This window comes from Anastrepha ludens, chromosome 5 (assembly GCF_028408465.1).
Source record: "Anastrepha ludens isolate Willacy chromosome 5, idAnaLude1.1, whole genome shotgun sequence".
Classification (NCBI taxonomy): Eukaryota; Metazoa; Arthropoda; class Insecta; order Diptera; family Tephritidae; genus Anastrepha; species Anastrepha ludens.
The window spans coordinates 105,527,236-105,646,336 of NC_071501.1; the positions used below are offsets into that span (position 1 = coordinate 105,527,236).

General features: G+C 37.6%; 10 protein-coding genes across 17 annotated transcripts; 6 read left to right on the top strand and 4 right to left on the bottom strand.

Moving 5' to 3' along the window:
* Positions 1–11,899: 11,899 nt before the first annotated feature.
* LOC128865421 (heat shock protein 70-like) lies at positions 11,900–14,123 on the bottom strand. The gene has a single exon (XM_054105787.1). The coding sequence runs from the start codon at positions 13,942–13,944 to the stop codon at positions 12,037–12,039; it is 1,908 nt and encodes a 635-aa protein (XP_053961762.1). The 5' UTR covers positions 13,945–14,123; the 3' UTR covers positions 11,900–12,036.
* A 6,011-nt stretch (positions 14,124–20,134) lies between these two features.
* LOC128864332 (sialin-like) lies at positions 20,135–38,868 on the top strand. 3 transcript variants are annotated; one of them, XM_054103946.1, is made up of 5 exons: positions 20,135–20,274; positions 37,126–37,808; positions 37,865–38,261; positions 38,343–38,584; positions 38,647–38,868. In XM_054103946.1, exons 2-5 carry the CDS (start codon positions 37,194–37,196, stop codon positions 38,764–38,766), a joined length of 1,374 nt encoding a protein of 457 aa, XP_053959921.1. In that variant the 5' UTR covers positions 20,135–20,274; positions 37,126–37,193; the 3' UTR covers positions 38,767–38,868. The 3 variants fall into 3 exon arrangements, with proteins under 3 accessions (XP_053959921.1, XP_053959920.1, XP_053959918.1); XM_054103945.1 differs by having other exon boundaries at positions 20,256–20,320; XM_054103943.1 differs by lacking the exon at positions 20,135–20,274 and adding an exon at positions 36,602–36,919.
* Positions 20,857–23,090, bottom strand: LOC128864331 (heat shock protein 70). Its single transcript, XM_054103942.1, has one exon. It carries the CDS (start codon positions 22,906–22,908, stop codon positions 21,001–21,003), a length of 1,908 nt encoding a protein of 635 aa, XP_053959917.1. The 5' UTR covers positions 22,909–23,090; the 3' UTR covers positions 20,857–21,000.
* Positions 24,554–25,278, top strand: LOC128864333 (tigger transposable element-derived protein 6-like). The gene is made up of 2 exons (XM_054103947.1): positions 24,554–24,906; positions 24,964–25,278. The coding sequence occupies exons 1-2, from the start codon at positions 24,579–24,581 to the stop codon at positions 25,188–25,190; spliced, it is 555 nt and encodes a 184-aa protein (XP_053959922.1). The 5' UTR covers positions 24,554–24,578; the 3' UTR covers positions 25,191–25,278.
* LOC128864330 (heat shock protein 70) lies at positions 33,045–35,281 on the top strand. The gene has a single exon (XM_054103941.1). It carries the CDS (start codon positions 33,230–33,232, stop codon positions 35,135–35,137), a length of 1,908 nt encoding a protein of 635 aa, XP_053959916.1. The 5' UTR covers positions 33,045–33,229; the 3' UTR covers positions 35,138–35,281.
* A 1,813-nt stretch (positions 38,869–40,681) lies between the features above and the next one.
* LOC128863890 (putative inorganic phosphate cotransporter) lies at positions 40,682–47,230 on the top strand. Its single transcript, XM_054103294.1, has 6 exons — positions 40,682–40,860; positions 40,920–41,107; positions 41,184–41,633; positions 41,709–42,093; positions 46,663–46,901; positions 46,988–47,230. The coding sequence occupies exons 1-6, from the start codon at positions 40,809–40,811 to the stop codon at positions 47,114–47,116; spliced, it is 1,443 nt and encodes a 480-aa protein (XP_053959269.1). The 5' UTR covers positions 40,682–40,808; the 3' UTR covers positions 47,117–47,230.
* Positions 47,231–50,890: 3,660 nt separating this feature from the next.
* On the bottom strand, positions 50,891–59,480 carry LOC128864482 (mitochondrial import receptor subunit TOM70). Of its 3 annotated transcripts, none has more exons than XM_054104163.1 (3): positions 59,382–59,480; positions 52,905–53,948; positions 50,891–52,488 (listed from the first exon to the last, which is right to left on the bottom strand). In XM_054104163.1, the coding sequence occupies exons 2-3, from the start codon at positions 53,902–53,904 to the stop codon at positions 51,698–51,700; spliced, it is 1,791 nt and encodes a 596-aa protein (XP_053960138.1). In that variant the 5' UTR covers positions 53,905–53,948; positions 59,382–59,480; the 3' UTR covers positions 50,891–51,697. The 3 variants fall into 3 exon arrangements, with proteins under 3 accessions (XP_053960138.1, XP_053960136.1, XP_053960137.1); XM_054104161.1 differs by lacking the exon at positions 59,382–59,480 and adding an exon at positions 54,229–54,425; XM_054104162.1 differs by lacking the exon at positions 59,382–59,480 and adding an exon at positions 54,229–54,425 and having other exon boundaries at positions 52,905–53,969.
* On the top strand, positions 55,152–57,762 carry LOC128864483 (T-complex protein 1 subunit delta). Its single transcript, XM_054104164.1, has 5 exons — positions 55,152–55,429; positions 55,871–56,523; positions 56,584–56,723; positions 56,780–57,464; positions 57,534–57,762. The coding sequence occupies exons 1-5, from the start codon at positions 55,324–55,326 to the stop codon at positions 57,549–57,551; spliced, it is 1,602 nt and encodes a 533-aa protein (XP_053960139.1). The 5' UTR covers positions 55,152–55,323; the 3' UTR covers positions 57,552–57,762.
* A 718-nt stretch (positions 59,481–60,198) lies between the features above and the next one.
* Positions 60,199–64,484, top strand: LOC128864484 (dihydrolipoyllysine-residue acetyltransferase component of pyruvate dehydrogenase complex, mitochondrial). Of its 3 annotated transcripts, none has more exons than XM_054104165.1 (8): positions 60,199–60,581; positions 61,723–61,907; positions 61,967–62,365; positions 62,454–62,668; positions 62,741–62,889; positions 63,001–63,200; positions 63,335–63,437; positions 63,506–64,484. In XM_054104165.1, exons 1-8 carry the CDS (start codon positions 60,451–60,453, stop codon positions 63,633–63,635), a joined length of 1,512 nt encoding a protein of 503 aa, XP_053960140.1. In that variant the 5' UTR covers positions 60,199–60,450; the 3' UTR covers positions 63,636–64,484. The 3 variants fall into 3 exon arrangements, with proteins under 3 accessions (XP_053960140.1, XP_053960141.1, XP_053960142.1); XM_054104166.1 differs by having other exon boundaries at positions 62,502–62,668; XM_054104167.1 differs by having other exon boundaries at positions 61,967–62,269; positions 62,502–62,668.
* Positions 64,471–93,213, bottom strand: LOC128864485 (clavesin-1). Of its 2 annotated transcripts, none has more exons than XM_054104169.1 (4): positions 93,004–93,213; positions 92,450–92,713; positions 74,063–74,524; positions 64,471–64,913 (listed from the first exon to the last, which is right to left on the bottom strand). In XM_054104169.1, exons 2-4 carry the CDS (start codon positions 92,684–92,686, stop codon positions 64,731–64,733), a joined length of 882 nt encoding a protein of 293 aa, XP_053960144.1. In that variant the 5' UTR covers positions 92,687–92,713; positions 93,004–93,213; the 3' UTR covers positions 64,471–64,730. The 2 variants fall into 2 exon arrangements, with proteins under 2 accessions (XP_053960144.1, XP_053960143.1); XM_054104168.1 differs by having other exon boundaries at positions 92,984–93,209.
* Between the last annotated feature and the right edge of the window lie 25,888 nt (positions 93,214–119,101).

Genomic DNA, 119,101 nt, shown 5'->3' on the forward strand with positions numbered 1-119,101 from the left:
AATAAATAGACTTACACCTGAACAACGTTTGCAAATCGTGCAAATTTATTACGAAAATAATGGTTCGGTTCGCCCGACGCATCGCGCGCTGCGTCCAATATTCGGTCGGCATAATCGTCCATCAGAGTCACTAATTCGATTAACCATGGATCGGTTTCGCACCACGTTTGCTCTAGTGGATAATACGCATCCTCAGTGACGTCGTACAGTGCGCACCGAAGACGCTATTGCTGCTGTGGAGCAGAGTATCGAAGAAGACCCGAATGAGTCCATCCGTCATCGCGCGCAGCAATTGGAGATGTGCCCATCCACTTTATGGAAGATTTTGCGGAAGGATCTTGGTTTGCGGGCTTACAAAATCCAACTCGTGCAAGAATTGAAGCCGAACGACCATCAAGCGCGTCGCACGTTCGGTGAATGGGCCCAAAACGAGATGGCCACCGATCCCGATTTTCACAAGAAAATTTTGTTCAGCGATGAAGTTCACTTTTGGTTGAATGGGTATGCCAATAAGCAAAATTGTCGCATTTGGAGTGAACATAATCCACAAGCCATTGCTGAGACGCCGTTACATCCTCAAAAAGTCACTGTTTGGTGTGCTCTATGGGCAGAGGGAATCATTGGTCCATATTTCTTTAAAAATGAAGCCGGCCATAATGTTACAGTCAATGGAGAGCGCTATAGAGCCATGATTAATGACTTTTTCGTGCCTGAATTGGACGATGTTGATGTGGACGACCTTTGGTTCCAACAAGACGGCGCTACATGCCATACAGCCAACGCAACAATCGAATTATTGAAGGAAACTTTTGGTGAGCGCATTATCTCGCGCCGTGGACCTGTGGCGTGGCCTCCAAGATTGTGCGATATAACACCGCTGGACTATTTCTTGTGGGGCTATGTGAAGTCGCTTGTCTACGCAGATAAGCCCGAGACGATTGACGTCTTGGAAGAGAATATTCGGCGCGTTATTGCTGACATACGGCCCCTATTGCTGCAAAAAGTGGTCGAAAATTGGGCCTCTCGGCAGGAATTTATTCGAGCCAGCCGCGGCGGCCACTTGCCCGAACATAATGGCAAACCCTTATCTTTATAATAAAGCTAAATTCTTGGCCATAACATTAAATTATATACGTTTTATTTCATCTTGAAAACCTAACCTCTAAAAAAACACCCTTTAGAAGCCTATGCGAATTTATTACAGGTGACAGCAACCACATATAAGTAAAACCCTACATGTATTTGTTGTTGCCTTTGGCCCAAGCATCACGTCTAAATCAGCTGTTTGTTTTCAGGCCGATTTGCTTGTGAAATGTAAATAAAGTAAATAAAGCTTCGCGTTCAAATTGCTTAGCGTGAATTGTAAAATATTAATACATATTTAAGAATTTGCCACGGGCATGTATAAGTGAAATTAAATGTAAAATAAAGAAACATAACACAAAAACCTTCGAAACAAGGGCAAAGTTAAGGTCTCACCGCCTACAGAAAGTAATGTATGTAATATTGAGCTCAATTGTATCTGTATCACATTTTTAATTAGCAATTTTTGCATGTGTAGGCTATGTTCAGAAACGCATTACAGAGAACGTTAAGGCCGGATTCACACTATGATGCCGATCACGGTCCGCTCTCGGTCCAGTCTCGGTCCGGTAAAATATTCACAAACGAAAAACAATGACTGTATTCACACTATCCGTGCTGTTCAAGTTTCGGTACAGTCACACTCCAGCATCGATCAAGTTCGAAGAATATTTTGCTGGAGCGTGATCGAACTTGCCGCGACTTGTACTGATAGTGTGAATAACGTTGCGTTCTCGGTTCAGTCTTTCGACAATAGCAACCTATTGGAGAATTGAAAAAATTTTCAATTTCATTTTCATTTTCAACGAACGATGAATCGCGACTGGACCGATGTAAGAACACAAATGTAGATGTCGAAAGATTTTACCGAACCGAGACTAGACCGCGAACGAACCGTGATCGGCACCATAGTGTGAATCTACCCTAAATATAGAGAAGTCTCAATGACTGAAATGGCAGCACTTTTCAGGGGTACTCGTTTTGCGCGCGTGGTACACAACAGCGACATTTTTCACAGAACGTTAACAGAAATATGCTCAACTGCAGAAATTTAACAGCTTTTGAGAATTAAGAGCTTTTTTTTTGGAAACTTTCCGTTTTGTGCCAAAGTTAGGTTACAGGTGCTTTTTGTCTCTTTATTTGCATGAAAATTCATTTTTGAATTTGAATTGATTTTGCGTAATTTGCGCCAAAATTTCCATGTCAAACCAAAAGAGTCTAATGAACTTTAGTTTGAGAAAAACTTTTGATTGACGTCGCGCAATTTTCAAACGCTTTCGATTTTCCGAATTTTTTTAAACTTTTTCGATTTAAAAATGAGCAGAACGTGTCGTGTGCGCGGGTGTTATTTAAAAAACAGTGAAGTGAAATTATTTTCTTTCCCACAGGACCCCATATTAGCAGACAAATGGAGGGAGAATTTACATATTGCCAGGACGGAACATCTTCCATCCCACAACTCATTTGTGTCATGTGTTGTGGGGGGACAATGTTTGAAAAAGGGTGCCATCCCCACCCTTCGTTTAGGTAAGTTTTTGCGCAATACATAAGTAGGTATGTGTGTTTTTATATTTCGCTAAAGCGAACCTACAAGAATATCAAACACACATACCTACATATGTATTGCATGCATTTGATATAATATTAGGGTGGATAGGTTTTATTGCATACATTTGATATAATATTAGGGTGGATAGGTTTTATTGAGGGTGAGGTTTGCTAACTGGTAGCATTAGAGTTTTGAGGCAGGGAAGTGGAGGAAGTTAAGAAATTTAAATTATTTTTGAATGTGTATGTGCATATATTTCATAGAAAATAATTTTTTATTAATAACCATAATATTACAATACCCGGCATCCGTTACTATGCCTTGTTGAATAAAATCAAAACAACCAATCAGAAAAATATCAAGCAAAATTATTTTTATTAATTTTCTATCTCAAACCGTTTTTGAACTTTGCATTTGAACAGCTTATGCGGATTGTGAAGTCTAGAGTGTGCTATAAATAGTGGGAAATAGGGAAAACTAAGAGTTTTTAGATTAAATTTAAGCAAATATTATTTATTTATTATTATTTATTATTACTAAGTCAAAACATACAACCATAGGTTATTTTTACAATGATTGACCTTAAGAATAGTTTACATAAAAAGATAAACAGTAAAATCAAAATTAAAATTAAAATTACAGATAGTAGTAAAGATAAAGTATTAAAAGGAAAGTAAGGTAAAAATAGTAGTAGTAGGAGTAGGGACTAATAGGAAGAGATTTAAAGTACATTCAGCAATATTCGATTATTAGTGATGAATGAGAGTGGTGGCGCGGCCTGGGGGCTGTGGGAAGGGAGTTCCATCATAAAAACATGCCTATAACCTTCTTTGAATTATTATACGTTTATATTATATTATAAAATAAATTTTCTTAATAGGGCACGACGATGACCCTACATACAGCTGTACAATTCCAAAAAAGCAACGGAGCTGTTGCGTGGTAGGATGCGTGGTGGAAAAGGGTCATACGTTGTACGAATTTCCTCGACGAGGAGAGGCTCGAATTAGTTGGGCCCTGGCTTGCAACGTGCAACCAGCAGATTCTGACAGGCTATATGTTTGTAAGCGCCACTTTAGTCCAGAGCAAGTAACTCGTTATAAAGTTTTAGATGGGGCTGTTTCATCTTTAAGATTAGAGCCAGTTACTAGAAGTCGCTCACCTAGTACTGGCTCTGATTGGGTTTGCCCGCCCGTTACTAAAGTGTACGTAAATCGTACAGTAGGTGTAGGTGTAGCAAATGATCTCACGTTAGAAGAATTCGAAAAATATTCTATGCTAGAGGAAACAAGGCAGGTACCCAAAAACAAAAACATCTGTGAGGACTTAGAAATCACAAGCAGTAGCGAACGATTTGCTCAGGCTGCTCGTTATTATCGGAGCAATGAAATAAAATTAAAAAAAATAATTCAAGAGTTAGAAGCAGAAAATGAGAAGCTACTGCAAAAATATAAATATTTGTGTACTCGTGCAGTTCTTGCGGAAGAAACTTCAAGCAGTGATGCTGTAACTTTCGCAAGAATGATCGTCAGTGGCCAAAAAAATCGTTATAGCGAGGAGGAAAAGACATTGGCTCAAAACATCAATTATATGTCCTCCAAAGCATATACGTTTATGCGTGACGATCTAGGTTTTGCTTTGCCCCATAAATCATCCCTTTCGCGTTGGCGCCCCATCAAATATGTTGTTCCGGGGTTCGATGCCAATGTCTGTGATAATTTAGAAAAAAATTTTTCAAATATGTCCGACACCGAACGCATAAGCGTTCATTATTCGATGAAATTATCATCAAGTCGGACTTGAGCTATAATAAAGCTAGAGATGTTATCGATGGGTTTGTAGACCATGGGGAAGGTCAACGCGAAAACAAAATTGGGAATAAATGTTTATTTTTTATGGTTAAGGGATTGTGCTCCAAATGGAAATACGTGTTTTCGTATTATATCTCCAGTGGTGGTATACGTACGGAGACATTGATGTCCATTTTGGACAAAAATATCGCACAACTAAAAAAAATGGGGTTAAATTTGAAAGGTATAGTTTGCGATCAAGGGCCCTCCAACAGTAGTATCTTTAAATCTTTGGGGATTTATGAGGATAGCCCCTTTTACGTGCACGAAGGCACAAAAATTTTTTGCATGTTCGATTACTGTCACTTGATAAAGTCCGCCCGAAATACCTTGATGAAATATGACATCTTAACATCAGATGGAGTGACAAGCTTCAAGGTGATTGAAAAATTGTTTGATATAAATCAAATGAATCCCCATTTTAAAATTTGTCCGAAACTAACGGAGGCCCATATATATCCCAATTTTATGGATAAAATGAGCGTTTCACGCGCGACTCAGGTCCTGAGCAATTCGGTAGCCTCTGGTATCGACATGGCCTTGTCCCAAAATTTATTAGGCAGTGACGACTACGTGATAAAATGCGCTAAGCCCACACAGATGTTCGTTAAAAAAATGAATGATATGTTCGATGAATTGGATGCAAAAAGATTCCAGTCGAAAAATCCTTCAAAATGTCCGATTAGGCGGGGTGACAGCAAAAAAATTGATAGATTGAATGAACATCTAGATTTTTTGCGGTCATTCCAGTTGCCGGAAAACGCACGCGTGCAGTGCATCGAAGGTTTCCGCATAACGATTTCAGCGATGCAAATGTTATGCGAGGAACTTTTCATTGAGCACAGCTCCCTCAAACTTATTTTCACCGGGAAAATGAATCAAGATGCGTTAGAAAACTTTTTCTATCGCATACGAGCTAGTCAGGGTATGAATACCCATCCCTCAGCTCACGAAATTCAATACATAGTTGCGCGACTGATCTCAATGAAAATTTTACGCCAGAGATTTGAGAAGAAAGGTTCTAATTGTACAGATGATGACGATTTAAATTTAGATTGGTATATAGGCCCCGAGGATCGTCATCTTGAGACAGAGGTAGGAGACCAGCGAAATGAGGATCTCGTTTTAGAAGAGATTGATGTGGAAGACATACATTTTGCTGAAGAAAGTAATGAAGCTGAGGTACAAGTGCAGTGTTACTTCACAGGCTATGGTATTTACCAGAAAATGCTGTGCAAGTTGTAATGTGAAAAGTGCACCCACGCCATGACGAAAACCAAAGGGGAGCTGAAGTTGCATTCAGAAGCCCTGATAAGATCAAAAAACTTCACGGATGACAGCGATTTAAGGCTTGTCAATCCTGAAGACAGGGTTTTCGAAGTGTGTCGACTCCAAATGGTGTGGTACCGTCAGCTCTTCGCAAAATATGCCCACATTTCAGGTCTTAGGTGTTTAATGTTGTCCGCTCTAAAAGAAAAAACACAAAAAGTGTTTCCCGACTGGTTTGTAGGATCTGGCGAGTGTAGAGATCATCGCGAGAAGCTATTAGATTTTCTCTTAACTGTCCTTTTATTCAAGAATGCAAAGTGGCTCTTGCGAAATGAGGTCAATAAAGTCAAAGAAAGAAAACTACAAAATAAATTAAAAAAGCTGTAGGTTGTAAGCCAGGGCCCCACGAAAAGAGATTCGCCGTTCACACAGGTAATTAATAATCTATTAGCTATCTTTTGCATATGATGATACCTATTCTTTTATTTCAGGGTTTTCCACTTTTCTATATTTCAGGTTTTTTTTTTATTTATATATTTTACAGGTATTTTCCGTTTCAGGTTTTCTCTATTTTTTAGTCTATTTTACAGGTTTCTTTTTTATTTTTTCTTCTCTTTCAGCTAGCACCCGAGCCTAGATTTTTAAGCACTACAATTTTTTCTTAATCATGATGGATTGAGAGTAGTGTTTTAAAAATCAGGTAAATCGCAATGACTTAATCGATGTCAATATCGAAGTCGTGTGAGAAATTGTTATAGTATGAGAACAATTTCGTAATTCGTGCTTTCACAATTTTATATTTTTTTTTTTTCATTTCAGGAAATGTAAATACCTATTATTTATAGCATTGTAATATATATTCATATACATATAAGAATACTTAAATTACTTGTGAATAAAAATAATTATATTTTTTTTTTTCATTTCAGGAAATGTAATTACCTATTATTTATAGCATTGTAATATATATACATACATATACATAAATTTCTGTGAATAAAAATAAAAAATTAAAATTAAAAAAACTAGTATTTCATTTTCTTAAGGATAATAATATTTATTTGGTAAGAGGAACTTAAAGAAACATATACCAATAATATAATTCGACAGGATTTCTTTACAATATCAATATATTCGTTCAGCTCAATAAAATAAATATCTGCATATGAAAAATCGTTCCTATGGACGTGCAAAAGCAAACACACATATATAGTACATAAATACATGCATACAAACTGCCATAGCCATACATACATATGAAGCTGCGAGCACTTGCGACAGAAAAAATATTTCGATTTGCTATTGCTGTCGAGAATTTAGAACACATATTTACATACATATATTGATGCATACATATGTACGGAGCCGCGGCCACTCGACTTGACAAAAATTGAAGATTTACCAAATATTGGCAAATAATTCAACGCGAAATATTACAATATTGACTATTTTCGAATTGACGAGAAAATTGTCATATGGGCATATGAGCATATGAGCTCGAACTTAGTGTTATAGAATATTTTGGATTTTTCAGCGTCGTTGCGACTAAAAAAATCTGCCCGCTGCGACTGCGCCTATGAATGTATTTTGTTTTTGCAGTCGCTAGGCTTATAATTTTAGCTTTGGAAACATACGCGTGCAGAGGCATAAAGCCAGTGCTTTGTGTGTGCTGTTGTATGTACATACATATGTATGTATATACTAATAAGCATAGTTTTGCTGGGAGTCGAGAATGTATGTATATGTATGTACGGACATACATACAATAGGGCATCAATATGCCAATACGTGAGGTAGGTCATGGTTGCTTCAGTACATTGAACTTTTGCTTAATTGTTTCTTACATGTGTATGCATACATGTACATACATATGTTTGTAGTAAGAAACAGTTTAAACAGATTTTGTTACTAATCCAAATATACATACTTACGGTAACATACGAATATGCTTTTTTATCCTATAAAATATGTAAATATGGAGGATATCTTGGGTTTGTTAAAATTATTCTTTTATTTATTTTGAATATCAAAACTTGTATACAAACCATGCTTGTATACCTCCTGCAATAGGATGTGGATGAAAAATTACAGAACAGAAATAAAAACGTAATGCCTCAAATGCCTTGCAAAATGCTGTCGGTCAATTTTATTTCAAACAAATGTATGTATAACAATGCCCAATTTCTTTTTGTCCAAAAATAACAAATATATATGTACATGTATGCAAATACATACGTTTCTTTGAAGTTTTCTTTTATTTATTTTAAATTTCAAAGTTTTATACTATCTAAAAAATGCATACATATATTATTCCATGTAATAAATCTAAATTGAAAAAAATTTCGTTTGCAAAGGAACAAATGAATGCATATTCAAATGTAAATATGATATATACATACATATGTAACACTATAAGAATTGAAGATCCAATTGAACTTTTGCACAAACATAGCTAACATAATACATATACATATGTATGTATATATTGATATACATATATTTACATACATATGTCAAAATACCAAAGCACTTGTATATAAAAATTTTCATCAAATTTGTATAGTTTTCAATTTACTAAAATGCACATACCAAGATGTGAGAGGTCGTTTTATAGTGCATTTTTTTAAATTAAATCAAAATATTAAAGTTACTTTGATTTGAAATGTTGGCGCATATAATAAATATTCAAATTATTCATCAATAATCATTTAGTTGAATAAATTTTCATTCATCAAGGGAACATACATATGTAGAAATGAACAAGCAAATTCTTTGCAAAATGCCGTCGGCTAATCGTCAATTTGATTTTCTACAGAAGCAAAAGCAGAGAACGTTATGATATACAGAGACCGTTCTCTGTGTGCAGAGCCAATATAGGAAGAGAGAATTCACTGCAATCAGCTCTGTTAAACCCCGGCCGCGGTTAGACTTCAGCTCTGTTAAACCCCGGCCGCGGTTAGACTTCATTTTTGACAATTCACACCATTCGTAGCTCGTGAGACTTCTCTATATTTAACGTTCTCTGTATGTATGTATATATTGATATACATATATTTACATACATATGTCAAAATACCAAAGCACTTGTATGTAAAAATTTTCATCAAATTTGTATAGTTTTCAATTTACTAAAATGCACATACCAAGATGTGAGAGGTCGTTTTATAGTGCATTTTTTTAAATTAAATCAAAATATTAAAGTTACTTTGATTTGAAATGTTGGCGCATATAATAAATATTCAAATTATTCATCAATAATCATTTAGTTGAATAAATTTTCATTCATCAAGGGAACATATGTAGAAATGAACAAGCAAATTCTTTGCAAAATGCCGTCGGCTAATCGTCAATTTGATTTTCTACAGAAGCATTATAATGCGCAGAGAACGTTAAATATAGAGAAGTCTCACGAGCTACGAATGGTGTGAATTGTCAAAAATGAAGTCTAACCGCGGCCGGGGTTTAACAGAGCTGATTGCAGTGAATTCTCTCTTCCTATATTGGCTCTGCACACAGAGAACGGTCTCTGTATATTTAACGTTCTCTGCGCATTATAATGCTTCTGTAGAAAATCAAATTGACGATTAGCCGACGGCATTTTGCAAAGAATTTGCTTGTTCATTTCTACATATGTATGTTCCCTTGATGAATGAAAATTTATTCAACTAAATGATTATTGATGAATAATTTGAATATTGATTATATGCGATGCGTATGTCCGTACATACATATACATACATTCTCGACTCCCAGCAAAACTATGCTTATTAGTATATACATACATATGTATGTACATACAACAGCACACACAAAGCACTGGCTTTATGCCTCTGCACGCGTATGTTTCCAAAGCTAAAATTATAAGCCGAGCGACTGCAAGAACAAAATACATTCATAGGCGCAGTCGCAGCGGTCAGATTTTTTTAGTCGCAACGACGCTGAAAAATCCAAAATATTCTATAACACTAAGTTCGAGCTCATATGCTCATATGCCCATATGACAATTTTCTCGTCAATTCGAAAATAGTCAATATTGTAATATTTCGCGTTGAATTATTTGCCAATATTTGGTAAATCTTCAATTTTTGTCAAGTCGAGTGGCCGCGGCTCCGTACATATGTATGCATCAATATATGTATGTAAATATGTGTTCTAAATTCTCGAAAGCAATAGCAAATCGAAATATTTTTCGTTTAACGTTCTCTGTAATGCGCAGCATAGATAACTAGATGTGAAACTTATTCATTTTGAGAGAGAGCGCGCCCATGAGGACGTTTCAAAACTTGGTAGCACTCACACATTATGGGATTTTGAACAGCTGATAGGCGAAATGGCTGGCTACCAGAAGAAACGCGCCAAAAATAATTGACGAAAACAGTTCCTTTTTTCATAGTGGAGAAATGACGCGTTGAAATGTTTATAATTATTTGTCTTTAAATTAATTCAATTGAAACGTAATAATTTAAATTGAAGGGAGTTTTAGAATTTTTCAAAGCCTTTTATATCCTTTTCAACTTCTACTTTAATTAGTCTTATGCACATATGCATATGAATACATTTTACTCGTACATACATGTACTTTTATTGAAATCTGTATGTTGGTTTATGTCTGTAAATTGGTATATACGTAAATATTCTATGAGTGAAAAGCGTAGGTAAGGGAATTTAATTTGAGTTTGAGTTATTTTACGAAGATTAAAAGTAATCTGCTTTAACTTATTCAGTTCGTTGTTTGAGAATTTTTGTTTTTTGTTACCCACTTTCTGTGTTATATTAAAAAATCGCAATAAGTCATGTTTTTAATTATAACTTAGGTTTTTCGGGTTCATAACTTTATTATTATTAAATTACTTATGAATATCCGTTTTAAATAATTTCATTTACATATAAATTTTAAAATTTTTTGCTTATTTATGTACATATTTCATACGGATTGTGCTTATTTTTAGTATATGTTGGGGGTTACGAGTGATATAAGGCTATTGGGCAACCGCACACTAAATACTAACCTCAATGGTGGTATGGAAACTAAAAATTCCAGACCTTTGGTTCAAAAATACCCAATTCATGTTTCTACCGGTGTGGCAATATTGGAAAATGTTATAAAAAATGCACATTTTTCAGCGCTCTCACGAGAAAAAGAGTTTCACATCTAGTCATCTATGATGCGCAGTACTTGCAGCGCTGGCAGCACTGTCAATGTGACAATTCATGCAACTGATAGCTTTGTTGAAAAATTGCAAATAGATTTGTTGCATTTATGAACGCGCTGTGCAGTAAAATGGAATTGTTACTAAGTTTGGTCATGGACGATGTATGTGAGGAAAAAACCGATAGTCTTTTATTAAATTTAAGAAAAAAAACCGTGTAAAGCTTAAAAGAAGGACATATCTTGTCAAAAGTTTAATATCAAAACGGAAAATACCCAAAAAAAAGTATTTTTTTGAAACAATTTAACTTTTTTTACTTCATCTACGACCTTAGCCCAGAGCACGCTTTTTTCCTCCTTCCCGACGTGAACTCGTTCTCCATGCTCAGTCGGACTCTGAGCAGTAATTTTATCTCCGATGTACTAAAGTAATCACTAAAACCAAGAAAAGTATAATAAAATAAAGTTTAAATATCGTATTTTTCATCAATTTTTGTATTAAAAGCTAAAATAAATACTTAAATACCCACTTTTCATCAGACACTGTACTAGCGTATTTATTGGCAGTGTGAAAATTTTTGCTGCAAATAATGCACGACTTTTGATACAAAAATGACGTTTAAGAATGCGTTGCATTTGCAGTACTGCCATATTTGAATTTTTGAGCGCGCTGCTCACTCTGAAATGGTATGTTGCACATTATAATGCATTGTTGAACATACCCATACATATAATATGTAAAATATTTTGCTCCGGTTTTTCGCAACAGGAAATATTTACTGTATTGACTGCAGAAATCTTCCGCAATATTTCCAACGCTGCTATTAAAATAGTCTCAACTCAAAGAAGTATTTCCACACTACCTTTTTATTATCATCAAATGCACAATCGTGCAGTGATGCTACGCGGCTTACATAATTCTGTTTTTACAAATAAACCCCACACCTCCCTTTTCCTATCACACTTAAAAGACATTAAATAAAACAGATATATTTTCAGTTATTAATAATTTGTTCCATGTTCTATATTTTCAGTCTTTCTGTTTTACAAACAGTTTTCTCTAGAAACTAAATAACACTCCACTAATTTCTTACAAGCTAGCCACTAAGCTACAGAGATCTATACTTAATTACGTTTTAATCTACTTCCTCAACAGTGGGGCCAGTACGTCCACTATTGAATCCACCTGCTTGTTGGCCACAAGACGCTCCTTGTCCGCCATTGTCCAATTTCGTCATAATTGGTGTACAAAGTTTGGTCAATGTGTTCATTTTGTCTTCGTACTCTTCCTTGTCGGCCAACGTGTTCGCATCGAGCCACTTGATTGTGTCTTCACAAGCCTTCAGTGCTTCACTCTTCTCCTGGGCGTTGAGTTTATCACCAGCACCGTCTAATGCCTGCTTCACACCAAACACGTAACTCTCCAAGTTGTTTCTTGCCGCGATCTTATTGCGTTGCCGTTCATCTTCTTCGGCATAGCGCTCAGCCTCGTTAACCATACGATCGATTTCGGCTTGTGATAAACGTCCCTTGTCGTTCTTGATGGTGATGTTCTTGGCATTTCCTGAACTCATTTCTTTCGCCGAAACATTTAGAATACCATTAGCGTCCATATCAAATGTTACTTCAATCTGTGGCACTCCGCGTGGTGCTGGTGGTATTCCTGATAGATCGAAAGTGCCCAAACGATTGTTGTCCTTCGTCATGACACGTTCACCTTCATACACCTGGATTGTGACGCCCGTTTGGTTGTCGGAATATGTAGAGAATGTTTGCGTTTGTTTGCATGGAATCCGACAATTGCGTTCAATAATTTTAGCCATAACACCGCCAGCCGTTTCGATACCCAAGGAAAGTGGCGCTACATCGACCAGCAGTACATCCTGAATCTCACTGCTCTTGTCTCCACTCAGAATAGCTGCTTGGATGGCTGCACCATATGCCACCGCCTCGTCGGGATTGATTGACAGATTCAGGCTCTTGCCACAGAAGAATGACTGCAATAGACTCTGCACCTTTGGAATACGTGTGGAACCACCAACTAGTACGATATCATGGATCTGGTTCTTGTCCATCTTCGCGTCATTCAACGCCTTCTCCACTGGCTCCAAGGTTTGACGGAACAAATCGGCGCACAACTCCTCGAAGCGGGCTCGCGACACTTTTGTGTAGAAGTCGATTCCTTCGAAGAGTGCATCGATTTCGATGGTGGCCTCTGTACTCGATGACAAGGTACGCTTCGCTCGCTCAGCTGCTGTACGTAGACGACGCAATGCTCTCGGATTCGAACGCAGATCTTTCTTATATTTCCGCTTGAACTCATCCGCCAAGTGGTTAACCAGTCGGTTGTCGAAATCTTCACCGCCAAGGTGAGTGTCACCAGCAGTGGCACGTACTTCAAATAGTGAACCTTCGTCTATTGTCAATATGGACACATCGAAGGTACCACCACCCAAGTCGAAAATCAGCACATTACGTTCCCCTTTGAGATTCTTGTCCAAGCCATAGGCCAAGGCGGCTGCTGTGGGTTCGTTAATGATTCTCAACACATTCAAACCAGCAATTCGACCGGCATCCTTAGTAGCTTGTCTCTGTGCGTCATTGAAGTATGCAGGTACTGTGATGACTGCGTCCGTCACTGTTGAGCCCAGATATGCCTCAGCGGTCTCCTTCATTTTTGTCAGAACCATTGAACTAATTTCTTCTGGCGCAAACCGTTTGCTCTCTCCTTTGTATTCGACGCAGACTTTGGGCTTTCCGGCCACGCTCACCACTTTAAATGGCCAATGTTTGACGTCTTCCCTGATTTTTGGGTCGTCATAATTGCGTCCAATCAATCGCTTCGCGTCGAATACTGTGTTCGTTGGATTCATAGCAACCTGGTTCTTTGCTGCGTCACCAATAAGACGTTCCGAGTCTGTGAAGCCCACATAGCTGGGTGTTGTACGGTTGCCCTGGTCATTGGCTATGATCTCCACTTTGCCGTGCTGGAAGACTCCAACACAAGAGTATGTTGTTCCCAAATCAATACCAACTGCTACCATTTTGTCTTGTGTTTTGCTTATTCTTATTCACTTGAAACTTTTCAATTTTACTTTTAACTCTAATAATACTTTGCAAATAATTTTATCACTGTGTTAAATACACTTTCGCTTTTGTTTGCTACAATCTCTTTATGAGTTATTTGTAGTTTATAGTTTGCTTGTTTATTCAATAATGAAGCAAAGAGCGTTCACCACCGGTATTTATACCAAACCAGCTCTTCATCGAATATTCCCGATTCTCTTTCTCGAAATTTCTACGCCAATCCACCAGCCAGTCGTCACTTTTGTGATGACTGTGTGGTTTAGGTAGGTAAATGTTGGCTCTCGTTGACGTAAATGTTGTATTGTTTATTGTGAGTTTCACCCTCTTATTGCGAGTATTTAACAGAATATACATACAATTTATGTGTTAGAAGGGAACTGTGTTCGTGTGTTCAAATGAAGGGAATATTTTGAGAGCGGGAGAAACAAAACAAAGATATATCCCAAGAATGATAGAAAGAAGATTGCGCCCATCAGAGCGTACGTGACGTCACGTTTGCAGAGTTGTGCAGTATTGCCAACCATTTGCTCTTCGCAATAAATTTAGTGTTTTTTATACCGAAAATGCGACAATTTTTAAGTTTGGTGTTTGTGTCTTTTTGTTTTTAATTTAAGGCTACCGAGACTTTAGGTTGAAAAAAAACGGTATTATTATACAAAAGAAGTTTAAAAAAGGCCACTCTGAGAAGATTTTAGTGCTAATGAAAATTTTTTTACTCTTATAAAATTTGATAATTTGAAAGTGCAGATTTAATTTTTGGCTCCATTTAAGGCTATGCAAAAATATTAAATGCCCCTCTCTCAACTCTTCTTAAGATTGAAAACCTTTTTACACATTTTAAAAATCCTTTGAATTTATTGAATGCGAATTGAAACCATAGAGGTGTAATCGTTTCTTCCGGTCATCAATCCTTAGTAAGACATAGAGCATCAAGAGGTGTATTCATAGTAAAAATAAGCAACAAAATACCAGAAAATACTAAAGAAACCATACTGACATTTTTACAAAAAGAGTACCTTATCTAGTTACATAACTTCAAATATAGCAAAAAAGTCGTTCCCTTAACAAAAGAATTTCGATTAACAAAAAAAACTCATAAATTAAATTGTACATAAGCATAACACATTTATTTAAAAAAAAACGCACATTTTAAAGACAATTTGTCACGCATACAAAGTTCTTTAAGTGATTCAATAAAAATTTGTTGGGTTATTTTCTTTGAATGGGCATTTTAATGCGTTTTTATATCCAAAGCTAGGCAACACTGCAGTAGCGAGAGAGAGATTTGACTGCCGAAAGCAGAAGAACACCAACAATACCGGCAATCGCGGGCAATGCCACCAGATGTTAAAAAAAGTAAAGCTAAATAAAACTGAGTGAATTATTTAAATAATTATTAAAAAATGTATATTTTACAAAATTATAAACATGACATTTTAATTAGAACAGCTAGAAAAATGTCATGAAGAAAGAACTAAAACTCCGAGACAAAAAATAATAAAAATAACAAAAAAAAATGCTAAATCAAGTTACGAAAATGGTAATCTGGCCATACTGGAGCTAAAATCACGTAACTAGTTGTCAAATTCGCTGAGCGCAAAGTAACGGGACCACGATGGGCGCCATCTCATTATTCTTTGCATCATGGATATATCCAATATATAAGTATGTATTATGATACCTATAAACAGCTGTGAATTGGGATTTTGATATGCACGAAACAAAACACACATATCTACGTAAATATATATGTGCCGATGTATGTATGTACGTATGTATATATGTATACATGTATAGGGTGAAATGGCTTGGCGTTGTGAAGAATCGAAAACATTCGAAGGCTGCCAATATGTACTTACACACGAGGATTACTCCACTGGTCAGAAGTCTAGAATTTTCTAAGGTTGTTGAGGTACAAAAGTATACAAGTAATCAACATTATAAGTAACGACGATCTGTACGAGAGATGCAAAGTTCAACCAATAGCAAATTTGATAAAGCAGAGAAAGTGGAGGTGGATTGGGTACACGATTCGCAAGAACGTTGCTCGTTCAAAAATATCGTGGAGGAGAACTCCCAATGCAAGTGGAAGCATCAAGAAAGACTTGGAACGAAATTAAGCTTCTTACAAAAAACTGAACCAGATGGAGCTAGTTTATGTTGCTCTAAAATCATGTAACTTCCAGACCAATCAAAATGCGAAATTCCGAACAAGAGATTTTAAACATGCACTAAAATAAAAGTGGAAGAATTATCCTTTTACTTTTAATTACAAATACTTATTAAAAACATCACGAACAAATTTTATTGTATTTTTCTCAACTTATCCAAACTTATCGCTTAAAACGTGTGAAGTCAGTAAAGAATATAATTTCATATTTCAGATAATTAGAATTTCAATTATTTCTCTACGACCGACAAAATGTAATTATTTATGAGTTAACAGTTAGCGGAACATAAATACATACATAAATAAATATGTGCATATAAGCGTCTATTCCTTCAAAAAGTATTCAAATATTAAAGGGTCCGAAGACGAATCTATTAAAGTTGATGTTGGTAAATCAGCTGAATTGTTTTTTCTTTCGCCGTGTCCATGTTGCTGTCAGCTCAGAACAAGGCGAATTTATTACAGGTGACAGCAAACACATATAAGTAAAACCCTACATGTATTTGTTGCTGCGTTTGGTCCAACCATCACGTCAAAATCAGCAAGCAAATGTAAACATACGAATGTAAACATACCAATACATACAAACAAAGCATATCATTTTGACGTAAGCCATACCTACGGTGAAAAATTCAGCTGGGTGAATGCTGTCACCTTAATAAATCCACCTTGGCTCAGAATTAAACAAGGCGAATTCTTTATTTGTTTTCTAGTTTCCCAATACAATCAAACGTACAGAACATTGTTGTGGGTCTAGTGCCACCACCTTTAATGAATGCGCCTTGAAGGGTGCCGTACGGGATGAGGAAAATATGTCTGAAATATGTATGCATGTATGTAAGTGGTCTTGAAGATGTTTGAGGGTTCTGCTTCCATGCTTCTGTGTCCACTTCAATCGTTGACTCACATTTTGTGTTGACGTCTACCACTAAAGCCAACTTCCCGAAACCTTCTGAGTATCGTTGCGGCGCTTCGTGGCGCTCAAAGTCTCTTCTAAATCTATGAAACTTGTAAATCAATCTTCCCAGAATCTAAAAAATGGTTTTCTTAAGAGTTTTTTTTTTTTAATAAATTTTCACGTACTTTCTAAATATAAGTAAAAGCATGATTTTAAGCAAATTTTAAATTATTAATATAATCGAGTGGTTTTTTTGGCAAAAAATTTTTTGAGTATCATGTTGAGGAGTAGATCAGAGAGAGGGTAGATCACAGCGCCCAAAACTGTGAATATTTTCAAACAATTTTGACAAAAGAAATACTACCTGTTGAAATTTAAAATCCGTCTCAATTTAACTCTTCTGTGTCCAAATCGTTAATTGGATGGTGGTAGAAGAAGAAGAAGGACTGTCACTCCAGCAATATTCCCCGTACAGGTATGCAGAATGTTTATGCGGCTGGGACAACAACAACAACAATACCTTTCCTTGACCGGACATTTCTTTACTTGTATTTATAAATATAACTCAATTGTATAGTTTTGCATTGAGAACCCATGAAATGCTACACAGTGCGGTGGATATTACGAATAGGAATCAAAATAAAACAAAAAATATAAATATGTACCTACTTACACAGATGCATGCATAGCAATCGCTAAGTCTATGGATTAAACATATGTGTATATATGTCAAATATGTAAATGCACTCAAATTGCAAACTAAGAGAAGAGAACATTGATGAAAAACCATATGTGAAATAAACGTTCTTTGCTAAGAGCTAGGACCAGTCACTTGATTTTCTCACATCTACAACGAACTAGTAGCGGCATACACACATACTTATGTACATAAATACATGTATTTGAATATATGTAGTTGGATGAGTAATGAAGAGAGTAGTTGCGCTCGTTTAAGTATTTTTTTACTTAAATGTGAGGCAAAAGTTAGGTAGAGTTCAACAGACTTTCGTTTTAATGGCGAATACCAATGCACCAATTATTTCAATTTTTGTTTATTGACCGCGCAAGCAACTTAGAATAGATTACAATTAGTAAAAAACATTGAGAGACAAAAGGCAAAATATCCAATTTGTTCTAATTTGGCACCGGTAACAGTTGCTTGAATTAAAATTCCTACTCCCATTACACTGTTGCCCGTTAACGTATGAAAGTTAGTTTCTTTTACATACATAAGTTTTATGTGGAAGAATTTTCGAAAATGTAACTTATGCTGTGTGTAATTCGTGCCAATTTCCTTTCATATACAGACATACATACATACTTATCTAACGAAGGCCTATTGAAGGCCAGAGTAAAATTTGTGCATAGAGAGTAAGAACAATTTTAAAGAGTTGTAATGTACTCTCGATGCCTTGTGCAAGCCTGCATATCCGATTCATTGCTTTACACAATTAGTGTGTGTGTGTATATGTATGCGTGTGCATTATATTATATTTAGATAATTTTGCTTTATTTTGGTTCCTATTCATAACATGCTTTGCACTATTGAAGTACAAAAATATACATATGTATGTATATCGTACTATTATTATTTTTGGATATTAAATATCCATATTTTACGAAGACTCATTGCGATTAAAAGGTCTATTTTCGCAGTTACCGAAATATTTAACTACTTTGAATAATCGCACTAGTAATCCTATCAAGAGCGAAAAACCCAACAATTGCGATTTTGTTCTATTCGATGAAAATGTGAACCACCATTTGGGTAGAAACCAAGAACGTTGCGACTTCCTTCGACATGAGAAAATGTTATTTAAATATGGTTCTAAGTAAATTAAAAGAGTTGCTGACGTGTCGAAGGTTTTTCATCTTCTCTACCAAGCAATAAACTTGGCTTTATGATAATGCATAAACGCAAAAAATAATTGATTCAAATTTTCTACCGAAATTCGGGTGCACAACTTCCTTTTATTTTCAAAGAAGTAAGTAAACGTCAGCTATTTCCTTGTTGCTACCACTTAAAGTATCGGTGACAAAATTAGCTGGCCGCAATGGTGAGCAGAATACAGAAAGCAGTAGAATTTGCCTGCAAATTTCTTTATCGGTAGCAAAATTTTTATTTGTGCAGAATAGACCTCTTCCCAAATCAGCTGTCACCAAATTAACAAACAATTTTTTTATGAAATAAATTTGATTGATTTAAAAAGTACACGAAGTTTTTGCATCATATACAATATTTTTATTTTTAAAACCTTGACATATCGAAATTCTCATTCCATAGTTGGCTTTTGGAGCATAAACAATATTTTTATTAGAACTGCCTTTGATGAGCTTAATTACAGCATTTTCGGTATAATAAAATCTTGCATTCATCTAAGTCAAGTTGACATGAATTCATAAATAGCACAAGAAAATTAAAAAAAAAAGTCTAATGCAAAAATACATTAAAAACATTAAAATACAGCACAAGAAAATTAAAAAAAAAAGTCTAATGCAAAAATACATTAAAAACATTGAAGCCGTGCCTGGAAAGCAGACTACAACCTATTTTAAGGTGTCGCCAATGATTCGGTGGTGGTCTTCATTTTGCTCCTTCTTACTATTGATTTCCAATTTTTTTTAATTCTGGATGTGTTTATTATTGACGCCGTCTTATTTTTATTTATTAAAAAAGTATTCCTTTTCTCAACCAGGCTCATTTTGGTTTAAATCCATGATTTTTTTTACGATAGAAAACCCAGCCCTGAATCGTGTAATAAAAAGCGTCGTTATAATACTAAAGTGAGAGGACTTTATAATTGCAACAGTTCGACTTTTTTTAGTTAGCATTTACCCGAGGGGAAACTTACAGCTACATGTGCAACATCACGCATTTTATCAACAAAATATTGACCATCTATTGCTCATCACTACCAAAGTAAATGTAAAAAAAACATTTCACTACGCATTTGAGATGGAGGATGAAAAGTAAATGAATTTTTTAAATGATATTTTAAAGTTTATTTATTGTTTTTATCAAGTATAGAGCTTTAAAATAAAAATTTTATTTGAAAAAAAAAAATCGATTCTGTCATGCAAAATTTATTCTCCGAATAAAATTTTATTAAAAAACGTCAACGTACGTACATTTTAATTTCACATTAAATATCAAAATTAAATGGGTCAAAGTTTCCATTCGTCTTTCTACAATATAGCAGCAGGAGCTGTGTTCGTACTGTAAGAATTGTAACAAAAATTTTCGCTGGTGAGATGAAATGGAAGAGTAAGTTGAATATTGTTTTTAGTGCACAAAAAAGTTCAAATGGAACGTTATTTGGTCTAAGATTTCATATTATCAATTCAGTTCGGCGCAAAATCAGTCATCGACAGGCCAGCAAAAATGTAACAGGGTCGGATTATTGCTGTAATTATTGAGCGCGGCGAATACACCCAGAGTACCAGATTACTAGCTGAGCCTTGACAAAAGAGTACCTACCACCAAGTTGTCACCTACGGGCTTATTTGTAAACGCAGTATGACAGTATTGCACTGCATAATTGACTTGCATATATTTGACTCTGCTTTTTCGCAACAGCGAAAAATTTACTGCATCGACTGCAAAAATCTGCCGCAGTATTGCCACCGCTGCTATTCAAATAGTCTCAACTCAAAGAAGTACTTCCACACTACCTTTTTATTATCATCAAACGCACAATCGAGCAATGAGGCTACGCGGCTTTAATAATTCTGCTTTTACAAATAAACCCCATACCTCCCTTTTCCTATCACACTTAAAAGACATTAAATAAAACAGATATATTTTCAATTATTAATAATTTGTTCCATGTTCTATATTTTCAGTCTTTCTGTTTTACAAACAGTTTTCTCTAGAAACTAAATAACACTCCACTAATTTCTTACAAGCTAGCCACTAAGCTACAGAGATATATACTTAATTACGTTTTAATCTACTTCCTCAACAGTGGGGCCAGTACGCCCACTATTGAATCCACCTGCTTGTTGGCCACAAGACGCTCCTTGTCCGCCATTGTGCAATTTCGTCATAATTGGTGTACAAAGTTTGGTCAATGTGTTCATTTTGTCTTCGTACTCTTCCTTGTCGGCCAACGTGTTCGCATCGAGCCACTTGATTGTGTCTTCACAAGCCTTCAGTGCTTCACTCTTCTCCTGGGCGTTGAGTTTATCACCAGCACCGTCTAATGCCTGCTTCACACCAAACACGTAACTCTCCAAGTTGTTTCTTGCCGCGATCTTATTGCGTTGCCGTTCATCTTCTTCGGCATAGCGCTCAGCCTCGTTAACCATACGATCGATTTCGGCTTGTGATAGACGTCCCTTGTCGTTCTTGATGGTGATGTTCTTGGCATTTCCTGAACTCATTTCTTTCGCCGAAACATTTAGAATACCATTAGCGTCCATATCAAATGTTACTTCAATCTGTGGTACTCCGCGTGGTGCTGGTGGTATTCCTGATAGATCGAAAGTGCCCAAACGATTGTTGTCCTTCGTCATGACACGTTCACCTTCATACACCTGGATTGTGACGCCCGTTTGGTTGTCGGAATATGTGGAGAATGTTTGCGTTTGTTTGCATGGAATCCGACAATTCCGTTCAATAATTTTAGCCATAACACCGCCAGCCGTTTCGATACCCAACGAAAGTGGCGCTACATCGACCAACAGTACATCCTGAATCTCACTGCTCTTGTCTCCACTCAGAATAGCTGCTTGGATGGCTGCACCATATGCCACCGCCTCGTCCGGATTTATTGACAGATTCAGGCTCTTGCCACAGAAGAATGATTGCAATAGACTCTGTACCTTTGGAATACGTGTGGAACCACCAACTAGTACGATATCATGGATCTGGTTCTTGTCCATCTTCGCGTCATTCAACGCCTTCTCCACTGGCTCCAAGGTTTGACGGAACAAATCGGCGCACAACTCCTCGAAGCGGGCTCGCGACACTTTTGTGTAGAAGTCGATTCCTTCGAAGAGTGCATCGATTTCGATGGTGGCCTCTGTACTCGATGACAAGGTACGCTTCGCTCGCTCAGCTGCTGTACGTAGACGACGCAATGCTCTCGGATTCGAACGCAGATCTTTCTTATATTTCCGCTTGAACTCATCCGCCAAGTGGTTCACCAGTCGGTTGTCGAAATCTTCACCGCCAAGGTGAGTGTCACCAGCAGTGGCACGTACTTCAAATAGTGAACCTTCGTCTATTGTCAATATGGACACATCGAAGGTACCACCACCCAAGTCGAAAATCAGCACATTACGTTCCCCTTTGAGATTCTTGTCCAAGCCATAGGCCAAGGCGGCTGCTGTGGGTTCGTTAATGATTCTCAACACATTCAAACCAGCAATTCGACCGGCATCCTTAGTAGCTTGTCTCTGTGCGTCATTGAAGTATGCAGGTACTGTGATGACTGCGTCCGTCACTGTTGAGCCCAGATATGCCTCAGCGGTCTCCTTCATTTTTGTCAGAACCATTGAACTAATTTCTTCTGGCGCAAACCGTTTGCTCTCTCCTTTGTATTCGACGCAGACTTTCGGTTTCCCAGCCACGCTCACCACTTTAAATGGCCAATGTTTGACGTCTTCCCTGATTTTTGGGTCGTCATAATTGCGTCCAATCAATCGCTTCGCGTCGAATACTGTGTTCGTTGGATTCATAGCAACCTGGTTCTTTGCTGCGTCACCAATAAGACGTTCCGAGTCTGTGAATCCCACATAGCTGGGTGTTGTACGGTTGCCCTGGTCATTGGCTATGATCTCCACTTTGCCGTGCTGGAAGACTCCAACACAAGAGTATGTTGTTCCCAAATCAATACCAATTGCTACCATTTTGTCTTGTGTTTTGCTTATTCTTATTCACTTGAAACTTTTCAATTTTACTTTTAACTCTAATAATACTTTGCAAATAATTTTATCACTGTGTTAAATACACTTTCGCTTTTGTTTGCTACAATCTCTTTATGAGTTGTTTGTAGTTTATAGTTTGCTTGTTTATTCAATAATGAAGCAAAGAGCGTTCACCACCGGTATTTATACCAAACCAGCTCTTCATCGAATATTCCCGATTCTCTTTCCCGAAATTTCTACGCCAATCCACCAGCCAGTCGTCACTTTTGTGATGACTGTGTGGCTTAGGTAGGTAAATGTTGGCTCTCGTTGACGTAAATGTTGTATTGTTTATTGTGAGTTTCACCCTCTTATTGCGAGTATTTACCAGAATATACATACAATTTATGTGTTAAGAGAGAACTGTGTTCGTGTTATTCCAATGAAGAGAGTATTTGACCAATGGCAGTGGGAGAATCAAAACAAAAATATATGCAATATATAAGTATATACAGTCGAACTTCTCTACAATGAACTTCCATATAATGAAGCTCTCCTTATAATGAACTGGTTTCGAAGACACTGCTTTTTCGTTCTACTTTCGGTGTATTTTTGTCTCCTTATAATGAATTTCTATATAGTGAAATTTTCTATATAATGAACAAATTTTACAGCTGGAAATTCAAGCGTCCTAAGTTTTTGTCTCCATATAGTGAATTTTTTCAAAAGTTTTCTGTTGCAAAAAATTACAGTTAGATGTGGACAAACTGTAATGAGGGGAATCCCAAAATTAAAACAGAAAGAGCTGAGCTATTACAGTTTTATTCAGTGATTGAAGTTAAAATGACGCATCGAAGCTGCATTTCGCTTGAAAAAAAGTTATTAATGATTAACAAAGTTAATGAAGAAAAGAAAAAAAAAAAAAGAATTCGGAGTTCTTCCCTTTTAAAAAATAAGGAAGTGATTTTAAAAAATGCGGAGGATTTGGCAGTAAATATCAAACGCAAAAGACTTCGACCTTGTAATTTTGAGGATATTGACGAAGCAATGCTGAAATGGTTACTCGTTGCACGTGGTAAGAATCTCCCTTTATCTGGACCATTATTGAAGCAAAAGGCCACAGATTTTGCGGAAGCACTAGGACCCCACGAATTTGAGGCAAGTACAGATTGGTTAGACAAGTTCAAAAGTCGGCATGGCGTTATTCAAAAGACATTATGTGGGGAAAGTGCTGACGCCAACATAGAAAACCGTGATGAATGGGTAACGAACATCTTACCGAAATTAATTGAAAATTACAACATTAATGACATTTTTAATGCCGACGAGCAGAGCCGTAGAGAGCATATCCGGGCCCCGGGGGAAAATTCCGGGCCCCGGGGGAAAATTGCAAGTGCGGGCCCTTTCCAATAATGTCTAATTCTTATAAATACGTATAATCTCGAGTCCGGGCCCCTCTGAGAACTCCGGCCCCGCGGGAAAAAGTACCCTGCACTGCCCACCCTAAAGATGTAAGAGACAAGTTGAGAAACATTCATCTCGCTTATTTTCCTCCCAACATGACTTCGTTACTGCAACCAATGGACCAAGGCATTATCTACAACATGAAACAACATTACAGAAAACGAGTTTTAACGAATATATTGACTCAAGTGGATGAGGGAAATTCTGTTATGGCCATAGACTTGCTGCAAGCAGTTCGAAATCTTAGCAATATATGGAATGTCTGTGTTAAACCAGAAACAATTGCCAACTGTTTTAAAAAGGCTGGATTTTCAAAAGATGCTATTCAGATTCCATTTGAGCATTGGGATGAAGAGGACCTTCTTTCAAAATCGGATTTGGCTGCTTTACAGTCTTCATTTAAAAAAGTAGCAAATATAGAAGCATCGTTTGATGACTACGTAAATGTTGATAATGGTGTGCAGACTTGGGACAACCCATCCGAAGAAGATATTCTCAACAGCATTTTTGAAAGTCGCGGAGTTCCAGCTGAACCTGGTAAGCATTTATATTTTTATAGTCAAACAAAAATTTAATATGTAAATATTATTTCAGATAACGATGAACACGATTTGACCGTTGAAGAATTGGCAGAAACTGAGGAGGCATTACCTACGTTGATACAAGCTGCTTCATCCATTAGCGTTATTAGAACCTTTGTGGAAATCAGGAGTGACGTGCCGATTAATGTTTTCAACTCTCTACATGATTTGGAAGCTTTTATTGAAAATGAAAAATGGAAGACTGTAATTCAAACCAAACTCACTGATTATTTTAAATAAAATTACATAAAAAATCAATGTTTCTTTATAATGAAGTTTCTATATAGTGAAGTGATTTTCAGGTCCCGTGCGAGTTCACTATATGGAAGTTCGACTGTATTATGATACCTATAAACAGCTGTGAATTGGGATTTTGATATGCACGAAACAAAACACACATGTCTACGTAAATATGTATGTACACATGTGTACATGCTTAGGGTGAAATGACTTGGCGTTGTGAAGAATCGAAAACATTCGAAGGCTGCCACTATGTATTTACAAACAAAGTGGAAGCATCAGGAAAGATCTGGAACGAAATTAACCTTCTTGCAAAAAACAGAACCGGATAGGGGTGTTTTATTGAGGACCTATGATCCAATGGGAGATACCGGAACCGATGAAGATGGTGATGATGTACATATGTACATATGTATCTACAGAACGTACTATGTACTACAATTTGACATACTATTTTTGATATTCTTAATTTATACTTTTGTTAGAGAACGTAATTCACGAGAACGTATGTAAATAATAAAAAATTCTTAGCCGCGTTTTGTTAGCATTTGACATTTAACCTGTCCATTCGTTCCTGGGCCTTCCATGGCAAGTAGGGGCTCAGATGCGACATTTCTATCAGCAAAAATTAAAGGAGCCCGAACATTATATGAAAAACAAAATAAGAAAAAGTGTAAACTTGTCGATTTTTCCAACTTCTTAAGTGTATACCGCTAGTATAGGTTACAGTATACTTTCAGTATATCGCAAACATAAGTACATATGTATGTTTGGGCTTCTACGGCTAAAGTGACCGAAACTATGTATGTATGTATTGACAAATTGGTTACACAGTGAAGTACAGCCTAAATGAGGTTTAATTGCATTAATGATCGGAAAGTTTAGTCCTACCAAGTAAAAAAATGATGGTTGGAGAAAAAACGAAAACTAAATGATCGTAAATTTATTAGTTTTTCTCAAAATTTAGGACCATGATAATTTACATACATACATACATACATACAAACATACATACAGTGACTCACAGAAGTATTTTGCATAATAGCGCGGATGTACAAATTTAAGAGTTTGTATGTACTAAGTATCCGAAAATAAAAATGTTAATACTTACACGCATTATTGAGCACTGTCTTAGCAATTGGGCTACACATCATGCACAAAAATTGTACCGTTAGGTGCATATAACAAAAAACGTGCGTAGCAATGAAAATGTGTGCTCACAAAAATATTTTGCTTATTGTTTATAGATACCGTTACTGGACGCAGTTCAGTTACTTTTTCTGTTTTCGCTGAAGTTGTGGCTACAAGTGCGTATTATAATCAATTTTATTTGTAATTGAGTTCATTTCGTTTGTAATTGTGGTACTGTGCTTATCGGAAATGCCAAAGGGTAAAGAACTAACTACAGCTGAAAAAAAAATTATTTTACATCTCCATAATGAAGGAAAATCTACGAAATATATTTGCAATATGTTTAGTCGATGCCGCCAAACGATAGAAAATGTAATAAAACGGTGTAAAGAACGCGGTAATTTAGAAAATTTAACCCGTTTTGGTCGACCAAAGTTGCTAACTGAGAGAGAAGAACGCGAAATATTGAAAGAAAATCGCAAAAACCCACATTTATCAGCCCCAAAAATCAATGACAAAATAAAAGCAACCCTTCAGATTGAAGTATCCGATGAGACAGTGCGCAGAGCCCTCAGAAGCAACAATATTCACGGTCGTGCAGCAAGGAAAAAACCACTGATTTCACAAGTCATAAAGCAAAGCGGCTTTTATTCGCCAACACCTATAAAACCAAAAGTTTTGAGTTTTGGAAAACCGTCATGTTTAGTGATGAAAGCAAATACAACATTTTTGGTCCGGACGCACGTCGTATGGTATGGCGGAAGCCAAATGAAGAGCTGCGATTAAAAAATGTTAAATCCACTGTTAAGCACGGTGGAGGTTCCGTCATGGTGTGGGGTTATATGTCGGCCCAAGGAGTCGGAAAGCTGGTGTTTATAGATGGAACGATGGATAAACATCTTTATTTGTCTATTCTCAAAGACAACTTACATTCCAGTGCAGAAAAAATGGGAATGTCGTCTAACCACTTTTTGTTTCAACACGACAACGACCCCAAGCATACAGCTCATGATGTCAAAATGTGGATACTTTTTAATATAAAACATTTGCCAACATCTCCCCAAAGTCCCGATATCAACCCCATAGAAAATCTGTGGGCCTATCTCGAAGAAAGAGTGCGAGAACACAAAATTTCGTCAAAAAGTGACCTTAAAGATGTTTTACTCCAAGAATGGGAAAAAATACCTCTTGACTTTTGCCGCAAGTTAATAGAATCTATGCCAAGGCGCTTGGAAGCAGTTTCCAAAAATAATGGTTATCATACGAAATATTGAATTAATAGAAATTAGTATATTTTTACACCACCTAGTCAAAAGCAAAATACTTTTGTGAGCAATGAATTCTATTTTATTTTACTTTTTTTACGTTTACATTGGAACATATTTTTCTTTTAAAGTTTTAATACATTGTTTATGTAGATATAAGGTTTATGTTTAAGAATTTATGAAATAATTAACAAATGAATTTAAAAAATATACAGGAATTGAAGCGTGAACTTATTTGTCTTCTCATGCAAAATACTTTTGTGAGTCACTGTATGTATACAGGAATATTGAAAACTTTAAAATAAAATAAATAATTGGCGCGTACACATCTGTTAAGTGTTTGGCCGAACTCCTCCTTCTTGTAGCGTGTGTCTTGATGGTCTTCCACAAATGGAGGGATTTACAGTTTTAAGCCTACTCCGAACAGCAGATGACTTTTTATGAGGAGCTTTTTCATGGTAGAAATACGCTCGGACGTTTGCCATTGTCTGCCGCGGGGGCGACCGCTCTTAGAAAATTTTTTCTTCATTTTACTGTTTCACGCACCAACTCATTCGGTTACGGTGGCCATTGAAAACTTTGCTGGAGGGAAATTCGTAGGGAGCGGTCGAAATTCTAATTACTTGATAGAATGGCTTCACAACATTTACATACACATACATATATCATTCAGAAGAAATACAAATAACCAACTTTCTGCTTAGCAAAGCAAAATATCATTCTCTACTAAGTAATTTTTGATGAAAGTTAAGAAGGTGTCTATTTTCATATTTATAAATGAAATAAGCGAAATTTCTAGAATCTGTTAGCCAAAGAAACATACGAGCAATTCTCTCTGTATTCCACTAAAAATAAAGTTTGTTGAACTCATTTAATTTTTGCCTTACATTTAAGTCAAAAAATACTGAAAAGAGGCCACTCTTTCTTCACTCATTCATAATATTATATCTGAATATAAATATTTACTTAACCTTCCTACGGTCTTCGGGTCATTTTTGACCCATTAGAGGAAAAAAATTAAGTTTTTTCAAGAACCAAATTTTTTCAGGGCTTGATGTTTCGTGACTTTTTCTAATTTATTATATTTTATATAAGCGTAAAATTAAAAAAAAATAATTTAGGCTCTGTCGCGTACAAATTTTTATATATCTACGACCCTCGGGTCAAATTTGACCCGACGTATAAATCAGACGTTATTTGAGTTAAATTTATTTGCTAATTGCAAATTTTCGGCTCAGCGGTTGCATTGTATTATTTAATCTGCTTTTATTGAGTTCACAGTAAACATAAATTTAAAAGCACGTGCTTTGTTTGGTTATTCGACTATTTATTTCGTAACGATGAGTGATAGTGAAAGTGAATTCTCTTTGGCCGCGTTTTCGGATGATGAGGAATCATGTTCTGAATTCGAAGATCATGTTGAGGTTGCAGATTCTTCCGACAGTGATTTTAGTGATGACGAAAATTCTCTCTACGATATTGACCTACACAAACATTGAGGGAAAACGAATATACGGTGAAGAAAGGCTGGATATTGAAAACATCGAACTATTTGCATTTATTGGATTGCTAATATTACCTGGTGTTTTTCGATCAAATAACGAAAGCTGTGAAAGTCTTTGGAACCCTGAAACCGGAAGACCAATATTCGCTGCAACTATGCCTTTGAAGACTTTCAAAAAAATATCGAGAGTGATTAGGTTCGACAACAGGGAAACTCGAAGTGGACGAAGATCGTTGGATAAATTTGCTCCTATACGTGATTTGTGGAATCAATGGGTTGACATATTACCTAAGCTTTACAATCCAACGGAAAACGTGGCCATCGATGAACAATTAGTAGCTTTCAGAGGAAGATGTCCATTCCGAAAGTACATGCCAGCAAAGCCTGCAAAGTATGGAATCAAATTTTGGGTACTTTGTAATTCAACAACGAGCTATGTTTGGAACATCCAACCTTACACTGGCAAGGCAATCGGAATAACCCCCGAAAAAACCAAGGCATGCGTGTTGTTCTTGATTTGATTGAAGAGCTAAAAGGACATAACCTCACAACGCACAATTTTTTCACGTCTTATCAATTGGCACAAAAATTATTGGAGAAACGTATTACGATTGCAGGAACAATACGCAAAAACAAGCCCGAACTACCACCAGACTTAGTGAACATAAAAAGAAGACCACTAAATTCATCAATCTTTGCTTTTACCGAACAAACAACTCTCGTTTCGTACATAGCTAAGAAGAATAGAGCTGTGATTCTACTTAGCACTCTACACCATGATTCAAAAATTAGTAATCGTCGGGATAAAAAGCCAGAAATAATACTGGACTACAATAAATGTAAAGGTGGTGTAGACACATTGGACAAAGCTGTAAGCGGTTACACTTGCAAACGAATGACAAAACGGTGGCCTCAGGTAGTGTTTAGTAACATAATCGACATTTCACCTTATAACGCTTTCGTTTTATTCAAATCCGCCAACGACAAAGCGCCGTTTTTACTTGGAAAACCTTGGTATGCAGCTCGTAACACCCTATATAAAAAAGCGACAAACTTTACCACGAGCACATTTTTCACTTGAAATTGACAAAAAAATACGAAAGGATTCTCAACTGGATGCACAACCATCATCATCAGGTCAATTTGGAAACACGTCGGAAAAGAAAATAACTAAAAGAAGTCGATGTCAACTATGCCCAAAAACTGATAACAAAACAAGATTAGTTTGCGACATTTGTAATAAATATATATGTAAACAACATTCTAAAACTATTACTTTGTGTACAAACTGTCTGAAATAATTTATTTCTTTTTTCTTTCATTATTAAATACACTTTTTATTTAAAGTTTTCGTTATTCATGAATATCTTTTTGTTATTGAATAAACGTTTTTGTTAAAGTTTGTATTATTCACATAAAAATAAAATAAAAATTTTCATAAATATATTAATAAAAAAATATGATAATGGAATAAATATATTTGGATTTTCATTTTTATTTAAGATACCCATTTAATGGAAAAAAACTTAACAGTAAAAATAATCAAAAACCAAGTATAAACCTTGAAAATATAGTATTGGGTCAAATTTGACCCGAAGTCCGTCCGCGTCAGTTAATTTGAAGACCGTAGGAAGGTTAAGCATGTGTGTATGCCGCTACTAATTCGTTGTAGATGGGAGAAAATCAAGCAAATGGTCCTAACTCTTAGCAGAGAACATTGGTTACACATTTGAGTTTACATCAATGTTCTCTTCTCTTAGTTTGCAATTTGAATGCACATACATACACATACACATATGTTTAATCCGTAGCCTTAGGTACATAGGTACATATTTATATTTTTGTTTTATTTTGATTCCTATTCGTAATATCCAAATCACTGTGCAGCATTTCATGGGTGTTCAATGTATTTATATTTACTTATGTATATAAAGTAAGCAATGACCGGTCGAGGAAAGATCTTGTTGTTGTTGTTGTTGTTGTAGCAGGGTAGACATTCTCCATACATACATATACGTGGAATGCTGCTGGAGTGACAGTCGTTCGCCGGATATAAAATTGGGTCGTTCCGGCAACGTAGAACCGATTTCGTAGGGACAGAATGTTCTTTCACTGAGCTGTTGATGTAAAACGCAATAAACGCTTTGGACACAGAAGGGTAAAGTTGCATATACCCGTGGACTAGAGACGGATTTCAACCCTCCCTTGGACACCTTTTTTAAAACCTGTTGGACATCCAGGTCTGGCCTTTTTTCATCCTGTTCGAGGATCTTTTTTAAAACGTTATACCCATAAATCGATAGAAAATGAAATTTTAATTTTTGTTGATGGAATATACGCTTATATATAAATATTTATTTGTGCTCTTCTAACCGTTAACTCTTAAAAAATTTCGTTTAGTCGGTTGTGGAGAAATAATGGAAAGTAAAATAATAATTCTTTCATCTTTATTTTGGTACATGTTTAAAATCTCTTGTTTGGAATAAATGATGATTTAAGAACAAAAGTACAAATTAAGAATGTTAAAAAAAGTATGTATGTCAAATTGTAGTGGTACGTTCTGTGCATACATACATACACAGATGGACAAAAGTCACCGTCATTTAGTATCTAGAAGATTATAACATCTCCCGTGCCCATAATATAATGGAAACATGAAAAGTAGCATATTTAGCAAAAACTATGATTTATTTAATTTCTATTTCAGTTTAAATATCTTTCTCTTACTAGCCCATTTTTGGAAAAATTAAAAATAAAATATTTTTGTCACCTTTTTGGAGGACAAAATTCACCGTCACGTCAGCTTGGCTTGCCTTTTAAAATAATTTTAACAAAAATTTAAACCAATCTGGCTCCTTTTTTCAGTGAGTTCGTTTAGTATGGTGGCGCATTCGGGAGCATCACGCTACCTCAAAAAATATGCTTAAGCAAACGCTGCTACAGGAATGGCAGAAAATAAGCCCAGATGTTACCAAAAAACTGGCTCATTCGATGCAGAAACGATTGCAAGCTGTCATCAAAAATAACGTCAAACACATATCGTACTAAAATAATATTAGCACTTAAATTGATTAAGTACTTTATTAAATGACGGTGACTTTTGTCCACCAGAAATGCACACAGCAACCATTATATGCCATTTTTTTTATAAATACTTCTTGAATTAGCCTTATGTTTCAACTGAAACAGAATTTAAATAATTAATAGTTTTCGTTAAATATACTACTTTTTATGTTTCCATTATCTTCTGGGCGCGGGAGATGTTATAATCTTCTAGATACTAAATGACGGTGACTTTTGTCCATCAGTGTATGTACATCATCACCATCATCATCGGTTCCTGTATCTCCCATTGGATCATAGGTCCTCAATAAAACACCCCCATTGAATTCTGTTTTCACAAGAAGGTTAATTTCGTTCCAGATCTTTCCTGATGCTTCCACTTTGTTTGTATGTACATATTGGCAGCCTTCGAATGTTTTCGATTCTTCACAACGCCAAGCCATTTCACCCTATACATGTATACATATATACATACGTACATACATACATCGGCACATATATATTTACGTAGATATGTGTGTTTTGTTTCGTGCATATCAAAATCCCAATTCACAGCTGTTTATAGGTATCATAATACATACTTATATATTGGATATATCTTTGTTTTGTTTCTCCCGCTCTCAAAATATTCTCTTCATTTGAACACACGAACACAGTTCCCTTCTAACACATAAATTGTATGTATATTCTGTTAAATACTCGCAATAAGAGGGTGAAACTCACAATAAACAATACAACATTTACGTCAACGAGAGCCAACATTTACCTACCTAAACCACACAGTCATCACAAAAGTGACGACTGGCTGGTGGATTGGCGTAGAAATTTCGAGAAAGAGAATCGGGAATATTCGATGAAGAGCTGGTTTGGTATAAATACCGGTGGTGAACGCTCTTTGCTTCATTATTGAATAAACAAGCAAACTATAAACTACAAACAACTCATAAAGAGATTGTAGCAAACAAAAGCGAAAGTGTATTTAACACAGTGATAAAATTATTTGCAAACTATTATTAGAGTTAAAAGTAAAATTGAAAAGTTTCAAGTGAATAAGAATAAGCAAAACACAAGACAAAATGGTAGCAATTGGTATTGATTTGGGAACAACATACTCTTGTGTTGGAGTCTTCCAGCACGGCAAAGTGGAGATCATAGCCAATGACCAGGGCAACCGTACAACACCCAGCTATGTGGGCTTCACAGACTCGGAACGTCTTATTGGTGACGCAGCAAAGAACCAGGTTGCTATGAATCCAACGAACACAGTATTCGACGCGAAGCGATTGATTGGACGCAATTATGACGACCCAAAAATCAGGGAAGACGTCAAACATTGGCCATTTAAAGTGGTGAGCGTGGCCGGAAAGCCCAAAGTCTGCGTCGAATACAAAGGAGAGAGCAAACGGTTTGCGCCAGAAGAAATTAGTTCAATGGTTCTGACAAAAATGAAGGAGACCGCTGAGGCATATCTGGGCTCAACAGTGACGGACGCAGTCATCACAGTACCTGCATACTTCAATGACGCACAGAGACAAGCTACTAAGGATGCCGGTCGAATTGCTGGTTTGAATGTGTTGAGAATCATTAACGAACCCACAGCAGCCGCCTTGGCCTATGGCTTGGACAAGAATCTCAAAGGGGAACGTAATGTGCTGATTTTCGACTTGGGTGGTGGTACCTTCGATGTGTCCATATTGACAATAGACGAAGGTTCACTATTTGAAGTACGTGCCACTGCTGGTGACACTCACCTTGGCGGTGAAGATTTCGACAACCGACTGGTGAACCACTTGGCGGATGAGTTCAAGCGGAAATATAAGAAAGATCTGCGTTCGAATCCGAGAGCATTGCGTCGTCTACGTACAGCAGCTGAGCGAGCGAAGCGTACCTTGTCATCGAGTACAGAGGCCACCATCGAAATCGATGCACTCTTCGAAGGAATCGACTTCTACACAAAAGTGTCGCGAGCCCGCTTCGAGGAGTTGTGCGCTGATTTGTTCCGTCAAACCTTGGAGCCAGTGGAGAAGGCGTTGAATGACGCGAAGATGGACAAGAACCAGATCCATGATATCGTACTAGTTGGTGGTTCCACACGTATTCCAAAGGTGCAGAGTCTATTGCAGTCATTCTTCTGTGGCAAGAGCCTGAATCTGTCAATCAATCCCGACGAGGCGGTGGCATATGGTGCAGCCATCCAAGCAGCTATTCTGAGTGGAGACAAGAGCAGTGAGATTCAGGATGTACTTTTGGTCGATGTAGCGCCACTTTCCTTGGGTATCGAAACGGCTGGCGGTGTTATGGCTAAAATTATTGAACGGAATTGTCGGATTCCATGCAAACAAACGCAAACATTCTCTACATATTCCGACAACCAAACGGGCGTCACAATCCAGGTGTATGAAGGTGAACGTGTCATGACGAAGGACAACAATCGTTTGGGCACTTTCGATCTATCAGGAATACCACCAGCACCACGCGGAGTGCCACAGATTGAAGTAACATTTGATATGGACGCTAATGGTATTCTAAATGTTTCGGCGAAAGAAATGAGTTCAGGAAATGCCAAGAACATCACCATCAAGAACGACAAGGGACGTCTATCACAAGCCGAAATCGATCGTATGGTTAACGAGGCTGAGCGCTATGCCGAAGAAGATGAACGGCAACGCAATAAGATCGCGGCAAGAAACAACTTGGAGAGTTACGTGTTTGGTGTGAAGCAGGCATTAGACGGTGCTGGTGATAAACTCAACGCCCAGGAGAAGAGTGAAGCACTGAAGGCTTGTGAAGACACAATCAAGTGGCTCGATGCGAACACGTTGGCCGACAAGGAAGAGTACGAAGACAAAATGAACACATTGACCAAACTTTGTACACCAATTATGACGAAATTGCACAATGGCGGACAAGGAGCGTCTTGTGGCCAACAAGCAGGTGGATTCAATAGTGGACGTACTGGCCCCACTGTTGAGGAAGTAGATTAAAACGTAATTAAGTATAGATCTCTGTAGCTTAGTGGCTAGCTTGTAAGAAATTAGTGGAGTGTTATTTAGTTTCTAGAGAAAACTGTTTGTAAAACAGAAAGACTGAAAATATAGAACATGGAACAAATTATTAATAATTGAAAATATATCTGTTTTATTTAATGTCTTTTAAGTGTGATAGGAAAAGGGAGGTATGGGGTTTATTTGTAAAAGCAGAATTATTAAAGCCGCGTAGCCTCATTGCTCGATTGTGCGTTTGATGATAATAAAAAGGTAGTGTGGAAGTACTTCTTTGAGTTGAGACTATTTGAATAGCAGCGGTGGCAATACTGCGGCAGATTTTTGCAGTCGATGCAGTATATTTTTCGCTGTTGCGAAAAAGCAGAGTCAAATATATGCAAGTCAATTATGCAGTGCAATACTGTCATACTGCGTTTACAAATAAGCCCGTAGGTGACAACTTGGTAGGTACTCTTTTGTCAAGGCTCAGCTAGTAATCTGGTGGTACTCTGGGTGTATTCGCCGCGCTCAATAATTACAGCAATAATCCGACCCTGTTACATTTTTGATGGCCTGTTGCTTTACTTAATTGATTTTGCGCCGAACTGGATTGATAATATAAAAACTTGGACCCAATAACTTCATTTCATTTGAACTTAACTGCGCGCTAAAAAACAATAAATAAACTACATATATTCAACTTCAAAGTAGTATTTATTAAATAAACACCTCTTCCATTTCAATTACGTAGTGAACACTTTTGCAGAAATTATGTGACGTAACGCATACAATCTCATAAGTAACACTGCCGCAATTATTGCAGCACAAACACACTCAGTGTTTTGCAACAATAAAAAGTATTGCACAACAACAAATTGGTTAAATAAATGTTCTGTTTTTACTTAATTTCTGTGCAAGTTTTTGATTGATTTTGAACTTGATTTGCGTGTTAGAGGGTTTTGGGATGGATTCGAGTAATAAATGAAAATTTTTAGGACCGCATATTTAGATTTTTAGATGGGACCGACATCAAGTAAAAAAATTGGATAAAAAAATTATTATGTACGGTATACTTTAAATAACTTTTAATGACGAACTCAAAGTGAATTTTGTTTTTAAGGGCATGGTTTGGGTCTGATTCAAGCGACAGCTCCCAACCGCTGTGTTGCACGATTTTTTAAAGTATAATAAAAGCTTTAATTTTCATCAGTAATGATGGCTGCAGGTGGGCTTGAAACCATAAAACCAAAAACGCCAAAAATATTGTTTAGCACACGCAATACCAAAAGAATCAATAAAAAGCAGTTTGGCTATTTCCTGCAACTATTTTTCAATACTTTGCTTTTCTTTTTGCTGTTTAACCTGTTATGTTTCAAATGTTTTGGCTATGAACTTAACATTTTTTTTTAATTTTAAATTCATTTGTTTCATTTCCAATAAAAAACTTAGTTGCAAACATTTTCGACTCAACAAAATTGACTCTTGCGAGCTGTGTTTTTTTTTTAATTTGATATTTTCCACTTGAATTTGTTTTTTAGTTGTTTTCTATATCGAAGGTAATTTTTTTCGGTATTGTCTTAAAGTTTAATATGCTAAAATCTTCACTCAATTGGAAATCATTTGAGAAAATTTAAAATTTGGTGTGCCTTATGGCAGCGGTTAGAGCCAACATACAAACATTTCTTTTAACGTGGACGGCACAACAAAGTTTGTTGATAAAAGCTTGGATAAGGCAACAATTACCATGGGTTCACTTTTTGCACCAGCATTTATTCGATAAGAGTAAGTACCACAACCCTAAGAATAAGGAGTGTATTTATTGCATGAGAGTAAGCCAATTAAGGCGTAGGCAACATGCGGATAGATAGGCAACATATACCAAAAATGTAAAACGTTCAGACATACCTACTTATCATTTTATATACATGCTTGTATCTTTAAAATTTTTTTAATTGCTTACTTATCACAAACTTCTAATTCTCTTTCAGTAAATGCGGTGCCGCAACGCTTTATTTTGTGCTTTTTCGGCTTCCTCGCCATTGTCAACGCCTACACAATGCGTCACTGTTTGGATATCGCGCTGGCGCACGTCGTTACACCCATGCATAAGCACAACCGAATGCGCGACTTGAAGTCGGTCAAGTTGAGTTCCTTTAATTTATACGAACGCATGCAACAACATCGTAACGGCACTTGGCTAAGTGCCAGGGATAAGCGACGAGCTCACGCTGAAACTTATGATTGGTCCGACCAACTGCAAACCTTTATCTTGGTATCCTTTTATGTCGGCTACGTGTTATCGCATGTGCCGAGTGCGCAACTCGCTATGCGCTATGGTGGCAAGTGGGTGCTAGCTTTCGGCATAGCAATAGCAGCAGTGCTAACTATGCTCACACCAACAGCCGTCAAATGGGGTGGCCCATTGGCGCTCATATTAATACGTCTATTAATTGGGTTAAGTGAAGGTCCTACATATCCTGCATTGAGTGAACTGATGTCGAAATGGGTGCCAGCCAAGGAGCGTGCCACGCTGGGCTCACTCGTATTGAGTGGTAGTCAAATTGGCATTTCAATGGGTAATTTTATATCCGCCTTGTTGCTGCATCGTTACGATTGGTCGTTGATTTTCTATTACTTTGGTATTTGCGCTTTGCTCTGGTTCGTGGGTTTCGTAAGTGCGCTGAATGCTTTGTGCTTGTAAATAACTTAAATTTTTCTTCGGCACAGACTTCGTTTTGTTACAGTGCACCAGAGGAAAGCCCATTTATTCAACTGACGGAGAAACAATATCTGCAAAAAGAAATTCCTACAGTAAAACGGCGCATTCGTGGTGGCATTACGACTCCATGGAAGGACATTTTTCGTAATTTACCCATGTGGGGTCTAATTTTTGCCACCGTACAATACGATTGGTCCCAGATACAGTACGCCGCAGAGGTGCCACAGTTCATAAGAGATGCCAAGCAGCTGCCACTAGCGGAAAACTTTCTCAATGGCTTGCAGAACCAAATGCCATACATCATGAATTGGCTGCTATCGGTGCTGTCGGGTGCGCTGTCGGATCTGTTGGTGAACTATGAGATATTCTCCGTGACGGTTATGCGCAAAATCATGACATTTGTTGGTAGGTTCATGAAGTTTCCTGAAAAGTTAGTATAATAAATACACATTTATTTTCGATGTCCCTGTTCCACCCGCTTCCCAGCTGCAATGGCTCCAAATCTGTACAATAGCTTACTACCTTGCTTGAGCTGTAGTGAAAAGGCCGATATATTCGCTTTCTGCCACTGCGCTATAAATGTGCTTGGCAGTTATTATGCCGGCATTAAATTGGCGCCATTAGATATGAGTCCGAATTTCGCTGCTACACTAATGGGTATCGCAAATGGCTTCGGTTCACTAACAGGCATTGTGGGGCCATTGTTCAAGCACAGGCTTGGTCGGTGGGTAAGTTGATGCTTCAAATTTATTCTATTTCATATTCACCTATCCTTTACCCTATCTTTCAGTCACAATTTAAGGTGTCACGTGCTCTCATTTGGCTTATATCCACTTTGCTAATATCTGGCGAAAAACAACCTTTCGATCAGTTAAAACCTGTGTCATTGGAATCAGATAAAAATGATTAAGTTAACTATTGTTTTTTGTACCAAATATTAAAAAAAAAATTAATGCATCTTAATTGCATGGTGAATATAAAAACAAAAAATTAATAAAGTGCAGTTTGAGTATTCTGCCACTAGGCAAAACGACATGGTAATCATAATGGATATGGGAACACCTCAAAATTTAATTTATCGGCCGAGTTCAAAAAGTTGTAATATTCGAATGAACTCGCGAGTAGTTTAATTTTTACAGTTTATTCAACTCTCGTCGCCATTATGGGTTTCGAGGAGGTTTTCGATAGGCTGCGGCATCAAAGTATCTGGGATGCCCTTAAGAGACGGGGAGTCCCAGATAAAATCTCTACTACTAGCCCAGCACTTGAAATTCAAATGCCCAATGCTACACGACGGTATTCCCTCTCCGAACCTATTGAACCCGTGGCTGGTATCAAATAAGGGTGTATACTCTTCCCTCTTGGCAGTCGGTTCTAGGTTACCGGAACGGCCCGGATTTATATCCGGCCAATGACTGCCACTCCAGCAGCATTCTCCGTGTATATATGGGCAACGTTTATGCTGCTACAACAACAACTATCACCTCTTCTATAAGAAAGGCTGCGACCTCATTGTTAATAGAGCCCGAGCCCTTTCTTACTATGGAATACCTTCTGCTCAAATATGAACGAGACGTTATCAATAAAACGGTCCGCGGATGACATATGGCAAAAATAAATTTTTTGTTTTTTGGTAGGGCTGTTATAAGCTTACATGGCAAATTTCAGCGTGATATGTCACATAGTTTGTTTTCTGTGCTACTGTAAACAAGTCAAGCTCGAGTGTGTTCTTCGAATTCTCTTTTATGACTTCAATTGTCTCAAAATGTTTTCCACGGAGCGGCAACTTGAGCTTGGGAAACAGGAAAAAGTCACATGGAGCCGTATCAGGCGAATACGGTGCTTGCGGAACGATATTAACATTATTTTTGTTCAAATAATCTCGAACAAGACGTGATGTGTGAGCTGGTGCATTATTTATTACCATGACTTGTTGTCCCAAAATTCCTTCTATTTAAGACGAATGTTCTCGCGCAAACGCTTTAAATCGTCTAAATAATATTCAGCGTTAACCGATCGGCCTTGCGGAAGGAACCCCGAGTGCACCACACCTTCGTAATCGAAAAAAACAGTCAGCATAACCTTAATTTTTGAGCGACTTTGGCGTGGTTTTTTGGATTGATGTACGGCCCTCTTTGAACGATTTGTACCACTGGAAAACACGTGCACGCGATAGATCAGAGTCCCCATAGGTTGTCTGCAACATTTTTAAGGCGTCTGAAGCTGAAATTTTGTTGGAATAAAAAAAATTTAAAACAAATTCTTAGTTCAACTTGAATTTTCATCGTTAAATTCGAAGAACACACTCGAGCTTGACTTGTTTACAGTAACACAGAAAACAAACTATGTGACATATCACGCTGAAATTTGCCATGTAAGCTTATAACAGTCCTACCAAAAAACAAAAAATTTATTTTTGCCATATGTCATCCGCGGGCCGTTTTATTGATAACGTCTCGTTCATATTTGAGCAGAAGGTAACATACCATCAATTAGAAGCGTAGCAGTGAAGAGCTAAGGTTAAAGGAGGTTAGCTGATAACAAATTATGAGGCTAGGCCAGGCGAAGTCCTTACTGACGGGGTACAATCAAAAGAGGTTTAGGAGACTCATAAGCCTTCCTAAAGCTAAACTGAGAATGCTTACTAGCAAAAAATGTGTGTTGTAAACTTAAACATAAAATATTGTATGTAGTACATGGAATAACTCTTATTGGGCAATAAAAAGTAATATAATAATTTAAATTTTTTTATAATATAATACAATAATTTCTATTTTTTTCGAATTTCGTTGCAACATTTGAATAATTTGTCAAATATGTCATAAAAAGTGAAATGTAATTTCAAAAAGTGAACATAAACGCATAAAATTTTTTTGTGTGCAAAATCAGAGAAAAACGGCAAATATCAATTAAATACTTAAAACGATTTTTAATTAAATTGAAAAAAAAAACATGGGCGATGCGGCGGATAAACGTCCAGAATGGGGCAAAAAATTGTCAAAATGTAAGCTGGCATTAAAAATAATCTGCCATTGCATTAAAATATTGCACCTCTCATTTTAGATATGCCACTACCACAACGTGTTGTCATGGCCATAATGGGGTTTTTATCCATCATCAACAACTATACGCTGCGTAGTTGCATTTCCGTTACAATCACCCGTTTGGTTTTAGAGCGCTCCTATTCGAATGAAACAACATCCAGTGGAGAGGTGTGTCCAAAACCAGAAGTAACCGAGGAAGAAATGAAGGTGCGTGTATCAAAAACCATAATATTTCAAACGAATCCATTCCCAAGTGCAAATACTTTGATTCTGATTCTTACAGACACCAAGCGGTGAATATGACTGGTCACAAGAGTTGCAAGGATATATACTCGGCTCTTTTTATATTGGATACATATTAGGCCATTTACCTGCCGGTATGCTATCCGAAAAGTACGGCGCCAAGTGGGTGCTGGTCGTTGGAATGTCTACAGCTACCATTCTAACATTATGCACACCGCTATGCATTACATTACTCGGCCCGATTGCCTTAATCGTTCTACGTACGGTAATGGGTTTTGGCGCTGGCTTTTCGTATCCCTCGTGCAGCGCTCTTTTGGCCCATTGGGTGCCCAGACATGAACGTAGTTTACTTGGAGCCTTTATTATGGGCGGCGGCCAGATGGGTACTGTTTTGAGTAATAGCCTATCAGGAGCTTTATTGCGCTATTCAACATGGCCTTTGGTGTTTTATACATTTGGCACATTAGCCACTTTGTGGATATTGTTTTTTGTAAGTGATAATCGATGTTTTATTAAAAATTGATTGCGTTTATAGACATTTTACTCTCTAAAAATATGAATGTAGATAATAATGTGCTTCAGTGATCCCGATTCGCATCCATATATTGGTGACAAGGAAAAAGAATATCTCATGACACACATGGGCCGCCTAGGGCGCGAGCATAATCTGCCAAGATTTCCTTGGGGTGATGTATTCACAACTAAAGAAATCTGGGTGCTCATTTTGGCGCAAATTGCACACGATTGGGGATTTTATGTAATGTCTTCATGTTTTCCCAAGTTCCTGAATGATGTGTTACAATTGCAAATTCTCAAAACCGGCATTTATTCATCAATTCCATTTCTATTATTTTGGTTGTTTTCACTTATATTTGGCTTCATAGCAGATTTTATAATTAAACGTAATGTGAATCGAGCTACGTGTGCACGCAAATGGATGACATTTATTGGTGAGTAAAAGGTTACTACAATTTTTCCTATATTTTTACGTAAATCAGCTTTGATCGAAAAATTATTTAGAATGAGGCTTAAAACCCTTGCTGAGCAAATACGTTGCGTTTTTGCTGTTGTTGTAACAACCTTTGTTGAGGTATGAATCTAGAATGTTTAGGTAACTAAGACTTCTGAAAATTTTCGCTCAAATGTAGTTGAAGCCAACATTTACAGTAAGGAAGGTTGGTGTTGTAGTAGCATAAACATTCCCCATACGTATACGGGGAATGCTGCTGGAGTGACAGTTCTTTGCCGCATATAAATCCGTTTCGTTCCGGTTACGTAGAACCGACTATCGTGGGGACGAAAGTTGTATTACGAGCTTTTGATGCACCAACCACCTGGTGAGTAGTGAATAAAACAAAAAAATACCAGTCTAACGGTTAGACGCGATAGAAGTGAAACCTTCCGTAAAACAAACTGAGAGAGAATGAGACGAAAGCAGCATTAGGAGCGGGATAATTATAGGTTCATTATAATATTGCTATAAAGTTCATATTTTATTTTCTTCATTTTATTGTTATTCATCCTCAATGTTTTCAATTTCAATTTCAATATTTTTCGGCATAATTGCGGTAAATATTTAAAAATGAAAATATTTACGAATATAAAAATACGGACGCAATACAGCACACGCGGTTGCTATTATGAGCGTCGTAACGCGTATAATACACAGACGTACTAACATACACGCAAACATTCGTAGGACGCTTGGTTTAAATTTTTTATACATATGTATGTATGCTATACTATGGCCTAGCCTATGTACGTACATACATATTTGTGTTCTGAATTTCCAGCAAAACAATGCTTATTAATATACACATATGCATCTACATACAACCGCACACACAGGCCACTCACTTTATTCCTGTAAATGCGTATGTCGTCCAAAGCTAAAATTCTATGCCTAGCGACTACAAGAACAAAATGCATTAATAGGCGCAGGCGTAGCGGCCATCATCCTAGTTGCCATAGCGCTGAACAGTCGCGGCGGCGCCGAACAGTTTCAACTATTGTACTGTGCAACAAAAACTCATCATCAAAAAATTGATTTATAAATTCGAGCTCATAGTTCTAAGAGCAAGTACTTTCATTCATAAAACGAGCCGCCCATATGCTAATTTTCTCGACAATTCGAAAATAGTCAATATTGGAATATTTCGCGTAGAATTATTTGCCAATATTCAATTTTTGTCAAGTTGAGTGCCCGCGGCTCCGTAAATATGTTTGCACCCATATATGTATGTAAATATATGTTTCTAAATGCTCGACAACCGCAGCTGCCTGTTCAAGATTACTGTACATTAGGCCGGGTCGATTTGTGGGAAGGCAAAAAAATCGCCCATTGCTCTGTGAAAATCATATTCTAGGGATCAGAATAAGAAATTTTGCCGAAGGAACCATACCTCTAAAACGATTTCTGATGTCCCCCAATATGGGTCGAACTTTTTTAGTTTCTTTTCTATAACTCACATTCATTCATTTACATATGTTCTGACTAAATAAATTTCTTAAGAGAAAAAATAGATAATATTATAAATAAATAAAAATAAAGAAAAAACATAGCCATTTAACTGATTTTTTCATGTAAAGGCCAAAAATGGTGATATTTTGAAATTGGGGGACATCAGAATTCGTTTTAGAGGTATGGTTCCTTCGGCAAAGTTTCTTATTTTGATCCCTAGAATACGATTTTCGTAGAGCAATGAGCGATTTTTAAATCGACCCGCCCTACTGTACATGCAATGCTATGCCTATGAATGTGCGCTGTGCCTATGAATGCGCGCTGGATTTCTTGAGAAATTTTACCGTATGTTTTGCTGTGGCGAGGCACATATGTACATACACACAACATATATACATATATCCGCATATATACATACATATATAAATTCACAAATTTAAATTTGCTTATGCCATCCTTCTGTGTGCCTGGTAATGAAGCATTTTCTATACATACATATATATACGTATATCTTTTTTCTGCTTCTTTTTGGTGTCGCTTTTTCGTTTCATCGAGTCTCAAATCACTCCCAACGATTCTAAAGAAGTTTTCACTTCAAAAAAAATTGGACAGCACTGCTTTATTTTCGTTTTGACAAACTGTTATGTAATAGCATTGCTTTTCAAAGCGTTTTACCTGAAAGTATGCGAAATAGTTTGATCGCGTCTTAGGATGCTCAAAAGACAAGCGTCCTACTCTCACCAAATGTCGCTCAAACTATTAAGCCGTACCATTATTTCTCAAAGCATCGCACCTAAATTATACAAAACTTAATATAAAAATATTCCTTGTTGTTGTTGTTGTAGCAGTCATTCCCATGGCAGCCCCAGTAAACTAGCCCTGTCTAGTGTAACGTATAAAAATATCCCTACTTATATATACTTGGGAGCGCTGTCCTAAGCATGTCGTTTGTGAGCTAAGCTGAAATAAAAAATTCACTTAACCATCGCTAAATTGTTGTTGCTTTCATGTAAACATTTTTTGTTTAGTAAGTAGAAAAGTGGTAAATCGAAAGCGATAACTGTGTGCTAGGTGTGTTTGGATAAAAGTGTATTCGGAGCTGTTACTGCCTTGTCAAAGATTCTGATATCTTTCTACAAATCATTAATGGAGTTAAAACAATCAATTCATCTAAAGCGGGCAAAAATGGTGTAATGGTTATCATTACGACAACGCCAGATCCGACATGCGAAAACTCTGCAGAGCTGTCAGGAATCTTTACACTGGCACCTTTAGACTGTCATTTCGTCAAGTCGTCCGAACCAGAGCAGGGTAAATGCGAGTGCATTACAATTAAAATTACATTCCTTAGTAATTGTAATTAGTAATTAACTCTTTAAATCCAAACCTTTCATTCCTGAATGAACTATCAGCTGCTCAAAACTTTTAAAATTCATTTGCGGAATTGAAAAAACAAAAGTAAATGCATTACAATTCTAATTTCATTCAAAAGATTTAGAAAAAATACCTTACTAGTTTTAATTAATATATAAAATACAGTTTCTTGTAATGGAATTGAAAAAATGCTTTTGAAATTACTTCGCAGGAATTAATTACTTCAATTCCTATGCTGTGGACTAAAGGATTGTCAATTCATTTATTAAGTCTATAGTTACAAACACTTAAAAAAAATAAAAATTTACTTAAAGATAATACTAAAGGACAAGACTTAAAAGTAATTCCATTCCGACTTAGATAAAAATAAATATCCAGAAGGTGCGAAACCAAGATCGAGACTTTAAAAACTTCCATTACTCTCTGCAACGAAAAGTGAAAGCACATAACCCTTTGGCGAATATGGAAGCCTATCTGCTCCAGTAGACTTACAAACATTGCTTTGTCGACTTACAAACATTGAGACGCACGTGGCTCGTTAAAATGAAGAGATTGCAGAACAAACCAGACAAATCTGCAATGAACTCTTTCGATCCCTTAGGCATAAGCAGAATAAATTGGACTCCAAGTATAAGCGCACTCCAACTTTGACCTGGCTAAAGAATTATTTTATAAAGCATTTTTCTATAAGAAGTCTCGCGTATAACGTCGCTGAAATCCAAAGTTGGATTCGGTTTTAGGAATAATGAAACGAATGTGATTAACAAAGGCGAACTGATTCCTTGTTGCTGTTGTAGCAGCATAAACATTCCTCATACATGTACGGGGAATCCTGCTTGAGTGACAGTCCTTGGCCGGATATAAATTCCGTTCGTTCCGGTAACGTAGAACCAACTGTCGTGGGAACTGCAATTTCTTGTAATTTGTAATTGAGAGCAATTTAATATCTAAAGGAATACTCGTAATAGCGCCCCAGTTCTGTCTGAAACAAAACAATTAAAAATATTTATTTAATTTTGTTATCCCCTTGGCTACCGTTTAACACGTAGTTTCCTCAAATTTCACCCAATCGTCGAAGTTCATTTTTTCACTTTAAAATTTAAAAATCGTCAAGCAGATTTAAACAATAAATTGAAATTAAAAAATATATATATTTATTAATAAATCTTGTGTCAAACGTTAGCAACACACTTTTTGAGTAGTTTGTCAAAACAGCAAGCCGTTATGGCAACGCACATTCAAAGATGTTCATGATTGCATTATGGAAGTATGCCCTGTTGTTGTAGCAGCATAAAGATTCCCCATACTTACATACGGGGAATCCTGCTGGAGTGACAGTCCTTGGCCGGATATAAATCCGGGTCGTTTCGGTAACGTAGAACCAACCGTCGTGGACACGGAAGTACATCCTGCTATTCTTTAGGCTCTCGAATAACCGATTATTCCTGTCAAAATAAACAAAAAACCCTCTTACGTGTTTTAAAACAATAAAGCAGCATCTCAACGTCTTATGAGCCTTTAAAGCTAGTAATTTTTGCATGAATGACACAGTAAGAACATGCAATTTACTTTTTAAGCTACTACAGTGTTTTTGTAATGTGTAAATGTATGCTTCTAATATTTACATACCTATACTAAATATATATGATAAATTAACTAATATACTTAAACTAATTTTTTACAGCTGCTACACCTTCTGGTCTCTTCATGGTTTTAGCTGTGTATGTCGGCTGCAATACGGCATTGATAATCGGGTGTTTCACCATCTCCATGGCCCTGATGGGCGGCTTCTATGCTGGTATAAAATTGACTCCGAACGATATGTCACCAAATTATGCAGCTACTGTAATGGCCATTGTAAACGGATTGGGTGGCATTGCTGGTGTACTCGCTCCATATTCCGTAGGATGGTTAACAAAACAAGTAAGCTAAGTGGTGTACTCACTACATACTTACATACTCGTACATGTGTGTGCAGTGTAATCGAATATTTTTAATTACTCTATTAGACCCTCTTACCTGAATGGCAGAAAGTGTTTTGGCTGGCGCTTGCTATTCTCACTATACCAACAATCCCATTTTGTATTTGGGGCACAGCTGAAGTACAACCATGGAATGAGCCCGCCAAGAATGAATAACTTCGGCTGACCATACATATTTGTGTTAAATTTACTCATTTTTATCAGATACGATAATGGTTATTAAATAGTGTAGAAGTATAGCCCTGTAGCCGACATATATTAAAAAAAGTAACGTTTAGAACAGTTTTTTATTTATCATCAACAGTTTTTTATTTACATTTTTGCAAATTTCGATGACACCATCTTCAAATTTTAGAAAGGACTGATATGGTATTTTCACCAACCGGAACTTCCACTTTACTTTTTGGAAAAAATTTTCCTTTTACTTTTACAAAAATCTGTTTTGAAACCTGAAAAACGCGCACACTTTGAGATGCTTTTTATTTAAGCAATAATATTTATGAATTACATCCTAGCACAATTATTATCGAAAATTCTAAAACGGCGCACCTTTGTACCAATTTCTTTTGTATAGTAATTAGGTCTGTTCATGAAGCAAATAATTTTTAAGAGTTGTTGCAAATCATCAAGTTTTGGTGTTCATGTATCCAAAAAACTTGCAAAGTAGGAGAAATGAGCGAGCAAAATGACATATCATTTTGAGGGGAATTTGTTAGAATTTGCAAGTGAGAAAAACAGCTGAACGCACAGTAAACATAAACACACATTAAAATTTGCGAATTAAGTCAAAGTTCTAATAATAATGGTGATTAAAATCGGAGAAAAAACATGCAAAATTGAGAGTCTGAATATTGGGGAGAGGAAGGCATTAGGTCCTAAAAATGTCATCTGTGCTTAAAATATTCGCAATTTCCGACCGAACTAAAAATTTCAGTTTGAGTTTACAGTTACTTAAATACAGTGCTGCCAATATTAAGCAAATAGTGAAGTAATAAAACTGTACAAACATTGCCGTATACAGGAAAATAAAATTTAATAAATTAAATGAAATTTAACAAAGTAAAAGGAGCTAGAAAGGAAAACAAGTTAAATAGAAATGAAATTAAGAAATAATAATTATAATTAATTCTGTAATAAAATAACGTCTTTTAAAATGCACTAACTAAAGAAGGCGGCCGCAGAGAGAACGTTGGTTCGAATCTCGGTGAAATTAAAATTAATAAAAACATTTTTCTAATAGCGGTCGCCCCTCGGCAGACAATGGCAAACCTCCGAGTGTAGGTATTTCTGCCATGAAAAGGCTCCTCATAAAAAACCATTTGCTGTCCGAAGTCGGCTTGAAACTGTAGGTCCCTCCATTTGTGGAACAACATCAAGACGCACACCACAAATAGGAAGAAAAGCTCGGCCACACACCCAAAAAGGGTGTACGCGCCAATTATATATATATTTATAACTAAAGAAGTTGTGTCAAATCTTATGGGACTCAATTAATGTAGTCGGTTTTCAATACACCAATGAACCGGATGCTATACCTTACAGTATATAAATCCGGTCAACACCGGAAAAGGAAGCAGAATGTGATGACAGGTGTACGAACAATGGCCGTCAGATTTGTTGACTTTTATCTTTTTTCGTTTCTAATTAATTTTTATCTGTGCCACCTACTTGCCTTTTCGTGATATGACATACATGCATACATTCGTATATATATTATATAATTAACTAATAACATGTGAATGTCTGTATATAGTAAATTCAACCCAATTTCAACCCAAAATTTTTTAATAAGAAAACGGTAAAATCACATTTCTGGCAAGTGTTTCAATAGAAATTGAGGCTCAAATTCGATAAACTCCTTTTCTTCTCGACACACACTAAACCGTTGGGGAACGCTATGAGGGGACGTTTCCGCGACAGTCAGACACAACAACAACAACATGACACATAAAGGTATGAAAAATGCAGTCTGAGAGCAAGACTTTTACGATGAGGTAAACATTTCTCCTAAATCAGTTTGCTTCTTTACAGATAGTCGCTGTTGGGATGCCATAAAATATGCTTCTCCAACTTCAATCTGGCAGACTGAAAGAAGCCAATGCGCAATGTTTGAGGGCACCTTATCCAACCGCAGAGTTCGAGCAGCGCGTCAGAATTCCTCATATCGAGGAATGGTACAATGCACATCACAGAGCGGCCTTATTCGCCATTATAGGTTAGGTAGGTTTGGCAGCCGCATCGCACATAGAACAACGATGCCACTTAGACCACAAAATGGGTCCGTTGTGAGAAGGTCAGTAGCTCGGCGAATTGCAGCCAGAAGAAAGGTATATAAGCTCAGCCCAACCCCGCTCTAACTTAAATTTAATAAGGGAACTGAATTTGAATACGGTACTGTGCTGATAGGAGGGCACAAAAGACTATGAGGTCGAAGTGTAAACCTCAGACCAAATATATCTATCTACTCGCCATCGACACCTGTCATTTTGATGTCGTCGACCACACATGGCTACTGAGGAAATGGAACTAACATGAAACACGAGCTCTAGTCTAGACAAACTCTAGATCCTATGGAGCTAAGTTACTCCCTGGCATCTTAACCATCTATTTGCTCACAAAACACTTACGTATGATCTACCTATGCCAACCAGTCCTTTGATAAAACCACTGAGTATATAAAAACACCATCTGTTTAAGTATGGGGATTGTTAATGCTGCTACAACAAAATCAACTATCTGTTTAAAGCATAAAGAAATTCAAAAAATAAGTTTCGAGTTCCTCCTCCTATTTGTGGTATGCGTCTTGATGTTGTTGCACAAATGGTGGGAGCTACAGTTTTAAGCCAACTCCGAACGGCAAATAGCTTTTTATGAGGAGCTTTTTAATGACAGAAATACACTTGGAGGTTTACCATTGCCTGCCGACGGGTAACGGCTATTAGAAAAAACTTTTTTTTATATTGTAATTTTGCTATTTCATGCACGGAGATTTGAACCTGCGCTCTCCCGATTAGTAGCCACACAAAAACTCATCCGACCGCCTGTTTAGAACAAAGTCCTTCTGGGGTGATATGCAGTTCACTAGACAGGGCTATTATACTGGGGCGGCAGCCCTTGGTCGGGAAAAACCCGAGTCATTCCGGTAACGTAGAACCGGATGCCATGGGAATGCAGTCAATAAACGACATCCACCGGGAGACCGTCACCACCTTCATGAACTCCCGTCCTGTGAATGCCGTAATCGGAGTCCAACCACCACCTATTGCAGACGAAGAACTCCAGCTTCCCCGTGAGACTCGTGTAACACTGGCACAACTACGTTCTGGATACTGTAGCAGGTTAAACTCCTACATATCCGGAATTGACCCCGACATTCCAAACACATGTCCGGCATGTGAAGGTACACCGCACGACACTAACCACCTCTTCACATGCCCCCTCAAACCGACTCATCTAACACACCTCTCCCTCTGGACCCAACCTGTCGAAACAGCATATTTCCTGGGCCTACTCCTAGATGAGCTAGAAGAAGACGGCCGGTGATATGCCCTACACTGACAGGGCTACCATTACTGTTAAAACAACAACAACAAAGTCCTTCTTATCAGCAAAAAACCTTCCCAATACATTTCTGGCGGTATGCGAGTATAAATCGTTCCAGCAAACTGGAACCGACAGTCGTGCACACGGATGGATATGATCGAAAGGCGAAAGAAACCACGAACCAAGAGCGTTTCCACGACAGTCGGTTCTACGTTACCGAAACGACCCGGATTTATATCCGGCCAAGGACTGTCACTCCAGCAGCATTCCCCGTATGTAAGTATGGGGAATGTTTATGCTGTTACAACAACAACAACAACAACAACAACAACGAACCAAGAGCAGAACACCATAATATTCACACACAAAAACATACGAGCTCATAAATCTGTTTCAATAAAGTGCTAATATATTAGCTCTAAATGTATTTATTTTTATCAATAACAACGATATAAGCGTAAATAAATTATGGTCTAATTTAGGGTTTAGTGTATACAATGTGACCTATCATGCCGCCTACAAATACATTAATTGTCATATCAACAAAAATTAAAAAAAAAAAAAAATCATAACTTTTTATTAATAACAAGGATAACTACATAACTTAAACATTATCTTTGTAAAACCTGTTTCTATTTTTCAATACTATTTTCTTTTAAAACAAGACATAGGTGGTGTTTTGGAACTTTTGAACTCCATCAATCGAGCTCAGAATTCAAAATGAAAATATGTATACAGGTATATGAAACAATGCGGTGAGCAAAGGTATTGTTGTAGATCGTTATTAGACAACTTTATATGTATTTGAATTACCAAAAACAAAAACTAATTACACGGTAAGAGTTATAGTCTAACAAAGATTCAATACCTTTCAAATAATTTATATGATGCCCAATTGGGCGCATGCGTTGGAACGCTTTGACGCATCAGCAACCTTAGTACTTCATATTTCATATACATACATATAAATATTTTTACTTCTCCTACTACACCCATTAGACTTTGCTCATTAAGGTTGGGTTAAATTGTGAGAAATGCAAGTATGCTTATTAGAGCACATTTTCTCCGGTTGTTCCGGTTTTATCCTTTAATTCGTTAAAATTTCTTATACTTTTAGTTATATTGCAGGCGAAATTACTTAAACACGATTCTACTATGTAGCATTGCGTAGTGTTTCTTCTCAGCGCTCACTTTTTACAGAGCCGTTGGCATTGCTCCCGATTGCGCCAATGCCGATATTGTCGACATATCAATACCTAATTTGCGTGTAACATTTACTTGAGCCACTGCGGCATTCCGCAATGCATACAGATGCGACATTTCGGATCGACTCTTTGAAAATTTAATTGCCTTCTCAAATAGTTCAACTGCACGATTTAAGTTTGCACGTTGCACTTCAATAGTGCCGAGTGTTTCGTAGGCCAGTAAACACTTATTGTCTACCTCCATAGCTTGAAGCATAAGTTCGACTGCTTTGTCAACATCACCCTTCCATTGCAGCAGCAAAATTCCACGATGAACGTACAATGATGCATTTTCGGGCGCCAATTTTAAAGCTTTCTCATAGAATTGATCCGCTTGCTGGAATTGTTGTTGGTCGCACAAAACTTGCGCCATCAGGCTATAGCACTCGACACAGTCCGGGAATTTTTCAATGGCATTCTTGAATTCGTTCATCACTATCATCAGTCGAATTTGATCTTGTGCCATTAAAGCCATACGATATTCGGCATAACACTTCTGAATATAGGCCATTGCATGACTTGGCGCCATCTTTACGACTTTTTCGAATTCGCTCAAGGCTTCAGGTAGCTGGTCAATCAATATATAAAATTGTGCACGTTGGTGATAAACATCGGGATTTTCTGGTTGCAATTTGGATGCGGTCTTAAAATCGGCAAGGCCCAAGTCCTTCTCTTCTTGCTGTATGTGCAAGGAGGCACGTTTAATGAGGGCAGCAACATGAAGCGACACATCAGCATCAGCTAAGAATGAAATTGAAAATTAGTAAATCTGTTTGGAAAACAACATGAAATTGCATTGTAGGCCAGCTGACTCAATAATAATTATTTAATTAATTTTTTCACTTTCTTCACCCTCCGTTGAACACGCGGGTATGGCCGTTTTTTTTTAGGAAGCTACCTGGAAGCTCAAGTCGTTAGCTATAATAGAAATACGTTAAATTCACGTCCCAAAACGAAAAAGTCCGGCCAGACCCGGGTGCCCAACGGAGGGTTAAATGCAATATTTTGTAAGTGAGTGTCAAAACTCTAATCTTACAACTCCCCAGCTTTTAACAGTAAGTATAAATTTAAAATTTCTAACTTACGCTAATACATTTATAATTACAATATAAATTTGAATTACAAATACTCACAAATTTTAAAATTATTTTTCTCACCATTATTGATCACAGCATCCAAATCTTGCTGCGCCGCACTGAAGTTGCCAGAGAGTAGATGAAATGTACCGCGCAACAACAAGGCTTCCGTTTTATACTGCGACTCTGATTCGGAAGTTTCGATTTCTTCTGTACACGCTGACATCACATCGCCATACTGCGCTTCCTCTAATGCTTTTTTTGCGCGTGCAAATCCTTTCAAACCTCCTTCTTCCTTTGCAGCAGGCACAGTTACTGCATCTATCGGATCAGCAATAAATGAACGTAGAAAAGTATGAATGAAGTTCTTAGATGGCAACACTGGCTCATGCTCCTTAATACCACGCGCTGTGTCATCACGGCCCGTCTGCTTTAGAATGCGATCAGCATACATTATTGTACTGTTATTTTGGAACATTTCTAAAATACAAGTAGCTGTGACATCATCTAAGCATTCCATTAAATCATTAGTGGCCTCGTGCGCTTTAGCGCGTCTATAATATGCTTTCGCATAGCGTGGATTGTATTCAAGCGAATGCGAACAATCCTCTTTTACTCTGTTCCACTTTTTCAACATTTCGTAGGAGGCTGCACGATTTTGGTAGAAAATTGCGAGGTCTGTGCGATTTTCTGGCGGACATTTGTCAATGGCTTTATCATAAAATGAAATCGCTTCGTCATATTTGCCATTGCGGTAGCAAACATTACCCTCATTCTTGTACATAGTGGCCTCCTTTAGAGGGGACAACTTCTCGCTTCCCAGTTCGGCACTCTTTTTCTTACGCTCTAGCTCCTTATCTTCGCCGGTGCCATCAATTGATATAGTTTGGTTTTTATTCTTGGTCGGAAGGCCCTTCTTACGCTCATCGGCGCTCTTCGACGTATCATTGTCACTAATGGATTTTTTGTCCTTAATCGAGTTCCTGTAAATGTAAACACCCAAACCAATTGCGACGGGTGTACCAATCAGCAGCGCCAATTGCCATCGCGTTATGTTAACGGAGCCGTATCGATATGCCATAACTGTGAGATGATTTATGCGATGAAAAGCAAATGAGCAGTATTCTGTAAAACAGAAAAAAATAACTAGTCTCTATTATCGTAGCGAAGTCATTGGTAAGAGATAATCCGGAACACATTTAGCGCTTTCGCACCCTAGTGTTACATCAGCAAGGCGTGTAGATAAGAAACTAGTAATAATGCGAATGCTAATTTTTTCTTTCAACATTGCGCCCAAGTCATAAAACAAAAGATGGTAATCGATTTTTTTCTTGTGGACAGCAGTACGAAGAAACAGCCGGTGCAATGAGCGGAAAAATGAACACGTGCACAAATATGTATTTACCTTCGGTTTGTTGCTTAATAATATCGACACCGATTGCTTGAAATGCAGCTAATTTTGCTCTGGTTGCATACACGAATGTTAAATATTCTTTAACATGTGTCTCATCCAATTTTTTTTTGTAAATTTTAGACAGGAATTAATTTGTTTCCCGAAAAAGCAAATATTCTGATTACTGTCTCTAAGAAGAATACTTGACATGTGGGTGCAGAGTTGCACAACGACCTAAAGTTAATAAAATCTATTACAAAGTAAATGGACTAAAGTAGTCGGTTATCAAGTAATAAAAGTGGTTGCGAATGAAGATACGAAATTTTTAATAAATGATCTCAATGAAACCAATGCTCTGCTGTAGCCATTACAATTAGATTAGATTCTTTATGAGGTTTGCATTCGATCGTATGGTATTTTCTTCTCTCCACTCATCATAGTACCTCACCCAGACCCAGTTCCCTTATTAAGCTCAGGATAGAACTGGGTTGAGCGTATGTGCTTTTCTTCTGGTTGCTGTTGGTCAAGATGTCTCAATTCTTCCCCGCGCCATAGCGCTGCATTCCAGAGTAAGTGCGTACTTCGTTAATATAGGGGCATTTTTGTTGCTTGTACGTTGCGACTTACGTTTAGGTATTGCTGTCATGTTGATAATGCCAACTTTGTATCAATTGTTTTAGTTTTTAGTCTACATCAAACACCAACTTAAAGAAGAACGAGAACACAAGACGCTTTAACCGAATACGAGCAACTCGGTGCCCCCCCTGCCTTCCTCATTTCGTCTTCTAACACACGTTACGAATTGATGCAACTAAGGTTGCACTGTATGGACTGGGTCTTATAGGACCTCGTTATCGTTATTTTTGTCGATTACTTGAAAAATTCGATTTTTTTGCGCTGGCAGTACTAATTTTCCCTCCCGTCCTATTGACAATTCCGCTGTCAAAAACAAGAATCAGCAGCGAAGAAAAGTGAAAAACTCGAGTCAACCCTCTTCTGCGTCAAAATTTTGTTCGGTGTGCAATTGTGATTTTAATCCGTAGAAATCATAAATATAAATTGTTTAATCAATTAAAAGGTGACTAAAATCATTTTGCCAAAAGAACAATGGCTCCGAAAGCAAGCTTCGTTCCTGTTAAACCAAAAGGGCAAGCCTTCAAAGATAAATCGAAGCCGGCTGATGTGCGTCTATCAAACATTCAGGCAGCAAAAGGTTAGAAATAATTAAAAATGTTTATAAATATACTAAAATAATGTATATTTCATAAATTTTAAGTGCAATCATATGCCCTTTGTTTCGAAAATGAAGATGAAAGTACTGAAATTGGTAAAAATTAGTGGCAGTTGTTCAGATGTAGTACAAATATAAATATCAATGGCGACGGCTGTGCTGCAATACAGCTGCATAGCTGTCTAGAATATTCGTGTTTCTTTTTTTGTTTTTTTTTTTTTGTTGGGATATGGGGTGTGTTAGTGACTCATACATTTCATGTAGCAACCAAAATTAAAAATTTAACAAATATTTTTCATAACAGATGGAAATTATTAAAAAATAAAAAATAGGTTTTGATGTTTAATGTCATGATATGAAGTGATGACTCATAGTCAAATGTTTGCTTGATACTAACAAATACTTGTTTTTACTCCGTTTTAGCTGTCTCCGATGCCATTCGCACCAGCTTAGGCCCACGCGGAATGGACAAAATGATTCAAGCCGGCAATGGTGAAGTTTCGATCACAAATGATGGCGCCACTATTCTAAAACAAATGAACGTACTGCACCCTGCTGCGAAAATGCTTGTTGAATTATCACGTGCCCAAGATGTTGAAGCCGGTGATGGCACAACATCGGTGGTAGTTATTGCCGGCGCTTTATTGGAAGCTTGTGAAAAGTTGTTGCACAAGGGTATTCATCCCACAGCTATTTCGGATTCTTTCCAACGTTGCGCGGACAAAGCTATTGCAATCCTTACAGATATGGCAACTCCCATCGAGTTGACTGATCGTGATACACTTATCAAGAGTGCTTCAACTTCTTTGAATTCGAAAGTGGTTTCTCAGCAAAGCAGCCTTTTGGCTCCTATTGCCGTTGATGCTGTTTTAAATGTGACAGAGCCAGGCAAGGAGGGCGCCGTTGACTTGAAAAATATTAAGGTTATTCGTAGTCTTGGTGGTACCGTTGAGGACACTGAGCTGATTGAAGGTTTGGTGTTTACTTCGCGTTCGGCCGGTACAAATGCGCCCAAACGCATCGAAAAGGCAAAAATCGGCTTGATACAGTTCTGCATTTCGGCACCAAAGACCGATGTAAGTGGACTTATACCATGAAATTTCGAATAAATTTAAAATTAGATTTTCTACTTGTAGATGGATCACAACGTCATAGTGTCGGATTATGCCGCTATGGATCGTGTGTTGAAAGAAGAACGCGCATATATTTTGAATATTGTAAAACAGATTAAAAAGGCTGGCTGCAATGTACTTTTGGTGCAGAAATCAATCTTGAGGCATGTTGTCCAACAATTGCATTATTTCTTATATTAATTTGTGTTTTCTTTTACAGAGATGCTGTTTCTGATTTGGCCCAACATTTCCTTGACAAGATTAAGTGCCTTGTTGTAAAGGATGTTGAGCGTGAAGACATCGAGTTTGTTTGCAAAACCTTGAACTGTCGTCCCATTGCTTCATTGGATCACTTTGTTTCCGAAAATCTAGTGAGTGCTGATTTAGTCGAAGAGGTGCCAAGTGGCACTACTAAGTTCGTCAAGATTACCGGCATTCAGAACCCTGGGCGCACCGTATCCATCGTTTGCCGTGGCTCAAACAAATTGGTGCTTGAAGAAGCGGCACGTTCTTTGCACGATGCTCTCTGTGTAGTGCGTTGTTTAGTGAAGAAGCAGGCTCAAATCGTTGGTGGTGGTGCGCCTGAAATAGAAATGGCTTTGCAACTAGCAGCCTATGCACAGACAGTAGAAGGTGTTGACGCTTACTGTTTCCGTGCATTCGCTGATGCCTTGGAGGTTATACCATCTACATTAGCTGAAAACGCTGGTCTCAATCCGATTGCTACTGTAACAGAGTTGAGAAATCGTCATGCGCAAGGCGAGAAGACGGCTGGTATTAATGTGCGTAAGGGTGCTATCACCGACATACTGGCTGAAAATGTATTACAACCGCTATTGGTCAGTATTTCGGCAATTTCGCTGTCCACCGAAACAGTGCGTTCCATTCTAAAGATTGACGATATCGTAAGTGAAAACTTTGCATGTCGTATTTTTCTTAAAAACATGTACTCATTGATTTTATTTTTATTTTAGGTAAACACCTTGAGTTAAATTAATCTCCCATACACTGGAACACAATTAAGGAATCTTACGTCGCTTTATTGTGAAGTCTATTTCTAAACATTTTTTGTTCGCATTAATCATTAATTTAAATTGAACTAAATATGAATGTAAGCCGGTTCAAGGGCCGCCAACTCTTTACCCAATTTCACTACTACACAAAAAAAAAAATACTAAATGCTGATTAAACTCCATGCTAAAAATTACGCGTTTACTTTCCGCTGCCCAATAGTTGATATATAGGTATACTCTTCGGTATTTGATTGTTTCTCATAGGGTTATTGAAAATAATTAAAAATATCGCTAAATAGTGAAAAATTGCTATTCCTGTTAATTTACTTTGAGAGTTGAAATTAAATTAAATTTTAGATGACAAGACCTAAGCTAAGGCAAATAGAAAAAACAGATCAGCTTTTTTACTTATATCACCTTGGTTGGATCGCTATTCTTTTTCCAAATTACTAGAATTGTGCATTGAACGCGAATAAGCCCTTGATAAAATTTTAAATTAGCGAAAAAATCAATTCAGAAACAAAAGTTAACACAAATTTCAAATCATGAATACATGCCTCCTAAATGTATGCTGTAATGTTGATACCAAATTGATACGGAATTAAGGAAACTTGTTAGTATAACTTATATTCTCTGTAGTAGACAAAGATAAACATAGAGAGAGGGATAGAGATAGCGATAAAGAAAAATAAGGTGGCAAAGATAAATATAAAACTGATTGAATTTCAATTACTACTTCATTTAAAACTTCCACTTGCATAATGTTTACATTTATTGACAACGGTTACCGCTTTGATATAGTTGCACCGAAACGAATATTTCAATTTTTTGTTTTATATGTTAACATTGAGTAAAATCTACATAAATACTGAAATAAGCCAGAATTCAATACATTAAATTCCATTATGTTATCTAAAGGTTTCACTATATTTTGAGGAGTTTGCTACGTAGTGAAATAATATTTAAAATGTAATTTTTTTTACTTTTTCTACTAGTTAGTTGTTGTTGCTCTACCAGCAGCCTAAACATTCATATACGGAAAATGCTGCTGAAGTGACAGTCCTTGGCCGGATATAAATCCGGGTCGTTCCGGTAACGTAGAACCGACTGTCGTGGAAACGCCTACTAGATTGTTCCAAGCCTTGCTTATGATTAAATCTAAATATAATTAGGCGGTTAGCTTCTCACGTTGAAGTGTCGTGGGGCGCATCCAATCTATCCAAACAGCATTAGTTAAATGCCTTTTCTAAATTACAACTCATCCGTTTCTTTTTAAGGCTATTGATTGCGTACAGGTATCGATTTACCACCAGATTCGTGCTTTACACTACAACATATCCCGAAAAAAAGAGCATCAAGTATCCAAAAAATATTGTACTACCTATTGTGACTAGTGCGATTGCCGGTATCGAATTAGACTAGTGATTTTCTCCCATATTTAGATTTTAAAATTATGCGACCTTAGGTAGGCTAGAGTCTAACACTTGTGCAAATTAAAAACTTTTGAAAGTCATTTGTCGTGTGCCTTCTGATATGAGATTAAAGTTTTTCTATTTTTTCTTTTCTTTTTTTATAATTTGTGTGTGGGAAACATTGATAACGGATGCCTTAAGAGCTTATCTCTTTTAAAATTATTTAACTACAGAATATTCATGCTTATCAGTTTGGCATGCAACACATGATTTAAGGCGCGCTTAATAAATTTAGGAAACGTTATTAAATTGTGTCTGGGCTATTATCAAGTTTGCTGGTAGCAACACGTTTTGATTATTATCATAGGGTTCTTCAGGCCGAGGACGGTTAACTTACATTTCGGTATTCTTTTTTTTAATGTTTAATTAAAATAGCGGGATGGAAATCTACAAAACGCTAAGGTATTCACTCTTTGTGAGATCAAATTGTATTTAGACGTAAAACTGTACTGTACAAACTACCGCTATTACGGCAGCCTTTAGATTTTTTTTCTTCTTGTTTTTAAATTTGTTGTAGTTTTTTTAGATATATTGTATGTATACGTAGTTGTTCATTTTTATTGTTCCCGATAGGTCTACGCGAACTTCTAAGCGGGGAGCCATTTTGTGACTGAATTCGGTATTTAGAAATATAATACTTTCCAAGTTAAGTTTCTGACGCTTTCCGCTAACAAATTTTAGATCCTTATTATTTCCAATTGGTTTTTGATTGGTGAATTTTTTAGCCAAATTTTATTAACGGAACGGGTCGGGAAACTTCTTGACTTTATTTGTCTTCGATTACACTCGATTGGAACATGACGAATTTCGGACCTTACAAATTAGACTATTAGACATTTATTATAGCTTATATTTTGTTGAGCTAAAATAATTACTAATAGATCAAATAAACTCCAAAAAACAAAAAAGCTTTAAAGAACAAATTAAACAAATAAACCCTTTATGTATAAAAAAGCTAAAAAGAGTACATACTCTGTTACTTCCATCATACCAGTATGATTTATTAATTTGTGTTTGATGTCAAAATACAAACTTATAAGGGTTCATACCCATTGCTTTCACCATGCTAGTATGACTTATTATTTTGGGTTTGTTGTCAAAGTATTGGCAACCCTCCTCCATTCGTGGACGAATTTACTTGTTTGACGTTTTTCTTTTCATTCTTCTAGTTGAGTTCGATACGATTTGCGGTGTGTATGTAACCTCCTTTGAAAGGTCGGTGTGTGAAGTGCGATTACTATTAAATTAATTTCGTTCGAAAAACTGTCTTAAGAAATAAATTGACAGTAATTTCTTAACGACACGAAGCAGCTAAGAAAAGCCTAAAACTCTATTAGCTGTACTTCATTCGAGTTGGTTTAAATCGGTGGTGATCCAACAATTTGTGTGTGTTTTAGTAAGCCGAGATGTTGAGGACCATTGCAGCACGCAATGAGCTCGTGCTCCTGCGTGGAACAGCGCTAGCCCGAGCCAAACCTGCACGTGAAGCCGTACGCGTTATGGGTGCACAAACGGCTAGGAAGTTGCAGACACTCAGGTGAGTCTCTTCAGTGTTTTTTGTAGTTAATTTTTCTTTATAATACGAGCAGTTGGGGGTGATACAATGACGTTTTAAGGTTAGAAATCTGATTGTGTAACGTCGGCTGATTTGAGGTGGTTGCGAAATGCAAAAAAATTTAAGAAAATGTCAAATGTTATATGACGCGCGGAAAATGAAAACAAATAATTTTTCTTTCTTTAGATTCCGAAGCATATAACACTAAATTAGGGGTTTATAATTGAGATGCAAAGCACTGCGTTGCGGTTTATCGAAACTAATTGATCGCACAAGCGATAACACTTGATAAGTGGGGTTCTTTGCCCATAAGCTTCAAGGGGTTTGTTTATCTAATGGGATTGTTGTAAAATCGTCATTCATGATTAATCTGCTTGGCTTTGAGAACGTGGAAACAAACATGACATATGCCTCGCACCTAAACCGCTTACTATAAAGGCCCACTTTGCGATAGGTTCGAGAATCTCTAATCTGTCTAACCAGAGTGAAAATATTAGGTTGGGGGAAAAAGAAATCCATTATTTAGCCCATTATTTTCTCGGTGGATGGCTGTAGTGATCGATATATCGTAAATTATCGATCGAACAATTTGAAGTTTATGTTCATTGTCAAGGTGACTTTTCACACTAAACAAATTATTTTGCTGTTTTCTTTTTGTTCCATTCAGTTGTGAGTTAGAGTGTGTTAACAATGGAGTCAAGAGAAAATTTAGCACATTTTACAGTTTTTCTTTGATAAAGGCGAAAACGCAAGCCAGGCTGCTGAAGTTGTGAATGCTGTTTATGGTGCCGATACTGTAACAGTTAATTAAGTGCACTTTTGGTTTCGTCGATTCTCTTCAGACATTTTTGATGTTAAAGTAAATGTCGAAAATGTCGATAAAATCACAGAAATAATCGAAGTTGACCGGCATGTTAGTGGTCTTAGCATTGCCTAGGTTGCGTAAAAATTGCACGCAAAAATAATTGATTTCTTTTTCCCCAAACTATTATAACAAGGGAAATTTTTACTTATGATTTTCAATTGTCTATATTTAATATTAATAAGCGGTCCAGCTATCGCTTGCCCTAGCTTAATCGTTCTTACTGTTAATAGTCTTTATACAAACATTTCCTTTTTACAGGCTTGCATCGAAGAGCCATGTAGTGACCGTTCCAAAGCCATTCGGCATGTGGAGCACGAATTTCGCACGTAACTACGCCGACTTACCATCGCATATTAAAGTGCCGTTGCCAGCACTCTCGCCCACCATGGAACAGGGTACCATCATTAGCTGGGAAAAAAAGGAGGGTGACAAACTGAATGAAGGTAAGAAGCACTACTGGTAGCTATTGAGTTAAAACTAAACTAATTTTGTATTCACACAGGTGACTTGTTGGCCGAAATCGAAACTGATAAGGCAACGATGGGTTTCGAAACACCGGAGGAGGGTTATTTGGCAAAAATTGTGGTGGCTGCCGGTACTAAGGATGTGGCTATTGGCAAATTAGTTTGCATTATTGTATCGAATCAAGAAGATGTGGCTGCATTTAAGGACTTCGTTGACGATGCTCCTGCAGCCAAACCAGCCGCAGCAGCACCACCTGCACCAGCAGCAGCAGCACCTGCTCCACCACCGCCACCACCACCGGCTGCTATGCCAGCACCCGTCGCCGCCGCACCTGTCGGTGGTAAGCCCATGACTGCCGTTGAGCAACGCGGTGAACGTGTTTATGCCAGCCCCATGGCCAAAAAGTTGGCCGAAGCACAAAGTCTCCGATTGCAAGGTTTCGTTCAATCCATCCCATTGTTAAAATCTAACCCACTAATTGTTACCTTACTAATTGGCTTTTTTTTTGTATATCCCGCATGCAGGTAAAGGCAGTGGCATCTATGGCTCAATAAAATCTACTGATCTTGCAGGCATGGCAGCAGCCGGACCCGCGGCACCGAGTGCTGTAGCTGCACCACAAGGTGGCTACATCGATATACCCGTCTCGAATGTACGCGGTGTGATTGCGAAACGACTAAAGGAGTCGAAGCAGCAAATACCACATTATTATGTTACCATGGAATGTAATATGGACAAGGTAAATGCTCGGAATCTATTTTCGAAATAGGGATTGGAATTGATTTCGATGTTTGTTTGACACAAATTTTAGTTGCTGAAACTCCGTGAAAAGGTGAATAAGAAATATGAGAAGCTTGGCGTCCGTGTTTCGGTGAACGATTTCATTATTAAAGCTACTGCCACGGCGTGCCGCAAGGTGCCCGAATCCAATTCTTACTGGATGGAAAGCGTGATAAGACAGTGAGTGGCAACTGGGTTTTCGAAAGATTAGCACCAGAATGAACTATAATTATTTCTTAAAGCTTATATAATTATTGATTAATTTTCATTAACAAATTTTCATATTCGCAGATTCGACAACGTCGATGTATCGATGGCCGTTTCAACTAGCACTGGTCTAATTACGCCAATTGTGTTTAGCGCCGATCGTAAAGGCGTAATCGACATTTCAAATGAGACAAAATCGTTAGCTGCCAAGGCAAGAGAAAATAAGTTGAAGCCTCAGGAATTCCAAGGTGGTACTGTCTGTGTATCCAACCTCGGCATGATGGGTATGTACACACTTTTTAGTTAATAGATGAGAAAAAAGTGGCATACGAGTATGCACAGAGTTTTTTAAAATTACACAATATTTTGTATTATTATAACGAATCTAAGAAGTTGTATAAATATATCACACTTTCAGGTGTTTCTCAATTCTGTGCCGTCATAAATCCGCCACAATCGTGCATTTTGGCAATTGGCGCCACTACAAAGAAGCTAGTTCTCGATCCCGATAGTCTTAAAGGGTAACAATAAGAAGAACTCATATTAAAAAGTTAAATTTCTTACAAAATTAAATACCATTCCATTTTAGTTTCCGCGAAGTCAGCGTTATGAACGTCACTCTGAGTGCGGATCATAGAACTGTAGATGGCGCTGTTGCCGCCAAATGGCTGCAATACTTCCGTGACTTCATTGAGGATCCACAAACAATGATTCTTTAAGCTTAGCACCATGAAACACCTTCATATACACTCACATTCAGTTAAGCGTAATTCATAGCTATGATGAATGAAGCAGATAAAAGTAAGCGCAGGCGCCAACACCATCACAACTCGAACTACATTGTGCCTGCACTGTATGTCGTCTTAGACAACTTAACACCACAAATCCTGGGTGTGCATAAAACTTTATGTGGAGTTCTTTTTGTTTAATTTTAAAATTATTACTTAATTGGTTTTGAATCAGCTGATATGTGATTGATTGATTAAATCTAGTTTTTTTTCGTTTTGCTAATTAAATTAGAAAGACAAAAATGTAAAAAATAGTCAAAAATATTCAATAATTAGTTTATGAGACAAAGTAACCCACACATAAATGAATGATATTCGAACTAGAGCAACTGCCGATAAAAAGAAGTACCACAAAAAATATTGAAAGATTGCCGCTGTGCTATTCTCATACTACCATTTATAGAAAAAGTCTGTTGAATATCAAAATGCCACGATAAATCATTTGCACTGATAACTCGGCAATAGTGTACAAATATGTGCATACAAATGTATATACAAATACCCAAGTATGTACATACGTAAAAAACAATCTCCACGTTCGCAAAAAACCTCCCAATGAATTAGAAAGGTGAATTATTATTTCGACTCATTTTATAATATATGAAATATTATTATAGTTTGACTCACTTCGAATCATTTATTGTATGTATAGCGTAAAAATAATAGCTTCACATTTTCGTGGTTCTATGCGTATGTGGAAAACTAGCATTGTTGTAATTTAAACTAATCCATACAAATGTAGAGGAATGAATAAAAGTGAGGGGAATTAGACAAATGGAATACGATTGTTTTCCCTTTTTTATTAGCACTAAATTGTATTTTAATAAAAAATCGAATAATGCTTACAAACTAAGTGAAAGACGTGACAGTGTATGAAAAAGAGTGTCTTATATAACTTGTGTCTTCTTGTAAATATGCATTTGCATATTGTATGTTGTTTTTGTTCTTCAAGTGCTAATTGAATTTCAGCTAGAGAGAAGGAATGTACAGCCTTTGGTTGCAGCAATTGGTGCGCTTGGTATTCGATTACCACTTCGCTGGACCCAGCTCGGACCATTCTTTGACAAAATCGGCATGCTTCTCGACCGCTGTGAACCATTCGGCGCCGCCGTAGTCGATTTTCGGCTGCGTGCCTTTGTAGTTTTCGGGCAGGATTTCGGGTGAGAGGAATTTCTGCAGAGACTTCATATCGCCGCCGTGGAAGTGCAACTATAAGAAAAGTGAATTAAAAAAAAAATAAATGTTATTCATTAAATAAAATTAGAATAAAAAATAAAAAAAAAATAAATAAAAAAAATATAAAAAAATACAATATAAAAAATATAAAAAAACAACAACAACGCAAAGCAACAGTTGGGTAGTCGGGTATAAGAAGAAGCTGCCGTAATAATGCAAGACGAGTACAGTTTGATCAAGAATGGTAGAGTAAGAGATTGCGCCTTCCGAATTCGCTGTGTCGTTAGAGTACATGAGTTTACATTGGTTGCTTTCGTAGATATAGAAGGCGCCTTCAACAACATAAATGCAAACGCTATACTAGATTCATTAGAAGATTTTGGAGTTGATAGAAGCTATACTCGTCAAAAGAAAGGTAACGGCTAAATTAGGCAGCACTATTCTAAGTAGACCGCGGCCGGCGTAGTGCGTGATTACCATTCGGAATTCACAGAGAGAACGTTGGTTCGAATCTCGGTGAAACCAAAATTAATAAAAACATTTTTCTAATAGCGGTCGCCCCGCGGCAGGCAATGGCAAACCTCCGAGTGTATTTCTGCCATGAAAAAGCTCCTCATAAAAATATTTGCCGTTCGGAGTCGGCTTGAAACTGTAGGTCCCTCCATTTGTGGAACAACATCAAGACGCACACCACAAATAGAAGGAGGAGCTCGGCCAAACAGCCAAAAAAGGTGTACGCGCCAATTATATATATATATTATATATATATTCTAAGCAGACAGGTATGCAGAGGCACACCGCAAAGCGGAGTCCTCTCCTCTCTTCTTTGGATTTTGGCAGTAAACTCACTATTGCTGACTCTGGAAAGAGGGGGTTGCCACGTCACTGCTTACGCAGATGACTTAGCAATTGCCGTTAAAGCCAAATATCCTAACACCCTTATGGATATTCTGCGCTCTAATATGGCCACATTTAGAAGCTGGACTGAGAGCAGGGGACTCGGTATAAACCCCGCAAAAACTGAAATAATACTCTTTACAAAAAAAAAAAAACATAGGCCTCCTATAATCTCCCCGCTAATTTTTAAGGGTGTGGAGATTACTTTGAAAGAGAATGTCAAGTACCTAGGACTTATATTAGACAGGAAACTCACGTCTAAACCTAATATTGAGGAAAGAGTAAAGAAGGCCAACGTTGCATTATATACTTGCAAAAAAGCGGTCGGTATTAAATGGGGACTAACACCTCGTGTTACACATTGGCTCTATACTTCTGTAGTTAGGCCAATTTTAATATATGGAATACTTGTATGGTGGCATCTGCTCAAAAGGCTAGTTACGCTAAAATCATGAGTAAGGTCCAAAGAACAGCTTTTTTATGCATCTCTGGCGCTTAAAGGACTACCCCAAACAAAGTGCTGGAAGTGCTAATCAATTTACCTGCCCTTAATCTGGTATGGAAACACGTGGTCGCCGCCTCGGCGCTCAGACTCAGAAGTATGGCGCTATGGAAAGACCGGTGGTTTGACCACGCTTCTATTTGCACTCTCTGTATAGTCACAAACAAGAATAGACTACTCTACTCCTTATGGAGAGATGAAGATACATGTGTAACAGCTAGGCTACTATGGCCGCAAATAAAGAAGAAAAGGACAAAGGAATTGCTCAGTCACTCAAGAGACAATATTTCGAGTTATATATACTCGAGTAAATAAAATAATACTACTTTTCGAATTATTCAACAATTAACAAAGGGCGCTCGGGCACTCCGGAGCGTTCGCAAAACTTTAAATGCGTTTTTTGAACTGGTGATCACTTAAAAACCGCTCGGTAGATTTCAATAAAAATTTATACTGCTTTTGAAAAACATAAAGGCTCGTGCCTCATCGAAGGATTTTTTTTTTAATTTCGATTTTTTTTAAACAATTGTCAGTTTTTTTCTCGAAAATCTGAAAAATATTTCCTGAGGCCACCATTTTGTTAATTTTGAAAAAAAGTTTCGGCCAGGCACAAGATTATCTATTAATAAAACTAAGTTTTCTTGTCCGATTGGTATTAGATGACTTCCAAGGACTTGTGATGATCACCGCAAGGGGCTTCTGGAGAAACGAGCTCCTCACAAACAGCGATAACTTTTACAATTATTCATTTTTTTTTTTGAAATTTTGCAAAGTCAAGTCAAAATATGATGTATCAATATTATGTTTTTATTTTTGTAAAATAAAGCAATTGACTAGCAAAAAAAAATTATTGAAAATCATTATTTTTTCGGGCCTCTGACTACCCCTAACCCCTTATCTCACAAATCCCAATATTACCAAGCCATTCACTGAATTTTTACAAATATGTATATTTTCTACTTCTTTTGGTTTGTTCATTTGTTTTGTATTGTTAAGGGACCTGACGTCAGACTTGTCAAAATCTATAAAAATAAAGTTACTATTTTGCCAGGGCGCTACCTAAGGCACTTAATCCACCTTGCAGTTTGATGTTAACAATAAAATAAAAATAAAGTGGAATGCCCTGGCGATTTGTGGATTTTTATTTAAATTTTTAAATTTTAATAATATTAAAAAAAATAATTTTCTGCTAAAATCTTTTACCCTTTCTGCATAATTTAAACCCTACAATATTGCATTGCGCACGATTGCATATTTTTCCACCAAAAATACTGGAATTGATGAAAGCTTTGTTGTTTCAATCTTACTACATGAATCAAAAAAATCTATTTATCAAAGAAAAACTCTAAAATGTACCGAATTTTCTCTTTGTTGACTTCCATTTTAAACACCCTGTAACTCAGAATTGAATGGAACAAACAGAAAACAGCAAACGAATTGTTTTAATGTAAAATGTTACCTTGAGCAAAAACTTGAAATTGTTTGAGCGATACTTTACGAGATATCGATCGCTACAGCCAATAAAAAGCATTAATGAGCTATTGAAGCTATTGAAATAATAATAATAATTTTAATGCCAATTGAAACGGAAGAGTGTTTTAACCCTTAAAGGCCATATGATGGCGGAAATTTTAAATTCTAAGGATGAAAACTTAAACTAAACATTTAAACTGATTTATTTAGCTGTGAATTTAATATATTTACTTGATTTATAGTTTTATATGATCAACAAACCAGGGATGTACAAATTTGCAATATTTGTTAAAGAAAACTACAGTGATGATAAGTAAATGAAATGAAAACTGAATTCTTGTCATGTCTCCGCATTGAGGCCTTTCGTTTTTTATCTCATAAGTACTATGTCCCCGTGAGGGGGTTAATAGAATTAATGGTATCCGTAGATGGTGGCTGCGATCAGGAGACGCATGGATTTTTCAGGACAAATTTCAGATTCACTGAAGAATTCAAACAAACTATCAGAATGGAAAATGATGGAATGGAAATGATTTACGCGAGTGTCACGCAATTGAGCTACCAGACGTTCAGTACTTAGTATAGCAGAGAACGTAAATATTCACATATGAAATATGAATTCATATGAATTTACGTTCTCTGAGTACAGGGGCACAGGAGGTCGTTGGTGACTCTCTAAAGTATGCAAAAGTATTTGCGTTTCCGGTTGCCTCATTTCCTTTTCAGTAGAGCGCTTTCCTGCTGAACCTCTTTGAAAGTTCGCTGGCCCAACTGGTAGCTGACATTTGATTAAAATTTTTAACCAACTAATTGTTTTAAGAATTGAAAATAATGTTACTAGTGAAATGAAATGGGAGGGCTATCAATTCAATACATTTTTTTAGCCAACTAATATTTGTTTCCTTGAGGTTAATATGAGCTTAAATATGATTTTCGGTTATAAAAGAGGAGGTTATTAATTCATCGAATTGTTTTAAGTTAAAAACGATTTTTTTAATTACTTATTTTTATATTAATAAAAACGTTTTTCGTTAAAAGGTGCAATTATAAATTGTAATAATATTATATTTTCTAACCGAGAAATTTTTTTCTTGAACTGAAAAAATATACCAAAAGTGGAGATTATAAATTAAACTCATTTGTTTTTAAGAAATGAAAAAAAAATTTGCCAGTAAAATGTAAAAGTTTTTCACTAATAAGGAGGGGGTACCGATTCATAATTTTTTTTTAAGAATTGAAATAATTTTTTGCTTACGAGAGGGAAAATAACCAAATCAATCAGATTTTTTTTTTAATAAAACACATTTTGAGCAAATTAAGTTTACGTTTTTAATGAGTTGAAAATGGCTCTTTAGCAAGGGAAGTGATTATCAATTGAATAAAGTTTTTTAAGACAACTAATTTTTTAACTACGAAAATCTGACAATGAGGGAATTTAACAATAAATATTTTTTTGCTTATACTTTTTTTCTACTGATTACCAAACGATTGTTTGCTTACAATAGTGAAGATTTTTCATTCAACAGTTTCTGATTAAAAAGGGTTGTTTGACAACGAATTGGAAGGGAATTGTTTTAAATTAATAGAAGACAAGTCACCAACTCAAATATTAAAAGAAATGTTTTTTTACCCGTAAACTGAAAAGTTTTAAAAAAGTTAAATTTTTTTCTTTGGCTAGCGCTACGTTTAAAAGCGTTACTGTTATTGTTTGAAAATTCGGCGATTATAAAAAAATTATTATTAAATTATATATATGTATATTAGGGAGGATGGTTCCATGTGTAGAAGTCCACGCAAGTGGGGAAAGTTACTGATCGCCATTCACTTGGGAATGGCCAGGACGATTCTTCTGCATATGGTTCAAGCAGCTCACAACGGCCAGGATTAGCCCTCGTATCCTCTGGGTAGCTTCCAAACATCCGTCCGGGAGTGAGCTAACGTGAGAAGGCGAAACATTCCAGGATAGCTGGTTGTGCGTTGGGTTTGGGACCCGCCACTTAAAAATCGCCCCCAATGAAAAGTGTAAAAAAGCCTCGGATGAGACCTCCCTATACTGATGACGACCCCTGCAAACGAACTAAGGATTATGATTTGAGGGCATGCACCTGGAATGTCCGGCCCCTTAATGGGGAAGGTGCCTCTGCCCGGCTGGTTGATGTCCTCGTGAGAGTAAAGGCTGACATTACTGCCATCCAAGAGATGCGATGGACGGGGCAAGGCAAGAAAACCATAGGACCTTGCGACGTCTACTACATCTGCCATGTAAAGGAGCGCAAATTCGGTGTCGGATTTGTTGTGGAAGAGAGACTTCGTCGCCAAGTACTGTCGTTCACTCCGGTGGACGAGCGTCTCGCAACAATCCGCATCAAAGCCCGTTTTTTCAACATATCGCTAATTTGCGCCCACGGAAGAGAAGGACGATGAGACCAAAGATTCCTTCTATGAGCGCCTTGAACGTTCCTATGAGCGCTGCCCCCGCCACGACATAAAAATCGTGCTTGGCGACTTCAACGCCAGGGTGGGCAAGGAGGGAATTTTTGGTCCCACAGGCGGAAAATTCAGCCTGCACAACGAAACATCCGGCAACGTACAGAGGCTGATCGACTTCGCCGGGGCCCGAAACATGGTAGTCTGTAGCACCAGATTCCAGCATAAGAAGATTCACCAAGCCACCTGGCTGTCTCCTGATCGAAAAACACGAAACCAGATCAATCATGTTGTGATAGATGGAAGACACGCTTCTAGTGTATTAGATGTACGTACGATCCGAGGACCCAACATCGACTCGGATCACTACCTTGTTGCAGCCAAACTGCGCACACGCCTCTGTGCAGCAAAAAACGTGCATCTACCTACGCAAAGAATGTTCGACATCGAAAAGCTGCAATCACAACAGACAGCCAGAAGATTCGCCACTCGACTCTCACTCCTGCTCTCAGAGAGCACTGCTCAACAAACCGGCATGCATGAGCAATGGAGCAACATTTCTCGTTCTCTACGTACCGCCGCCGAAGAAGAAATCGGATTCCGGCGAGCCCGAAAAAACAATTGGTACGACGAGGAATGTCATGCTGCCGCAGAAAGAAAGGATGCCGCCTATAGAGCCACGCTGCGATCGGGCGCAGCGCGAGCCATGTGGGATCGCTACAGAGAGCTGAAAAAGGAAGAGAGACGTATTATCCGAAAGAAGAAACGAGAGGCCGAAATACGTGAGTGCGAAAAGCTTGAGATGCTGGCCAACAGGAACAACGCCCGAAAATTCTACCAGAAAGTTCGGCGGCTTACAGAAGGTTTCAAGACCGGGGCGTTTTCCTGTAAGAACAAAGACGGCGAACTGGTGACTGACGTACAGAGCAATCTTAAATTATGGAGGGAACACTTCTCGAACCTATTAAACAGTGATTGGACCTTATCAGTGTGGCTTCAGACCTGGAAAGTCCACCATCGACCAAATATTCTCAATACGCCAAATCTTGGAAAAGACCCATGAAAGGAGAATCGACACACACCATCTTTTCGTCGACTTCAAAGCTGCATTCGACAGTACGGAAAGGAGTTACCTGTATGCCGCGATGTCTGAATTTGGTATCCCCGCAAAACTAATACGGCTATGTAAGATGACGTTGCTCAACACCAGCAGCGCCGTCAGAATTGGGAAGGACCTCTCCGAGCCGTTTGATACCAAACGAGGTTTCAGACAGGGTGACTAGCTGTCGTGTGACTTCTTTAACCTGATGTTGGAGAGCATCGTACGAGCCGCAGAACTTAATCGCTCAGGCACAATATTTTATAAGAGCGTACAATTGTTGGCGTATGCCGATGATATCGATATCATCGGCCTTAACAACCGCGCTGTTAGTTCTGCCTTCTCCAAACTGGATAAAGAGGCAAAGCGAATGGGTTTGGTGGTGAACGAGGACAAAACGAAGTACCTCCTGTCTTCAAACAAACAGTCGGCGCACTCGCGTATCGGAACCCACGTCACTGTAGACAGTTATAATTTCGAGGTTGTAAAAGACTTCGTCTATTTAGGAACCAGCATTAACACCTATAATAACGTCAGCCTGGAAATCCAACGTAGAATTTGTCTTGCCAACAAGTGCTACTTTGGACTAAGTAGGCAACTGAGCAGTAAAGTCCACTCTCGACGAACAAAACTAACACTCTACAAGACTCTCATCATGCCCGTCCTAACGTATGGCGCAGAAGCTTGGACGATGACAACATCCGATGAAGCGACGCTTGGAGTGTTCGAGAGAAAGATTCTGCGTAAGATTTTTAGACCTTTGCACGTTGGCAACGGCGAATATCGCAGACGATGGAACGATGAGCTGTATGATCTTTACGACGACATAGACATAGCGCAGCGAATAAAGATCCAGCGGCTTCGTTGGCTGGGTCATGCCGTCCGAATGGATACAAACGCTCCGGCTTTGAAAGTATTCGATGCGGTACCAGCTGGTGGTAGCAGAGGAAGAGGGCGGTCTCCTCTACGTTGGAAAGATCAGGTGGAGAAGGACTTGGCTTCACTTGGTGTGTCCAACTGGCGCCGGTTAGCACGAGAAAGAAACGACTGGCGCGCTTTGTTAAACTCGGCCAAAATCGCGTAAGCGGTTATAGCACCAATTAAGAAGAAGGAGAAGAAGATGTACATATATTAGGCCGGGTCGATTTGTGGGGAGGCATAAAAATCGCCCATTGCTCCGTGAAAATCATATTTTAGGGATCAAAATAAGAAACTTTGCCGAAGGAACCATACCTCTAAAACGAATTCTGATGTCCCCCAATTTGGGTCGAACTTTTTAGTTTCTTTTCTCATGTAAAGGCCAAAAATGGTGATATTTTGAAATGATTGTATGGGGAACACCCCAGGGGAGTTCCAGGGGGTGTGCCACTGGCATGGGTGGATCGGCCGTCCAAAGTTAGTGGGGGTCGGTCATACATTTGGACTCGATTGGAGCACTCTAAATGGGTCAAAGTGGGATTTTTCGTAATGTATATATAATGTATATATAATTGGAGCGTACACCCTTTTTGGGTGTTTGGCCGAGCTTTTCCTCCTATTTGTGGTGTGCGACTTGATGTTGTTCCACAAATGGAGGGACCTACAGTTTCAAGCCGACTCCGAACGGCAGATATTTTTATGAGGAGCTTTTTCATGGCAGAAATACACTCGGAGGTTTGCCATTACCTGCCGAGGAGGGACCGCTATTAGAAAAATGTTTTTTTTTAATTTGGTGTTTCATCGAGACTCGAACCAACGTTCTCTCTGAGAATCCCGAATGGTAATCAAGCACCAACCCATTCGGTTACGGCGGGCGAATTACAAATAAATTAAATCAAATTTCTCTTTATAGAAATTTAAAGGCATTAAATCAAAATATTCTTGTAAGTGTCTAAGATGGCGCAAAATTAATCACCCTATCGGAAGATTTTCATTTTCGCAAATGATGTCGCACGTCAATCATATTTGACATTTATGAACCAGCTGCTGTGAATGCCTGCAGTATACAAACAGACAATCAGTGGAGCGGTCAAGGCCAAAATAAATACTTCCATCACTCAAATTAATTTTGTTTTTAATGAAAAAAAATGTTTTTATTAAAAAAAAGTTAGCAAAACAAAAAGGGATGATTAATTTTGTGCCACCTTGCATTACACATATGTTACAGGTAACCCGTTGCAAAATTATAAGAGCACCACATATCGGCAAGTTTTGACTATTTATTTTTTAATTTCAATGAAGTTTTTTTTTTTATAAAAATATAGTTCATTGAGGACCATATTAATCCATTTCGAGCCATTTCATACTTGCACTTTATTATATTAGAATTAAATAGACTATAAAACTGTATACCCAAAAGTTTTCTAAAAATACTGAATAAAAATATAAAAATTTGATGAATATTTAAAAATCTTGGATTTACGTAGTTTTTAGTTATACAATAGAATGAAAAATATTTTTATAAAAAAAAATAATTAAAACTAATTTTAAAAAATATATGTACAGTCTACTCTCTCCTAACGAACAGCTTTCTTCAGCGGACACTTTTTTCAGTACATACCGCAAATCCCTAAGATTTTTTTAAATTTTTTTCTCTTGAACGGATAACCCTCCCATGACATATTAACTTTTTATACTTTTCTCATAAGCGGACACCTCCCTTATTTTTCAGTCCCTTAGCTGCCCGCTTAAAAGAGAGTTCACTGTATATAGTCAAAACTTATAAACTTATTATTATGGCTCTTATTAAGTCTAGTTGTCTTTAGTAAAATGTTGTGCAGTTGTAAATTATTATCTCCCACTTACTCTTTTATTGAGCTTCTCGCGTACGAAAGGCTTGAAGAGCGCCCACACCATTTTAAAGATGAATGGTTGCTTGACAAAATGCACTTCCTTCATGCGCAAAGGCATCGCATCCTGGATGAAGGTGAGCAGACGTTTCGAGAAACTTGGCGACAAGGCTTTCACCTGCTTCATTGACAGACCATCAAAGTCCATTATGCAAACAACACCGCGCACTTGTGTTTCAGGTTCCAGTTGTGCGGCAATGTGAACCATATACAACATGCGGAAGACGTCATCGGATGGTACCTTACTGGTATCCCACATTTCGCCACAATTCACGATCAATACACGGCGGCCTAGCTGATCGCAATTCTTTAAGACATTCACAAGACCGAACTCAATGAATTTATCCTTTAGCTGGTCGATAAGCAGTCCATGGACGAGAGCGGCGTTATCTTTGCGAAATGCGGCTGTGGTGCGCATCTGAAAAGGGAAATGGGAATATGAATTACTGATATATTAGGTTAAGAGTTTATAAATGGGATAAGATAGGCTGTCTAGCATACGTGCGTCTTACACACTTTGTGATTTATAAGCAAAGTTTGATATATTGTTCTAAGCGTCTTTGATAAAGGTAGAATAAAGAGATACGACGTTTGGGGCAGTACTGAGACGACAGGGGCGGTTCTCTCATCAAATGATTTAAACAGTGGGTGGTAACTACTTGGGTGGCTGATACTAAAGGGTTTTTCAATTGGCGCGGGTCGATTTTGGCGCCCTGTGGCAGCCATTTTGTTTCGGTGACATCTGTCAAATCTTTTGTTTATTATTCAGTTGTTTATGCCAAATCTTCATGGCAAGTTACACGATTGAACAGCCCGTTCAAATGATAAAACTTTATTATCAAAATGAGTGTTCATTAAAGCAAACGTTGCGCGCATTGCGCCCATTTTTCGGTAGACGTGGTGGCCCTTCCAATTTCTTATGGCCCATATTGAACCATATGGACCTAGACGACATGTGGTTCCAGCAGGACGGCGCTACGTGCCACACAGCAAACGCCATTTTATTCCATTTCGACATCTACCCGTCCTTATTGAAAATCCTTATACTTGCGACGTATTGCATCAGGTCAGAAACAGACCTTTGAGTCTAGTGCTCAAACCACCTCCCGACGAAATACTTAACGGTAGTACCGGGGATATCAGTACTTTGACGGTGGCAGATTCAGTTAGGCTTAAACTCTCACACTGACGGGGTGAGGTTGACGGTGCTTCCTCCTCGTAAAAAAAGAAACGCTTTTGCTTTTAATTATTGCCGGGCAGAGGAAGTTTCGAAACTCGAGCTGCTAATGTTTAAAAATTGCAAGTTAATGAATCTCCAGCCGAAGCTCGGACTTGTGCAGTAGCTACAGCTTTATATGAGTACGAAAGAGCCCAGTAGGAGTCAAATAAAGCGTTATCCCACTTGTACGTCACCCATTATTTTTATGTAGAACCCCTCAAGTTGCAATTAGTGGTGTCGTACCTTAGTCATAACCGTAACCATAACAATCAGCTGTTCTGATCAAACGTATGGGCATCACTGAAAACGATTATAGGTGCCGCACCATAACGCCGTAACCATACCATAACCATAATTGGAGCTGTATATATATATTGAATTTTGGTTTTTCGCCACAACCGTAAACAGCTGTGAAATTCATTACATTTGGTTTAATATAATATTTGCCATAAAAATTTGAATATGACAAATAAACGAAGAAAAATTAATAGACTTGGTGGAAAATTACTCGTGTTTTTATGACTAAATGAAATGTTGTTATTAATTCTACTTCAAAATCAGCTGTTTATGGTTACGGCATGACTAATGGACAAATGCTGAAATGTTGCAGCAATGGTTATGGTTACGGATATGGCGTTATGGCTACGGCACCACTAATGCCAGCTTTATCGTTTTCGTTCATTCACACACTCGGTAAGTTGTTTAGAGTATTCAAAAGAAAAAGTGCGAATAATTCCAAGTCAAAATGATCGAGTTTAAATTTTTAGCCATTACCTTCGGTCATTTCCACAGTTCTGTGTCTGTATGTACTAGTAATTACTCGTACGCTTCTTTGACTACACCAGCCACTGCGTTGCCAATATGAGTATTTACCTTGTTTACCTGGTGGATTGCCTTGTCAAGGCAAGGCAACTGGCCAACTTTAGTGACAGCACTGCTGATATGCGCTGCATACATACAGATTAGGCAGTGATCAGCGGTGGAACGTAGAATATTATAACACACGCACATACATACATATGTATGTCACGTTTCACCTAAAAGCGTACGAGCGGCAGTATTCGAGCAAGTAAGCGAGCAACAAAGCGCACGAATCGAGACCTTGCTCAAGAATGACACAAAAATGACGTATACAAGCTGACTTCCGCGCAGACGTGAAGTTAACTCTAATGACTAAGTAGTGTGTGGAAACATACGCACACTCACTCATGCAAATTTAACTAACCATGCACGCTGGTATTGAAATAATAAAGTTTTTAAAACTCATTGGGACAGCAATAAATGCTTAACGCTTCTACCGTCAATTAAGCGTCGGCAAAGAAGTTGGCAATTAATGGCCCAAAAATAATTTCTCAAAAACAAAAAAACAAAATGTTATCAAAACATTTATGGTACGCGCGCACTGACCAGATGTAAGGTGTGTGGTCAATGGTCAATGTTAATTGCTTTGCTTGAGTACACTTCAGCCAACTCTGAGGTACTACCCGCACATCGTAAACTAATAATTCTTCATAATGTGTCATAAACCCTATCTGAACCATACAAACCGTTATTGCTACAATTTTCAATATCGCAGGTTGCATAAGTTGACATATGCACATAACTTCAGCTGATGTAATACGAGGGTGTATCAACAAATCTCTCACAATTTTCAGTACCATGGTGCCACCTCAAATCACAAATTAGAGATCCGAAAGTGGAAATTGGGTTGGATTGGCCATGTTCTTCGCAGAGGAAATTGTGACTTAACAAGAGCCGCCATTGACTGGAACCCCCAAGGAAGCCGCAGGCGTGGAAGACCCAAGCACCTGGAGGCGACTGCTGGAGTCAGAAACCCGCGCCACGCAGCTTAGCTGGAATGAGGTTAAGAGATGGGCGCAAAACAGACCCGAATGGCAGAAATTCGAATTCAAATCATACATTTTGGTTGGCAAATAGCATTTTTTTATTTATTGTGACTTCTATTTAAAGCATTTTCGCAAAAATGCAAACAATTTAATTTCTTTTGCTCATCAAAAATCATTTTTTGTGCGAAAAACTTCCATTACAAAAAAAAGAAAATTTGAAAAATATTGTGATTACTGTTCTTGTTGTTATTGTAACAGCATAGACAATCCCCATACATATTTGGAGTTACAGCCCTTGGCCGCATGCAAATCCGGGCCGTGCCGGTAACGTAGAACCGACTGTCGTGGGATTCACACTGCGTGGGACTTATGGAGACCTTTCACCAGCGATTCTTATCATCATCACCAGCGATTCTAATCACATTCGTGACACATAAAAAACAAAATGTTTGTGTTTATTGTAATCTTAATCTAATCTGAACTTTTATTAGTATCAATTAATTTTGTAAACTTTTGCACGCGTTTAAAATCAATTATATGAACGAATTTAAGCAAGAAAATAAATGGCGCGTACACTTCTATTAGGTGTTTGGCCAAGCTTCTCCTCTTATTGCATGTTTTGATGTTGCTCCACGAATGGAGGGACCTACAGTTTTCTTGCCGCCTATGAACGGCAGATAATTTTTTATGAGCAGAAATACTCTCGGAGGTTTGCCATTGCCAGCCGAGGGGTGATCGCTATTTGAACAATCTTTTCCCTTCATTTTGTTTTTAGGCACGGAGATTCGATTTATGAACAAATGAGCGTTCGTAAAAAGCATAAAACTTGCGAAAAGCATTACGTTAACGTATGTGATAAGTCCAAATATGAGTTTCTTAAGGACGAGTTATACGTTCCCGGATGTAACGATTCAAATCTTGACTTGATCACTTTTCAGAAATATTCGATAAAACACAAGACAAAATTGAAGAGGCTGCATGCTTTTCACATGGATCTGTGAATTCTGTTGTGAATATGAAAAAGTTATTCCCAAAATGGGCGCCGAAAATAATTTTCTTTTGCCGATTGGAGCATTTCTTATTTCGCTTGTCAGTGACTTTTTTAGCCACCCTTGTATATTTATAGGTATGATCGCTATTTGATGGTTGTGACTCTTGAAGAGTGCTTTGACTCAACTTCATTAACAGCCTTGTTTTCCTTGCGAAGCAGATAAAGGGCCAAAGTGGGGTCAGTTAGCTGGCTAGATAGTGGGTCAGCGGCGGTTTAGTAAGCTAATGGGTGTTTCACTAAGGTCGCCTATTTGTATGCGCTGAATTTTATTTTTATCGTTCACAGATCATCGTTTTTTGATAGCTTTTATGCGGTAAAGTCGAGGTCTTAGCCCCAAGTTGAGCTGAGCAAAAACAAAAATTTTTATAGAAAAAGTTTCGGGTCAAATAGGCAGGAGCGTATTTACATTGCCTCTGTTGATATTTTAATTTACATGCGTGCGTTGCGGTGACCTTTGCGTTGCCAAGGTGGCGCTCTTCATACAAATACATACATACATACATATAATCTACTCAGCTGACAGTATTTTGAGTATTTGCAAGAAAAACTGTAACTCTGTCAACAACTCAACTAAAGACCGAGATTCGATGAGCCATTTACGAAATCGAGCTGGTGCTATTTCTAAATTTCAAAATTGCATCATCAGAAACAATGTCACGAACGGTCACGAGCCGGTCACATATTGGATATTATGGTTTTCAAAAGTCATGACCCATCAATCGACAATAGTCTAGACATGGTAACTCACCATCAACGGAGATCTACGGTCTCATTTGTCAATAAAATCATAAATTTCGAAAGGGTAGAGTGGGCAATTAACTCTTTAAACCCTTTAAATCACCAGGGCCGGATGGAATATTCCCAGCACTTCTATCCAAAGGCACTGTGGAACTGATCCGAGTCATGGTGAAAATCTTCAGAGCTAGTCTAATATTGGAATACATTCCGTAGATATGGAGGAAAGTGAAGGTAATATTTATTCCTAAGGGAGGTAACAAACCCCCTGATTCTCCAAAATCTTACAGACCAATCAGTCTATCGTCGTTCATGTTAAAGACAATGGAAAAACTACTCGAATACCATCTAAGAGAAGAAGTAATCTTCAAAAAACCCCTTCATAAGCTGCAATTTGCTTACCAAAAAGGGAAATCCACAGTCACAGCACTGCACACACTCGTTGTCAATATAGAAAAGGCTCTAAATCAAAAAGAAATAGCCCTATGTTCCTTTATGGACATAGAGGGAGCCTTCGACAACGCAAATTACAAATCCATGGAAACAGCACTCGAAAAAAGAGGTGCAAACCCAATATTAACACACTGGATAAGCCAAATGATTAATCAGAGGATTATTAAAGCCTCGTTAGGCCAAGCTGAACTTAATGTCACAACAGTAAAGGGATGCCCGCAAGGAGGAGTTCTTTCTCCACTGCTATGGTCCCTACTAGTTGATGACTTGGTGCAGCACCTAAAAAATAAGGGATTTATAACCATTGGTTATGCAGATGACATATCTGTTATAATAAAAGGGAACCATGAAAGGACACTAACAGACTTAATGCAAAATGCCTTGAGCGCAACATGGGAATGGTGTAAAAAGGAGGGGCTGTCGATCAATCCTAACAAAACCACAATAATCCCCTTCACAAGAAAAAGAAAGTTAGAGTTTCCTGCATTGAAAATAAATGAAACAGTGATAGAACTAAAGGAAGAGGTCAAATATCTGGGTTTAACCTTAGATAAAAAACTCACTTGGGAATCACATATAAATAATATAACAAAAAAAGCCACGAAATCCTTGTCGACAACCAAACAATTACTAGGGAGATCCTGGGGCCTCAGCCCTAGTATGGCCCTCTGGATATACACCGAAATGGTTAGACCAATCATACTGTATGGGGCACTAGTATGGTGGAGCAAATCTATCCAACAAACAGCGATAACCAAACTGGAAAAAGTACAAAGGCTTGCTTGCCTATGCATCACAGGGGCTATGAGAACTACCCCAACAGCTGGCATGGAAGCACTTCTTAATCTCCCACCACTTCATACAGCAATCCAAGAGGAAGCAGCTACGCAAGCACTCATGCTACACATGAAAGAAAATTTCAAATTGGGCAACCTCACCGGTCACCTAAATATCCTAAGTAAAATCAAAAACACCATAAGCATGGCTCAAGTTTCAGACCACATTGACCCAACCCTCTGTTTCACAAAAGGATACATAGTTACCTTTCCTGAGAGGATCGAGTGGAAAACAAACCCGAAATGGATGAATGATGATTCACAAAAATGGTACACTGATGGATCAAAAACACCTTATGGTGTAGGAGCAGGAGTAGTGGGGCCCAGAATCCACAAATCATACACTCTCACCAGGGACACCACTATCTTCCAAGCGGAACTATACGCAATAATGGAAGCAGTAAACATCATGCAACGCAGAAACCACAAGAGAGTAAAGATTAAAATACTCTCGGACAGCCAATCAGCTCTAAAAGCTTTAGATAGCTATACATACAACTCAAAAACCCTCTTAGAATGCCACAAGGCACTCAATAATCTGGCATCCAAAAACAATGTTTCATTAATTTGGGTACCGTGACATGAGGGATATGACGGCAACGAAAAGGCAGACTTTCAAGCCAAAAAAGGGGCAGATGAAAACTTCATCGGACCTAGTCCTATGTTCGGATTCAACAAAAACAACCTAAAACAAAAAGTAAAATACTGGGCCAAAACTCTATTAAATCAGCATTGGAACAATGTCTTAGACACTCCAAAAAGTTCCTAAGTTTCAACGCTAAAAGAGCCAACATGGCCCTCACGTTAAACAAAAAGAGCATTCGCACTCTCACAGGCGCCCTCACGGGTCACTTCACCTGCAACAAACACTTACATAAATTAGGCATAACTAACACCAGCACCTGCAGATTCTGCTGCGAAGATGAGGAGTCTATAGAACATCTCATTATCGAATGTCCGGGGTTGACGCATAGAAGGAAAAGGTTTTTAAACAAGTTCATGCTTACAGATGAAGACCTTCAATCACTCCCTCAGAAGGAGCTGGTACAATTCATAAGCATACTTAACAGTCAATAGACAGCATAGGGGCACAATAGATCAATATGGTCGCAGTGCTAAAGGGCCACACCTTAACCCTTTACAACCATTAACCATTAACCATGGTTTTCATATAATCACTAAAGGTTCACAGTTATCGATAAAATAAAAAGGTCAAAACTTTTTAAATAAAAAACTAGAAAAACTTGTTTCTAATAGCAGTCGCGCAAAGTACCAACGTTTTCACAACAGTCGGTTCTACGTTACCAGTAAGACTCGGATTTATATCAGGCCATTGACTGCCACTCCAGCAGCATGCCCCGAATATGTATGGGGAATGTCTATGCTGCTTCAACAACAGCAACAAAAAAAAAAAATGGAAAATGTTTCTAATTAAAAGTCATCTGCGTGTCGGGATTCATCATAAAACAGTAAATTCATTCATTTGTGGAACAACTAAAAGATGCACAATAAAAAGTGAAGGAACTGCTCTGATGTTCTAAGCCTAAGCGACCGTTTTTGGATCAATGTACATTCTCGCTTGGTCCGAGTGGAACATTCTGCATTCATATTCCTCAAGGGAAGAATGGGTGGAGTGTAGCATTTGGAGACACGGACTAGTAACTGGGTGGCTTGAAGTTCGATGGAAGGGTTGGTGGAGGTGTACTTCCCCATCACATTCGAGTTCCGGCTAGCGCACCACTGCAGCGTTTTTCAAGCGTAGCTGCAATAAAAGAAACAGCTGACTTACATGGGATTCGTGAGGTAAATTCTCCTTGACGGACTTGTAGTCTGCTTCTGAAAAGTTGGGCCTCGTGCTAATGCAGTGTGCGCTGAACACTGTACGCTAGCTTGCAAGTTCGCGAGATCCTGCTGACCATGGTTGTAGCAGAGGCGTTCGAGGAAACTTTTAAGATTACCGAAACCTCAGCTCGTATGCGTGCTGCGAGGCTCCGCATTACTTCGAGCTCTTTTTTCGGCAGCTGTCTGGGCCATGAGGTGGAATCAGCGCAGTACCTTCGTCTTGTTTGATTTGCTTAGGATGGGGGAAAATTTAGGTATCTTGATTCTTACTTCTTTGCTGTACCTGCACATATAGCAGGCCTAGATATTTACCACCTGATGAATATTATCAGTACCATGAAGCGGTTAACACAACCGTTATTAGTCACTGCTCAGTTTTATTCCTTATTTGTTTTTAATTACTGTAAATCTCTATCCCCTTCTTTCCTCTCCTACCTCATCTTCCTTCACTTTTTCCGATACGCGTTTGATATCTCGTCCAACTGGGCCCTCTTACGGCCAACCATTTAACTTAACTTAACCTAGGCAAACTTTAATTGAAAAGCTTCGAAAATAAGTGGATATACTGAACTATGAACTATTTTGCACAACTTCTATGAATATCTCGACGCTAAAACCGGGATTGAATCGTCATATCCGTGAACGTTTCGGCAATCATTGAAAGAAAATTACGTGATACTTTAATCAGGTGGTACGTGCCATAAAACGTGGGCAAAATGGGGCACTAAGTTTATTCATGTTTTAAAAAACAAAATACGAAGAAACGATTGGGTAAAATCGTTCGGCACTTCATTGAAACCGGTGAAGAAGTTTAAGTGTATCACTTTTCGGCAACGCATTTCGAGATCGGGCCAAATGGGAAGAGGGTGAAGTTGTTCTTTCGATACCTATCAAAATTTTGCATTGCTGGTATGAGCCCGAGAAGGTTCATCCTTTGGTTGAAGTTTGCAATTTAACGGAGTAAATCCTTTTTTATTTAAAAAGATTGTCATATGTTTCACAAGGCCAAAGAATTGGCCCATCTTAAGCAACGACTTGTGAAAGTGGATAAATTCAAATACAACGTCACTACTTTCTGAGGGGCAGATTAAAAAGACCCAACTAAAAAAAAATATAATTCATTGGGCTTGGAGATTTTTTCTTGGAAACTTATAGTTTTCAAGGTGTAGGTTGTCAAAGCTTTTGTGAAACGTACCGAAAGTTGAAAAACTGTGTATGGAATGAATGCTCATTTTGGAGGACGCTAGCTCAATTTAATGCTTATTCTTCTTCCTTAGACTTTGAGTTTTCTTACTCTAAGCCTACTTTTAAGAAGTTATTCATACGACTCTGGTCATAAGAATTTTGCTTGTATATATCATATAATCTGTAAGCATTCTATTTGTTGATTATTAAATTAAATAAAAAATAAATAATCAGTTTTACTCTATCAAAAATGAACACCCGCTAAGTACTCTAAACAACTTACACTTAAAACGAGCTCATTAAATATACATTGTAGAGTCTATAAACTGGAAGCATTGCTCAACAACAAGATGTGTTCGAAGATTAAAAAGTTTTGCTAACGCACCACATTATTTATATTAAAAAACTGAAATGAATAATAAGAAAGAAATATTCAATTTGAGACAATTTCAAACTACTTTGAATGAAATGCTCTAATGAAAGTACATATATTTATATAGGATTGTATATATGTTAATAGTATGTTGAAAACGTAGGTGTGCATTATAAAGGGTCTTTCATCTTTGACATTTGCCAAGTAGACGCATGCCCATTTTTACACGATAGAACAACGAATTAAAATTATTGAAACTTATTAAGGCAATGGCCGATCTTTAAGAACAGCATTTCGCGAAATTCGTGATTTTTTTTGGTTTTGGAGGTGAAAAATTTTCCAGAAACCGGTGCTGTCGAGATTAGAAAAAGGATTGGCAGACCAGACTGAAGTTTTTTTGGAAAAGTAAAGTCTATGTGAAGTAAAATCTATGAAATGTAAGGTCTACGGCGGCCGCCGTAACTGAATGGGTTGGTGCGTGACTACCATTCGGAAGTGCGCAGGTTCGAATCTCCACCAAATGATTGAAAAAAAAAAATTTCTAGTAGCAATGGCAAACCTCCGAGTGGATTTCTGCCATAAAAAAGCTTCTCATGAAAAACCATCTGCCGCTCGGAGTCGGCTTGAAACTGTAGGGGTTCCTCCATTTGTGGAACAACAGCAAGACGCACGCCACAAATAGGAGGAGGAGCTCGGCCTAACACTCAAAAGGGCTGTAAATGCCAATTATATATACAATATAACGTCTATATATATAAGAAAACAAAACTTCCAGAGCTGAAACGCAACCTTCTGATCGAGATTGCTGAACTCAAAAAACTCTTTGAAAATTTTAATTCTCGAATGACAGCCCATAGAAATAGTCATGACATTTAAATGATGCAATTTTTCACATATCATTTTTAAGCGCCGTATTTTGAATAAAAATAATGAAACCTGATTAATTCATGTTTTACTTTGAAACAACATCTAGGCGCGTCTTTTGAAGGACCCTTTACAAGTACTTACGTACTATGTTTGAAATTATCACTAAATATATTCGCATATTAATAAATCAATTGTTTTTTGTGTAAAATTGAGGTCAAAAGCTGCTCTCTGATCTATCTGTTGTTAGCTATAAATATGTAGTGTGTCCGCATGGAAATATGTATGGATGTATGTATTTTTGCATGCAGACACTTACGTAAGTAGGACACTTAATCAGGAGGGTTTTTTTTTATTATTATTTTTTTTTTTAACGCTTCAGCTTATCGCGCAATAGTTCGGCAAGGCAATGAACGGGGGAAAAATAGAATAAAATCGTCTATAGGCAGAAATATAATTTTAATTTTATCAAATCAATAATTAAGCAAAAACCGGAACAATAAATATCGCAGTTCTGTTCAGCGATTCCCGCTCGAGTTGGGTACAGGAAAACGGCTTGAGAATAAAAGCGATGCTATTTAAGTTTTGGGATAGGAATAGAAGTAAAAATAAAACTTTATAATGAAAGCAAATTTTCTTAGTGTTTTCCATGAAAATCAATACATTTGCATTGCCTGCGCTTGAACTTTTTTGCACCAATCGCCTGGAGCCTTTTTTGCGCGACTATCAAATTATGGTATCCAACATTGGGCTTCATAATTTCAACTTCACTTTCTGCCGAAGAAATTTCTTGCTCAGTACCAGTAGGAAATTCTATAGTGGAACTACTTGGCATTGATACTTTAAAATAGTTAAAGTATTTAGTTGCTTTTAAATACTCGCTTTTGAATGGCGACAGCGTTGGAAAAGGCACCTTGTTTTACCTAACTATCGGGTGAATTTTAACCGCATGAGAACTATCGATATCGATGACTATGGCTTGACAGCTGAGAACGGCAAACTTTGTTGACATTTCTGTCGAGTATGGTTTGGCATTTAAAAAAAAGTATCAATACTAAATGCTGCGTTTCTGCAGCTGTCAAAGTTACCAATGACATTCAGCAGTCAAAATATTTGAGAGAGTTTGTCATTTCATCATCATGAAGCGTTTAACGTTTGTCAAACGTGTGGTTATTATTAAAAAATATTAACGAGACGTTGGCTGAGTTATAAATACATAAATCGGAATTATGTCCAAGAAATCATATTTTCCAATGGGAACCATTTCTGGCTTAACAAGCAAATTTCACGTTCACAAAGATTGACTGTTTAGTACGGTTTATGGTATAGCAAAATGAGTAAGGAGACACCCTTATCGTCAATGATCTTCGATATGCCACGATGTTACTCGATTTTCTGCAGCCAGAGCTCATAATGATGCATCCGAGCTGTGGTTCCAATAAGACGATGCTTTTGAATGCGACATTTTACGACTGGATCATCTCATGGCGAGCGCTCATCAATTGGGAAACGCGATAATGCGACTTGACAATATTCAATTACTTTCTCTGGGTTTACCTCAAGCCTTTGACTCCATCTCTCGGTATGCCATATTCTTTGCAAAGCTGCGGCGTTGCTGCAAAGCGCAGTGACCGCTTCAAAGGAAAACTCAGCAGGAAATTTACTATAAACAAAGCCGTTCGATAGGGCTGCCTATTATCACCGCTTTTGTTTAGAACAGTGCTTGATGACATCTTAAAACTCACAAATGCAGAAGTTCTAGAAGGACTGCAATGGAGGCGAAATCAGAAACTTAGTGACCTAGATTACGCTGACGACATCTGCGTTATGACTCACACATTAGCAGACGCCATTGAAAAACTTCGCCAATTAGAAAATAATGCACGAGCAGTTGGTCTTAAAATAAACTTCACAAAAATTAAACATTCATTAGACTTTCAGAACCGGAGCGTTTGTATCCATTCGGCCGACATGACCTAGCCAGCGTAGCCGCTGGATCTTTATTCGCTGCGCTATGTCTAGGTCGTCGTAAAGCGCATACAGCTCATCGTTCCTCTTGAACTCACAACTAACGAAAACGCCATAATAATCGAAAATGTGGATGAGTTCTGCTACCTCGGTAGCCAAATCACCAAAGATGGTGGCGTAGTTGCAGATGTGGCAGCTCGTATTTGTAAAGCACGAATTGCGTTTCATAAGCTTAGCAGACTGTGGCGATCTCGCATCCTGTCACTAAAAACAAAACTTTAAATTTTCAATACCAACATAAAATCGGTCCTCCTATGTGGTTCAGAGACCTGGCTCGTGACTGACCACATAAGTCGACGTTGTCAAACGTTTGTCCACAAATTCTCAAATCTCAGAGCCAAATGCCGCATCTTTTATCAATCTCCAATGTGGACCTTCTTGTGCCTATTAAAAGTTGCCCAATTAATTCCAAAAGAAAAAGACGAAAATGGAATTGGATTGGACATACTCTTCGTAGGGAAGAAAATAATGTTGCCAAAATTGAACAACATCAATGGAATTTGCAAGGGAGTCGACGTAGAGGTTGCCACGTCAAACTTTGATGCTCACATTCTTCCACAAGATTCCTTCCACTACCACTTGGAACCAAATCAGACACATAGCGGCTGACACAAATCTCATTTGTTTCCTCACTCTATGTTCCGACTAGGACCGGAAGTAATATGCATTATGATTTTTTTCTTAAACAGATAATAAAAACGTCAAATCTTTAGTCTACGCTAACAAGCCAATCCCTTTCGGCGAGCTGAGGGCTAACATTTGTGACCCTCATCAGCAAAATTTGACCGACTGTTTGAACCACGGCCAGCGAAGACGAGGAGACCATTCGATACTTGCATATGGTTGGTTGGTTGAAGTGGAGATTCCTCCAGAATCCGACTAGGGCTTCCGCACCATTTGCCACACACTTATTACCAACTCGTTTAATGTTATTTACAGCATGTCTATATCCACTTTATCAGGTTGTTGACCCCTAAGACAGCAAGTTGTTCGAGACTCTCGAACAGTGGTTTGCCCAGGGTTGACATTCTCACCTAACATAAGGCAGGGCATTCACAAAAGCCAGTTATGACTGTGAGTGAGTCTCCAAGCGTCCCGTCGTTTCCTGTTTATAAATGATGACGTTTATTTGAGGTTGTAGCTGGGCCATAATGTTCTGCTAACTTTGCACGCCGTCTGGTCTCTTCATCTACAATCCGCGATTCGAAGGTATTTTAAGCAGCCAGTGAAGACGTGGTACCCATTCGATACTTCCACATACTTAATGGCATTAATGTGTAGTAGTTGACTGCAAAATTTGCAGCTAGGATATTTCAAAATTCTTCTGATTCTTAAACGCAATTTTTTTAGAAGCACCTACCCTTGCATGTAAATATATGTTTTTATGGATTTTTCCCAATTATGAACCAAAATAATTCCACTGACGACAAAAGCCAAGAAAAAATTTGCCGTACTTGAAAGATAAGTCAATAAGTATTTACGTTAACCAATCAAATTATAGGCAACTCTCAAACCAATATTTAGTCTTTGATGCACGCTTTTTTAGGCCACTGTATTTACGTGCCTATGCACTACACTTGTAGTGTATATATGTATGTATGTGTGTAGTAAAAATATTCAGTTGCCTTGCAAAGAAAAAACAAAGAATATCAACAAGAAACTTGAAGTTTTGCATTATTTTGTTTGATTCTGTCTTACATTTTTCAAGTTATCGGCACCTTAGTGTGCGAGAACTATTTAGTATGTATGCACATGAGCCATGTTTAGTATTTATTTACTACTATATAATATATTTATATATCGGGCACTACAATTTGCATATTTTAAGTTTGGGCTTTTTTATACTTTGCCTTTGGTTTTGCTTTTTTTTCTTTCTTTCTTATAAAACCTTTATAATATTAGGTGAAGTAAAAAGTTAGCTAATTTTCGTCTCTTCATTTCGCTGATTATACTATTCTCTCTCCATAAATGATTTATCTTTAATTTTTAATTCAGTTGCTGCGTTTTCTGTAGCTTAACAGCTTAAAATCTCGACGCCTGAACTCCTGACTTTTTTGGCTTTGGCGCCAAAGCAAAAATGAGCTGTACGTTATGTGGACTGCGCCACTAGTGTTGGTTTGGGTTGATGAAGTGGACTGTTATTAAAGGTTAATATAATTATAATTATTCTTATGTAAATGCTTGCGAACTCTATGCTTTTATCAAAATTCACGACTATTGGAACACTAGAATGGATTCATTGATATTTGCATTGATTTGCTTTGATTTTGCATTCAGCAATCAGAACAATTTCTTCATCGTAGTTGTAGCGGCACGACTACTGAAGAGTACATCGAATATTCGCTTTTTTATCTTTATTTTGGAAAGCTGGAACACACAACTGGTTACACAAAACAGAGTTGAATAATAACAACCTTACAAAAAAACACTTTCCCCATGTAAGTGGGTACGAGAAATGCTGCTGGAGTCACAGTCCTTGGCCGGATATAAATGTGGGTCGTTCCGGTAACATAGAACTGACTGTCGTGGGAACTTTGCTTCCTTCCTCAAAATCTCTTTCCCATGCAATTTTCTTGATCCTGTTACATTGCCTACTTATTGCTAAGTAGTAACATTTCATTTGGTGTTTGAAAGTGAGCTTCTTTTAGAACCGAATTTGTAAGGCAAGACAACTTATGAAATTGTGAAGAAGAATGAAGACTTGTGAGACACGAGAAATACTCTTTTGATGTTTTATTCGTGGTCACACGGGCAAAATTGTTTTCGGCAACATTTGTTGGTTTTGACGTTTACTTCTTTAGGTTTGATAATACGAATAATATACCAAAGCGTGCCCCCCAAACAAAAACGTCTCACTCTTTCCCGTGCGTACTTCTTTCACGAAAAAAATGTTTCTCTCTTTCAAAAAAGGAAAAGATGCAAAATGCTACTAAGGAGGTACGCAGAACCGGAAATAATATTTTCTCATGCAAATATACTTTTATTATATATTACCAACGCCATAGCCCTCAAAATGTTGATCGGGTGTATGCAGCTACAATGTCCGTCAACCGTAGAATTGAAAAAAGAGTAGAACAATTCCAAAATATTTCTTCAGTGATGGCATAGGCCGAAATTTGCTAAACTGGCACACTTCCATTTCTTTTTATTAAAGGTAAAGATGTCAAACTGAATGCGGAATATCATCTAAAAAACATATAATATAGTAGATCATTTGAAACCTCACGCAATAGATGTTTTTGAAAGAGACCATTCTGTTTTCAACGAGATTCTACTCCTGTCGCCAACATTTTCCAATTTGCAGTCAGCGGAAGAATTACCTCTGCCTTCTTCAGATATAAATCCATTCCAATGTAGCAACTGGTGCTTACACCCTTTATTGGGAGCGTCTTACTGTTTTTTTCACAAATAGAGGGACCTCAAACAGCTTTAAGTCAACTCCGAAAGTCAGATGGCTTTTTATGAAGAACTTTTCATGGCAGACTGCTATTGGAAAAAACTGTTGTGATCTTTCGATGCTTCCATGTTCGAATCGCCGGCATGAATGGTAGTCACGCAACAACCCATTCGACTACGGCGGTCGATGTGGGACTATGCTAACGAGATGCTAAGCAAACTTGGGACCTTAATCAACATAACCCTTGATAGCTTCAAAAAAAGTTGTTAAAAATTTGGAATATGTAAAATACCAAATAAAGCCATCCGTGGCTTCTGCGAGAGTTCTTTCAAATGTTTGATTCAAATAATAGGACTATGAATAAGTTCGTGCGGTTTTTTTTCGAAATTTGAAACTTTATTGACGTAAAATGGTTACAAATTTAATATTCAAAATATTGTCCATCGCTTACTACTACTTTTTCCCATCTTTCTGGCAATTCACGGATTCCCTTTGTGAAAAATTCGGTCGGTTTTGCCGCAATCCACGAATCGATCCATTTTTTGACTTCATCGTAATTACGGAAGTGCTGGTCAGCCAGGCCATGTTGCATCGATCGGAAGAGATAGTAATCGGATGGCGCAAGGTCTGGACTATACGGCGGGTGGGGTAGGACATCCCATTTGAGCGTTTCTAAGTATGTTTTGACCACTTGTGCAACATGTGGCCGAGCATTGTCATGTTGCAAAATAACTTTGTCGTGTCTATCGGCGTATTGCGGCCGTTTTTCTCGCAGTGCTCGGCTCAAACGCATCAATTGTCGTCGGTAGACATCCCCCGTAATCGTTTCATTCGGTTTCAGTAGCTCATAATACACAACACCCAGCTGGTCGCACCAGATACACAGCATAACCTTCAGGCCATGAATATTCTGAGCCGACGTCGATGTTGAAGCATGGCCAGGGTATCCATACGTTGCCCGACGTTTTGGATTGTCGTAATGGACCCACTTTTCATCGCCAGTCACAATTCGATGCAAAAAACCCTTTCTTTTGTGCCGTTGAAGCAGTTGTTCGCATGCCATAAAACGGCGTTCAACGTCTCTTGGCTTCAATTCATACGGCACCCAATGGCCTACCTTTCGGATCATTCCCATGGCTTTTAAACGTTTGGAAATGGTTGATTGATCAACTCCCAAAGTTTTTGCAACCTCTTCTTGCGTTTGAGCCGGATCTTGATCGAGCAATTCCTCCAATTCGGTATCCATGAACTTTGGCGGCGCACCCTCGCGTTCTTCGTCTTCCAAGCCAAAATCACCACTTTTAAAGCGTGCAAACCACTTCTGGCACGTTCGCTCAGATAGAGCATGCTCACCATAAACTTCCACCAAGATACGACGACTTTCGGCTGCTTTTTTCTTCATATTAAAATAATGAAGAAGAATTCCCCGCAAAAACACATTATTTGGCACGAAATTCGACATTTTCAAGTGTGGTAAAAATATTGTTGTTTACGCTTCAAATAAAAAACTTATACTGACGTTTGTGCCTTACGACAGTAGCTCTCCAATGAATGTTTGGAAATGTGGATCGATGGAATAATAATCAAGTTACGCCATCTGTTGTAAAACCGCACGAACTTATAAATAGACCTATTACAAAAAATCTAAAGTGAGAGAAGTGAATTAAATATTCTATGCGTTGGTAAATGAATATGAATATATGAATATTTATAACAGTAAAATTCTAATACCGTTATTATATACAAAAGTCCAATAATTATAATTGATATTTTATACGCTGTTGTATATGTACGAGGATCGTTTGAAAAGTCCGTGCAAAAATAAAAACCACTTAAGGGTTTAGCGTAAACCCTTTTTTATTTTGCGACGTAGTCTCCTCCTTTTAAGCTTATACTTGTACACTTCGACCAACGCTGTGCTAGGTTGTTGATCCCTTCCGGATAATAGGATTTGTCGAAGTCTGAGAAATAGCCAGTAATTTCTGCAATCACCTACTCGTTTGAATAAAATCTTTCTCCCGCCAGTCATTTCTTCAAATTGAGGAGCAAATAGTAGTCTGAGGGATTCGAGTGAGCCAAGTCGGAGAATAAGAGGGAGAACGAATTGGAATTCTATTACCATTAATTTTACGACCGCAACTGGTGGGGCGTGAGTTGGTGCGTTGTCGTGTGGAAAAGGATTTTTTGAAAATCACTCGCCATTCTCGATTCAAACAAATGCCAAATACATATAAAGAAATGGACCGATCTGGCAGAAACTTGGTGTGTGTCCTTCCAAGAGATGCTACTAACTAAACATAACCTCGCTATGCGCAAGTCTCGCCATCTCCCCGCTTCGCACGGACTTTTCAAATGAACGTCGTATGTACGTCGTGACATATTGCAGAAAACATTCAGCATTTTTCACTGCACCAAATATTGCGTATTTATTTTGTGATTCTTTTTAACTTTTACTTTTATTATTATTCTCTTCACATAAACTATTGTCGTCAACCTTTTTCGGCCTGACCTACCTTTTCGAGCGCACTTTGTGGATAGAAGTGGCAAGCGCGCAAAAATATCACCAGGAATTCATCATCATCTTTGTAGTTAATATCTTCGGCAGCATGTAAAAGTTCGCGCAATTCCTTAATTGCAGCCTCGTTAACCTCGGGTGTTTCGCGCAGCTCATTTTTGGCGATCTCCACTGTTTCGGGACTCAAGTAATCCACGCGTATATTGAACGCTTCTTCGCTGTTAACGTTGGACATGTTGTACTTTTGGTGGATAGTTGATTACTGCGAAATTAGAAATTTTAAAATTTGCACAATCTGCCAACGATTCCGATGTTTATTTTTGTTTTTGTTTTTTTTAATAGTACACGCACAGTAGAGTAAACTTCTATTCAATCTTCGTAAACCTTTCTAGAATTAACTAAAATTGCAGCACAGTTAAAGTGCTGGAGCCGCGTGCATTTAAAGGTAAATAATTTGTTTACGACGATCACTTGAGGATCACTTTGCCGTGCATGCGTGTCGTTATGAATTTCAAGCGTGCAAGATAATCACCTGTTATTGTAAATACTTGCTTTGTCTGAGAATTTCTTATGCGCTCTATTTCTAACTTTTCTTTTTCACTACGTTTGTATGTATGTATGTATGTATGCAGTTCAAATTCGATTTTGAATTTTAACGTTTAATTTTGTAGAAGTATGAAAATTTACTTCCATATCCGACAAAACATTTAATTCAACTGAATTTGGCGTTGCTGTTTTGGAGCCTTGCAAGTTCGGCTCGCTTTGATTAATGTTGAAAGACGATCAACGATCGACGTTCGACGTCGACGCATCGCAGGCCGCCGTCGCCAAAGCCAAACGTCAAGCGCGCTTAACATTCATAGTGAACGCCGCTGCTGTTGATTGTCGCCGGTCCCAGAAGCGTTGAACGCCTAAAATACGAGTATTTCTGATAGAATAGAGATAGAGCGGCCAGCAGCAAGCCTGACGTTAAGGTATAGACGTTTGTGTCGATCACTATGCAAGCAAGTGCTTATCTGCATTTAACAAATGAAATATTTTCGTCATGTATTTATTTACGCTTAATATGTATTTATTTTCCATTTCATATTTCACTCGACTTTCTTAGTCGTCGAAAAAAATCTTTATTAATAATGAGCAACATTATCGTCGAATATTCACCAAGTGGCTGTTATCAGTGCACTCACACAGATGCAATTAAAATATGTGATTGCATGCATGCATGTACATATGTATATGCCCACAATCGAAGTACCAAAAGCGACGGAAATACTCGTAGCAACAGCAACAGCAACAGCGATGCTGTCGATCGTGATGTATTTATCAACAAAATATTGCGTTCGTTTTGTAGTTCACCACGATTGTTGTTTTTGCTATCGTTTATTGATTCTAGCTTCATCGCAAGCTTTCTTCTCCAGCCAACTAGCCCACCTTCGCATCCATTTGCTCACCTCAATCAATTTTGCAGTTATCGGCGTCGTTGATGATTCAAAGGTTAGTTGAGCTTAGCTGTGGAATAATTGCAAACAATAAACAAGAACTTTGTGCCTTGAAATCACCATCGTTTTGCTGTCGATTGCGCCACTGATATAATAAACGAATTAGTTCAAATTTCTGCTCGTTTGCCAAAGTTCCCTCCAATTTGATTCTGGCTTCGGCAAGCTTTTAATCAACTCTGCGTATTTCCCTTCCCTACGATACGCATACTCACACTTGTCTACAAGTACCGTATGAAGAGTATGCGTCATTTGCAATGTGGTAAGTAATGTCCAGAGTCCAAATGCATGTTTCGTAGCTCCATTGCAATTGTTTGTATGCTTGTATGTACGTACTATATATATGTACGTGCATGTTCGATTTCATATTTATTAATGCGCCGATTTGACTTGTCATTGTTGTTGTTCGATCATACATATTTATAATTATATTCTTATGTGTGTTTATGTATGTATGCGCTTATAGGTATGTACTTTTGATACTAAAATGTTTGGCGATAAGAAGAGTATAAAGTGCGTTTCACTTGAAAAGTAAATGTGGTAAGAGGTTTTTAAAAATAACGGCTAATATTTTGACTTGGATTTTTCTTTAATACGTGTCTGAATATGGTATTATAAAGGGTTTTCCAATAAGAGGTGTTAATGGAGGTCTTTTCCCGTAAAATATCAATGGTTTTCTTTGTCCAGATCAATACCATCCAATTCCGGCCTTAAAAAATCGTTAATCATTTCTCGATAGCGCAATCCATTAACCGTAACTGTCGCTCCAGCTTCATTTTCGAAAAAGTAAGGTCCAATGACTCCGTCGGACCATAAACCGCACCAAACAGTCACACGTTGAGGATAGATAGGCTTTTCAACAATAACTCTTGGATTTTCTGAGTCCCAGATCCGACAATTTTGTTTGTTGACGAAGCCACCGAGGTGGAAATGGGCCTCATCACTCAAGATGATTTTTCGATGGAATTCCGGATCATTTTCATGCATTTCAACGACCTAATCAGCAAAGACACGACGTTGTTGATGATCGGCCGGCTTGAGTTCTTATGTTAACTGGACTTTATAAGCCTTAAGACCCAAATCGGTGCAAAATACGGTGTAATGACATTTGTGGAATGCTTAATTCAAAATAACGACCAGGAATGGACAAACCCTGGTTCTCTTCAACACTTTCGGCTACAACGGCAAAATTTTCGGCTGCTCTTGAGCGACGTGCACTAAATTGGCCCAACAGTTCGAATTTTTTCACCAATTTCTGTATTGCGGTCCGACAAGGTGCTTCACGATGTCTCAAAAATGTTCGAGTTTTACGAACCGTCTCTGCCAAATTTTCACAATTTTTATAGTGAATTTTAATAATTTCAATGCGTTGTTTAAGCGTGTATCGTTCCATTTTTATTAAAGGCGTAGTGTCTACTTGCCAAATAACAAAAAATGTCAGCTTCAAAAGTGACATCTACCGAAAAAGCGGGCTATTCAAAATAATACCTGTTTTTGGAAAACTCTTTAGTACAATTCCTCTTTATTTTTGATAGCCGCCTAATCAATTTTGGAAAACCAAATGAAGTTACTTATGTCCCTCTTAGCTTGGTTTTTTCAACAAAGAGTAGGCTTTTCTCTTTCAGGATTTTCTTAGTAGGTTTTACTCTCAGCACTGGAGCTTTGCATCATTTGCACGACTTAATCTAGTCAGCTGGAAAGCTCATACAGCTAATTGTTCCTCAGAATGCAACTAAAACACAAAAATGTGTAAGTCTTCCGAAGCGCCACTATCAAATTTTTCAAGGTGGTCGCCTAATCGGCTGTCATCTTCTTTCAGAAGGACAGGGATGATGCGGGAGGACTTTAATAACTGTGAGGAAGAAGGATTATTATGTTTTCTCTCTCAAACACTCCAAGAGCCTTATGGGATATAGTCATCGTCTAAGCTTCTGCGCTATACGTTAGGACGGGCATGATGAGAGCCTTATAAAGTGTTACTTTTGTTCGTGGAGAGAGAACATTACTACTCAATTGCCTACTTAGTCCAAAGTAGCACTTGTTGGCAAGAGAGATTCTCCGTTGGATTTCAAGACTGACATTGACAAGACTGGAATCTCTTCTGTTTAGCCATTACCTGTGTGTGGAGCTTTAATTACAGCTTGAAAACTTTTACTATTGCTGTATCATCCATAATCGCTGAAATCCCAGCCTGGAAGACACTGCAGTAATCTGACAACCATTAAACCATTTTAGCGGTGGGCTTTGCGCAAAAACTCTGTTTCCTATTCTGCCATCAAGCTTTTAACCATCTATATAAACGGGCTTCATTGTAAGGAGGAGTGTGATAATTTTTCCATCTCTTGTTTCTGCTTGAAGCTTTTGTATTCAAGTTACTTTCGGGAATCCCAAGGAACGGTGTTGCGCGAAGACAGAAAAATATGTGTAGTATGCAAGACCGTCTCTGGGTTTAAGGCTCCCACTGAGAAGACGTATTTCGAAACTAAGTAGAAAATTAAATTAAACCTTTCTAGTTTAGTGAACTGATTGAGGACTACCGCAACCACCTTGCACTCACGCCATTATAGAATAATAGGTCCTAAGGCAACTGTATAGATCCAGGGATATATCTTGGAATTTATTATTGGTTTTTTATTTATGGCTCTTTCACAATTGCAAGTAATAAATTTAGCTTTGTTTACGAAGCTTAAGTGTATGCCCTTTAGTTCACATAAGGTTGCTGGCATTTTATAACTTTTCGTTAAAAGGACGATTCAACTCTACCTGTATTGAAGCTCTAGCTCCGAAGAGTTGGTCACATTTACATATAAGTACTTACACACCTTGAACGGTGCTCTGCATCAATTCAAAGAACAATAACCTCTACATAACATCGGCGGAGCCAACAAACTTATCATCGTCTATTCCTTGCAGAAGTCATTTAATGCTTTGATTCCACTGGAGGGCATAATGAAGGATAGATAAAAAATACGAATTGGGATGATTATGTCAAGTTGGTGAAAAGAAGTTAATATTACGCACATTTAGGATGTAGAGAATGTAAAGGTGGCGCCATCCGCCACTTTGTTCATGGCACATTGGACAATTGGGTGACGGCAGTACATAAAATAAAGAAACCTTTGAGTGGAAATGTAAGCGCGTGCAAATTTATGAGCGCAATACCAACCAGTTGTAAGCCAGTTAAAACATAAGAAACAAACATCCATTCCACTGCATTCTATTGTTTTCATTCTTGGATTTCCAATTACTTTCACTTGCTCTCACTCACTCCTCTTTTCGTTTGCTTATTTTCTTTACTGACGTCATGGTTTTGGGCTGGCGCAATCTTCTATTCTATCATTCTTGGTATGTAAAGGGTCTTTGATAAGAGACGCCTTGATGTCAGTAGTGAATGATTCCTAGACTGTAACTTTTTTTATGTAATTTTGATATGCGCGAAGTAGATATACAATTTTACAATTTTTATTATTAAAACTTCTTATGAAAATGATAGATAAAGGCAAGAGCAACATTTAAAAAAATTCGTGATTTTTTTGGTGGAAATAATCGTCCCAATGAGTCGACAATTCAAATGTTGGCGAAAATATTTCAAAAAACTGGTTCTGTCGCGGATAGAACACGAACTGACAGACCAGAAACGGGACGTTCTGTTGAGAATATTGCTACTGTAGCGCAAAGTGTTACTCAATAACCTTCAACATTGACATCTCGACGTTCTCAACAATTAGGCATTCGTGAATCAACTGTTTGATGGATTTTACCCGTAGACGTGCTCATGGTGGGCATTTAATGTAATGGTGGACAATGATGAAAATTATCATATATTGTATAATTGTTATCAACCGTATTTTGAATAAAAGGAAGAAGAAGAAAGAATTGAAATAATTTAAATTTTTACCTGTTTTATTTTAAAACAACATCTATACGCCTCTATTGGAAGACCCTTTATTAGTAATTCCAAAATAAAATACCACTTGTTGCTATCTCGACATTCGTTTTACTTTTTTTTATCGAATCTTATCGACAACTGTCCCAATGCCCATTAAAAATAAATATTTAAAGCTGATAATAAAAAAAGTACGCCTAGCAATGGAAATACGAAAATAAAAAAATAAAACAATGCACATTAACAAGGTACTAAAATGTCGAAAAAGAAAAAAATATGTTGATAAACGAAATCAAATATGAACATTCTTAAGTATGAACGATAGTTCTTATAAATATACATATGTACATACGTATATTAGGGTGCAACGCACTCTATACAAAAACAAAACAGAAAAAAGTGTTATTCCATAGGAATTATCAAATTTTTATATTAAAATTAAAATTAAAAATTAATGTGAGCTGGACCAATTTGAAAGTGCCTACTTGCCTTAGTGCCTTATTTGATTAATAAAACTAGTTTTTAAAAATATTTTTCCCAAAAAAGGACTTCAGATGATAGAAAAGTTTAAGGGGGTATTCTGGTCTAGATGCCTTAATTTTAGGTATTTTTAAAACTAAGATTAAAAAAATGAAAAACATTTTTACTATCCATTTTTTTATGGTTTTTATTAATATTGGAAATGTATAAAAAAAAAATCGTGGAATTACAGCCCGGCGGAGTGGGGGCTACATAAAAAACGGTGCTCCATGGTTGGCATGATTCGAACCCTTGTAGTGATCTAAAACAAACAAATTAAAAAAAAATTCTTCATTAGTTAGGATGTTGCTATCGGATTACGCCAAATCAAAGAAAAAAAAAAGTTCACAAAATGGCGTCAACTTGAAAAAAAAAATTTTTGTACCCTCTGTTTTTTACCTTTTTAAATTTTTTAAAAATACTTCAAACTTAAATTTTTCAAAATTCGAGGCAGGCGCGATAGACAGATGTATAATAAAAAATTCTTATCAAACTTCAAAGCGATCGGTCAAGTAGAACTTGAGATATCATAACGACCATCTTAAAAAAAGTAGTTTTGCAAAAATCGCGTTTGAAGTTTGAGCAACAATTCCAATAGAATAACTTAGATCATAATATTTACTACTCACTCTGGATTAATCGGCGATATATTTCCAGGTATATATTATATTATAGAAGTATGAAGTATATATATATGTATAGAATAAATAAAGGTTGTGTGGGATGCAAAAGATTTTCTGGAAAGAACGAGTCCTCAAGTCGTCCGGTAACATCTGCCGTTCATTATGCGACTGGCTCCACTCGGCCGCCTTAGACGCCACGACTCAAAATCCGCTGTACTTCCGAAAATAATTCGAATTTTGAAAAATCCGTTGAAGGACATATTTTTGAAGGTCTAAACTTTGAAAAAATGCAAAAAAAATTGATTTTTTTCAAATTTCTAGACCAGAATACCTCATAAGCTTAAAAGTTTTAAATAAAAATTTTATCGACAGAATTAAAATAAAGATATTTGTGAAAAAAGCTCGGATGTGAGTGGGATAATCTTCTGGAAAAGGTGAGAAAATGCCGTTCCCATGATTCCTGCTGTTATGCTGACGGACATTTGTTCGGCAAAATAAGAAATGTGTTTGCTTCATTTGGTGTGCGTTGGCTATTGTTGAGTGTCTAAATGAGACTAATAAAAAGTAGTGGTTCTCCAAGCGGTGTATCACTTTTGTGGTAAGTGGGTTTGGGCTGTGTCACTCAGACAACACCTCCACCACCATCACCAAGACTATTTGTAATCTCGGATTTCGGAGGAGAAAATTTGTATGGCTAATCTCGCTTTTTAATTACGGATTGCTCGGGGAGTTAAGCTCGACAAAGTAGATAATTTATTTATATGTGAATCTATTATTAAACTCTTCTATTATCTAAGATTATTTAAAAAACAAAAATATTTTTAAAACCTATTGTTTTTATGTTAAATTCCGTTTTTGGATGTTAAATCAAAATATTTTCCCCCAATATTTTGATGAAAGTCTCAAAATCGAACACACTTTATGATTCCCGTGCCAAATGCTCAACTTTTTGTGGTGAGCCATCCTAATGCACATACCCACCTACATACATAAGTATGTGTTTCTGTATTGATTAGCTTCTGTCCGTACGTCGCAGTAAATGTAAGAATGGACTTTGTGCTATGAGTATTAGAATTACAACTCATCCAAACTCAAGAATTGCACATACACACTCACCTGCGCAAAATGAACTCATACCAACAATTACATGCAATACAAAGCACTGAACGTAAAGATGTGCAGCGGAAGGGGAGAGGAGGGGAGGAATTTCAAAACAAAAGCCACATTCGTCTACACTGGTTTAATATAAATGTTAATAAAAATAAATACGAGCATGAGCCAAAGCAATGCAACAACAATAAATACAAATAATAAAATACGTAATAATAATAGCACAACAGAACAACAAAGGCAAAGCTGGCGAAATTGATATCAACATCGACGGAGTTCGTATAATAAATAAATTTACTTATTCATTTGAAACAATGACAAAAACAATGGTGTTAAATATACAAAAATACCAATAACATTTATAGCAAGTAAACACGTTCGTCAAATGCAGAATAACAATTCGGAATCAACAAAGAAAGAAATACGTTCGATAAACGGCGGTCACAGGAGTCTTAACGGTCGACTTAATAGTTCTGTCAAGGGAGTGCGGTGAGGTATCGCAAATTTCTGTATTGATTTATGTTTTATATTCAATACTTTGCCTGAAAAGGTGTGCGAGATGTTGTTCGAAGTAAAAGTTGTTTAGTAATAATAAAAATAAAAAAATGCTGTGTACATACATATGTATGTATATAAACAGATAGATGTATATAACAGACAGATAAATACATTTTTAAATTAAATTTGTTTTATTAGAAAGATCGATTAATTTTAGAATATAACTTTTTTCTAATGGCTGTCCCGCTGGCCGGTCAGTAGCCCATCGGATCAACCAACTTTTGCAGCACATTTCCGATTCCCTCGGCCCCAGTACAATTTCAACAATAGTGGGTGAATCATTTCAGGATTGCCCGCAAAACATTAACAGCAACTCACAAAAAAAAAAAAAAAAAAAAAATTACGGCGTCAAATGGGGTTTTTCATGGGGGATATCTGATATTACCAAAAGCATAGTACTAAGTTCACCTCTCACGTGAAATAGCTATCAAAATGCAAACAAATTGTATGGCCGTGAAATATGCGTGAAATTTCGTATGTATCTCACGGCAAAGTAGTACTCAGTTCACGCTGTGAAAACCCCGCGCAACATGGTGCCAGCAACATTTTTTCACACCTACTAGGTTGTTCAATAAGTTTTGCGGTTCGATAAGAATAAGACAACTTTATGGTTTGAAATGCACTTTATTTTTCAGTAAAGTCTCCCTGAACATCAATACAAGTGTCCTAACGAGATTCCACTTTACGAAATCCATCCCTGACGTGAGAATCTGGAAGAACTGAAAGAAAAAAGCTCTCCATGCATGCATTTTTTTGTCCATCTGGAAACAGAAAAAATAATTTGTTTCCTTTGTAAACTGGGTCTTTTTTACGAATTTTTCCCTTCAGCTGGTCTGCAAAGTTACAATAATATTCAGAACTTATTTTAATACCAGTTTGCAAGTAATCCACAAACAAAATTCCTTTCGCATCCCAAAAAACTGATTCTTACACCTTCTTGATCGATTTTTGAACACGAACTCGTTTCAGAGGCAAACAACTAGGCCCACACCACTTTTTAGCCTCTTGTGTTGATTCAAAATCATGGTGATAGACCCATGTGTCAACCATAGTGATGAATCAATGCACAAAATCTACTCTATTTTTTCGAAAACGCTCTAAATGTTGCTGAGAAAGTCGCATTCGAATTTGCTTTTGTTCCATTGTCAGTACTTCAGTCAAAATATTGCTTACACTGCCCAATGAAATGCCTAGGACTTCTACTAAATCTTTTTCAGTCACTCGTCGATATTCCAATACGTTATTATGAATTTTTCTACGATTTCTGGTGTTGTTGCTGTTTTTAGACATCTTTGTCGTGGATCGTCTTCAAGGCTTGTACGACCGCGTTTAAATTTAGCAACCCATCTTTCTATTGTACTAATTGATGGCGAAAAGTCCTTATACACTTTCAACATTCGTTCATAAATTTACTTTGCTTTTAAACCTTCCAAAAATAAAAATTCAATCACTGCGCGATACTTGATTTTTTCCTTTTCTTATCGAAGCGCAAAACTTTTTCAACAACCTAATATAGTTTTTTAAATGCATATGGCATTGCGAAAAACGTTTGCAAGTGAAGTGCCTGATTTGGAATACTTCGAAGATATGGCCTTTTTAAGCGAAACGTCTACGCAAAGAGTATAAGTAAATCTTCTTTATAAAGGGTGATTTTTTAAGAGCTATAGGAAAGTTTTTCAAAAAAACACGTAAAATTCAGAAAAATGCATGAAATTTTTATTTAAATCGATAGTACAGTCCATATAATTTAATGTTTGAAGATTATTTCATGCAAATATTGACTTCAAATGGTCCATCCGCTTAGTCCAATTTTGGCATACTCTTTCCAATGTTTCGGCCGGTATCTCACATATAAATGCTTTAATGTTGCCTTCCAATACGTTAATTGAAGCAGGCTTGTCGGAATAGACATGAGCTTTAACATAGCCCCACAAAAAGTAATCTAAACGCGTTATATCGCACGATCTGGTCCAATTGACAGGTCCCGAACGTCAAATAAAATGTTCACCGAACTCGCCTCTCAACAAGTCCATTGTTACGCGTGCTGTGTGGCATGTGGCACCGTCTTGCCGAAACCACATGTCATGCAAGTCAAGCTCTTGCATTTTGGGCAAAAAAAAGTTAGATATCATTTCACGGTAGCGCTCACCAATTACAGTTACGTTAAGACTCGCAGCATCTTTAAAGAAGTACGGTCCAATGATACCTCCAGCCCATAAACCGCACCAAACTGTGACCCTTTCTGGATACATTGGTAGCTCTTGCAATTCTTCTGGCTGATCTTCACTCCAAAATCGACAATTCTGCTTATTTACGTACCCATTGATCCAAAAATGAGCTTCGTCGCTGAACACAATTTTTCGACTTTAAACTTTCTTAACAGAACACGCATTTTTATAATAAAATTCAATGGTTTGCAAGCGTTGTTCGTTTGTAAGACGATTCATGGTTAAACTAAAGACCAAACTGAAGATGTTTGACAGTGAAACAAAACACGAAACGTGCGTCACCTGTTTAAACCAACTGTTTAAAAAGATAATAGCTAAAAAATCACCCTTTATTTGTTTGTGTCAATATACATACATACATACATATCGGTTATTAATTGGTTTAAAACCATGTTTCTTACCAAAATTTGCCAATTGCTTTTGGAGTAATCTTCATAAAGTTGATGTTTCTACTCATTTGAAAATCAATGTTGCTAGCAACATTACCCGGCAAGCCAAATGCATGTTGCTGGCAACATTTTGCGGTGCCGCGGCTGGCTTTCAATTTATTTTTTTGCTTTTATCCTCCCGAAGATCGTAAAGGCTTGAACAATTCTGAAATACATTTGCGGATAATCAGCATAGTGAAAATATTTGCTTTGCTAAATTAAGCAATTACTTGTACATATATGATCATTGAGTATGTGTGTTAAATTGGAAAAATTCCATGCAGTTCTACAAGTTCTGCTATTATGATACCGTTATGAACAATTGCTAGTTCTTCTTGACAGCCGCGATAACCGCCTAATCGTTGTTTCTTACTAATACTTTTAGCAATAACGCGAATACCTTCTATTTGTTATACATAGATGCAAAAGTCTAACTATCAGTCCCGTGATATCGGGATAAACCTTCGTGTATCTGCTATGTTTGTCATATTGATGCCTTCTGGTCTGACTTGACCATGTCTGTATGTACTTACATAGGTAGGTAGGTAGGTAGAAGTGGCAGTCGGTCTTTAAAACAACTCACTTAGACTGTTGCCGATCCATTGTGATACCACAGCACAAATTTACCTGCAACTCCTCGTTAAACCATTTTGTTTTAAGTGCAAACCCATTGATCTGCGTGACATTTATATCCCCCTAATTCCATCAGTATCACTCAAGAATGATGAACCGAAGTATCTAAACCCAGTGGCATGCCACACAGGATAGTGACAAGGAAGATAGCTGAGAGACTCTTCCTCCGCCTCATTCCCGCAGCTTCTACAATAGTTAAAATGAGGTACATTCCTTTGAGCATGTCGACCCAGGAGACAGTGGCCTGTGATCAAAGCAACTAACATGTAGCCGTTTTTCCTCGACCGATTAAGTAGCACCTTTGATTGCTTGACGTTCCATTTTGATCACATCCTTCTTGTAGTGTTACATGTCAAACTATCAACCCATCTTGTGTTGGCTAAAGTGAAAATGCTATTTACTTGCACCATGCAGTTTGTAGGTGGTGTGGGCTATACCTACAATATCCATATTCGAAGGGAGGGGAGTGGTAGTTCCCTCCTTTGCTAATTTGTCTGGCTTACAATTCAATTGTATGTTACTATGTCGTGGTTCCCATATCAAATGGATGCGGAAATATTCCGTCATTTCGTTAAGAAATACGCGGCATTTGCAAGCAATTATGGAATTAGTGAGAACCCCACAAGAGATTGTATCGCCGCTTGGCTATCAGAATAAATATAGACTTCTTTAAAGGTGCTCACATTTTTGCCTAACCAGACAATTATCTCATTAATGGCTAGAGCTTCAGCTTGAAATACGTTAGAGTGATTAGACTTAAAACTGAGTTAGTTTAGTTTTGTAGGGCCAAAGTGCACTGCGACCTCTGATGTGGTCCATTAAGCTTAACCGCGAGCCTACAATTGAAGGCTGTTTCTGGGATATATGAATTATTGAAAAATAAGAGAACCAAATAATATATAGAAATGTTTTTCCCATTTGTTTTTTTGTGTATTGTAGTTTTTATTATAGCTCTTGATTGCTCCGGTAGCAATTTGGGAATGCGGAAAATACTTGACTATATCTTTAGGGAACGGTTTAGAGGCATAAAGTTTTATTGATCACATGCGTACATACATACTTACGCATTGAAAGTGATATCGTAAAATTTTTTCTTTATCGGTGTCGTAAGAATTTCATAACCGCCACTGATCAAAGTCCAACGACAAGTTTAGTATCCGAATATCCAAGGGCAAGTAAACTAATACAAACATATACATACATGCATACATAAAAGTATAATACTAATACAGTTCATTCTGTCATCATGGCATGAGACGAAAAAGGCTTTCGGCAAGCCGGTTGTACTAATATTTAAGTACATATATACGAATATACGCATATACTTATATATAAGATCCGCTAACTCCTAGTTGGAGCAAAGGGCGTCAACAACTCCTCTTCGTCATCGAGCACGGTTTTGTGCAAGGGCTTATAGCCATCATAATTACTCAAATATCTCTTTTCCGCCGTTTCCGTTGAACGGCGCCAGATGGTTCGTGGTCTGCCTCCATTTCGGGTTTCATTGCAGCGCTTGTTGGCGTTGCTGTCGTCAATCTTCCTTAGGGTGTGGTCGATCTATTGCCATTTACTTCTGCGGATTTCAGTTGCCACTTTGGATTGATTAGCCTTCCTAAGTAATTCGGTGTTAGATATAGTCTGAAGCCAGAAAATTCGCATTACCGCAAGAGGGCCGAACGGCGCCTTGCCATTGGTAATTCTGCTTTCAACGTCAGTCTCACTTCCTCTGTCTGCGGCGTTCATGCATCCCAAATCGCAAAAATTATTCACATTTTTAAAAAATTTGATTGGAAGCAGAAGTTTCAGAATTAATTGCAGTCCCTAAGGATAATTAACACGTTCCCTGTCCCAATACAAAAATGCAAAATTGACCGACAAGTCCAATATTTCACAACGTAAACATGTCATATAATCGGTTCTCGTCAATATTACGTTGCTGGCATTTTGTTGATAATGAAGCTCCGAGGGATCAAAACGAACGTCTATACAAAATAAAACCACTTTTGGACCTTGTTATCAATAACTGGAAGAGCTTACTAACACCTGGTGAATGTATCGTCATTGACGAGTCGATGATGCCGTTTAGAGGCAGGATATCTTTCCGTCAATACAACCCATCAAAAACTCATAAATACGGCTTGAAAATCTATAAACTGTGCACAGAAGGTTTGTCTGGAATTATGATATTTACATAGGGCGTGACCCCGAGATTGCTGATTTGGATAAGCCTGGGAGTGTCGTAATAAGAAATAATTAAAAATAATTTGTGATTTCTGCGTAAAACAAAAATATTTTTTCGTATGTCCCGGCGTTTTTGTTTACTTTATTATCGTACCAGCACGTCCAGTGCAGAAACTGTACAGTTCCGTTACGTCCAGTCGAATAATTTGCTTTAGAAATTTCATATACCCCCTGACACACATATGGCTCAGGAACGTATCAGTGCTTATCAGGCGCACGTTTCCTGAACCATATGTGGCTCAGCGGACAGGGAACGTGTTAATGTTAACGCTAACGTGGATACTAAAAGCATAATCTCACCGAGCAGAGCGCGACCTTTGCGTAATATTTGCACAAACCATCCTAGTAAGGTAGAGATTTTTGAAGCTGTAGGAGTGCTATAAAAAGGATATTCGACTCCGAAAATCGCGGAATTACCAGGACAGTGAACACTAGTCTCGAAGATCTCGAGTATACAGATAACCGTGTTTTGTTCTCAAATACATATCAACATATGCAGATTAAATTAAGCTTGCTGGAGCAAGAGTTCGCAAAAATAGGTCTTAAAATAAATATTAAAAGGACAAAATCCTTGCGTATCAAAACGAACAACGCCGCGTTGCTTATAATTGGAGAAGAAGTCATTGCCGTCGTTACGAGTTTTTGCTCTGTATGAAATTTCATCTCCAAAGACGGGTGGTATAAGAAAAAAAAATATACAAATAGTTCGTTTGCGAGTGAAGTTCCTGAGTTCGAATACTCCGAAGATATGATATTTTTAAGCGAAATGTCTACGCAAAGAGTGCAAGTAAATCTTTTTTGTGTCAATATATATGTGTATGTGTATTAATTGGTTTAAAAACACTTTACTTACCAAAATTTGCAAATTGCTTCTGACGTTTCGCCTCATTTGATAATCAATGTTGCTAGCTACATTTCACTGTAAATAAAATGTATGTTGCTAGCAGCATTTCATGGTAAGGAATGTTGCTGGCGAAATTTCACGACGGTGAAATTAGTACTAGCCTTTACAATGAAATACCGCATAACACTAGAGGAGGTAGGCCACCGATGACTTGGTTATAAAACTGGAGAATCGTTAAAGGATCTAAGATCAATGGCAACAGATGAGTTGTGCGGAAAACTTATGTTGAATCCTTAAGCTACTGAAGGAGTATGGGATAATAAAAAAGCAAGGATAAAAACTGTGTATTGCTCTGGTCACGATAGCTGAGTTTTCAATATATAATATGATAAAATACTTGCATATTGAAGACGTATTATTAATCTCCATATATGAAACAATTTATCTGTGTTCCAGGTCCCGGGTATTTTGACATGTTTAACAATGCAAAAATGACTTAATAATAATACTAATAATAAAGGACGTGAAATAGGCTGGTTTCTTTAAAAAAAGGGTGTAAAATAGCACTCTATATTTTTAAAGGGAATTTATTTTATTAGAAATTATAAACCTATCAGTTAGATTTGGAGTGCAACTTTATTCAAATGGATGTTTCCGCTGACGCATGTTCAAAAAGTATCTCGAATTTTGGGGGTTTTTCAAAAAACTTTTATTCATTAATATTTATTTTGTCTCCTTCAAAATAATCTCCATGAGATATTATATTATTCACTTGTGCTAACGTTTTTCCCCCTCTTCGAAGCACTTCACAAAACCATTTTTTTATCTTGTTCAGCTCCTCCTTCGATGCCGTATTTATCTCGTCAATCGTAGCGTAGCGTTGTCCTTTCTTGGGCCTCTTCAGTTTAGGGAACAAGAAAAAGTCACAGGGGGCCAAATCTTAGAAATACGGTGGCTGTGGCATCATTAGTGTGTTGTTTTTGGCCAAAAAGTCGTGCACAAGCAACGATGCCAGAGCCAATTTTTGTTCTTCCACAAATCCGGGCGATTCTGGCTGATTGCCTCGCGCAAATTGCGCATAACTTGCAGGTAATATTCCTTATTGACCGTTTTACCCTGTGGCAAGAACTCATAATGCACAACGCCCCTGCAATCGAAGAAAACGGTAAGAAAAACTTTAATGTTCGACCGAACTTGGTGCGCTTTTTTCGTTCTTGGTTTGTATGGCAGCTTCTATTGAGATGATTGAGCTTTGGTTTCCACGTCATAACCATAAACCCACGATTCGTCACCAGTTATGACCCTCTGGAGCAAATTTGGGCCGTCGCGGACATGCTGCGTTTGGTCGAAATTGAGCAGTTTTGGTACGAATTTTTCGGCGACCCGTCTCATGCCCAAATCATTGAAAAAATTCGAATGGCGCGAGCCAATCGGTATGTCTAGGTCCTCAGCAACTTCTCTAACGGTGATTCGATGATTGTCCAATGCTATTTTCTTCTTCTCTTCTTCTTGATTGGCGCGATTACCGCTTACGCGATTTTGGCCGAGTTTAACAAAGCGCGCCAGTCGCGCCAAGTGAAGCCAAGTCCTTCTCCACCTGATCTTTCCAACGCAGAGGAGGCCTTCCTCTTCCTCTGCTACCACCAGCTGCTACCGCATCGAATGCTTTCAAAACCGGAGCGACATGACCCTGCCAACGTAGTCGCTGGATCTTTATTCGCTGGGATATGTCTATGTCGTCGTAAAGCTCATACAGCTCATCGTTCCATTGTCTGCGATATTCGCCGTTGCCAACGTGCAAAGGTCCAAAAATCTTACGCAGAGTCTTTCTCTCAAACACTCCAAGCGTCGCTTCATCGGATGTTGTCATCGTTCAAGCTTCTGCGCCATACGTTAGGACGGGCATGATGAAAGCAAGGCTCTAGAGTGTTAGTTTTGTTCGTCGAGAGAGGACTTTACTGCTCAGTTGCCCACTTAGTCCAAAGTAGCACTTGTTGGCAAGAGAGATTCTACGTTGGATTTCAAGGCTGACGTTATTATAGGTGTTAATGCTGGTTCCTAAATAAACGAAGTTTTTTACAACCTCGAAACTGTTAACAGTGACGTGGGTGCCGATACGCGAGTGCGCGGTCTGTTTGCTTGAAGACAGGAGGTACTCCGTTTTGTCCTCGTTCACCACCTGACCCATTCGCTTTGCCACCTTATCCAGTTTGGAGAAGGCAGAACTAACAGCGCGGTTGTTAAGGCCGATGATATCGATATCATCGGCATATGCCAGCAATTGTACGCTATTATAAAATACTAGCAAACCCGGCCCCTTCGCTGGGCACACTAAAAGAGAATAGATATGGTTTAGAACAGAAAATATATGATTTTCATATTATTTATTTCTTTATTCTTTATTCAAGCGCTTTGGCATAAACAATATTTTTTGTTTTTCTATTTGTTTTTGAGTAAATATAAAATATAAATTGAAAATCAGGAAAAAAGAAGATTGTTTTTAAATTTCAAATCAACGCATATGAATAAACAATCGTCTTTTTTCCTGATCATCCATGAATTTTTCGTTTCAATTTATATGTTTTATTAAGCATTGGAGCATTTTTAACCATTATCCATTTATATTTTTCAAAAAAAAAAAAACGAAAAAAATTGTTTTTTCCACGAACACATAATTTCATTCGGATTTCACATTAAATTCTCAAATTTCGTAAGAAATTATTCACTGTTCCAAAATCCACTCCAAAAAAATTCACAAACAATTTTTACATGTTGCACTTACGTTTTTTCCTTATGGCATCCAAATCAGAAAGAAATATTGACACATTGTAACTCACACTGTCAATTTGACAGTTCAGTTCCGCCCCAAGCGTTAAAAAAGTAAGCGACATTATGGCTGGCTCAAAAGAACGCTGTACCTGTTGCCACTGCTCCGAATTACAACCAAACTTTACGAAACCCATTTTCAATACTTACTTAACAATGTGCATAAGTTTGGTTTAATTCGGTGCAAAGACACGGCGGGTCCACGTTTTGGCATATATTTCGAGACCCTAGTCATCAATAGGTATGAAAATTACCCCGTATTAAAGCACTTAACAACAGCTTTCATTTGATACCCATATTGTACATACACAACCAAAGGTTACCCGGGTCCACGTTTTGACCTATATCTCGAGACCCCAGTCACGTAGCGGCATGAAAAATACTCTGTACTAAGGCATTCACCAACAGCTTCCATTTGATACCCATATTGTACACACACATCCGAAGGTTACCCGGGTCCACGTTTTGACCTATATCTCGAGCCCTATCCACCAATAGGTATCCAAACTATACGGAAACCATCTTCCATACCTTCTTAACATTGTGTGTAAGTTTGGTTTAATTCGGTGCAAAGACACGGCCGGTTAGCGAACACACACAAAAAGTTGACTTTATTTTATATATAAGATTTTTTTCAGTTTGTGTCCGAAAAATCCAAATATCTTACGGAACCCTATTTTTTTCCAAAATAAAATGTAATCCATGTTACTTTTGGATAATGTAGTTTTCGAATGGTGAAAGAATTTTTAAAATCGGTCCAGTAGTTTTTGAGCCTATTCGTTACAAACAAACAAACAAACAAACAAACAAACAAACAAAGTTTTCCTCTTTATAATATTAGTATAGATTGTGCCTGAGCGATTAAGTTCTGCGGCTCGTACGATGCTCTCCAACATCAGGTTAAAGAAGTCACACGACAGCGAGTCAGTTTTAGTATTAGTTTTGTGGGTATACCAAATTCAGACATCGCGGCATACAGATAACTCCTCTTCGTACTGTCGAATGCAGCTTTGAAATTGACGAAAAGATGGTGTGTGTCGATTCTCTTTCCGTGGCCCTTTTCCAAGATTTGGCGTATTTTCTGCACTTCATCAATTTTTTCGTCTGTTGTTGAAGTGCTCGGGCGTCCGGCACGCTTTTCGTCGTTTACATCTTCTCAACCTTCTGAGAACATTTTGTACCACCGATAAACGTTGCTTTGCTCCAAAGTAGCTTCTGCGTATGACACAGTCAACATTCGGATTGCATCTGTGCACTTAATTTCGTTTTTCACGTTTTTCAAATTCAAAATTCGCGATACTTCACGATAAATTTATAAATTTTATATCTTTTCTAATTTACTTAAAAACATTTTTTTTATTTGCATTGTTTTTCAGCACTTTTTTAAGTTTTACAAATCAGCAGTTAAAATTTGATTTTGGCGCATATTTTGGCTTGCCCTAATGATAAAGTTATTGGCAATTTCTAATACCTGCGGCAATGCAGTAATAGCAAAAATACCTTCTACTTGCGTTTAACCTTATATGGTCGGTGAGGTAGGGTTCAAAATGCCTTCGCACTTACAGCGACCGGCGTCTACTGCGTCGAGTGGTGTGGCCACTAAAACAATCCCTCCTCTTCTTCAGGGGAGACCCCCAGAATACCTTCCACTTGCTATAGATGCAAATATCTAACATAACTATCAATCCTGTGGTTTCAGTATAACACTGACCTTCGTGCACTTGCTATTGGCACCCCTAAACAAGCGTGACTAATCTATGTTATGTATTTATATGTATTTAATTTATAAAAAATTATCGCCTGGTCTTTGACTACTCCATTAGTAATAACTATTCTAGTAGAATGAAGCTTGACTATTATAATACTTTTAGTTTAGGAAACAAATTATGTATGTACATACAGCGCTTACTCATCGAGTTATGACCGATGATAATTTTTCAAGTTTTACAGTTCTCTCTTCATTCAAGAAGATGCTCCTTGCTGCACGGCGCGATCAAGCGTTAATTCTCTCACAACTTTGAATTTACAAGCATGGGCATAACCCGGCAGTTCTCCGGACTTTAATCACTCAGAGAACTGCTGGGCATACCTAAAATCTAAGTTATCATATGCACAAACTTATATCATATAAACGAAGAAACTCCACGGTAGCATTTTGAAGGAAAATATAACAGATATTTCGAGCATTGACCTCTCATTGAGAACAACAGTTACCAAGTGCGTTGCCTATATGCGTCAACCAATAGATGCAGCTCTGATATCTAAAGGCGAATAGATAAAATACCAAATATACAAGACATTTTTTAGACAATTTTGAGACAAATTTCTTGATTCATAAATTTATAGCTTGCTTATTCTTGCTATTTGCTATTTTCCCTTTATTTGTATTTGCTACATCGATGATAGAAGTTGTAATTTTTAAATTTACTCCAAAGTGTAATGAGTAAGCAGCTGTTGTACAAAAAGTATTCATTGACTATGTATGACATTTGTATGTGTGTATGTGCATATTTGTATATTGAAAGCGATATCGCAGATTTTGTTTGTGGATATCGTAAGAATTCCATAACCGTTACCGATCAAAGTCCATCAAAAAGTAAACTACGATAGAACTACGATAAGTAAGGAGGAGCTAAATTCCGCCTGCACCGCACTTTTTAAACATTTTAGTAAAATGTTCACAAGTGCGCGCGAGTATGAAAAATATATTTATGTACGTAGATAACAGCAATAAAGCAGTTTTAAGGTGTCGTTAGACGTAAAAAGAAAACACTTTCAGTTAGCCAGTCAAATTGCAGAAGTTTTAAAATTAATCGCAGCCACACTTTTCAGACAATCAAACACTTCAAAGTTGAAAGTGAATTTCAAAATTGATTTATTTTATTTATATAAATAAAATCACATAAAATATTTCGTTATTTCATACAGAGATAATAAGCACTTGACAAGTAATCACAAATATTTCAATATTATTATGATTTAAAGAATTGGAACATGGCGCCACGAATGTGTATTTGCTCTTTTTTTTTCCTTGTTCACTTCTCTCGGGAGCACAGGGCCTCGATAAGACTCAATCTTGTGTTGGTTTCTTTAACCTCTTTTTTTCTTTCTGACAGGGTAGGTGATTAGCCCTGCCGCTACCAGTCATATGTAGTGGGAATGCCCACCTGTCGTTGCTTAGGAACAACGCCTTATTACTGTTTGGAGCGCCATCTGTGTCTCGGATTTTTATGACAGAAGGATCGCACAGATGATTGAGGACATCGCTAAATTTCTTGTGTCTGCGCTATTATCGCGATTGCCCGCTTCCTCTTGCTGGCGCCACTGATGCATTGTTTGATTTTTTTGCTTGGTTTACCAGCCACAATGCAAATAATGGAAAGGATAAGTTTTTGGGGGAATAGAATTGTAGGATTTTTTTGTTTGTTTAGAAACAGGGAGAGTAGGTATATTTGGAAAAGTGCGAGGACCGTGTTTTACGTGGGATTCGAAGCCACAACCTCTGGGATGGCAGGATAGTGCACTTACTCTAGACTACCGAGGCCGCTTATCGATTTGTTAATTTGGGGCAAACTAATTTCTTAAAAGTTTGCCACCTTTTGCTTAATATTGCAAGGAAGATGATCTAAAATTTATTTCCGAGGTAGCTCCAAGCGTAGTTGAAGAAGGTATGTATTACAAGTTTCTGAGGTATACTTTCTGTGAGACGCCGACACTACCGGCAAAAAATTCGTTGACAAAGTACATTCAAATTTAAACTTCCCTTTTTTACTTTTCCTATATAATTTTTATTCAATTAATTTTTGAATATTTTGTGACATATGCGCACATATGCAGATTTCATAAAAAAAGAAAATTGGATTACTGAAAGGGAAATGTTAAATGAGAAAGTAATAAGAAAAGCTAAATTCATCTTACATGACTACAGACTTTAGCAGGTCTTTGAATTTCAATGCGAATTTTACTAGGTATCAAGACACTAAATTTGTGATTCCTTTCAATGGTCCATTGGTGAATGAAATTGGCAATCCAGACAGCAAAATGCCCCTTCTATTCGCCATTTCCCCGCTCGCTATCTTTATACTGGATTAACTTAACGAAATTTGCATGCGAATGCAACATTAAAGTTATCGAGCAAGACTCAACGCTAGCGAGTTAGGCTTTAGCTCATTGGACTGAGTTATACCTGTCATACAAACACATGTAATTTAAGGCAACTCTATTCCCGCGTTGACCATATACTATATGTTCATTTATACCAGGTGCTTCATCTATTCGCTACTTGCTAACGGTTGGCGAAAAGAAGAGGCCTACATTTATGAAAGTTTTGAAGTCATATATTGGCAACATCTGTGAAGCAATGAGCTATCATTTTGATGTTTTACACACAATGGGGTTTTTTTTGTGACGCTCACATTGGCAGTACCTTTGATAATTTCAGGTATCTAGACTGCGAATTTTATTTCTTTGCAAAAAAGGATTCACCCACTTAAAATATTATCATCGCATTCAATCAAATCGGACAGTTGTTATCAAGGCGAATCTGTTAATCGGTAAATCAGATGATTTTTTTGTTTTTTTTTCTTTCGCTGTGTCCATGTGGCTGTCAGGACAAAATAAAATAAATAAAATAAGGCGAATTCATTCTTTGTTTTCTAATTTCCCAATACTTTGCTTTGATATGTAATCAAACGTACAAAACATTGTTGTTGGTCTAGTGCCACCACCATTAATGAATGTGCCTTGGGTGTTATAAAATGAAGAATTTTGTTAATTTTTTTTTTTTATAAAATGGGGATAAATAATAGAAATATTTTTACACGAGCATTACAAGTAACGAGTTGAAGCAACAAATGCTTCTCTGTGTGAACGCGGTCTTATTATGATAATACTCATTAAGGCCTTCCAAACAAATGTGTATTTTGGAAGCTCTTTTCCAGTGATACCAAAACATGTTTAGTTATACAGGGTGGGCCATATAGCGTTTGCTTTTTGAACCACCTATTTTTTTGAGAATGGTAACACAAATGACATGTCAAATGTGTTCATAATTTACTTAAAGGTTTGACATTTACGAAATGGGACGCTATACGCTTGGGAAATATTGGGAAATATTGAAAACCTATTTTCAAAGTAGTGAGTCTTCTTCTTCTTTTCTGATTTTCACATCGGTGGCTACGTCAATAAGCAAAATTGTCGGATTTGGGGCTCAGAAAATCCACACGTTACTGTAGAGAAGCAAATGCATCCACAACGAGTCACTGTTTGGTGCGGTTACAGTAAATGGCGAGCGTTACCGTGATATGCTCAACAAGTTTTTGTTTCCAAAAATTGAAGAGGATCACATGGACGACATTTGGTTTCAACAGGACGGTGCAACTTGTCACACTGCCAAAGTTACACTCGAACTTTTGGCTACCGTTTTTGAAAACCGAATAATCAGCCGAAATTCCGATATCAATTGGCCGCCGCGGAGCTGTGATTTAAGCCCGTTGGACTATTTTTTGTGGGGAGCCGTTAAGGACAAATGCTATGCGAACCATCCAGAGACGATTGATGCTTTAAAACACGAAATCGAAGTTGCCATTCATGAAATTGGAGCCCAAACAATCGAAAATGTGCTTAAAAATTGGGTTGATCGAATGGCCTACTGTAAAGCCAGTCGTAGGAGTCATTTGAACGATATTATTTTACATTCATAAATGACAATGTTCAATCTTCAAAATAAAAAAAAAGTTTGAAAAAATATTAATCAGTTTTTATTTTTATAGCCGATTCAAAAAGCAAATTTTACATGGCTCACCCTATACCAGTTGCTTCATCTATTCGCCACTTGCTAAAGCTTTAATTTGAAACAGGAGAATTGTTGTTATCTGGCAGCAATGAAAATAAGTACACTGTAAAGAACAACTGTTCGTTGTATTAAAAATTTATTTATCTCCTTATTACATTTGATAAGTTTTGCGTACATACTAATTTATTTCTGTGTTCTATGAATAGATTACGAACAATTTTAATATATCGTATATTTCAGACTTAAAAATGTACTTTATACAGATGAAGTTTTGTTGGAGAAATTGCGCAGTCGCCCACTGAAAAATCCTTCTTCCTCTCGATTTATATTAACTGGACGAACCTTCCACCTACGCTTGCTTCCATTGAGTACTTGATCTTGCGAGCGCATTTAGTTACGCGCTTCATAAACTGTGTTTGTTATCTGTGTAATTTTCGCAATCGTTGCTGTAAATTGAAAAAAAATGTATGGTCTTCATATTTAATTTTTTCTGCATTTATTTACATTATCGATAAAAGTTTGTGCGATAAAAAATTGCTCTTCTTTAAAGAGATTGTTGCCGCACTTGCCGTACGGCAAAAGTAAAAAGTTGACAGTTTTGTGGCACCTTCCACTCAAATACAAATAACCTATTTTGCTATCAGTCAAATTTGTTGCCGCAACGCACCGATATGTCGAAGTCTTTGCCAAGGTTAAGAGTTTTACTGCCTCTCCAAATTCTAGAAAATTACCTGCATTTTAGGTCACGGAAACAGATGTCCTATTCACGAACGTTTTTTGTTTTTTTGGAGCCACATTTGAAACTGGAGCTTTTTCACAACTCTGGTCATACGCCCCTCACTCTGTAGTGATATTTCTGATTTTGGTGGCGCATCCAATTACAGAAACTATTCACTGCCGGTAGGAACGAAAATTTCCTGTTGGTCACTTCTTGGGGCGCTCGTCAGGCAACAATTCAGCAACATCGCTTCAGCAACAAATTTTTGCTCGAACATTTTTTTTCCGGCCTCTTTCTGGATGACACGTTGGCGCTAATTTGTGTCTGCAAGTTTAAACAAATACACTTTGCACACAATTTAATAATCGCAACTTACCTGCCGCTTAGGTAGGTAGGTACGTGAAATGTTTGACGTACCACTCTGGCACTTTCCAAGCGCCTTTTGACACCATTATGAGTCCTCCAGCAGGCGGATATCTACAGCCAGACAGAGCTGTTGCTGTATTGGAGAAGATTGCTGGGATTTAGGTTAAATAATTAGAGAATTATTTAATATTATTTTTATTACAATATTTGCCACTGTTTTTTTACATATTTAGTTTGAGAGTTTGTGTGTCAGAGCATTTGCAAATTTTGCGTTCTTGTACTTTTTATTCACACAGGCGCATTTGAAAATTGCGCTGCTATCGAATATGCAGAAAGAAAATGAATAAAAAGCCCCTAATCGCGTTACTCGCTCCCGATTGCTTATCAGGGAATGAATACATGCTTACATACATATGTCTGTGCCCACTAGGCGCGTCAATGTTAGGGGTGATTGTTAATTTCGGGATTTCGAGATATTTTTAATATTATTCAAGGATTTCCAGACTCGTCACTGAACAGAACATACACACAGTTTTTATAAACAAATTCAGTTTTGTTCATATTCATATTTCATTTATATTTGTTTTTCGATCCATTTATTTATTGCAATCTGGTTGTGAACATTCAATGGCCCAATAACAAATGGGCTGAAAAGTCACGGGTGGCATAGTTTTATTGCATTCACCTCTTTTTCAGTTGGTACTAACCTTAGAAAAACAGCTGTTAAGATTTCATGACATTCCTTTCATTAGTTCGTGAGTTGTTGGGCTAAGAGTGACGCTACCTTTATTATTTTTAAATCAATTGATCAAACAAAATTTCGTGTTTTAATTTTTCACTGTTTCTTGATGGAGGAAAAACCGTTCAAGCAAAGCAATGACTAGAAAAGTGTTATGGGGACTCCGCTCCATCAGAAACAACAATAAAAGAATGGTTTGCTGACTTTAAATGTGGTCGTAAAGACACCGATGATGCACAACACAGTGGACGTCCAAATGAGGCGGTAACAACAGAAACCATAAAAAAAATTCACAAAATCGTTTTGAATGATCGAAAAGTGAAGTTGCGTGAGTTACCTGACATCGTAAATATATCGAAAGAATGGGCCGGGCACTCGAGGTGTAACCAACTTCAGACCGCTCGCGCAGCTGATGCACGCACGTCTGTTAGTTGGCTAAATGACAGTCCAGAGTATTGTTTATAAGCGCGCGGAAGCATTTTGTCGAAAGTAAACGGCTAAACTAAAGCCATGAAAATTCGATCCACTAGTATCCACTCATTATTCTTCCATTCGTTGACACCTTTACCTACTTGGGTAGTACTATTGCCGCTGAAGACCGTACGAAACTAGACGTTATCGCCAGAATAAATAAAGCGAGCGGCGCGTATGCACAGCTCCGAGTTATTTGGTCTTCGAGCATCCTCAGCGTACATACAAAATTACGGATCTTTAAGACAAATGTACTAGCTTGTATGGTTCGGAAACCTGCCTCACATATAATTGGATCGAAAACAAAATTCAAAGCTGTGCGAATAGATGTTTACGCAGGATATTGAAGATCTGGTGGCCCAACACCATAAGTAACGACGATCTATATGAGAGGTGCAAAATCCAGCCGGTAGCTGACATGATAAAGCTGCGGAGGTGGATTGGGCATACGCTTCGCAAGGAAGCAATTGAAATTTGTCGTCAAGCACTGGATTGGAATCCACAAGGTGGTCATCAAACGACTGCAATGTCACGTGAAATGGTTCGAAAAGTGAGAAAGCGACTTGAGCGAAGTCCCCGATGAAGTGTCAATCAAATGGCGAAAGAACTGAAAATATCTGACCGTAGCATCCGCCGCATACTCCAAAATGATCTCAAATTCTCAAACCCCTTAAAAGCCGAGAGCCTGGGAGCCTGAGTGGCTCACGAGCCACCAGTCATAAACAGCGCTTTTGGTGCCTATACATCAATATGAAGCAAAGAAAGGAGTGAGTGGCTCCAGGAGATACGCCAAAACCATAAGTCAAGCCGGATCTTCATCCAAAGATGATCAGGACATGTGTTTGATGGGACTGGGAGGGCTTGGTGCACTGGGAAATGCTTGAAAAGAATGCTATGGCCAACAAAACGAGCTCTACATTGCCCAGCTACACCACGTGAATGAGGCTATTCGTCTGAAAAATTCTGATCGACATGGCCAAATCATACGTCTTTCCGACAACGCCAGGCTCCATGTTGCACAAGTCGTTAAATCCGTAATCCAAGAGCTGGAACTGGAGGTCCTTCAGCATCGGGTGTATTCTCCGGACCTTGCACCGACCGATTATCATCTTTTGCGCTCAAGTGAAACCATATCAAAGGCGTTACCTTCGAAAACAAAGAGGTCCTTAA

Excerpts from the sequence above, each read along its gene's own strand:
- LOC128865421 (XM_054105787.1), bottom strand. The coding sequence starts at position 13,944 with ATGGTAGCAGTTGGTATTGATTTGGGAACAACATACTCTTGTGTTGGA.
- LOC128864331 (XM_054103942.1), bottom strand. The coding sequence starts at position 22,908 with ATGGTAGCAATTGGTATTGATTTGGGAACAACATACTCTTGTGTTGGA.
- LOC128864333 (XM_054103947.1), top strand. The coding sequence starts at position 24,579 with ATGGCCATAGACTTGCTGCAAGCAGTTCGAAATCTTAGCAATATATGG. Across the intron at positions 24,907-24,963 it reads CGGAGTTCCAGCTGAACCTG|ATAACGATGAACACGATTTG; the intron begins GTAAGCATTTAT and ends ATATTATTTCAG.
- LOC128864330 (XM_054103941.1), top strand. The coding sequence starts at position 33,230 with ATGGTAGCAATTGGTATTGATTTGGGAACAACATACTCTTGTGTTGGA.
- LOC128864332 (XM_054103943.1), top strand. The coding sequence starts at position 36,787 with ATGGCAGCGGTTAGAGCCAACATACAAACATTTCTTTTAACGTGGACG. Across the intron at positions 36,920-37,125 it reads CCAGCATTTATTCGATAAGA|TAAATGCGGTGCCGCAACGC; the intron begins GTAAGTACCACA and ends ATTCTCTTTCAG. Across the intron at positions 38,262-38,342 it reads CAAAATCATGACATTTGTTG|CTGCAATGGCTCCAAATCTG; the intron begins GTAGGTTCATGA and ends CCCGCTTCCCAG.
- LOC128863890 (XM_054103294.1), top strand. The coding sequence starts at position 40,809 with ATGGGCGATGCGGCGGATAAACGTCCAGAATGGGGCAAAAAATTGTCA. Across the intron at positions 40,861-40,919 it reads GGGCAAAAAATTGTCAAAAT|ATATGCCACTACCACAACGT; the intron begins GTAAGCTGGCAT and ends CTCTCATTTTAG. Across the intron at positions 42,094-46,662 it reads CAAATGGATGACATTTATTG|CTGCTACACCTTCTGGTCTC; the intron begins GTGAGTAAAAGG and ends AATTTTTTACAG.
- LOC128864482 (XM_054104163.1), bottom strand. The coding sequence starts at position 53,904 with ATGGCATATCGATACGGCTCCGTTAACATAACGCGATGGCAATTGGCG. Across the intron at positions 52,489-52,904 it reads GGATGCTGTGATCAATAATG|CTGATGCTGATGTGTCGCTT; the intron begins GTGAGAAAAATA and ends TTTCATTCTTAG.
- LOC128864483 (XM_054104164.1), top strand. The coding sequence starts at position 55,324 with ATGGCTCCGAAAGCAAGCTTCGTTCCTGTTAAACCAAAAGGGCAAGCC. Across the intron at positions 55,430-55,870 it reads AAACATTCAGGCAGCAAAAG|CTGTCTCCGATGCCATTCGC; the intron begins GTTAGAAATAAT and ends ACTCCGTTTTAG. Across the intron at positions 56,524-56,583 it reads TTTCGGCACCAAAGACCGAT|ATGGATCACAACGTCATAGT; the intron begins GTAAGTGGACTT and ends TTCTACTTGTAG.
- LOC128864484 (XM_054104165.1), top strand. The coding sequence starts at position 60,451 with ATGTTGAGGACCATTGCAGCACGCAATGAGCTCGTGCTCCTGCGTGGA. Across the intron at positions 62,890-63,000 it reads ATGGAAAGCGTGATAAGACA|ATTCGACAACGTCGATGTAT; the intron begins GTGAGTGGCAAC and ends TCATATTCGCAG. Across the intron at positions 63,438-63,505 it reads GATCCCGATAGTCTTAAAGG|TTTCCGCGAAGTCAGCGTTA; the intron begins GTAACAATAAGA and ends ATTCCATTTTAG.
- LOC128864485 (XM_054104169.1), bottom strand. The coding sequence starts at position 92,686 with ATGTCCAACGTTAACAGCGAAGAAGCGTTCAATATACGCGTGGATTAC. Across the intron at positions 74,525-92,449 it reads CACAAAGTGCGCTCGAAAAG|ATGCGCACCACAGCCGCATT; the intron begins GTAGGTCAGGCC and ends TTCCCTTTTCAG. Across the intron at positions 64,914-74,062 it reads GCGAGAAGCTCAATAAAAGA|TTGCACTTCCACGGCGGCGA; the intron begins GTAAGTGGGAGA and ends CTTTTCTTATAG.